Genomic DNA, 141,636 nt, shown 5'->3' with positions numbered 1-141,636 from the left:
CTTTATCTGGTTTTACAGAAACAGAAGAGAACACATAACACAAAACATATTACAAAAAGATGCTACAAAGAACAGACACAATACAGAATATCTGGTCTTTTTATTAATATGATTTAGAGCTTGACCACGACACCATAATGGCTAATATTGGCCTTTTATATATATATATTTATATATATATATACATATACATATACACATATATATATATATATATATATATATATATATATATATATACATATACATATATATATATATATATATATATATATATTTATATATATATATATATTGGTGTAGCCTATATGTCAGCCAAAATGTAACAAGAAATTTCAGTGCAGAAATAACAAACGTTTGAGGTAATTTAGAAACCAGAAAGCTCTTACACATTTATTTTTGGTGTTCCTTATGAAATGTTTGTTATGTTTGTCAAAAAAGGAGTAACAAGTAATCCTTTTTTTCTTTTCGATATTGCCCTCAAAAATCCAATAGGCCTAGGCTACTGATGGGGATCTAAGATGACAATATGACAATATTTATAATTGCTACAGATCATACAAAAAAACAGAACTTTCCATGGTGCCAGTACAATAACATCTGACTGCAAAAATATCAGAAACGAGAGACCGTGAGAGATAAAAGTGTATCCATATCTATGGGATTATCAACGTGGGGCTGTGTCCTGTCCTGGAATGTAAACTCCAGTTGGGCTACAGTAACGTTAGGAGGCGGTAATGAGCCCATTTACTGATGAATACGAGCCGTCAGTAAACATAGAGAAGAAGAACTGGACAGAAAACACGGAAGAACGCTAGCTTGTTAGCTAGCATAATGCATGAGATAGAGCGTCCTGCATTCAACAACAACAACAACAACAACTGCAGCGGAGACTGATAATGTCGCTTCAAATAAGAAATAACAGTTGTTTTACCTAACAATGTTTAGCAAGTCGTATCAGCCGCTCCCTCAGAGGGAGTCCACCTGTCCGAGGACTCCTGGCTTGTTCGTGGACACTGACAGCTTCACACAGCGCGGCTACCACAAAGGGTTTTCATTTGACAACATCTCTAATGTCTCTGAAAACAACTTCGCTGGTAGGGAGCTAACATTAACTATGGGAGCTATGGTTTTTTGGACGGAGTGGTTTGCCATTTATGATCAATACTATGCTGTCAAAGTCTTATTACTGCCTAGTCCATCGTTTCCTTTAACTTTGTTGTCTTCAAGGGAACTTTGTATTGCACCTAGGGAAAAGACAATATACACGCACAGACTTTGAACATAAAATAAAATAAAATGCATAAAGCATTTAATTAATATAGAACAAATGCAACTTGTACTTAATAAATGTTGGAGGACTTGCATGAGACAGATAAAAGCCACAATGGGTAAAATTAGAGAGTATAACCTGAAATGTAGTCCCTATGAGTCAAGCTCCAAAAACACTGGATCTACTTCCAAAAATGCAGTTTAATAGCATGTTAGGCCCTTTCTGTCTGGTAAAACCACGTCTTTCAAAACTCCACACCCCCAGCTTTCTGTTAATTTGTGTAGTCTCCAATCCCAAATCGATCTTCTCAGACTTTAGAAAGAAAGCTGGTTTACTAAAGATTGAGTTTTATATTGTTTGTTTCTTTTCTTAAAGATACCTCCCAAGGATGGCTGTCCTGGATGTGCAACCTGATTGTCATCTTCCTCGTCTACATTGGCACCTTTATAACATTTCCTATAACAGGATGGTTTGTACTGAAAGTAAGCTGAAATGATCTCTCATCAGTTACCCCCACAGCACGTTCACTCACTTGTTAGGAATTAAAACAACCCACTGTGACTCATTTTGTTCGTAGGCGGTGCCTAACTACCAGAGGATAGTAGTGTTTCGTCTGGGTCGAGTTGGTCCTCCAAAGGGTCCGGGTATTGTCCTTGTGCTGCCACTCATTGATCAGTGGCAGAGAGTAGACCTGCGCACCCGTGCTTTCAACATTCCTCCTTGCCAGGTAAACCACTTTAATGAGTTTATAATTAGTGAGCTGTTGTGATGGGCAACTTGTTCAAGTCCTTACATGCTGAAACACTGAAAAATGCAAAAAACAACTGTTTTGGAGTAGTTTCCCTCACATTCTCTGACAGGTTGTTACATTAAGTCTTTACTAACCAAACTTAAGGATAGGTTCACACATTTTCAATTCTGCTTTAAAATAATAGTCAGTCATAAGCTTCAGATAAACATTTTAATAAATTTTTGCACAGGAGGAGGACTTCCCCGTCACGTCCGTTAAAAGCACATTAGGAGTGGATCTCTTAATGGCCAGTATGAATAGGTGGAATGATTACTTTGTCCTACAGGTGACACTTTTGGTGCACTGTTGATCAGTGTTAAACTGAAGAAAGTACACTCAGTACACACTACTGTGTTGTTTTTAGTCTTGTGTCTTTGCCCCTATAAACTTCAAAATTAGATGCAAATGGATGTCTGATGGCAACATTTTGTTTTTTAAGCTTAAGAGTTTTTTTTTTGTTTTTTTTTTTAAATTAACCTTTCCTTGTGCATTTTTGGGAAAGTAGCCACAGCCCCATCACTGAAATGCTTCACTGCATTTCGATAAAGCCAATGTGTCGAGCTCATGTCACTTTGTTTCAAAACTCTCCTTCTGAGCGGTCAGCATTGGTCAACTGTATATTCAACTTTACACAGTGCATATTACTTCAGTCATTACCAGCCTTAAGAATGAAGAGAAGAGAAGCTGTCTCTATATTCTTTAAATTGTGACAAATGTCAAATGACAGGGTTGGTTAGGTGTCCAGCACTCGTATAAACTGTAATTCTGCTACTGTAGGTGACTACTCTGGATGGCGGGGTGTTGTCAGTGGGAGCAGACATTCAGTTCAGGATCTGGAGCCCCGTCATGTCAGTACTATCAGTCCAGGACCTGAACGCCTCAACCAGGATGACGGCACAGAAGGCTTTGACCTACAGCCTTGCCAAGAAGACTTTCAAGGAGATCCAAACTGAGAGAGTTAAACTTGGAGAATATCTTGGGGTGAGACTACACTGGACCTACTCTCTTCTGGCTTTTCACTGTATCACGTCAAACTTACATCCTTTATTGCTCTGTACAGATGGACATAAATGAGGTGACTCGTCCCTGGGGGCTGGAAGTGGACAGGGTAGAGCTTACCCTGGGATCTCTACTAAAAGCACCAGAGGGAGGCCCCTCTGGACCCCTCATCATGCCTCCATCTGTGCCTGGACTGGAAGGCCTCACTGGCCCCATTCAGCAGTTGGCCATGCACTTTCTGGGCCAAAGTGGCATTTCACAGCCTCAACAAGGTATGGCGTCACACGCACATACCTGCTTTTGTACAACATGTACCCAGCCTGATAATGTTGTAAAATACATCTGTGGCTTTTTCTCTTCAGATGACAGCATTACCTTTACAGATGAGCTCAGCAGTGCCCCTCAGGCAGCTGTGGCCACACTAGGTTCTGTTGAAGAACTGCTTGGTGGGGTCAAGCTTCTGCTCTCTGAAACGTTGGTCCACCAGATTGGGGCTTGCTTCCAGTTTGACATAAGCTTGGAAGACGGACAGCATCACAGTTACTACGTGGATTTGAGCCAAGGTGATGGTTCATAAATTGCTCTAAATATGCCACAATGATTATTATTTAAAATTCTCATTGAGAGAAATCCAGTAACTGAATGCAAGTTGTGCTAAATCTGTCTAATAATGCTCAAATGTTTGTGGTAAATAGAAACAAAAGTACAGTTAGATAAATATCAAATATCTCCATTGCTCTGTGTGTGTGTTCTGTAGGTAGTGGTGCAGCTGGATCAGGGTCCTTGTTCAGACAGCCAGATGTGACACTAAGCATGAGTGACAGCGACCTTCTGGCCATGTTCCAGGGCAGACTTCAACCATTTGCTGCTTACACCAGTGGCAGACTCACAATCCAGGGAGACATTAAGACTGCCATGAAGCTGGAAGAACTCATAAAGCTGCTTAAGAAATAGCGTTCATAGTAGCATTTGTGTACCTATTTATTGAATCTTTAACTTTAAATGTACAGTACATTCTTTTAATGTATACATTAATTACATTTGTCATGAACTTAGTTTCTGTTATGGCCTTGTCTTTCTTCACAAATCAAAGCAAATGCTTGTTTACACAGACAACAAACTTTCTGAAGGGCATGAGGCCTAAGGTCAGTTGGCATAGTCTCACTTACAATACAATATTTAGTAAGTAACTGTTGTATTTTCTTGAACGAGAAAAGAGAGGCTTGGTCCAATGGAGATTAACAAAAATATTTAATAAGAAAACGACATGACAAGTTTTACTCTGCAGCGGACTGAAAAGATGCTTCTCCCTTGTGGATTCACCTTTTACAGTTCCTAACGACCCTCCACTTGTTTACTATATTCTCTTGGACATGTGAGCGGTTCCTCTTCCCCACGTGGATTAAAACCATTCCCATTGGTCTTTCGATGGCATGGTGGCATGTTGGGCGCATCTCATTGGTTTTCTTCGTCGCCCAAATAAGGAGGGCGTACTTCGGAATTCTTAGGTTACGCTCGGTCATGGATAAAATGAGGATGCAACTTCTTTCCAAGCTACAGGAATTAACATTCTTTTGTTCTAATCTAGTCGGCACGACAGCAGGGGTTGGATCCAAGATGGATAGGCAAAAGGTTTCTTCCTGCCGTGTGACAAAAGCAGGGCTGCCCCCTTGACCATTTGGAACAAAGACAGTTTCTTGAGAAACTGTTTTATAACTATCTTTTATAACAATTGTTACCCATTTAATATAGAAAGTATATGAATTAACTCTAATTTCTTTAACTTCCTTAAGCCTTTGCTTTATTTTCCTTTTCCTCTATTTCTCTGTTGTTTTTTCTTTTTAAGCCAAATTCCCTTGGGCCCAGGGTTAACACTCTTTTAAACTATTCTACACATTATCCTCTGTTCTTCACTTTAATTTTCTTTTCCTTTATTTCTCTATCGCAATTCACTCACTTTTTTTTTATCACAATGCAAAGAAATTTGAAACAAAGTCCCAGCCCCCACATCAACACACACAGTACCGCAGCTGCACACACAGGCGTCTTTTCAATGCGGCCTGACACACACACACACATGCGGCACCCATGAACGACTGCCACCCCAAAAATGTGAGGAACACTCACCCTCCTTTGAAGCAGAAGTCGCACACCGAAGCCCCACAAGCGATGCGTCCGTGGCCGACAAAGCCGAATCACGTGACGCCAGATTTGTTGTATATTTAGTTGCAGCACTGCGTTGCCGATGTGTGGAAAAGGAACTTTGTTGACTGTTCTTGATTATAAAAAGGTTTATTACATCAAGGATTTCAGCATCATGACGGATCCTGCAGAACCCGGAGAGTACAAAGCCAATATGCACTCTGTCTTGCTGCAGCAAGAACATGGCTTATAAGGGGTACGTTTAGGTAACATGTTAGATAAAGTAAATGGATGTGAGTTGGCAAGTAAAGGTCTGAGTCCCTTTGAGGTCAAGAGTCTTTTTGGGGGGCTCCAACTACACATAAAATCATTGATCCCACTCAGCCCCCAATCACAGAATCACATAAAACATCCTCTTCAACACATCACTCCACTGAGAGGAAAATTATTAAACTTACTTCACTAACACAGTGCTCATTATGTCTCAGCACATTTGAGCTTTATACAAACTTTAACCTTATAGGCTCTTCAGATACTACATATGTCCCCCCTTTGAGGCTTAATAAAGTCTTGAAAAACAAAAAGAGTAAAACATACATGTTTAAAATGATAACAGAAGAACAATTTCTCTGACACATGTTCCTTATAGTATGATCTTAACAATACAACAACTTTATGGAGTGTAACCTAATTTATAGAGTGTAACAAAATTTAATTTATGGAGTGTGAGAGCGAAAAACCCATCTGGCAGCTTCTCCTTATGTCCAACTCTTTCAACCTCATCTATGTGAAATTCCTGTTTTAAACTAGACAGAGTCTGAAAAGTAACCTGACAGAGCAATATACTAGCATAAAGCAATGCAGCCACTTTGCCACATTATAAAATGATAACCATGCCGGTGTTAGTCAATACCGAATTCTCAATTGCCCAATGCAAGCATTTATTGAAATTTAGACTGATACTTAGACTAACATCTCAACACATCAGTGTAAACATCTTGATCTGTGAAAATTATCCTAAACTCTTCACATTTAACATACTTTACATTTTCATTCTGAACACAAAACAAACCAAGTCTACTTGCTAATGTAATGTGCAGAACAATCGTTCCTCTCCATTAAATTGTTTCTGTAATTAATAAGCCAACATTGTAATCTCTATCAAAATTCAATGAATTGTACAGCTTCACTCTGGAGTCTTTAGACGTTTCTACCTTCTAATCCTACAGGCTTCAGTACCACCACTGCAACTTATGCAGAATAGTGAAATTCAAATCAGATTTCTAAATGAAAAAAGATGCTGATCCATCATTGGGCTGTAATAACTGATTTCCATTCGCAAATCTATACTTAGAGAGAAGTCATGAACAGATGATTGGTACACTATAAACAACAAATTAACCAATGCAAATAACTTTTAATTTGACTAAAATATATCTGTGATTGGGAGTTGTCTCATCTTTTCTCACATTATCACTGCTACTGTTTTCATGCATTCCATATGGTTTTGTTAAAGATAAAAGGTGCATTTACAAACTACATCCAAGAATAGTTTACTAATGTTAATGTCAGGCTATTTTACTTATAGTCACACAATTGTTCTAAGCTTATTTTTAACAAAATTCAGTTTGTAATAACTTTACATCAATCCAATTCAAATTCGTACATAAAATCACTTCCCAATAAAGCATCTTCAAAAGTTACCTATGTCATTGGAGCACAAAAATAAAACAGTGAAATGTTCGTTTAACATTTCCTGACACACCAACTAAAGTAACATATTTGTCACTAGTCTTGTTAGAAGCTGTCACAGGAAAGTCATTACACATTTAACAGAAAGTTTGTTACTGACAAAATGTAAAGTTTTCATACCAGGTTGCTTAATTTAGAGACATGTCTTAACCCTTCATATAGATGTGTTCACATAGGAGTAACTCTATTTTAAAAGTAATAAGAATAATTACTTCTTTAGAGTATGTGTATTTTCAAAATGTGTGTTTGTCGGTGTATTACCTCGTTTTATGTGTTGATGCGTCGATGCGTCAGAGCAAATCCGGTCTCTCTCTCCCCCCTCCTTCTCTGGTCAGTCTGCTGATGTCAACGCTCATCTATGGAGATCTGTACCAACTTGTGACTGTCCTTGTCCTTGATCTCTTTCCGGCCCTAATGACACCCCCCTTTCAGATCTTCTGGGCACTTCTAGAATCCTGGCTCCAGGCTCCTATAAGGGTTCACCGGTCCTCCAAATGGCCTCGACTGGCCCCCGTATCTTCCTCTGTATTTTCCTCTGGAGTTCCCTCCTGGCTTATTACAACTACGGGCAAAGTGTCCATCCTGTCCACAATTATAACTTGTGATGATTGCATAAAGTATGGATCAAATCTTCCTCTTCTTCTCCAATTCTGTATCTGTCCAAAAACTGGCTGTGGATATAAAACAACTGGAATCACTAATGGTGATTGGGACAATTGAGGTTGGACCTGATTTGGCTGCAGTTGTGGTGGTGATTGTTGATTTGGTGAACACTGATTTTGCATAACCAAAGCCTCCGAAGCTCCTTCTTCTTATTCTCCACCCGTTGTATTTGATTGAGTTTTCTGGTAGTTTCTCGGTCTTGTTCTTTCTGCTCATTTCTATATAGCTTCACTTAATGGACTATATGATCTGTATAAACTGTTTTTTCTATGCTTCCAAGTCCAACCACTTCTGCTAGCTTACTCCTTACTGGTAAGGGCAGCCCCTTCTGCAGTTTGGTTCGCAAAATTGACTGCTCCAGTTGGCTCAGATCTGGATCATTTCCCGTAGTGTTTCTCCACACCTGGTGAGCTCTTGACACATAAGCTCTCGGATTTTCTTCCTGTCCCAGTGGTTCAATCAGAATGTTGTCTGGATGCACATTTGTTGGATATGCATCTCTCAGTGCTCTCCACAGCCGACCTCTACTTGCAGCCAACAACTCAGGATCACATACAGCAGTATATCGACACATATCGATTGAGTCCAGCTCTCTGAAAAATGTCTTCCATACCTGGAACCCCAAGGAGATTAGCCGAAAGTCTCTTAGTGTCTCCTATGGCAAACTGTGTCCCTATCGACATTTTTTCCAACTTTGCAATCCAAGGATGTGCTCCCTCTTGAAGAGTAGGCAATTTATCAAGAATATCTGACATATCGGTATTCTGCAAAGGCTTATACTCCAAATTCTGTCCTCGGATTATCACTGGAAGCATCTTCTTGCTTGCCTTTCCTTCTCTTGAGCGCAACGTATATCTCTTCTCCACTTTCTGGGATCCTTTTTTCAGCAATTTGTATGCAAAGAAATTTGAAACAATGTCCCAGCCCCCACATCAACACACACAGTACCGCAGCTGCACACACAGGCGTCTTTTCAATGCGGCCTGACACACACACACACACACACATGCGGCACCCATGAACGACTGCCACCCCAAAAATGTGAGGAACACTCACCCTCCTTTGAAGCAGAAGTCGCACACCGAAGCCCCACAAGCGATGCGTCCGTGGCCGACAAAGCCGAATCACGTGACGCCAGATTTGTTGTATATTTAGTTGCAGCACTGCGTTGCCGATGTGTGGAAAAGGAACTTTGTTGACTGTTCTTGATTATAAAAAGGTTTATTACATCAAGGATTTCAGCATCATGACGGATCCTGCAGAACCCGGAGAGTACAAAGCCAATATGCACTCTGTCTTGCTGCAGCAAGAACATGGCTTATAAGGGGTACGTTTAGGTAACATGTTAGATAAAGTAAATGGATGTGAGTTGGCAAGTAAAGGTCTGAGTCCCTTCGAGGTCAAGAGTCTTTTTGGGGGGCTCCAACTACACATAAAATCATTGATCCCACTCAGCCCCCAATCACAGAATCACATAAAACATCCTCTTCAACACATCACTCCACTGAGAGGAAAATTATTAAACTTACTTCACTAACACAGTGCTCATTATGTCTCAGCACATTTGAGCTTTATACAAACTTTAACCTTATAGGCTCTTCAGATACTACAAAACTTATTATTTTGCCTAACCCAGCTGCAGTGTATATTGTGAATACATTAAAACATAAAAGTACATTGACTTATACTGTACTTATCTATGTACTCTAAAGTTCAACTTAAGAGCCTTGATCACAACCGTAAGGGGGGGGGCAACTATTAAGACCAGCCTCCTTGTTTTGCACCAGATGTCCCTGGGAGAGCCAGAGCAGTGGCTGAAGGTAGAGCAAAGTGAGCATTTTTTATGCTTGCCATGATGGCCAGGTGGAGTGTGTGGCGCAGCCCAGTGACGATGCCCCTGTTCTGGATAGGAGAGCTGACAACAACAGGTGTGCGCTGCAGCAGCAATATGCCAGTGGTCAAACAGGTGTACTCAGACAGCAGCAGCATTGTTAAGCCTTTCAGTGAGATTCCTGGACTGTGGAAAAATGGGGTGGCCAACTTGTACAATTTTTGGAAACTGGATGGCTTCAGAAACCTTCACCGCATAATGTTGCAGAACTTCAACACTTTTGGACCCATTTACAGGTACTAAAGGCAAAGCAGTTTGCATGGCACTAATCGTCTACTGTCTATCTTAAGTAAACAGTAACATAAGTATACAAAACAAATTACTTTGAATGATGTTCTGATCCAAATATAAACATTTTTGTTCATGAGAAATATTTGTGACCAACAATCCGCAAGGTCATGTTTTCTGGAAACAAGCGACTGACATGACATTTACACCCTTTTTTTCCTCTGACCTGTTTGTCAGAGAAAAAGTAGGTTATTATGAAAGCGTAAATATCATCAATCCTGAAGATGCTGCTATCCTGTTCAAAGCGGAGGGCCATTATCCTAAAAGGCTCAGAGTTGAAGCCTGGACATCTTACAGAGACTACAGGAATCGCAAATATGGAGTTTTACTTAAGTATGTGTCATTGTTATCCCCTTCTACCTGTTTAAATTCTGTTTTATATTTGACACTCATGGAAGCAAGGGTTTTACTTTACTTTTTAAGACTGCCTATTAGTTTCCTAGCTAGATTAAGTTAAAATCCAATCTTCTCACAGGGATGGAGAAGACTGGAGATCAAACCGTGTGATTCTCAACAAGGAGGTGATTTCCCTGAAGATGCTGGAAAACTTTGTGCCTTTGCTGGACGAAGTGGGCCAGGATTTTGTGGCCAGAGTTCACAAAAAGATAAAGCGAAGTGGCCAGAAACAATGGACCACTGACCTCTCTCAAGAACTCTTTAAATATGCACTAGAGTGTAAGACTGACTTTTAACTCTCTTGATATCCAAGTATGATTTATTTCACTCACTGTGTAGGCCTGTGCCCTGTTTTGTGCCCTCCCACATTGCTTGTCTTTGTCTCATGTTTGCTCTGTCCTACACAGCGGTGAGCTCAGTGCTGTATGGGGAGCGTCTGGGTTTGATGCTGGACTACGTCGACCCTGAAGCTCAACATTTCATTGAATGCATCACCCTCATGTTCAAGACTACCTCACCCATGCTGTACATACCTCCTGCTCTGTTGAGGCAGATTGGAGCGAAGGTGTGGCGGGACCATGTGGAGGCTTGGGATGGGATATTCAGCCAAGGTAGGACTCAGAGAACAAACAACCAGGGTGAACATTATTAGTATTGTTTTGATTGCCACCATGATGTTCTCAGTTCTATTATTTGAAAATCTATGTTTATGTTTGCACTGTATATGTTGCAGTGTCTTATTTCATTTATATTCTTTTGGTGCATCAGCGGACCGCTGCATCCACAACATCTACAGGAAGTTACGTAAGGAAGCCGGCACTCCAAAGAAATACCCAGGAGTCCTGGCTAGTCTGCTCATGCTGGACAAGCTGTCCATTGAAGACATCAAGGCCAGCATCACTGAGCTAATGGCTGGAGGAGTAGATACGGTAAGAAAAAAAAAAGAAGCAAATCATCATAACAAAATCCTTTATTTTTCAGAATGAGACTTTTTTGTCTTTCTGCTTATTTCTGTTTGTGTGTTTCAGACTTCTATCACACTGCTGTGGACATTGTATGAACTAGCTAGGCACCCCAACCTCCAGGAGGAGCTGAGGGCAGAGGTGGCTGCAGCTCGGGCTGAAAGCCAGGGAGACATGCTGGAGATGCTGAAGCGGATTCCATTGGTCAAAGGAGCTTTAAAGGAAACACTGAGGTAAAAAAAAAAAATGGTGGTGCCAGATATGTAATTCATTAATGATACTGTAAAGATGTTAATTGTTTAGGAAATAGTTTGCCTCTTTCAGATTTATAATAATACTTAATAAGTACAATAATAAGTATTACTAACACATAGTTGTTCTGAAAATTACCTTTTGTAGTTTACCAAATTGTCATCTACTTGCATCAGTGTTCTTAATATAGATTTTTCACTCTGATCCCTCAGGTTACACCCGGTTGCAGTGAGCTTGCAAAGATACATAGCAGAAGATATCATTATTCAAAACTACCACATCCCAGCTGGAGTAAGACGCAGTTAAAAATATAAATCATCTAAACATGTTTTTGTATTTGAGCATTGTTATAGAAATCCTTTTTGTGTTTGTGTTTAGACTCTGGTCCAGTTAGGACTGTATGCAATGGGCAGAGACCCCAAAGTGTTTTTCCGTCCAGAGCAGTATCAGCCCTCCCGCTGGCTGAGGACAGAGAAGCACTACTTCAGGAGCCTGGGCTTCGGTTTCGGCCCCCGTCAATGTTTAGGACGCAGAATAGCTGAGGCAGAGATGCAAATCTTCCTGATCCATGTAAGATATACAGAGAATAAAGAGGTGTTTTCACTGTATTCTGAGGCTCATTTACACAGCATATTAACTCTGTGCATTATCTTCTGTCTTTGCAGATGCTTGAGAACTTCCGAGTGGAGAAACAGCGCCATGTGGAAGTGCAGAGTACCTTTGAGCTCATTCTCTTACCAGAGAAACCTATAATATTGACTTTGAAGCCTCTACATACTAGTCAGTAACAGCATTTGAGAGAAATATTGTGGTGCATGATAAGCCAAGCTCATTTCTATAGACCTTTATCACAGGTAATTGTAAAGGGCTTCACAAAGCTCCACAATATAAACACAAAATAAAATATATATGTATTGTATATTACATAGTGAGTACTATGAACAATGATGGAAATGTGTACTCTGGAATGTACAGATGCTTTATTCAACGTGGATATGGTTAAAGTGTTGTGGAAAATATCTACCAGGGATGAATAAAACAATACTGATTTTGATTGATTGATTTGATTGAACCGATTCAAAATAGGTCTTGTAATATATCACTTTATTACATATTTTAATATCTAAATATATTAATTGGTGAAAATATCATATGGTCTACAGTTCAGTAGTTCATTTGCAGGTCATTTTACGGGCTTCTGCTTCCTCTGTCTGCTTTGCTGATACAATAACTCTGATACAGACCTCTGTAAGAAGCAGAAATGACTCCATGTCAAATAAAAGAATTTCGCGCAGCACAGTATGTGTTATGTAAAATGAAAGCCATCTGCACTGACCGAAGGAACATTATGAAGGATTGTGGTGGACGTCCGGACAAAGCCATGCCTGTGCTCACTCAGTTTGGTCAACATTTCTTGTTTCTGTCTCCCCCATAATTTAGAGTTTTCCTCCAGCTGTAATACATAAAAACAAAAGCAAAACATCCACTTCAATGTGAAGGAAAACATGACCAGTGACTCATTAAGTCTATGAAGCAAATAGAGTATCACTTTTCTTTTCTATTTTCACCTGAGCCTCCAGTGTTTGGACTCTTGCCTGGGCCCTCTTCAGTTTATTTAGTAAACTCAGTCTCTCCTTGAGTGGCACAGTTTTTTTTGTCTGAGGGGAGCATGGCATACAACAATTTGAGATTTCAGTGACTGCAAGATATTTGGGTAGTACAATAAAATGTATGATCTAAGCTTAGTCAATCCTCTGTAATATGATGAGTTTTGCAGAATCGTCACATCACAATGGTGAATACCGGCCTGAATGTGTAGGTGTACCTGTGCTGACTGCTGTATAATGACTGAGGCAGGCTGCTGGCGAATCCGGTCCAAGTCTCCTCTGAGACGAGTGTTTTCTGCTGCCAGGGCTGACTCTGTCTCTTCCTTTCTGTGGTCAGTCTCACCTACACAGCATGAAGAGATGTTCTGGCTTCTGCAAATGTTTTTTTTTTGTGAAAACATATTGTTCCCTCACTTCACCTACAGTACCTCTTTGCTTTTTCACCCCCACCCTTTTGTCACCAATCGGCTTAATCTTCTCTATGAGTTTGCCATCTAATGCTTTCTCCATCTTCTCAATGACCTGGAAAAATGGGAAGGCACAAGTACACAGGATATTATCCTAACATACATTTCAAGCTGTTATTTATAAAAATAAGCATTACTTTGTGATACATATACAGTATGTATACATTGTAGTTGCACCTTTTCCTGCTGTTTCACTGTGGCCTCCAACGTTGCTATTTTTGCCAAGCAACTCTGGTGGCGCTGAAGATCCTCCTGTTGCTGCTGGTGAACTCTCTGAAGATTTAGTAGCTCCTTCTCACTGTCATTCTTCTGCACAACACACACAAAATTGGAAAACTATATACACTCTACATATAACAAACATTATTAAGTTTTATAAGTGCAACATGTATCTTCCGACCTTGATCAGGTCATTCTGCAGCTGTTGGATCCTGTCCCTTTGAGAGGCAGCCTTACTGATCTCACTGGCCAGCTTCAATTTCAGAGAGGCTTAAAAAAAAACAACAGGGAGACAAATTATACACAGGAGCATAAATCTTGGTATTGATACACATGTGACTGCTATTTGTTTAGACCTTTATAGGCATAGGAATGTGTGTTTTTTTTGGCTACATTCATATGTTGAAATCAGAAAAGGAAAGCTAAATTGATCTATAATGAGACTTAGCATTTGATCTGTAAAGTACGAAACTAAAGTTTCAATGACTTTTCAAATTTAGTTCTGAGGCTTAGACATTTGAAAAATAATGATCCCATCAATAAAGCTTTTGAAATGGAATGGATTTTCTGTTGGATGGGACTTAAATCTGGATGCTTTGATGCCAGCAGAGAGACCTTCAGGAACATCCTTTCACTGAGGGTCACAAACTGTCCTTCAGGAGATAAGGGATGTACTACCCACAGAGCTTATCAGGGTCCATGGCCTAAATGAGCTGCCTTATCACAAAACGGCACAGTCTGCTTGGAAATAGACACTAACAAGGATTAGCAAACACACAGTGAGCCACCTTCCACCATCACAACTTCATCTGCCAATGAAATACCCTTAAATCCATAACCACATGGACTGAAGGTTCAACAACTGCTGGCTGGAAAATAAACTTTTTGAAATGTGAACTTCTGCTGAGCATGAATCAGAATCAGAATCAGCTTTCTTGGCCAGGTTTGTGCAAACAAACAAGGAATTTGTTAATCTTTGCTCTCAGACACACACTTAACACACACTTAACATATAAGAATAAAAACAGAAAGGACAGTGAGAATATAAAAAAAAAAGTTAAAATACTGTTAAGTATAACAATACAATAGAATTTACAAATTTACAAAAAATATACAATAATTGAAGAGAGGGAAGGAATAGTGCAATATAGTCTGATATTTAAGATTTAAATATAAATATAGTGCAAGGCAGTTCAGTGCAATGGTGAAATATTAATAACAATATTGTAATAGTAAGATTGAAAATATAAGAATTATGTCAATTATTGCTGTTGCATGGTTTTGGTTCAGGGTCATTTTAACACAGGATGCTAATGAATAGATAATATTTGGTTAAGTAATTGAACCATAGTGTTCTGCCGTGGCTTACCTATACGGTCAGCAATCTCAGCCTTAGTCATGACGTCGATGTCGGTGTCATCCAGCAGGTCTCGGCCAAGGTCCTGCTGCAGAGACAGATCAGTGCGGAGCTGGCTGTTTTCTGACTCCAATGTCACCACCTGTGTCCTCAGCACTATGATGTCTTCTGCCATCTTACTCATGGCTGAACGGTAGTTTTCCACCTCCTAAAGAAGAGATGTGGACGGTCACTCGCACGCCAGTTGCTTGAAGTGGGATATTTGTTAAAGTTTGTTATAAAGAGTCTTTTTTTTTTTTATCCCTTTTAATGCTAATCCTGTGTAGAGCTCATTGACTTTCTCAGATGGTGTGATGTGCAAAGATTACTAAAAACTATCTTCCCAATCGAATACTAAGTTGTAATCAAATAGCCAGAAACTAGTGTATTTTTTCCAGGAACAAAAATGGCACCAAATATTGGTGGGACAAATTTGATGCCGAGTGGTTCTATGTACTTTACGACCACTAGATGTCTCTTCAACCCCATTTCTTTATAGAGTCCTTCAGGATGTAGTCAACAACATATTTCTGTACACTAAGATAATTCAAAAACATCCCAGCAGCAAATACATATTGCATGCACAGTTTATCATAAAGTCTCAGTGTCTCAATTGATTTCTCTTGGTTCCGGATAAGGACATGACATGAGAAATGGGACATAACCGGAAGCCAAAAGAGAACATTATGCCATAAAGTGCGATTGTTGAAGGTTTGGGTACAATGAATTCATGACTCCGGCTCCTCAAATCCAAAGGGACAATAACACCTTAGCCTGTGATGCTCTTTAGTCATGGGAGCTTTAAGCAGGATAATTTTTTTGGGATAAATCCTAGTTGTGCATTCATGGAGCATTCTCCTGTGAAAGCCTATTTGCTGAACTGTAGAGGCAAAACTCATGCCAAATTCATGAGAGTATTTCAGAAAGACAGACTAAAAAACACACACTGAATTTTAAACAAAACTCTTTAAAAATGATTTGTTGTACAGTTTCTCCTTTCTGTTCATTCTTGTTCTTCTTTCCCTTTGAAAAGATGCTAAATTCCTCCTGAAAAGATGCAAATTACTTTAGCTTGATATTTGCTGCAGACATTATCGAGACATTTCTCTGTGTAAGGCCTGTGCGTGTTGTCTAGCAGCTTCTACATGCTCATTGTTCTCTGTTCTGTCACATACTCCTCTATCACACTGAAAAGACAGAACTGAATGGAGACTGAGAGCAGGGTCCAGCTGCATGTATGAGGAGGGGGTGACGATTAGGGGATTCCAATCTCAGATGGTGTGGTTGTGACTCCCGTGGGACACAAGGGTGAAATTGAGCATCTAATTGAAAGGGCAGGGATGAGGTGACAATCATGACTGTAGATGAGATGGTGTCTCTGCTGGGGGGCCCACAGGCATGATGGGAAGGACGGCTACCCATGATGAGTCTGGTAAGTCCCATCATGTGTCAAAAATAAAAGGAGAGTCTGTCTCTGCCTGTGACATTAAAGTGGCCTTGATGTCATACATATTGTCACTTTAAGGACAAATTGTAAAACAGACAGAAGGCAGCTGGATTGAGTAGTGATGATGTGATATTTAATTAGGTTTCTCCGCACCATTATCATTAGCATTGTGTATTTACAGTAGTATTATACAGTAAATGTATGCACTGTCACAATGAAATTGTCCAATTAATACCCAGATCTCTGCTTTTCTTTCATATAATCTATCAAAATCTACATGAATTAATATATGAAGCTTCAGATACCCCTCAGATCTAAGGAGCACATTTAAATAAGAAAAATTAAATTATGAAGAAAACCTCACAGCCAAGATGTGCCACATGTCAAGATATGCATAAATAACACTGTGGGCCCCTACCACAAGTTTCAGCGTCATCCTTCTCGATCTATCTTGAGTGCAATCTATTCTACTATCTGCCATTTTGTCTCCCAACTGCTTCACCATACTGTCCCATTTCATCGGCCTTCCCATGTCACTGTTCAGTAACTATGCAAAAAGGTTTACAAAAGCACACACATTCAGACAATAAATACTAGGTGCTGGACAGAAGAACATGTAAAAGACGGAAAAATTGAGTCTGCACACTAGATAATGCTCCTAGAAACATGCGTTTAATCGAGCATCAAGCTCTTCTTCACTAACTAAACATGACAGTGAGGTGAGTGCTTCACTGATTGATTCAAGAGTTTAGGTATTGATTATGTCTAATCACCTTAGTTTGGAGGTCGGTGATCTCTGCCATGTGGGGATCATCCTCAAAGTCATGCAGAGGTGTTCTAAGGCACGAACGCATTCCAAAATAAAAATAAAACTCATTAGTGAAATGAATCAATGAAAATCTTTAAGTCTTACTAAAATATTATTCATACAATGATCATCAAAATAAAACCTTACCAGCCTTACCGTTTATGTGGATGATGTACTTGATAGGTGTGGTTTATGTTGGGTCTGTTGGCCTGTGGAGCCTCTGGCCTCTCAGCTGGCCTCTTCTGTTCTTGTTGGGCTGCTCTGTGGAGCTCAGTCTTCGCTCCCTTGAAAAGGTAGCGCCCATTTGGTAGGATCTGTGCCAGGGCATCGTGGGATGGGAGGTCATATCCATCCTTCAGAAGCTATAGAGGAAATATTGTTTTCATTGATACAATGCATCTCCAAACTGGGCTAGAAATAGTCTCAGAAATTGCTCATGACAAACATCACTCAAATGTTTAGTTTGGCTGTCTTTAACCACTTAAAAACATACTTAACATTGTTTTATCAGATTGATACTTCAAGACTTTTCCAAATTTAATGAAAGAACTGAAATTAATTTTAATTAATTAATGAAAGAAACAATATAATTTTGAACTGATGATGTGTTTCAGAAGTCTGCTACAGAAAATGATGCATTACTTCTGTTCTGTTCCCAGAGCCCCAGCTGTAAAACCTGGTTAAATACAGTGGATGTTTTAATATGCTCTCTTTCTGTGATTGCTGTTGACAGTAATTTTTACGCAGCAATATCCCTTCCAAATTAGTCTATCAGGATTTATGTTATTGGAGTTTTGTAAGAGTGTGTTCACAAGTACTCTGATAGGGGGTTCAACCTCTTCTATGGGGTCTAATTGACCCCAAGCATAAATAACACCACCTTCATCAAGTCCAGTTTGTGGTAAGGAAAGGGTTATCTCCTACGTATTTCATTTTCCTACATATTGGGTTTCAAATTAATTGATTTTTCATCTATTGTTATTATTTTTACACACACAGTAGTGGGCTCTGTGAGACTCCAAACCACAAGACCCAGTAAAGCCCATTTCAATAACACACAATGGTCAAATACACAACACAAGTTAGGAGAATTAGCTTTGCAAATGTTGGCTGTTAGTTGTCCAAGCAAAGTGCTAAACAATCTTCCATAACAATGTGGGAGTGATACTGTACATCAGCAATGACAACATTGAATCTACCAGTTGTGTTTTTACAAAAAATGAACGCTTTTATCAAAAAAAAAACATTGGAACCTCTCAGTATTCACTGTGCTTGTGTGTGGCCTGTTCTACCTCTTCATCTCTTGAATATAAAGGCTGTTACATCACTATGCACCCACTCTATAACATGAGAGCTCTTAGTCAATAACCCTACAGTCCTTCAAGTATAAGCCATGCATATACAATGTACACTGGCAATGATCGTGGTTGCCAGGTAGCATAAATTCAAAGGATTGACATGAAATAGAGTCATTATCTATTATCTTCCTACAGGCTCTCCTCCGACACATACCTCCACACTGTCAGAGCCTACCTTTACAGCTGCAGGGTTGCTAAGTGATTTTGTCTTTTTCGAGGCCTTCATCCACCACAAAATAGAGTCCTTTTTTGGGAAGCGAATGGTGGATGTGAAAGTTGGAGCTCTGTCAGTAAGTAAGAACATTCAACCTGTAACCACAACACAAGCCTTAGCGACTCTCAGGCCAATGAGAGGGAGTCCTGTTATGTAGAAACAGAGCTCAAAGCAAAACAATGGTATACTATCTATTTACATCTGGCATGTCTAAATCCCTATTTTGCAGTGGTGGACAGTAACTCACTACATTTACTCAATCACTGTACTACGGTACCATTTTGAGGTATACTATTATTAATTATTCTGAAATGGGCCAATCTGCAAAATGAATACTTTTACTTTTGGTACGTTAAGTATATTTTGATGCCAAAGCATTAACTTCTTAACTTCTGCCACCACTGCATTTTTGTATGGAGCGTTATGAAAACTAAATCAAACCTTATCTTTGTACCCGAAGGCAGTGTGTAACAATCAATGGAATCAAAGAGAGGTTCCTGCTCAGTAAATACCAGCCCCCACATGAATTTTGTCTTAGCCTGGATAAGCAGATTGATGGGACAGACTAATGATTTCTAAGTGACGTGCTGTGCAGCACCTGTGGCTCCCTCAGAGCATTTATTCGAAGCTTCACTCAACTCAGTCAGCCTCTTGTCAAATCACTAATACTGCGCAAATGAAATATTCAATTTCATTTAAACTGTAAAATGACTAAAAACATAAAAAATAGGGTGGATTTTTGGATAAACAAAAACAAAATATGTCAATAACAACACACATCTCCAAATATTGAACTTTTCAGAAAAAGTGAAAGAAGTGTCTATGTGCACATTCATTTATGTAAATGCATGTGGAACCTTCAATAGCATGGATCAATAACTATTCTGCTTGGGTAGCTCATTAGGCTGGGAGAGACAATCATTGATGGCACAATATCTGATTGAGACTAAATGATAAAAGAGGGGCCAGGAAGGATGAGTCATCAATTATACAAAAGACTGTCTGTGCCGGGCTGACTTTACAATCTCCATCTATACTTGATCTGCATATTGTGGAAGCAATGTAAACACTTTGTTCTGCTGTATATATACAGTATGAGAGGTAAACAGTGAACTTAAACCAGTAATGCAGTGCATTAAGCAATCTGCCCTGATCTTTTGCATGCTTTTAGCAGGCAATGAAATGTGTTGGACACAAATTAGCTTAGCAAAACAGCTGGGTGCAGTGGAAGATAACTCTGAGAAAAATACACAAAATAACTACATTTTAGTAGCCAAACCCAATATTGGCAGGTAATTCAATTCAGTTTAAATAAATACTAACAACCATGTGCATGCATATCTCAGTTACAGCTTTGCATATAAAAATCCCACTCTGTTCAGTTTTTAGATAAATATTTTCATAACTGACTGCTTTAATTCATGATAAATAATGCACCGGATGCTTGCAGCTATGTGCTCTGCCAGAAGACATCATATTTTCTAATTCAACAAGGGAAAACCTGTACAAGTGAAAACGCTTCCTGCCGAGTCTAATACCACATTATCATGTATGAGTTTGCCGACAAATTTATAAAATAATTCACGTTGTGCTTTGCAGTTGCTTCTCGTGTTCAGAATTCCTGTGACCCTGTTACATGTAATCAGGGGAGAGCTGGGGAGGGGAATGGGATGGGATGTGTGCTGTGTGTCCCCATGCAGGAGATGGAGGGGGGGGGGGGGTGGGAGTCTCAGTGAAACAGTGTCGATCTGTTGTCTGGGCTTTCTGTAACATCATCAGAATTCAGCACACAGCCTGCAAAATGCAGCAAATGGGCTCTTCATTGGAGTGACAGCTCAGAGTCCGCTGCCACACAGGGCTTCAATTAGCCTGCCAGAGCAAGGCGGCTCCCAGGAGCTTTCTCTACGTCCACATGTTCCACCATTCCTGTCCACCGCCTTTTATTTCTTCCTTTCGTTCCTTCATCTGACCCAGACTTCACTCTGTTTTTCCTCTTTTCCCACATTTGAACTCAGCATCCTCCCCGTCCTTCCACCCTACAAAAAGCACCATCCTCCTTAACTGTCCCATGATGCCATCCACACATGACAAGCCAAGTGGAAATACTTGTAGAGTGCTAAAATAGTAATAACAAGTTTATTTGATATAGCACCTTTTACAGACAAAGTCACTAAGTGCTTCACTGAGGTAAAATGTCTGTTGGAGAACTGAAGCAGAACGGAAAGAAAGAACTGAGAAAAGAGGATGTAGTGGTTTCCACAGCTGGTCTCTCGTCACCACAGGAATTCAGCACAGCAGTGTGGCGCTTCCTCTTTTATGTGTGCTGCTGCAGTGGAGATTTTAATCAAGAAATAATGCGATTAGAAGAGAGAAGCAACAGTGATATTTCTCACAAGTATTCTATTTTTGATCACTCATAATTATACACTCTGTGTTCACCTAGAGGTTGAAGATGTGAATACAGATGGAGACAAATGGTTTTACACACAGGATGTGCTGGAAAAATATCTAAAAGCCTGCTCATTGATATTGATATCCAGTAGAGACATTGCACGTGTTACATAAGACAATAACTGTAACTATTAATAATACTATTATATAGTTATATTATAGAGTATTATTAAGATATGCAAAGATGAAATAATTGCATAATTCTGTTAAACAAGTTACACACCAAACAATAAAAGCTGTCAATAACTGAAGCATTGAATTATATCATATAATTCCCATTCAAATTCTAATTAAGTCAAATTGGTAATAATTGATCTGCATTTAGGCTCTAAATTCAATAACATTAACTTGTGCAAAATTTAATTTCAACTAATTGTTTCAACCAGCTGTGACTAAAATGTTTCACCAAATAATTAAATTAAAATGACATTTTGTTCCGTGTGTAATCATATCTGTGCCCTGCCTGTGCCCTGTCAGCAAAATAAAATCACACGTGCAGTGAGCCGTTATGTAGGTATGAAGGTTTTTAAAATATTGCAATAGAAAAAGAGCGACACAGAGTGAGAGGAGGGATGGAGAGAGAGGTGTGTGTCAAGGGCAACATGCAGCTTTGACTCAAGGACGTGTGAGGCTGACAGCCAAGCCCACTCCTTAGGAGGTCCACAGTGAGAGTAAAGCCAAGGAATATCAGTAAATCAACGTCTGTCAATTACAGTTATGCTGTCCTGAGACCACAGTGCTCCATAAACAAACAGGACATGTGTGTAAAAGCAGGGTTGGCCCTGAGCATAATGAAAGGTGTGGGTGAATGAGTTCAAACGCAGCTCAGTAACAGTATGGTAGTGGAAATAAACAATTCCACTACCTCCAATATATAACCTCCAGATTTTTAACAAACCACACATACATTAAATCCTCAAATTGTTGACAGTAGTATTGAGTATTCCTGAAATGTTTGATCTTCTTGACGAGATCACACAAATTGGTAATATCTACTTATACACTGAGTTTGCAAGAACTCCCCCTAATTCTAACCACAAGCAAACAGGAGCTAAGGTAGTGCCTGATATAATATGTGAATTCAACTGGCGTTTGCTCCTGGCTGGTAGCAGCCTTAAGGATTTCAAAAGACTTAATATAAAGGCAATGAGTAGAGTCCGTTCCTTCCTTTGTTTAGCCCCCAATATCACGTTTACCTTGAGTTAAGTTGCTTCATTAATGATCATTCCTGTGGACTTCATGGTGAAAGAAAGAGCAAGGGTCCCTTACTTTAACTTTTCCAATCAACTGCAGCTGTCAGATAAATAGTAAAGTTAAAAAGTACAATATTTCACTCTGAAATGTATGCAATAGATAGATTATAATGGAAATACTATATAAGTAAAGTAAAAGTACTTTAAATTAAGTATAGTAATTGAGTAAATGCACTTAGTCACATTCCACCACTCCAAGAGGAGATCAGAGTAATTCATTTTGTATGCAAGGACACCGAGTCAGCCTACAATTCAAAACTGATTTTTAAATTCATCACAGGAAAACAAAAAGTCTATAGGAGGCAATTGAATTTCTAATGCTTACTATACTGTAAATCCTGTGTGTTTCCTGTGAATTCCCTGATCCTAATCAAACATGTATAAGCAGTATGACTAAGCCTCTGGGGACAATGAAGCAATCTCAACCAGCCCTAAAACCTTGCCAACAGCAGGCTGGTGTCCATGTCGCAGTCATCCACAGCACAGCGAGTATCAGTGACTGCTTTTCCCCGCTGGCTTGGAATGACCTTTCCAAAATGCTATACAACCAAAGCTAAATGACTAACACACCAGTTGACATTTACCGAAGCCAGCTTGCTGTTGAATAGTTCAGAGAAACATCAAAACGCTAATGTTGCTTGTACCCAAAAGTGACCCCCAAGAGTAAAAGATATGGAGATTTGTATGAAACCTTGCATAGAAGTAATAAACACAAACAATAACAAAAACAATTCAGTAGGTTTTGGCAAAGTAGGGAATTTATTCGAAAGTCATGTTGTAGCTATAACGATTGTCCAGTAAAAACAAACAAATCAAAATAAATTAAACATCTTGGCTTAAAATTAAAAGCATGCCACATCATGTCTGAGGCTGTGAAAAGGGCATGAAGATTGATGAGAGTGTGGAAGGCGTGCCTGTTGTGTAATACATCATTCCTGTTGTGGCAGGACTGTCAGTGGGATTGAATTTACATCAGAGGGCAGACAAGTGATGCAATGATGTCAACACCCAGCCACACACCCTTTCCCAAAAACATGGGTCTGAGGCCAGACAAGTCAACTGATGTGATTACAAAGCTCAGAGAGAAACACCACCTTCCACCCCGGATCCTGTCAGGAGATGGAGATCTTGAGAACACTTTGTGTCTGAAAGCTTATGGCTTGCATCTTGATTATCCCCAGTATGGCGAACAGGTCAGGAGAGCAACTGCCATTAAAAAAGGGTCAATGGACCAAAATGACGAGCACATAAATTGTTCCCATTCCAGTGTGTACATTACTGTGGAGAAGATGGCTATTTAGAGTGCTGTTTGGTATGCATTCATCAGTCATATAGCTTCTATGCAACCTTGGAAAAGATAATTTGTCATGTGTAGAGAGGAATTAATGGCATTTGCCAGGGGTCCATCAGAGGGTTAAAGACTTACATTAGCTTCGCATCGACCGAGGCGAGCAAAGGCACGGGGGCTGACGGGACACTGTGCATTCTAGGTACATCATTTACATTTCTAAAATCAGATAAGAACGCGCAATAGAGAAGTTAACCCTTCAACCCTTTTTTTGTGCAGCACAATGCTCTGATCTTTAATGACCAGGCGGGGCTATTCAGCAGGGTTTCATGATGGCCAGCCCTGTATAGATGGACAGATGATGGGCTATTAGCTGGAGCTGAGCTGATACAAGACAAGCTAGACAATAGCTGACACTGCTGGAACAGCTTCATTGTGAAGCAACAGCAGCATCAGCAGCACATCGGTATTCAGATCAGAGGCGATTGTGTGGTTACACATTTAGCTGAGGTGGGAATAGCAGCTTTAGGTTTAGCAGAATAGCTTTAGATCTGCTCTGAACGGTCTGCTCCAGCTGCGGAGTATAGATACAGGCCCCTGCGTGGCACGTAAAACACTGCAGCCCAGCTCAACATGCACACAAAGCCAAGGAGCTCCATGCACCCCCACTCTGCCCTTATCAGAGAACAGCAGAATGAGGTAAACAACTGAGGAATTAGCAGTAAATAACCCTGGTAAAAACTGTCTTAGTGACTCCGCTGTCTGTTAAATGTAGAATCATGGAGTACTTTATGCAGGGCTTAGTTCCCAGGAAATGCCTGTGTGATAAGTCAAAGTGGAAATTTACATAAATAGCTATTTTTTGTATTATACATGAATTATACATTAGAAACACTGATTAAAATATTGGTAATTATGAACACATACTTAGGGGCTCTTCTGTATAACAGCCATCAGAACCTTGGCTTATGATGACCCTCAGTGTTCAAGGTCTTTCAAGCTCTCAGCTCTTGTATTTAGACTCAGACTGAACCGCCCACATTTATGACCCCCCCTCCCACACGTGCCCAGTTTGCCCAATAGCCTTTCTTCCTGCTTTTGTCTGTCAAGGACAGCTTGTATCATTCAGGTTAGAGTACAGTACATTTCTAGTCCAACTTACAGACTTACTGGACAGTGCCAAATGCCTGTTGGCCTTGTTGATTACATTATTTACAGTATGCCTTCAATTTCTGGCACAACACAGAGATTGGAAAGCACAACAGCATGGCAGAAAGGCGTTTATGAGGGAACCAAAAGCCAGACAGTCAAGGACAGTCATAATCAGAAGAATATATGTTCTATGTAAGGAAAGCTTTCAGGAGTTTCAGTTAAAGCAGCTGAAATAGCCAGCTTCAACCCAAATGATGTTACTTATTGACAATGTTTTCTAGACCGGAATTTCTCACTGCACAATGTACTTGTAATGGCCAAAGTAGTCAAAATAAACCCAGATGATCACAATCCACAACACACCTCACAGTGGCAATACAGAGCCACCAGATGTCACTGTGGCCCCATTTCATCTCCCGTCAGCTGCCTCTGTTATGTGTGCGAGAAGTGCTGAGAGACTCTGCTCACCCTGCTGTGTCTAAACTGCACAGCTGCAATGTGTGGAAAGTGTCTGTAAAGCTATTACTATTCAGGACCAGTTCCACACTTTCCATACCTCTGTCTGCAATACTCTCAAACCACAACAGTGCCCGGTGGCAGGAGGCTCAGGAATTACTGTACACTGCAGCTCTGCTGGAGTAGGACTGCATACATTATGCTGCATCTGAACCTGAGGTCCTGCCTGTAGGGAGTACCACCGCCCTGCCAATAAAAAATACACATGTACGTACTGTTATTCTTGAAATAATTGCAGTGGTGATGATGCCTGGAGAGCAGTTTGACAATCAAATGCATGACAAATCTGATACAATTCTGAATGATATCATGTACAAGGTGGATTTCATATTATGCAGCAGTAGATTGGGGGGATATATTAAAGCAGATAAGTCACAAGATGGACAAAAAACACACAAAGGAGAACATTTATAAAAAATGTTCCTCATCCTGGACCTCACCTTTCTTCCTTTAAGTTCATACACCTTTCCGTCATACATCACAAAAAGGCAAAGTGGAAGTATTAATGCACAGCAGATCCACCTGACTGCTGCTATTAAGCTCCTGTTTGTTCTGACCGATGGGGTGAAAAAAAAGTAATCAGATTCTTTTCAGGGCAGCCATTGCACAAAATCAATACTATATAAGGAGGCCTGATGAATTTGAAATTTGTACTTAGAGTGAATATTGATCAGTCTCAGTCACAATTCTTTTGAAAGCCCATGTAGATTTACAATCAATATTTAGTTTAGAACACACAACTCTACAATTATAAATCTAACATGAGTAAAGAGAATAATATCTATTCATCTACTTATTTTAAAATAATTTAACCTGATCATAATTGTATTTAATAAGCAGAGGTGCTGTAACTTTCATGTTCTTTAGATAGAGTTTAGATAACACATAGTATTGATACTCTAGCAGCAGGACTGACAGAGAGCTGGGCTGGGCGTGGTGCTCTTGCCTGGGAGGAACAATATGACTGAAGGACCTCCTCCTGGTTTGCCTCAAGCATTAAAGATGGGTCAGTCATTGGTAGAATGCATGGAGCAAATTGAGTCTTAGAGATTTTGGGTGTTTAATAACATCACACAGTAAATGCATTACACCTGGTGTAAGAGCTATCAACATTTCAAATACTGATATTGATACTGATAATACTGAAATTCCTTATTAGTTGCAGTGGTTATTTTATTCTAAAGTGCTTGGAATGAAAGACCCCTGACTTAACATGCCGGTCTAGCAGACAGAGCCTGTGTGACTGAAACTATCTTCTCCCTGTAGCTCATCAAAATGAGAGCTGTGTGCTGGAAGGTATTCTCCAGACTCCTATCTAATATCATTAGGAGCGGATACACATCGCCTGGACTAATCCAGCTGTTCCTCACAATTACATTTTAGCCTCTTAGACATATCTGACCCAAGTTCATTGCAAAAGTGCTTTCCGGGCACGACTTTATGATTGAGTTATTGGCTGGAAAGGAAGTCTAGTAAAAATACTTATGAGCCTTACTCATAGCCAATTCAGTTTTACAAATGGTCTCATTTTAAATAAAGAAATACCCTAGTTTTGTTAAAGGCTTGTCCAAATTCAGGATGCTAAGAGCCCATGTCTGCCAGAATAATTCACTGTGTATTACAGTACAACGGTTGTACCGTTTCCCCTGTGTTTAGCTGGTAAAATACGTGTACCTAGAGTGACAGTAATATGACACAAAAATTCAAACAGAGAAAATCCCATTACCGTACACTGTATTAGATGCCCTTTAAAGGAAGCAAGATACAATATTACAAACTAGAGCACAAGAGACATGTTTATGTAAATAAACATCCTACACAACATTTATAGAAATCAGCTCAGCCAGCAGGATGAGGCCGCATATGTCTCAGAGACAGACTCGCTGCTCTGTATCTTGCAATATGAATGTTGGCTCACAAATGGCTCCTTCATTTACCTGGCATCTGGAGGCCATCTAATAAGCAGACTTTTCCTTGAAGCACAACTCCAATCTGTCTCTCAGAAATGAGGGTGCTGAACTGCAGTGAGCACCAAGGACATATAGTCTGCGTGTGGGCATGTTTCAGGAAGAAGAGAGGCGGTCACTGAGGAAATACAAGGCACTAAGCTATGCGTAGTCACACAGTCCTTGTCTTCTTAACATTTGTTTGTTCTACTTGTCTGGGCCACCAGCCCACTGACACAAATTATATTGTGGGTTGTTTGTCTTAAGTCAAATACAGATTAAATGGGATATTGAACCTTTAAATCTTTCTGTTTGGGCCAGCTCCTTCTATCCAAAGCTGGGCTAGTAATTTATGGTGTTGGAGAGCCTTAACAAACCAATCTTCTGCCTCAGCAAAGGAGTGTAGTGACAACAGCTGCAGAGATAGTGACTGTCAGAGTGCAGCAGTGATGATGAGCCTCTCCATATAGTAGCGGGCAACTAGTTGCAGCAATCCCCTGGCGCTGTCCGTGAGGCTGAGGAGAACAAAAGCATCAAAGCCGAAGCTCTCCTCCTCGCTCCTCTCATACGGGGAGGGGCCGAGCTGTGAAGGGGGAGGTACCATGTGTACTTGATTCAATTAGGCAGTCTGTGAGGCCTCCCCCGGGAGCAGGCTGCAAAGAAAGGGGCTGCAGGCCTGTCTAACAAAGACGTTCAACCTAACCCTTTGCCCCTTCTGAATCCACCTCATTAGTCAGTGAAGTAAGTGTTGATCATCTCAAACAGTGTCCTCACCATACAATAGTATGAGGAGGAACAGATCTCCTTCTGATGACAAAAGATTTTGTGTATACATTCCATGTGTATTTGTTTACTGTATGTGCATTCCAGTTATGCTTGCTAGTTAAAATTACTTGTCTGCAAAAGTTATATTCTGTCTGTCCATCGTATTTGAGCCACTGCAGCACAAACATTAATTGACACAGGATTTCAGAAAGAGAAAATAAACCAACATAGGAAATATCTCGGTCCAAGCTGTGTGTGAGCATCAATAGAAACCATATCTGTTGGCAAACATCTGTCATATCCACTATCTGACTTACACCACTGAAAGTCTTGCATGTTTCAAAGTTTCCTCTGTATCACAGAGAATAAGCAGAGCATTTAGCTCTTTTGAATGTCAGACAGATAAATACGGTCCAGTCACATTAGTATTCATTTCCTGTTCTGTTGAAACGCAGCAGATGTCGGTGTTCCTGCATTTGCACGTTGTCAGAGTTGTTCAGAAGCAGTGGCGGAAAAAGATTAAAAAAATGGAAACATCTGCTTGGTCTGCTTTAATCAGTGCTACGCCATAACTGTCAACACCAATCTGTTCTAAATATTTTCAAGATCATTATACAGAGATGTGAAACATGGCAAGCTGGAAAAACATGCTTTCATTGATGGTATAGGAGTAGGTAATACAAGCCAGATTTCATGGCTATTTTAGCCAAGCCACCATTCAATAAATCAAATAAGCTAAGTAAGTAGTAGTAAGTAACTAGTGTGCTATTGTTATCACGGATGAACAAAAAACAAATCTGATCTGTTCAGTCACAGCCACTCCAACTGCTCATGTGCACTCACATTCACCTACAGGCCCACCAACCTGCAGCGTGACAGTCACACCTGCTGTGCTCTGGGACCACTTGGCTGTTTTAGCAATCATTGCCATCATAGGAACCAGAGATAATTACACAGCTTCCACCCACCAGGCTGGCCTGCTTCGCTAAAACCCGTATTGCTCCAGTGCAGCAATAACACTTGTCTAAATGAATGCACAGCACTTTAGTGCACGACTGACAGCGCCCATTTATTCTGCCGTCCAACTGGAAGAAAAAACAAATTAATTTGGCACTTAAGGCCCCCACCCCTGTGAATAATGTATCACCCATCCCTCAAACCGCAACCCCCAAATCACCACCATTATACAACCTTCTTTTTTTGATTCCCAGTTTTAGGTAACAAAACTGTTAAGAGTCTTCCATCAAAGCCTTTTACATTTATTTAGAAAGAGTCACTGGTGTTTGATCTCAATCTGCTCTCATCAGCATCGCCATCAATCTTAAATAATTATTACATTTGTCTAAAACAATCATTTATTCAAAGTCTCCCCATTAAATACAGTGGAAAATGTCCAGCTGTCAAAAAAAAAAAGCTAATTGTACTGGTGCCCTGGACATAAACTAACCAATCTACACATTTTTTTTTTTTAATCTAGCTGAGTATACAAAGAGCTTCATCTTTCCATTGCATCAGTATTAGGGTCATGGTGCATTTGTTTGCTAGCCAAAGTCTCTTTGTTCACGTCACACCATCTATTTTATGGTCTGGGCATCAGAATAACAGATCTCTAACAATTATCACTCGTGCACCCAGATCCCAGTAACACCTCTCCTCCTCCCCTAGGGGAGGACAGACGTTGGGCTTTACACTCTCTTGTGCCCCATTATATCTATGCAAATTAGACTAAAATCAGGGGAAATCAGGGGGCATCCTTTCCTGTTAGTGCTAATTAGCAATGAATGCTATATTGTATACATTATGCATGAAGTCCCCCTCTATGCAGCTATACATTGTGACCTTGAACACAAGGCCAAGTTTTGGTTGTAACACCAAGAACTCTTGATTTCCTGCAGTCTAGCAGCATATTTAGGAACTCAGCCATATTCTGTGAATATCTGCAGTTATTTGCAATATAAAATTGAAGTGACATTCTAGGGAATGCCTTTTTTAGAATCATTGTCCGGGAGCATAATACTTAGGAGCATAACACACAAGAGAGCCATCTCGGCTGCAAAGAGATCTATTAATATCATATGGCTACAGCCTGCCAATGAATGAGGCCTCATAAAAAAGCCAAACAGCAGGAGAGAGACAGACCGGCCGCATTGGTGGCAAGACTCAGATTGTCGCTCAGATCCCATAAATGTGGCGCATTAAGACAATAATGTTGAAAAGCAATTATTAAAGAGCAATAAAAGTATGTTTAGTACCCTCTCCAGGCAAGTGGCGCACATATTTTTTTAGTAACTGAGTTGAGAAGTGAGGCCTGTGGCCCCACGGATATCTGGAGGGCTCCATGTGAAAAAAAGAAAAAGAAAATTGACTTATGACAAAGTAGACATGAATATGTGCTTTTTTTTAGTTTTCTTTTTTTTTAGGTTAGTGACTAAGCTTAAAGCATTGTGGTTCTAAGACAAGCCATCTACTGAAATCACAGATAAAATAAGCTCCTAAAATGTAGACTGTAAGATCAATGATGATTAAATCCCCTGTAGCTCATTGATTCACCTTTTTAATAATAGGATTTAAATCTTCATCATAGGGGTAAGAATTATGTGATATACTACAATTAGTAGGACTGAACTTGTAAAATGCAGGGAAAACTGCTAACAAAGGCTGTTTGCCACGAAGCGATTACCTCAGGATTTGCAGTGTTTAGTGACTCTAATATTCACTTATTCATATATTCCTGACAGAATAAAATATCATCAACAATGTTAAAAGATATATCACATTGTTTTGGCAGGTTGTGACTGGACTGACATCTGATTGTTGAAGTGTCTGTAAAGAAAATCAATAATCCACACTTCTATTGTATATACAGTACATCTACAACAATAAAGGGAAACAGGAAGAAGAAAAAACAAGAAACACAGAGCTGTTGTCATGACAATACATTTCAATCATGTTTCAACAACACATTCTGTACCGCCCAGATAATGAAATAAAGCTGTACAAAAGTAAGTATTACAAAGTGAAGCAGAAGCAATTAAGTCCCAAACTCACCCTTAGGGGGAGATTCTCCACCTCCATCCCCTTCTGCCCTGTTTCTGACATCAGCTTCCTGTATAGCTCCTAGTGGACGAGCCATGAATCAGTTATCCACATACATCACAAACATAACCACTGTGGGCACATTAAAAACTCTGTAAACATTCCTGATTTAGCAACAGTTTAGTTTCTAAATTTTCTCCCTGGACATGTTTGACTTTAGTCCCCATGTTACCAGTGGTTACGGAGTAGTACTCCAACATCAGAGCAGCAGCTCCAGAAAGTGAAAGCTGTGGTTCAGCACAAGCTGCATCTCGAGGGAAACAACCCGGGAGACCTGCAGCAAACACAAAGGAGTACAGCAACAAACAACAAAGGCTCAATGTGGTTTCAGGAAATTATCTGCATTCATAAAAAATTTAAACACTCTCTGGATCCATCTTTTGTCTGCTGTAAATCTATATTAGGCACTGCATGTCCCTGGGTTAATAATGAGTCTCTGGGCGGGAACAAGAGGACATGATGATCAACAGTTGGCACAGCAAGGCTGATCGCAGCAGGCAGTGCTGTTGTGGCATAGCTGGTGTTAGAGCATGCCCAGCACCTGGCTGGTGCCCCGAGGGGAGCTGGCAGATGGTATTGACGCTGGGGTGTGCATCCTCATATACTGAGCACAACTAAGCCTTACTCTTTGGGAGAGAACGCAAAGGAGGAGGGTGCCTGTAGGTGAGGACAGGAAGCAGTGCCAGACAGGGGACTCCAATGGACCGGGCTGGAGAGGTGCTACAGAGGTCACAATATGCCACAGACAGACAGATGTTTCAGCTCATTAGGGCTTTTAAAGCAAGTCTGCATACTTTACACAACTGAATTATTTATGTATGCATCTTTCTGTAACCTTACTCTAACTCGTTTGCAATATTTTCTGGGCTCATGCTAAACATACACTGCAGACTGCTTTGGTGCATCTATATGTTCTGCCAGGCTGAGCGCTGTTTAGAAAACCACAGAGATTGCCAAGAGTGTCATTTACACACCGCCTGATGAGTGCTTATCCATGGGGACCTTTGAGCTCAAAATGTCATTGGCTGATGCTGCTCTGAGCGCACATAAAGGTCACCAGTGACACTGGCTCCTTATTGATTCCCAATCTACCATCATAATGCCTGACAATTACAGACAGAACTGAAATTCTAATCATGGAAATGCATTCAGTGTGAGGATGTATCTGGAATTGTAACAAGTATAATTCAATCTAAGGTCAGTGATTCCCCTGTGTGTTGATGGATACTTGAGCATTTTCCTACTGGTCCATCAACATGTGGTGTAATTTAATGATACTATTAATACTTTTCATATTACTTTTCATACTTTCCATGTAAATAACAGTGCTATTAAAGTCAAAAGAAGCTTTAATCATTATGGCTACCATTTTGTTTTTGTTTCTGTTACAAAGATATATTTTTTATCTATGTCACCCACTGGACCACTAGGAAGCTCCTACCTGACGAAAAAAGGTTGCGTGCACACACAGTAGCTCTTATCATTTGTAGTATACATTTAAAATACTTTGATAGCACAATGTAATTAAATGCATGTTGGCATCAGACTGGCACATACTTCTTATTAACAACTATAGACATTTTCATATTTTAGAGAAGCAAAATATAAACAAACATAAACAGAGCTATGTGGCTGTAAGGAGAGAGTGAGTGTGTATGAAGTGGCCTGTTGCCTGCCTGAGCACAGATGGTGGCAGAGCAGGATGTACCGACCTGTACATTTGCCCACAGGCGCGTGCACACATTCACACTCACACACACACATACATGCAGAATGATTGCCTATGCATGGACGCATATTGTAAATACTGCCCTCATACATACACAACCACACATAGGTGCTGATCAGCCAAGTTAGGAGCTCACTGTATGGCACAGGAAGAGACTGCAGAAAGACAGATCGGTCATTTAAGAAGGTATCACACGTGTTTTACTAAGATCAGGAGTCAAAGCCCAACATACAGTTTCTTTCTTTTTTTAAAGGTAACGCAAGACATCCAGACATGTCGATGAAAGGCTGACTGCGGTTCACAGAGACATCCAAGGCCAAGCAGGATAATTAGTGCGCTGGAACAATCAATACTCCTCGTGTGGGGGTTGAATGTGGAGGAAAAAAAGCAATCTAAGGAACATTTGGAAGAGAACTGCTAGGGAAAGCAAAATCCAAACAGGCGGCATACATTACAAAGTGAGAGATTTGCATCAGTGGGATGGTTTCCACTCACTGTAAAGTAATGAGTACATACTGGGTGCAGGATGTCCTGCTTTTTAGATCTATATTAAAACCACTAATATTCATTATTTATATTCTACACAGAGATGTACACAACATATTGATTACCAACAGAAGCTATTGAGAGATCCTCAGTAAGCATACAGACAAGTGGTAGAGACGGGAGACAAACGGCAGGGTGTAAAGACAGGAAGACGGATAGATAGGTAGATGAATGAAGGCGAGGGTTTAGCCGATCGATCGGCAGAGGAAGAGTGGAGCTCCCTTGGGGGGAGTGGGGCCTTTTTAGCACTGTGTGAGAAGAGAAGGATGACATTTTTCCCCTTCGAGGTACTGAGTATGTGAGGGAGGGTTTTGCCATCATGGCCAGGATGGAAAGATGCATGTGAGGAGAGTGTGTGGCCACGGCGCTCTGTGGCGTGACAGACGGTGATAGCGAGTGACAAACAGAGCTCTCTGAGAGAGGAGAGGAAGACCTACTGGTTCTCCAGACTCCAGCTCCCCGCCATGGCTCTGGGATATCAGCCATGCCCTGCCCATCCCCGCTCAGTTACAGCCATCAAGAGAAACGCAGAGCTTTTGATTTGATCTGAAGGCTTTTTGATACATCATCTTTCTGGAAGTACTTCAGGGGGAAGCCCTATTAAAATGGGCCAAAAAGAGCATACCTGAAGTCAGCCCTGTCCAGTGAGGTGTGGAGGGTGGAAGCAGGAGAGGGGGAAACATATTGTGGTCACAGTCAATTCTGCTGCTTGTGGGGTGGAAAGCATCATGACATCCTTTAAAACCAAATGACAACAGTTCAATTACAACATCATTATTGTTAACAATAATTCATTATTAATAATTCTACTATCCAGAAATATTTAATACAACAAAACATAACAAAGAAAGTGTTCAGCTGTCACTACTACTATATGTATGAATAAATAAATATGCAATTTACATTAGGTTGAGTGATGGAAACATTGGCTTCTGTGGAAATAGAGAATTGCTCCCAGATTTCCAGAATAATAAGAATTTGTAGTGGCAACCCCTACTCACAAAAAGGCATAAATGAAAACATGATGTGGGCGTCGACCCCCATCCCTGTCGCAGATTAAGGTTCTGACACTCCGCAAGGAAATCCATTTGAGCGAACAAAATAAATAAAACATTGCGTTGCACCATTTGCACCTTGGCAACAGCTTTACTATTATTAGAAGACCGGTAGGAGCAGGAGAGACAGAGGTAGAAAAGCTCCAACTGTGTCCAGACAGGCCAGACTCACATGTTATAACCCAGTCTGAAAATGATATTGTAAAGCCAGAGGCTCTACAGAGCTCTACACACACACTTCATTCATTTATATTATTATCAGAGTTCACAAAAGTGAGATAAAACTGATGTATTAATTTGAAATAATAATAAACATCTAGTAGAGAATATTAAGGATATCATTCAAAAGAAATCTCCTTTTCCTTTTGAGAGGATCGTGTGGAAAGGACAATATGACCCGACATTTAGTGAAATATTATTAATTATTTGCTTTCTAGCCAAGAGTTAGACAGGAAGATTGATACCATTGTCATATCTGTACACTTAATATAAAGCTACAGATAGCAGCCGATTAGCTTATCTTAGCATAAGAACTGGAAACAGCTAGCCTGACTCTGTTCAAAAGTAACAAAGTCCCCCTGCAGTACCAGCACCTCTGAAGCTCGCTAATTAATATGTTATAGCTCCCTTGTTTATTCTGTGCATAAAAAAATGATAATTTGTGGTTTTACATGTTGTTATGTGCCATATTGTTTCATGGCCATGAAAAAGTTCAGCACAACAGGCTAACAGGCTTCTGGCTGCAGCTTCATATTTAGCGTACACACTCAAGAGTAGTATTAATCCTCCCATCTAACTCTCGGTAAAAAGGCGAATACTGTTTTTTCCCAAAATGTCAAACTGTGCCTTTAAAAAGATGATGGAAAATCATCCAGAACTCAAGGTGGACCTTGGTGACAAAATGTCACTTTAACAGAGGTCCAATTGGTAAAGGTGTTTCCTTTCACAACATAAACACGCCCACATTTGCTTCACACATTAAAGCCTTTTAGTCTGCTATGAACAGTTGTCCATTGTCTCTCTTAATTGATGTCAGAGCCCTGAGGTGCATTAGTGTGTTACAGGATGTGCCCATGCTTGTAGCACCTGGCCTCACCCACCAGCTGCACAATACAGCCAGAGCATATCGATTATACTGCTCATAGAGGCAGAATAAAAGATGGGGGGGGGTATTTTTTCTGGCTGACCTGTTTGAGCGATAGTAAGGGACAATATTAGCCACAGTGGGCAGAAGATCTACTATAGAGGGTTCTTCATCTGGCTTTTTCATAGCCTGCAGGAGCTCCTAAAAGCAAGACTGATTTATTCAATAAGGAGAGAAAAGGGAGGTGGAGAGCATGCACCCCACAAATCCCTCACACTGTCCAATCTGCAAACATGGCACATCTCTACTGGTCAGTTTAAGTTATGCAGTATCACATGCAGGCATTTAAACTTATGCTATCCAATCCCACCTGGAAGTCAGAAGATCAATGGAAAGATTCAGTTCATATCAAATTCTCACTGCTTGATTAAGTTAGCATCTTTTTCATCTCACTAGCAGAGTGTGAAAAAAAAGAAAATTGAGATTAGGTATCTTATCAGATATTCCAAAATCTAATTAAAGCAAAATGATTCGTCCACATTATAATTGCTCGAATCCAGAGCACATAAACCCCCCTGCACGTCTCACTGGATATTCATCACCGCCAGAGGATTTAATCCATTTAGCAGCCAAATAGAGGAAAAGGTGGGGATGATAATAAATATATAAACTAGCTCATCTTGGATGGGGAAAAAGTGTACTCACCTCAAACCCAGTGAAGGTTGTAAATGTGTGCAGTAAAAGGAAGGAAACAGACACAATGTGGCAGTTGGACACAGCAATGTTACTGCCACAGTGGGGCAGTAGTCCATTACAATTTTAAACAGTACTGTAGTATAAATTCTCCTCAGCAGCATTCACTGCATATTTCACCTGGCAAGAAATAGTGTTGATGGTTAGTAAGGCTTGCATCTGTCGTTGGGAAAAAAAAAAAAAAAAAATGAATAGAACCATAGGACTTCACAAACAGTGATTACGGCTCAGAGCTCTCAAGAGGGTCCTCCATTAACCAACTCTGCACAAATCAATGTTTATGACCATCATAAAAAAACTGCAAAACTAGAAAGCCCCCAAAGCCCGACTCATCCATAAAATCTGTTGTTTACACACCGTATTCAACCAGCTTCAAGCTGATTTAACTTGAAACCATCTCCCTGCTGTAAGTGACCCTGTAGTTTAGTCCCAATAACCACTCATGAAGAACAATGGCACTGGTATTATTGCCCACAGTTAAACTTACCTTGATTTGGAAATATATAACAAGCATCACAAAGATATTCACTACTACTGTTCAAAGCAGAATTTAGAGGAGAGTAGGCCAAAGCTGTGTGGAGTAGCAAGTGAGTTTGTAGTACATGGAATTGCCTATCATATGTAAAAATCCTATCCTAATATAAATACATGTTTTTTACTACTACAAAATGCCACATTTTAACAGTTTGGTTAATTAAAAAATATTTTTACAAATTAAAAGAACAGTAGTTGTAAAATGATTTCTGCCTACATGAAAAGGTCATAAAGATTAATCTCAGCGGAATTCAACTCATAAGATTGAGGTCCTTTACTCTGGGTGATTGTTCACCTTGACTTACTTTCCTTGTAATAGTAGCGTAGTAAGAATAATATTCATTTAATAAGACGTCCTATAGAACAATATTTGCTGTCTTGAGTCAAGAAAAAAATTAATTCAAGTTGTTGTAGTTTAAAAATGGGGGTTTAGTCAAACCATTTTTTTAATGTATTTATGTATTTTAACAGGTAAACTCAATGACATCTTGATCTGAGTAAAACTAAATAAAGGATTAACTAACATACAGTATGAGACAAATCTACACAACATATCAGCTTTGTTTCTTTCTGTAATAATCTTTAAGGTTGTTGTACACAATAATCTCCCAATTATATTTTTGTAGATAAGGCCTAGATATTATAAAACCATTAGAGTTTAAATAAATGTTTAATACAAATACAGCGGTTGGATATTTGAAGAAAAGGCAACAGAGAATGTAATGGGATACGCATAGTTACACAGGAAAGGGTAAAGAAAGCATGGATTATTCATGTCTATTCCCACAGTGCAAACAGCTCCTTTTTTGATGGATTGTGCCAGGGGCGCTCCTCTCTGCTCAATACCAACAGTCCCAGGCAGCCGAGCCTCATGCTGCTCCACGCAGCCGGGATGATGAGCTCCCCCAGAATCACAGACAAGGCCAGCGGCTCTCATCTCCCTTCTATACGCAGACATAATGAGTGTGTGGTCTGAGGTGAACCTAAATTTAAACTACTAGTATCAGGAGGAGGCTAGTAGAGCCGAGAGAAAGCAGGAGACAAGTGCTGACGGTGTTCGAGTGAGCTTGTTTTAGTTTAACTGAGGGAGAGGAAGTAACACGAATGGGGCATAAGGGTCTGTCATACCAATCAAATGACAGGTGGAGGTGCAGGGAGGCGGTGAAAGGTACGCAAAGTCATTGTCAGCTTCAGTACAGTGCAGTAACATGTACAGAACATATTTCTCTGCACCAGTTTGTTATCCAGAAAGAGACTTTGGAGTGTGTGTCTTTGTGTGGATGGGTGAGCTCACCTGGACTGGTTCCAAATGGTAGTTGTGGGAAGGCTGCAGGGGTGTTAACGTGAGAAGGTTGTGATAACCCGACTGTCAGCCAGTACCATCACTACAGACAAAAGACAGATATATTCAAAATTGTATTCATGGTTTATTCTGATTTGTGTCATATTTTGTGTTACCAGTCTTATGTTTGTTTGTAACATTGACCTGTACAGTATGCATATATTGGCAGGACACTCTTGAAAAAGAGATGTATAAGCTAATTGAGGCTTTCTTGGTTAAATAAAAGTTAATTTATAAAAACTAGAGAATAGAGAACATGGACATTTAATTTGTGATGTCATACAAGTAGAGAAAATAAAGGAAATAATTGGAAGAAATGTAAATATTCCTGGATATACAACAATTCAGAGATTAAAACTACAGAATGAAACAAAGTATCTGAGTCAAGTGAATACATGCAGATAAAACGGGTTTAAAGGAAGCTCCTCTGACTGCTGCCTTCAATGACGTGCTCAGTCTGCCGCTGAAATAGCTTTCCCTCTACATGAGCTCTGAACTGAGGGTGAACCTGAGCTTTTTTCCATTTCTATTCAAAAGGAGGCCTATCTGTAGACAGCAGGAGCCATTGCCAAATTTCTCTTGGCAGAGGATTTAAAAGACGTTCAATATAAAGAAATCCAACACGATGCGGGTCAAATCTCAATAACAAATACTGCCTGAAGCCATCAACACCCCAGACAGCAAGTGATATTGCAGACTTTCTGGGCGCTGATGAGAAAATTAGTAATCCTGAAATGTCACACTTTCAAAACATTCCATGCCATCTCCTAGCATTCAGCAGGTGAAGATGGACAGCAAATGAATTCCTCTAATGGTCAACTAACCATTCAAAAGACCTTAGCAACAGTTAGAAACCTTCACGCTGCGGACCTGATCGTCAACCCGTGACTTTGTAGTCCTCCAATGAGCTTGCTTCGTCGCAGAGGGGAGGACGCAGTCGTAGGCAAATCAAGTAGAGACTCAAACAAAGGAAGGAGGCTTCAGAAACATTGTTGGATCATCAGTATTCCTTCCACATCCACTGCTATCACTTCACAAACTCACTGAAAGCCCTATGTAGACTCATGTATAATTATTGTGTCACTTAACAGGCACACACTATGCTCCATGAATAAGCAGACCCATGCTCGACAATTATCATCAACACAAGGCTTTTCCTGGGCTGGTAAGCGCATCAAGGTAAAGCAATTTTTACACAGATATGTACATTTTGCTGCCAATATTACCTTTAAAGCAGAGGGAAAAATGTTGCATTAACATTCAGAAAGAGGTCAGTCAATTGCAATAGTTTCTCAGAAGCATAAGACCAATTTTTCACCTGCAAATTAACGTTCTTCCTCAGTTTTAGAGAGACTTCAGAGACACATGCATATCAATACGTCTTTCTTCTCACTCTGTAGCTAAAACAGAGAGCTCAACACACAGGGTGAAAAGAGGAGCTGCAGCAATGTGCAGTACAACAAATATATGGTGTTTTTTTGAAAATTAAACCATGTAAACCTGTTCTGGTACAACCTCTAAATACAATTATGAACCTGAAAATGAGCATAATATGAGCACTTTAACAAGTGTAGAATAATGTTCTTACTAGTTGCAGATAATAAGAATGTAAAAGGTTTCCATAAGAGACCAAGTGAGTTTTGATGTATGCTTATTGCACAGAGTTGTGTGCTGTCATAGAGACGGTAGTTCCCAGAATAAAGGAAACTCTGACGCACAGAAGGTTTAGCTCAAGCCATAACTATAGAGTAGTTAAAGGTCATGAGTCGCAAGCAACGTACAGACGAGGACTAGACATAATACAGTGGCCCCCACCCTGGTGTGTGTTGTGTGAAGATAACAGTCCCGGTGCAGGACAAGAAGACAATGCCCCAGAGCGAGGGGGGGTATAAGAGTTAAGGATAGAACGGGGCTCACAAGGTCTGACAGTCTAGAGATAGGTGGACCGGCTCCGGCTTTTTGTCTGTTGCTAGGGAAACTTAGTCTCTGCGTGCTTTGTGATCCCACAGATCTGTGTATTGAAACTCCGATGCTTGACTGATTAAACAAACGTATTTGACTTTATCTTATTGTCTTATTTGGCTCTTGCTTACGATCAATGTAATACCAATTTAACGAATGCGCGGGGATATATAGGTCTTTCATTGGAGTCAGACACATTGTCCCAAAAGGGGGGAAACAGAGGAGGAAATCCCCAACAGAAGCAACCCACATCTCCCAAAAACTCAAAGAATTATTTGAATACAAATTTGCATCATTGCACTTTAACACAGCTCTGTATTTCACTTGAAAATGAAAAATAACATCTAAAAAATACATCTAAAGCACCAGAGGCATTAAATCCATACCTGAGCATAATGTCCATTAGCTGGCCAAAGCTCCACCCGTGCTGGTAACTCCTTTCAGATTGCAGCATCAATAGCATGCAGGGGTGCTAACAATGGCACGCTTCAGAGCTCTGCATTTAGAACAGTTTCATGCATCTTTGAAAAGAAATACTGAAACACTCCTCCCTGTTTCTTCTCTACCACATTGAATTACAGGATTAAAAGACCAGCATCCGATAGAGTAGGATTGCCTGAAAGCATTTATGGCCTGTAGCATGTCACACACAATTAAAATTCCGAAGGGATTTGCCAAAAATCATCCTAATGAAACGAGCCGTAACAAGTTGTTAACCTTGGCCCAGACAGATCATGTTCTGAGCTCTTTGTATGGGAATGTAAAATCTGAAGCCGAGCCCACAGAACAGTACTCAATAACTCCATCCTATTTGGTGGTGTTATAGTCTTTGGCTGCTCACCCTCCCTGTAGGCCTGCAGCTCCTGGAGCTCAATGTAGAGTCTCTCCTCCCAGGAGGGGCTGTGTGTGGGCTGGTAAGTCACCTCCCAACTCCTCTGCCCACCAGACTCATCCACTCCACTCTGCCTGTGAATGCAGAGATGCAAACGCAACATGCTGAAGAGACAACACTCATAGGATTTTCTTTGTTCTGTGGAACTCTTTCTCTAAACTGTATGTTGGAAAGCTGAGATTCATGCTTCCTGCATATTTTTCTTCAGGGCTGCTGTACAATACAGTACAGTTCAGTATACATTATAACATAACTGTTTGTTACCAGCAAAGTAACCTCATTTCTCTAGACTTCTTAAACACAGGTTAAGACCTTTGGAAACAAATCAGTACACAGTATGTATTAATTCATTATTGTGTGCACATATGTGGCACAGTCTGACCAGCTTTTTTAAATTCTGGAGGAGGCAGAGACCCAAGAGTTTTCTTTCACTGAAATAACACTGTTGTCTTTCGCAACATGTTATAAAACACACATCCACAGAAATCAGTCCAGCTCAAAATGCGTCACTAATCACATGAACAGCCCTCCATACTCCAAACCTTTGAACAGGCTAATCAAATGTGCTCCCTCTCCCTTCAGAGGCCTAATCCCTCTTAGTGAGGACATAAGAAACGTGCCACCTGCTTCCAGTCGCACAGCTCAAGGCCTGACTGCCCTTGTGACACCACGCTGCCCTTAATCTCTTGAACAAATGCATAGCTTCATCTAGATGCCACTGCTGGATCTGGACTCACCACAGCATACATACATATTTCCACCATCGCTCGCCAAACTCACAATCCCTTGAACTGGGGTTGCAGGCTGGGATTAATAGACTTTGACCCAGAATATCCAATAGAAATTAATAAAAACATAAGCGTTTTTCTCACGTTGGCCGAAGTCTGTGAGGGAAAGTTACACCTCACATTTGTCTGCAATCTCATATTTACATTTAAACAGTTTTTGCTTGCTGTAATAATTCCTCATGTTCATAATGGCCCTTACAAGGTCTCTTTCTAATGCACTTCCAATGGGACACAATCTGCTATGCTATCTATGAAGCTTTTTCAAAACTCAACATCTGTTCTAGATTCCCAAACTGGCAAGATGAACCATGTATGGGCAAATGGGATTACTGCACATCAACTGGCTACTGCAGTCAAGCATCATCTGAAGTCAGGTATATGAACCTTTTAGGAGAATGCATGTGCTGAGCTTGTGTCACAGTTGAGACAATGACGTACAGTATTTGTGAAATGTATGAGAATAAATTTTGTATGAAGCATCAAACTATACTGAATTGTATTTGACATGTTTAATTCTCTACAGTACCTAAACGTTGCATACATAAAAACACGACTCAACAGTCAACAGTAAATGAGATAAATTGTGTATTTTGTGTTAAAAAGAGCACAGTGCTGTCATCTTCCACAAACTGCCTACACAATATTTTCAGGATCAAATAAGACCAGGCTGAGATCTGAGTATACTGACAAAATAGAGCAGTAGTGTTCAGATGGATCTTTCTATCAAAGTTGCCTTTAATTTGCCCTTACTGTAGCCCATTCAGGATAACATGGGTTGTTTAAACAAGGATGGAGATGTCAGGCTGCATTAGCATCCAGGCAGACTCTGCACCCAGAGGATTCAGCAGTGCCGGGAAAATCAGTCATTAAATTTGCAGGCGCTCTGCAGAGCTCCACTGTCTGCTTATGGGATGAGGGACAGCGTTTTATGGCCAGGATGCATTTACCACAGCACAGGTTCATATTTCTGATTCACCCCACAGATAAAGAGTGGCCTGTAACATATGACACAGAGGCCCAGGGTAGTTTTGGTGAAGTTAAGTTGTACAGAGATGAGCAATATATTTTTATTTCTGAATTTTGAAAGAGATAGTGTGCTGTCTTTGAACAGCAGGGTCTTGAAAGTGCACATTCAACATTTACAGAATACTAATAAGACACCAGCTACCCAAAAGGACTGTGCTAAAAATACACGTTTGCCTTATCTTCATGCTTAGAATAAGAGGCGTTCACATTATTATACTGTAGGATTTACAAACTGTTTACACAAAATAAAATAAAAGCTCAGCGCCATTATAAGGCCGTCATTTTTGACAAAATTATTCAACGACAATGAGTGTGAAAGTCAGCGGGCACTTTATTAGGTACACCTGTACAATCTAATTCAATCCAATACTGTTCTGCCAAGTCTATTTTTATGATGCCTATAATGTTCAGTTTTTTTTTATTAATTCAATTATCTGCTTTAACACTGAGGTCATAGTTAGTGGTACTCAACTTAAATGTATGTTGCTTGAAAGTTATAAGTGAGTTGATTAAATGTTATTTTGCTAATCGTTCCGGACCTCTGGCCTTGAATGCAGATGCAGACCTTTTGAGTAATACGTTTGAGAACCCTAATATTTGCTCACTAAATAATGTGCAATTTACTCCCTCGTAGAAGCTGTTCAGTGTTCACACTATAACTGTGGCTGCAAAACACATTTATGAATCAATTCAATCAATTATTATGAATCTATTCAAGTTTGTTGTTGTGGCAGCCATTATTTGCGGCATACATTATTCACAATTGTTGCTCTGCCATTATCCTTGATTGCTGGCGTGATATTTGTCACTCTGCTGGCTTCGGCAGCTAAACATTGACTTTGTTTACAGCGCTTTGTTCATCTATTGTAAACAAAGGATTTTTGTTGTTTCTCATTTCAAGTGCCCTTCCCCCGTCTACCTTTTGTCTCTGAAAGCCCTGGTTTGTTGTTAGAAGCCTTCAATTGGAGCCTGCCCCCTCTCCTGCCTCAAAGCCAGTCGCAGATGAAAAATTTATGACTGTATGCCTTGAAAACCTCCATTTGAAGTGCTGCTGTTCCTCTGATGCTACCCCCACTGATGGCAACTGCGTCTGCCGCCTTCATTCGACCCACGCTTTTCCTCACAGTGGGAGTGCAAATCAGGGAGAGAGGGTGGGACAGTGTCCATGCTTTACACTCCTTCAGTGGTATTCATTAATCAAGGACAGATTTTTGTGCCTGTGTGCAATTAGACATTTATCAGCTGCTTTTAAAAGCCACTGACCGTAAAGCCGCCCCCACACAGTTCTCTCACAGTACAGCAACGTGTTTGCATATTTTTGTAGGTTTCTGGAAAATATCATACAAGAACTTTTTTTTTTTTTTTTTAAATCACAGGAAACACCTGTAATGTTGTGCCTGATAGACTTAATTGTAAAGGTTATGATCACTTGCTGGATTCCCCTTTATGTCAGCTGGAGATAAATTATCGAGCATTACCCTCTTTTGCTCATTAGGAGTAACGTGCTAGAATATTAAAGACCTTCTTTGGGATATATTGGGATTTTACAAAAGACTATTTTACACTCAATAATACATTATTTCAAAGGCCAATCATTGCAGAATGTCTATTTTAACATAAATAACATACAGTAGATTCCCCACATTGCCATAGAAGCCTGACCATTAATAATGACATTTTTAGTTCAAGTTTTGTTTTTGTTTTTTCAAAATGATCAAGTCTCTAGTGGCATTTTAGCACACTTACCCAAAGAAAAGTTAAAAAAAGGGAATCGATCTAAACATTGTAAGACCCATTAAGAATTTTATGGGAATATTCACACTTTAGCTGAAGCCTTGAAAACTGGTGACAAACTAAACTGCACTCAGGTTCACAGAAAGAGTCCCAGATGTTGTTTGTGTTGTTTATTAATAGGGTTGTGTAATCTTTATACATGTGTATTTTGTAACGCTTTAGATATGATACTTTATCCTATTATTTAATAACAGGTGTGAACCATTGAATTATTCAGCAGTGAAGGATTTAATCACCATGGTTAGTGATGATGGCAACCCCTGTTCCAGGGCCAAACATGTGGGCTCTCCATGTTTCCCAACGCCTCTCTATCCCCAAGATCCTCAGTAATCTAAAAAGACATTTTCACACATTCCTTTGGACGGTTGTGAAATATGCAAAAAGAGGAAACAATAAAAACAATGTGCTATGGAGTGAATGAGTAACATGCACCAGCTGTTTATGGCATTATCATTCACAACATGTTCATATCAGCAGAACAAGAAAAAAATAGTTAAAAAAAATAAGGAACTCGCTCAGCAAGATGAGAAGAAGATAAAATGGTTAGGTTGCTTTAAAAAAAGTAACATAAACACTACATAGAAAATATATTAAAAAGAAAACAACAACAACATCATTTACATTTGCACATTAACACTTGGAGAATTCCTGTGTTCAAAGACCTTGGCAAAGCCTGCTCTCATGCACAAAGTCACACTGGTTCCTAAGCAACAGGTAATTTCACAACACATGACTGTTGTACATGCAGCCACAGCTTTTCACAGCAAGGTTTCAAGCTAATTTAAAGTCACATCTGATGGCAACCTTGAGCCACTCAATACTGATCAAAAACCTCTGTTCCGAGCTTGGGGGGGGGGGGGGCGATGTCACACTTGTCACTGGAATAATTAGTGGAGGACAATGAAGTACAATGAAGCAGCATTCATCTTCAGCAGCAAGGTCTTCTCCAGCGCCACGTGACTCAACATTCCCCTGCACAACCTGCGGTTTCCAGGCGCAGGTTGCCGAGTTGAAGCAATTATGATGACAACCAACAAGCATCACCATCAGCTTTTAGAGTTATCAAAATATTCAGGGGAAACCTAATGCTCAAGTTTGAATGATTCAGCAAGACTGATATGATCGTACTGCGCGTGAAGACTACTTAAGTTAAATGGATGTGAAAGAGTGATGTCATAATAAGATAAAGCCTTGGCAGTCAACTGGAGACACACTGTTAAAACTCAGTCAATGTAATCATTATATATTTATAGGGCTGTCAAAATAACGCGTTCATTTCGATTAATTAATTGGAGGGAAAAAAACGCATAAAAAAATAAATAATGTAGATTAATCCATTCCATATTAACCTTTGACCCGGAGCCGTTCTAGCCACCAGTCAACTGTAAAATTAAGGAGGGAGACGAGAATGCGCTGCCTGGATCATTGATTGGAACATTTACTTTTAAAAATCTTCTTCCTGAATAGGGTTGGGTACCGAAATCCAGTACTAATACGGCACCGGTGCCTTAATGAGCTGTATCTACCAGACCGAATAGCAACGCGGATTTCGGCGCCACTGATATGTCTGCGCTTCTCTCTGATGCTCTAAAACAGATGTTACAGGCAACAGAAACATCGCTGCACATGACGCTAGTTAACACTACACTCAACAGCAGCTAACATTAGCCTACCGCTAGCTAGTAGCTGGATTAAACACGGTTAAAATTCTGACAGCTAACGCAAAACAGTGTAAAGTTTGACTGTATTTCACTGTAGAGGATTCCAACACCGGGATGTAAAAATTATCTGCAGCTGCCGTTGTCGGAAAAACACAGACGGTGCGTTCAATGAAACTGGTAACCTATAGCCTCATGGTGCATTCAAAGTTATTGTTAAATGCCCTTTTCCCATCTGGTGGTTGTTTTTGTCGTTCAACAGCAATTTACTAGTGAAATAAGTAATTGTTATAGTTATTACATTATTATTGAATCATTTAATTTTGACCATATGGCCTTAGCAATAAACAAACCGTTCTTTAATGTCGCCGACTGTTGTTTAGTACCCTTCTTTTTTTTTACTTTATTAAAAAGTATCGGTTCAGGCACCGGCACCGTTTTAAAAGTACCGCTTTAGCACCAGTATCGGAAAAAACCCAAACGATACCCAACCCTATTCCTGCAGCAATTCTGAATTTATTTCCTCAGCATATTAGGTCAAATTGTAGATTGTTATGGCCATTATTAGTGACATTTTTTACTTTAATGTCACTAATGCTGATTATTCACTGATTCATTTGAATTGAAATATTTAAAATACTTTCACAGCAAAAATGTATGTATGCGATTAATTTAGATTAATTAATCAGAGAGTATGTAATTAATTAGATTACATTTTTTAATAAATAAAAAAAAAAATGTAATACATTTGCATAAATCAACAGGAACTAGCTGTTACATTTGGAATTATGTACAGTATTTAAGCCTGGTGATATTCTAGTTTTCTTATTGTTAACAAAGGCTAATGTAGCTTATTACGCTGTGCCACAGACCAACGTTGTCCAAAAAGGGTTAAAATACTTCCTAAAAACAGTAGTCTCCAACAAATGCACTATTTACTCCTGTCTGAGTACCATTTGCTCAAAACCACAAAGTCCAGTTGTTCTTTAACAAATTACCAACCCTACCATCTTACCTACCAAGGTAACCAAGGTAGGGAAGATATGAGAGATTGAGATGAGAAAGACTAATACATGTTGGTTTTCATCTTTTCACGGTATTTGTTGAGAATAAGAAAAATATAGAATATCGCCAGTCTTGTCTCTTAAGTGCTTTCTATACTAATCCGTGTCATGTGTTTTATTTCTCAGTATTTTATCAGCAGAACTCACTGATAATCTTTAAAAGCTGTTTCCTGTAGTGGATTGACATTGACAAAGTGCAAAATTTGACACAAAAACAAGTCAATCAATACAAACCATTTTCATGACAAACATGTTGTTGTACCTCATAGCTACAAAATCATGTGTTACTAATTACATTAATGAGGGCTCCATTCTATTCCAGAGCAGCGCCACTGTCACACCTAAATGGAATGTAGCCATCGTTAATGTTATTGTAACTGGGTCTACTGATTACACTGTTTGAGTAAAAGGGGAAGTACACATACATGAAAGTAACATATACAATATATTGTTACAAGGCTATGCTAACCTGGGCTCGTAACACAAAGGAACACAGCTACTAAAGGCTAACCTAGCCTGAACATGAACGCGTGTTGCATTTAACGTGAGACCTTAACTGGCCGGGATGAGTGTGTACTTTCCTGTTTCTAGAGGGGTTTGTGCTGTGTTAAACTGACTCACCCAGCCGCTGATTCAATTTGCGTTCTGCGTTCTGGAACCAGGCTTGCTGGTGTTGGTCAATGGGAGGGATGGCCTGCTCGTGGGCTCCGAGGAGATCCAGCGTCTTTTCCGCGAGCCCGCTCCTAGGTGGGTTACCAAAGTTGTGTTGGGGGAAAACAAGAATATTATTTCAGCGTCTTTGTCTTCAATAGGGTTTCTCTGTGTAGAAGTGTGTGGTTTGCATCCGTCAGCGTGCTTCTCCCACCGGAAACAATCTCAATCTGAGCCTCAATCACACAAACACGTGTAATGTCAGCACTGGCCCTCTCATCAGGCTAACTACACACACTGTCAGCTGACACAGACTAAAACATACCAATATATAAAGTAAAGCATTTAATTTTATGAAAAAATGTCTTACTTTATCAGCCTTCTACCACCTTAAAAATATCGTAAGGATCAGGGACTTGTTGTCAAAACATGATCTATAGAAACTTGTACATGCTTTCATCTTTAGCAGGCTGGACTACTGCAGCGCACAGATCATAGGTCTGTCTAAGAAATCATTCAGACAGCTTTAACTGATCCAGAATGCTGCAGCCAGAGTTGTAACAAGGACCAAAAAGGCTAAACCTATAACTCAGTTCTCAGATCATTACACTGGCTACCAATTTCTCACAGAATCAACTTCAAAATTCTACTGCTTGTCCATAAATCACTGAACGGTTTAGGTCCAAGATACTTATTAGATCTCCTGACCCAGTATGAACCTTGCAGACCTCTCAGGTCGGCTGGTTCTGACAAACTGGCTGTTCCCAAAGTCAAAAATAAATTCTATGCTGCTCAAATGTGGAACTAATTTTCAGAAGAGCTTAGACTTGAGACAATGCTGATTACTTTAAAATATACGCTAAAGACCAATGCTTTTAATTCATTTCTATGTTTTTATTCTGTGTGCATTTGATTGTTTCTTTTGTTTTTTGATTTACTTTTTGTAATCTGTACAGCACATTGGGTTGCCTTTGTGTATGAAATGTGCTATTGCCTTGTCTACTGTATGCAGCATGACATATATTCTAAAGCAGTCCAATTCACTAAAAATGTATTTATTTTCACACTACTTTCTACCAAGTATGTAGCTATAAGATGGCAGGGCAGTGAAAGTCTATCCTTATACTGCACTGTAACTTTCATTTTTGTATTTTTTTTAATTTCATACTTGTCTTATTTTATGTGAACTGTTTATATATTCTCTTTATTACATGTTTTTGATGGCTCTTTAATGTTTTATGTAAAGCATTTTGAATTGATGCTGAAATGTGCTACATAAATAAAGCTACCTTGCCTTGAACATCCTTACCCTTGCCTCAGACTATGAACATGATCCAACCATTTTGGTTTTGGGATTTAACAAAAAAAAGCTCTGTGCTGTTGCTGATGGACAACAAACACCACTAGCTTAGTCTCACGGGACTCAAGACGAGTTAATAATTCAGAGCAGGGCAAGAAATTCGATAAGAAGGCAGGAAGACAGTGGACAGTAAAGCAGGGAGGAAGTGCAAAGAGTAAATATGAGGGAGAATCGAGGCTTATTCATGTTTGCCTGTTTCTGACCCAGAGCAATAACATGTCAGCAGAGGCTTTCAGGGATTCTAGCTGTCAATCAACAATGCACTCAGTACAGAGGAAAAGAACCCATTTTCATCCATTTTCTGTGGCTAGTGTTATATCAGTACATGTGATATGAGGTAATATGTGGGGGAATCTGTATACTACAGATATACAGGAGATACAAGTGCAGACAATAGACGATGGAGCATTGATCAGTGTCTACAGCGCAAATGCAAGTCACTGCAGAGAATATTTGCATGAGTCGTAGTTAGCAGCTTGATAACAGTATGAGTGATGATGTTAGATATTAAACTGGCTGCAGCACACGTACAACTGACAACCAGCCTGACAAATGATAGCGATAATTATCTACAAAAACAAATTCAACACACACCGTACACAACCGATGATTTGCCTCAAGGAGGGCAAACATCTCAGGTAACTGAAATATTGTGAAGAACAAGGTAAATCCTTGTTGATTATAATTATTAGGGGAACATGTATTGAACACAGGTGAAAACAAGAAACCTGCTCTGTTGTTGTTATGTATCTAGTTTTTTTTCTGTTTAAATTCAAAGCTTACATGTAATGAGAAATACCCTGATGGGGCAAATTCCAACATTCAGTGGAAACACAAACACGGTACACGCATTTCATGACACAATAACTGCACAAAATCACAACCTGATACCACAGAACATCAATAGTAGAACAAAGGCTTTTGTACTTTAAAGCAAACAGCCAAAGGCATATAACGTCTAAATGTTGCTGCCTACTAAATAAAAGGAGGAGTCTTACAGTGCTACACAGCTCCTGTTCTCCAGAGGCAGAAATTCCCAGCAGGTATAAGGCAAATCTTTTGTCAGGATAAGGGAACACTTTGAAAAATAATGACGCTCTGTAGAGTTTCTTTATCTGTTGTGCATATCAATGAAAATGGCGAACAGGGTGAAATTCAAAGACTTTCTCTCAAATAGCACAAATACAAAGTAATTCTGGAAAATCATTTTCGATACTGTACTATAGTAAGACAATCTGACACAATTAATTTTTGTATTATTTCACACAAGTTATCCCTTTACTGCACCACAGAAAATGATTCTCATTTTTAAAGAAATGTTTTTAAAATGTATTCACTATTATAATTAGCTACAATAACAACACTTCTGAATTGACTGCACCTTTGGGGTCTGTTAAGCAAACTAGCCCTGAAGTGCCACTATCCTTCCCCCATATGCACGCCACCTCCCATCTACTCACTGGGGCATGTACATGCAAATGACAATCTGTTACCGTACTAATTAAGGTCTGGGTCATGTGAATGAGAGCTGCATGAATCCTTGAGCTCAACGAGGCGTTTTTTTATGATCCAATCACACTGTGAGCAGCCTATTGAGGCAGGTAAGGACTGTGATGTTATGAAAAGTGTGGCCTAAATCATCTTTGAAGCAGCATTTAAAAAAAATTAAAAAAAGAAGCAACATGATGTATTCTGCCCTGCCCATAGCATGCCCACAGGGGGTTTCCTTACTGGCTTATCATCAAACCTCTCCAGGAAACGTGACTCAGTTCTCCATAGCAGTCATCCGGGGAATCAATACCATGATGTCACTGTGACAGCAGGTGGATATCAAAACCAATACTGATTATTCATCAGGGAAACCATAATCACAAATGCAGTAACACAATACTTGGCAGATGTTCCCAAAAAGTGCATTAAAACATTACTGCTAAATGATTGCAATATTTATTTCTTCTATGTGGATAATTCAATAGTGAACTCTAGGCTCAGCTGCAAAAATAACATCACATATTGTCTACGGAGCCAAATTACAGAGCAGGTTTTCCTGAAGAAATAGCACACATGGTACAAACACAGTAGCAGGAAGTGACACAAATGTTGCTTTGACAATCAACTCCTCTCTTTATGAATCACCACTCTCTTTTATCATCGGATCCTGACTCTGAAACACATCAGTTCAGATTATCATTTCATTACAGATCTGTTTCAAGTCTAACACTACAATCAAGCCCGACAGAAAATACTCTGGTTTAAGCATTAACATAAATTACACATATACACTTACACTTTTTCTCGTGTCAGACCGTGTTTACCAGAACCTTATTAATGGCTGCTAGCATTCCTCCTTTAGTGTTGGATGAATACATGTGTCTTTGTTCAAGCAGTGACATGTGGAGAGCAGCCTTTTGCTAATGGAGTTTGGCGTGAGTGATCTTTGCAGGAGACCTACGCGGTGTGACTGCACTACAGTCGCTGTGGGATTTTCCGTCTTCAGAGAACACCCAGATTCCCGGGCGTCTGGGCATTTGTGGTGAACTGACTTTTACAAATCATCACACTGACCACTTCCATGTCTTCAAAGCAATCACTGCAATCCATTAACGGTGACAGGAATGATGGGACTGGTTTTAGAAACTCCAAACTAAACTCTTCAATGTACAAATCAATGTCTACACCTTTCTGTATTATATAGCTATTTACAACTTAACTAAGGTTATCAATATGAAGAAATATCTGGTGTTACATCAAACTGTCATAAAGCAGTTTACATCAACAGTGTAACATTTCCTTATCTCTTTATCTCAATAGTTCCAGTAACACACTTCAAAAAGGAACATTTTATAGCTGCGAGTCAAAATCCCTCCGCCAACAGGAGACCTGGTAGAAACTAATAAGAAACCATGTTTCATGCTACAATAATTTCCGTTATGAAAAGAAAACGGATCTGATTGCTTTTGTGCCCAATGGAAGCAATGTGATCCTTCATATTGATCCAGTTCAGCTATAACGCAGAAGTCTCCGACATAATAATTCCTGTTGTAGGAAAATAAAAAACGTCTCTCCCATGTTGAGCAGACAAGTGTAATATTATGAGTATTGTTGTACCTGTGATATTTATGTTCTTAAAGACCCATGCATATCCAGTATATATACTGTTTACAGAGTGGAAAGAGAGAAAAAATCTATGAACTCTTTATAGTGTAATCAGTCCACCAACAACACGAAATATGACGTAAAAATGGTCATAGAGTTAATTCAACAGTTTCTGACACGGTTGAACAAAAATTAAAGATCACAAGCTTCAAAAACGCAGGCTATATTGCCAACATTTTATTGCTATATATTATACATGGGTTTAATAATAATGTCAATCCCCTGCCATTTTAATCTACTTGTCATGCCAACACAAATGCATGCTATCCATGATAATTATGACATTAAAAAATATAATTTCACAATGGAGACACAAAATAATATGTAAATCTAGCTATCAGCCAGAATTCCACCTGTGTGGCCAATAAGTGGGTGGTCATACGGTCACCATTATAAAGCCTCGTGATGTAGCCTTAGAAATATCCTAACACCACAGACATCTATTCTCTCTGTCTTTTGTACATAGCAGGATATTCTCCACAGCTGTTGATATCCGAGACAAGCTCTTGATTCAGCCTCATTCCAGCAGAGACATGTGAAAGTCAAGCATCTCTAAACACACAGTGTGACGCGTCTGCGGCTTCAGACTATGAATACATTATTCATCAGAAAAATCTAACGCTTGCAGACTGGGGAGGCATCCTCGCTTATGAAAACTGGTCAAACTCAGGCCCTGTGGCACAAATGATGTTCTGCTTAAAGGCATGAAAAAAAAAAACAGACGCTGGATTTACAAACCCCAGGGAAGAGTCACTTAAGGTTTGTTTCTAGCTATGGATAATAATATAAACAGATAATAGACAAAACCTTTTTAAAATCTAATTTGCTGCTTCTTAACACAGTGGTGATCAAAGCAACCAGGATACTGAAATAAAAGGTAGGATGATTTACAATGTATTCTGCACACTGCACATGGCATTTCAGGGCTCCAGACTAACTTTTTTTATTAGGAGCTCAGTGGCCCCCAACTGAAAATTTTAGGGGCACAACCAGAAAATTTAGGGGCAGACGCCGTAAATCAACATGCTAACCAAATATTCACATTTCTACTAATTTCCACTGTATTACTAATACATACTTTGGTAACAGATGCAGAAATTACCATGTGCCGTTTCAAATTCAGTGTCACATTTTATTGTGCACTTTTGAAGATGCAACATAGAAGGTAAACCGACGGCACCATCGCTGTCACGACAGTACAAATATTAAAAAAATATACCATACATTCAGAATTTAAAAAAAGTGCTTAGTAATAAAGTGCTTAGTAACTTTTCGGTCATTTCACAGTTAAAAACAATACTTAACAAATGTATGTAAACATTAGGGGCACTGGCCAATAACATTCCACTAGAACAAGTAGGCCTAAACAACTTTTGCCTTTACTCACTCCCCCAAATGTACTGGTTGCACATGTGCGACTGGATGTAAAATTCAGTCGCACACTCTCAAATTTTGGTCGCAGTCTGGAGCCCTGCATTTGTATTTTAAGAATGTAATAAAAACACACAATTCATCTCTAAAGAACTCTCTCTCTCTCTCTCTCTCTCTCCAATTAGCTCTTTTGGGACAATTTGGCAAATCTCTCATTTTGATAGCAATTATGTCAGGCATGCTGGGGTGAAATTTCATTTCATAATTAAAAACTCTGAGATGTGAGAAATGCAAATCCCCCATCAGACTGAGACAGGGCATGTTGCTTTAACAGGGAAATCCATATTCATAGCACATTTTCTGGGATAAATAATGTGTGTGTGCATCATTTCAGTGCAAACTGATGACGGCGCCTTTCTTTTTCTTTTTCCTATATGAGACATTTGTTGTGTTTCCCTGATTTAAAAGCCAGGTTTAAAAACATATTTAATTGGCCTTTTACTTAACACCCAAGGAATGAAATATCATTCCTGAAGAGCAAAGTACAAAATAAAAACAAACAAAAGCAAATCATGCTCTGGATTTCAGGAACAAAGAACTAAAAGGTCATGAAATAGGTGTTGAATAGGTGATAAGATAAGACTGCAACATCCAAAATTCAACAACAACCCAATAATCCACAGCACACATGACCCACATTGCCAAAGTCTTTAAATTTATGCTCACACAGACCACCCAAACACACACACACACACACACACACACACACACACACACACACACACACACACACACACACAGTCTTAAAGAGCAATAAATACTTATCAGAGAGAATCCTCCCAATGTGTTTCATCCTCTTTATCTCACTATAACACATACTATAGTACTATGAACAAAGCTAACCGTCTAGACCTGTATAATCTAATGCAGTGCAATACAACGAGCCCTACAATAAACCCCATCTTTGTTAAGCTTAAATTGTTCCGTTTTGGTGAAACTGTGTTAGGGAAGTATTGATTAATTTGTAATTTCCTTGCATTAATATTAAAAGCTAATATTTAGTCCAACACTATTTACACACACAACAGGAACATTACAGGTGTACCTAATAAACTGGTCAGTGTGTAAGTGCACATTCCTAGCTATGATGACTAGAAATTATTTCTCCAGTAAATACAATAAGCATCAACAGCCATTATATAAACAGATCATGAAAATCAAATCAAATTCTTGAGTGTGTGTGGTGTGTTTGCCAACGGTTTTATAAAGAGGATTATTACACAGCGACTTAGACACGACTCTGCCTCCCCACCATAAATTCAAGCCGCTTGTCAGGCATTCGCAGCAGGAACGTGACAGACTGAATGCTGCACACCGGCGTGTCTGCGGCAAAGTGATCATTACCACTTTAATAACTATCAGGAAGATTTGTACTTGTCACAGGCTCCTTAGATATAACATCCTATTCTCAGCGCTCAGACGCTGGGAAATAAATCTTTGACTACCCGACCTACCACAAACAGCGATATATCAAAACAGAAACGACCTGTAGAACTAAAATTGATTTTTTTTTTTTCTGTCTAGTGCCGTTTAGGTTAAATCAATCTTAGATATCAAAATGAAATATGAAAGCTTGTCAACCACAGATTATTAAAATCCATTATAGGGCCAGAGAGTGCTCTGGATCACTTTTGTTAAAGTCAAATTAAATAAAAATAAATTTTTGCTAAGAAATCTATACTGTATATTTGTGTTTATTTTGACTAGTGTCCTAATTTTGCCAAAATTGTAATTACCAAAATCAAGAAATTTAAAAAGTTATATATTGTTCTGCCATGATAGCCCCACCCTTGGGTTGTTGTTTTTGACAATGTTGGCACTGATAATTTGTTCAATATCTTTGCAAGCCTAGCTTGCTGGCTTCTAACTTTCTGAATGGAATTGAAAATCTCACAGCACACAGGGACGAATGTTGACTGTTGTAAAGGGTTAGATTTTTAAAATCTCTAACAGTAGGCTACATAATTAACACTATGTGAGTTTGTTGAAAAAGGGGGTCTTGTATCAATGGACTTACATAGCTATGACGTCATGTTCCAATTTGTATGTGTACTTTTCTATATCATCACCATAACAATGAACAACAATTGCCTTTTTCTCTTGAACTAGTCAAATGACCATGGCAAAGAGTTCAATGTCCGCTCTACTCTCATTTTATTTCTATGAGCACACCACAGAAGTTGACAGCAACGCCGGCACTCAGATGTCAGTCAACTGCTGTCATGGAAACCCCCTCCCAAAGGCTTGAACTTACTGTAGACAATTTTAGAACAAATATGTTAGAAAACGGTTTTATCCTCTTTAGAAAAATATTAAAATTAAGCACAATAGATTAAGCATCATTGTAGTTTCTCACACAAAAAGTGAGAAGAGATTTCCAGTCAACTTTAAAACAACAACTCGATTGGGATTTTTCTGTGTAGATTTACCATTAACTGTAAATGTGATACTATTCCACCTCAACCAGACTGCATACAACAATGTGAAAACAGTACATGTAGCTATTTAGTTCAGGCCATGTGCCCAAGTGTAAATTATTAATTAAACATTATAATGTAAATCCAAGCTGTTTTTAACCAAGCCAAATGCGAGGCAGAGTGGGAGGGAATGTGCTGGAATATGCTTACACTGACTGAATTTTTCTGAAATTTACAATTGGCTGACCCAATCCAACTTCATTACAGCTGTCAACAGAGATAAGCAGTTCTTTCATGTCCGCTCAAATGTACATGTTTTTCCACCGCGAACACACGTAAATCCAATTATGTTCTAATTGAGTGTTGCAAGGCTCATTGATTATGACAGAGGCAGTGCAGCAGACTGAGCCGGGGAAAAATATCCCCAGTAATTAGCCCCCCTGCACCCAGGAGGAATGATTTAATACTGAGGCAATATTTCTCAATATTAGTCAATTAGAATTGACTTCACCAACAATGAAATGTTGGAATTTTAAAGCAGATACAATTTAATTTGTTTTATTCATCTGAGGCATCTTAAATCAAAACTAGACTAGGTTGAAAAACTGTTAACATCTCCAAAGTATAATTCAAATAATGTCTATTATAAAATCTTCATTTTCTGTATAAGGACATCTGTGATGGCAGACTGTTCTCAACTGCATGTTTTTCAAAAGAAAAACCAGAGTCAGCTAGTTAATAATTATGATGTGTCCTTCTCCTCGTGGTATGATTACTTTGCTTCCTCAAAAGTTATTTTGAGTCTGTAGACTGAATTACTGGGAAACAGTGTTGAGGGGAAGATGTACTTACTTGTTTTTATGGGAAGGTCATAAGAAGGTCATCTTTGTCTGGTTTGTAGAGGAACAAGTCAAGACTCTTTAGGATGTATAAAAAGCTTGCACTTGAGATTTCCACTTCAGTGTCGTTGGCAGGAAGCTACACAGGAGAAGAATAACAAACAGGTCTTAAATTCAAACTAATGGACACACATTTACCAGCTGTGTGAGCCCTGAAGGTAAATTCCTAAAATACAAATGATGTTGTTCATATGAACATGAACGGAATCTAATTTCTGAGGTCAATAAAGACAATCTCTGTTCCTGCAATACTATCACTAATGAGTCAGTAAAAGGAGAGTCTTGTGGCTAAATACATTTGTGAAGGGCATCTTTGTGCACAAAATCCTGATACAATGATGCCAAAACCAAATGAAGCTTATTTTAGTGGTGACATTTTGTATCATAACCACCTCTAGGTATACGTATGTGGGGCTGAATTTGAGAGGATGAGATGTGATGCTTGTTTTGTGAAACTCCAGAAAAATGAGATATGAATGTCTCTGGTGTTGTTGTTAGCTCAGAACTGTTCTAGGTACTTCTATTGAGGATAGAGCCTAACCCATCTCTCTTAGGAGTCACTGAGCACTCTCCTCCACACAAAATGAGTTAATGATGTTATTCACAAAGGGTCTGACTTCATGAAAGAACAGAGTGAATACCAGCTGCCCTCAGTGCATCAACAGAAAGTTGCAGTGACGCCACAATGTGACTGTTGATAGAAATTATGAAAGTAGGCCTATGGCAAAGAATCTCTCACCAGCTTCGACATAAACCTCTTGATCTGAACGTCTCACAAGCAGAGCCCCTGTGTTCAGGTGAACATCATGGTTCTTGTTCTCACAGAAACAAGAGAAACACAACAAAACATGATTCAATTAATCTTGAAATAAACACGCAAACCTTATCCATGCTGGTCTGCACAATGGTATTCAGTACATCAAGAGCTGGTTGCACAGTGCGTACCAGATATGAATGTCCTTGCTAAATGAACTTCACAGTCACCACCTCGGCCTCCTTCCCCTCCACTGAGATGGGACTCCTCTGCATTGTGACAAAACTTCTGTAAAATTGGAAATGTGTGTCAGGATATACAGCAACTGTTTGTAATGTTGATGCAACTATGGCAAAAACAATCCCCTCTTTGGCCTGAAATGTCAACAGAGCAGAAAAAGCCAGCAGGTTGTCACAAAGGTCACTGAGTGAACATACCATTACAGTAAGACACAGCTAAAACACAAATACTTTTAGTTCAAAAGCCTAAAATATTCATTTCATCCAAAAAAGTAATTTCATTAATCAATATATTGCAAAATGCCAGCATTCTTAGTCTTGACTTGACGTTGACCACATCAGTCACCTCTGCATGTTTCACAACAACTTTTCCTCAGTTTGCATGCAGCAGCAAGTTTATGATGTTCTCACCACAACAAGGTAGAGACCCGGGTCAAAGTCCCAACCACACAATGCATGTGAGGTGTCCAGAGAAAAGAAAAGTTGTTCTTGAGATAGTTGTTTTGTTTTTGTAAGCATTAAACTCCTCTGAGGTAGGTGTATGGTGGAAAGCAGTCTCGTATTGCCAGACCTATCTTCACAGCAGTGTGGAGTAAGTGGAAAGTGATGAAAACTCAAATAATTTGAAGTTCTCCAAACCAAGAGAGGTTACCCGAGGTAAGATTTCAATTTCAAACTGTAGTGCATGTTGAAAGCTAGGCTGCAGTGTGGACATTTTTTAGGGGAAATTAAAGTCCTAAATATGGTCAGGTAGTGTACAAAATGCAGCCTATTTAAAGTGTACACTGTTTTTTGGCGGTTGATAAAACCAGCTTTTGGTGCCAGCAGTCCTGCTTTGACATTAATCCACCTTCCACGCCCACCTGGCGCTGAATGCACCTGCAGGCGCTCGGTGAGTAGCCTAGCATCTCAACCGATTAGCCTGTGTAGCTGATAGTAAATAAACTCAAAATAAAACAGCCAGTCAATGTGTTTCCCTTTGAGAAGCGCACAGATTTGCGTTTAAGTCCTCGTGTATGTCGCATATAGTGCAGTAGGCCTACACGTGAAACAGAGGCACAGGTGGCTAAAGTTACCTGCCGTGGCTCTCAGACGGAAAGTCTCTTTGTTGTCAAGCTCAACTTCAAAGGCTTGAAATGTGTCCGTGATGTCTGTGTGAAACAAAATCCAGAGGACCCGGCTGCAGCTGCCCACCCCACAGAAAACAGAGAGGCGCATGCTCAGCTGTGGGAAGCAGGACAACAATCATTTGTCTACTTCATTGCTGTAATGTTGTTTAGCAAAATAAAATCGGGGTGGGCTAAGAACTTTTAAAGGTAGAGTCAGCATTTTTTAAATCCATTCATTTATTTTTGTATTGTATTAACGTCTTTTTTTAAAGCCCTGGAGGTGTTTGTTAACTAAGTCTTTTTCGCATTAAATTATTTTGTCGATGCTTGACTTGTCACCATTGATGATGTTGCTGTTAAGATTGTTAAAAAATTGATTACTAAATCAGTATTTCTATTATGTTTGGTTTTACAAGGCTCATGCTTAATATATTTCCAACCAAATGGCTTTTGAGCCGACTTGCTAAACCGGATACAAAGTGAACTGTCTGGCTCAATCAAAGTGTGCCTCTCTGTGATGTAATTATAACTGTTCAAAGCATTCTTTGTTCAGTGACCCCTTTATTTGCTGGGCTGCTGTTTCTTCAGGAGCACATTTAATTTGGTGGCTTTACAATGCTTGAGAAACCCTGTTTTCTCAGGAGTGTCTGAGGGAAGTTTTGTTGCTTTTTAAAGTTGTGTGACTGTAATCCCGGCATAATGAGTGTATGTTGACATGGACGCAGTGTTGCAAAACTGACTTAGTCTCAGCCGGCTGCAGCTGAATGCAGGGATAAATCTCTGCAGATATATTGCACAAGATATGTACAACCTTAAACCGTAAACGTAGAAATGTGAGTGCATTTACTAATGCTATATTCAACTTGTTGAAAGAAAATAATATGGGCTAGGGGGTTGCCATGACCCTTGACCTCAATCTGTCTTTATAGTGCTCACATGCTTGTGCTTTACTTACATTGGAGGCTCTTTGTGATCATTTTGCCTCTCTTTATACTGTTGCTACTGTCATTCATTCTCTTGAATTCATAGGAAACACCTGCTGCCGAAATCGGCAGAAATGTAACAGAAAATAACCCAGGAAATAGAAAAGTATTTTGTTTGTGAACCCCCTGTGCAGCTAGGATTTAATATGTAACAGAGATTTGTCATGAGTCAGGAGTCAGGCCACTACTGAGGAGGCCAAAATCCAACCTGGTGGCATGAGATGAGCCAGGTCACACTGTCATATGAAATATAAGATATGTAAACAAACTTATATAGTGTTCTTTAGTTTTGCAACCAGATTTTATTGATCAATCAATCAATCTGTACATTTCTTTAAATTACTCAATCAATCGGTCTATGAAATGGCAGAAAATAGTTTAAAAAAAATGCCTATTGCCATTTCTCAAAACCCAAAGTGGTGCAAAACATGAAAAAGCTGCAAATCCTCACATTTGAGAAGCTGGATCATAGAACATTTGGCCATGTTTCTTTGTTAATGACTTAATGATGAACAAATGATAAAAATGTCAGTGATGCATTTTCTGTTGCTTACCCAATCACACCTAATCACTGGCACAAATGTTGGTTGATGGGAAAGTAGGAGAAACACAAATTTGCTGTAACATCCAGTAGTGCAATACATTTAGCTATCTTTGTTTTAAATGAGAAAGTGATGATTTGAAAAAATTTACCGTGGTAAATTGGTTGATATTCTGAAGTATACTTTACTTTATAAGTCCAGACGAGGAGAGCTGTCCACGTTTATTGTTGGATATTTTTTGTGCCAAAAGACACTTTTGGTCTGGAAAAAAAAAAAGCCTCTATGAAATTCTTTCCTCAGGGCATCGTGACTGTACCTATTGTTAAATCCATTTCATTCACATATCAGCTACCCATATCATGTTGAAAACATTGATTTACCTATCTATTATTGTGATCTTTAGCAGTCGTTTACAGGATGACTTTTGTACTATTTGGAAATCACCTGTTGTCACATTTCCAATAAACCACGTTAATCTTTTAAACAACATATTAAAATAACTTGATACCAGTAGAGAAAATTAAAGATGTCTCTATCTGGTTTCCACATGAATATGCCTTTGTTAGACATCTTTATCATAATTTATCTGCTGAAGACACAGTACTGGGTTGAATGAACCCTTCCTTGATCCTTATCAAGATGAAGGTGCAGAGTTATGAAGTGAGGGGAGGTGTCGTCTGACTGGCTGTCCTGAAAACATGCAATCTTTCCATCCGGCTTTATTTGGTTCCATTTGGTAACCTTTCTCAAATGTAACTGATCTGTGACTGAGGGAAACAACATGAGAATTCCCCTGTTATCAATGTGGAAATCGCCTCTGATAGGAAAGGCTCATCCCTCCCAGCTACCCACACAGTCCTATCTGGAGTTTTATAACTCTGCACATCTGACCCCTTCAACCATCAGCCACAGGTCCTATAACATAACCCCAAAAGTAGATGTAATCCCAGTAAGCCGCAGGTGGCCTTCCAGATTGGCTGCCCAGATCTCCACATTTTCTTTCCTTTCACACCCCTCTCACTCTCTCCCCAGGATCCCGGTGTGGTGGTAGCCCTCAGCTGAAATAGGGCCTTTGCAGGGTGGAGGCAGCACGCTGCAGCAAGGACTTGTCACATTACTCTCAGCTCCACTGTGGGACACGGGCACCTGAATACAGGCTGTGAGGGAGAGTAACACGAGTGAGAGTAAAACTAGACCAAACACAGGACAAGGACGCCTCTGCAGCAGCAACATAATCCAATTTTGGGAACTTGGGAAATACTTTTATCTCTTGAGTCAAGGGGATCCCAGCTGTGTGTTGCCAAAGATTGTCGTTAAAAGTACTCCAGTCTCTTTTGTAAGACTTTGGACCTAAAAAAGAGCCCTCACGATGGATAAGGATGCTCTACTGGACTATGAGTACCCAGACCTGGATCCTTTGCCATCCAAAATTGAAGCAGAGTAAGTACATTTTTAATGTCTTTCTAAAGATTAAGATTAATACTCTTAGGCCTAAAAGTCCACTTATTTTGGTTTTGTATGTTTTTATTGTTATTGTAACAAATTCAGTCTGTCCATTATTTAACATTTATTAGTAGTTCTTCAAACTTAACAATTTTGCAGTGAGATACAGCTCATTGATATATTAGGTGACACTTGGCACACTACAGTGCCAGTGTGTGGGCTTGTTTCTGTTCAGTACACTTGTCATATTACAGTGGAGGCCGTCTCATTTTTATGCATTGAGAATGCAGGTTGTGTAGGTTTTTTTCCAAAGAAAAGTATGACAGTATGAACAAAATGTAAGTGCATTCTACCCAAAATAACTAATTATTTTAAGCCACAAAAGTAAAGCTGTAATACATGGTACCATGCAAAGTTGGACGTAAGACCCAAAGCTGATAATGATGATCTTTGCTCCTGGCCGATCTCACATTTTGAGAAGTTTCTTACACTTAAATTGCATTTCCATATATACAGTGGCACAGAGTGATTAATAGAAAGAATATTGATATTTAATATTGGCTTCAGATGAACGCTATGACAGAAATACAATTGAACAAGTGTAATTTATCACCAGCACCGTGTTGAGCTAATAAACCATCTGGCTGTCATGTAAATATGTTGAGTTGTGGTCTGAAAAGCTTTTGTGTTGCCACAACTGTAGCTCATTATATTATAGCTAGCTGATTTGTAAACACTAAAATGTCCTTCTGCACCTCCTCTGCTCTGACTCTGGAAATGTGACTTTTAACATTGCCTTAAATTTAGAAATGGTCTGCTCTCTGATTGCCAAGTTACAAATCCACACATTGTTTGGACAGGTAAGAGACTGTTGTGAAAAATGTCAAAACATCAATTCTGGAAGCTGCCATCTCTATGCTCACAGACCACACAGTATGTGTAGTTGTATAGTATGTTTTCCAAAATAAGTCTCCCAACCTAGAATAGCCTTCTCTGAATATCAGAGTTGTAATAACTACCCCATGACCAGGCATTCCTGCTATTCCAGTGTACAGGAACATGAGCATTGGCATTTGTTTTTTTTTCCTGTCACGCTGATACCAATCCGTTTAAATGCAAATCTCTGGTGCAGGATTTCAGCTACAAAGTTTCCAACTACAAATGGTCCTGACAGTGACGTCTGAAAGGTTTAGTGAGGTGTGAGTCTGCTCAGTGACTCAAATCCTTGTGTCTTATGTTTGATTGTTTTGCTTATGTGTGAATGTTTTGTTCCCTTTTTTAGAACAATCCCTCCATGTGACCCTACTGCTGATGACAGGCTCTACCACATATGCATCACTGCGATATCTGTAAGTCTGCTTTCCTGTTGGATTAATGTGACGCAACATTACGCTGTCCTGTCATTCATTCACTGGGTTTATGATATCACACCTCAGACATAAAGCATGCTTTATGTTGTGCCGCAGAGATATGATGGTTGACTTTCCTTTGATAAAGTTATGCAAGGTTTGGCTGTCAGAGTCAGTTTGACTGGCTGTTAGTTAGCAGGATATCTCAAAAGGTTGTCAACATTCTATTTATGAAACATGGTGAACAAAGGGCCCTAGTTCAAGGACCAAATGAAATTTGATCTAGATCCAGGTGTGGGTCAGAGGCACACTGAATAATTCAAATTACGAAATATGTCTCTTTGCCGATCGTGATCCTGACCCAAAAATAATGACTTAATATATCTAATATAAAATGTATTTGCTCTCAAGTGATTTCCAGTTACATCACACAAATCAAGTACCGGTAAAACAAATGAAAAATGAATGATACTATTTGAGTGCAGAAGATTTACCAATTTAGCCCTAAGGCCATATTGGTAAATACTGTCACTCAACAAATATGAGATCGAGTAATGTTCACTACCATTACCATTTTGCTAATTAAAGCTATAGTGCATAGTTTCTGTCGTCCCCATGAGGAATTCTAAGTAATGACAACAAAACTGTTGGCACGTCCACATGATACAAGCCTTCTGTGATCGTGCACAGCCCCCACCCCTCCTCCACGCAGTTACTAGTAGCCAAGGAGCACACAGAGGATTAAAAAAACATGGACTTTTCAGAAGAGGTAATTCTCTTCACTCGAGTTTCTGCACGCAAACAAGCTGATAGTCTTAATTAGCTTTGTAGCAACTCATTTGGCAATGGCTTGAATGTAACGGACATTCATTAATATCAAAAAGTTCCGCACTAAAGCTTTAACGCACATACTATTGCCATGTTTTCCTTATGATGTTCCTTGGTATTCACTTTCTCTTCTTCTGGTGTCTGATGATGGTGAATAATGATGGTAGTTGGTCCAGACTGTCCCAATTTAGAGCAAGGCAGTCTTCCCATCCTTGTGTTTCCTAAACGTGTCACAGGTCATGACAGGTCATTGAACTCTCACTGGTCAATGATCCTGACTGATGACAATTCATTCACACCACATCCATGGGGAGCACTATTGAGACACCGGGGTTTGGCCTTTTGTGGCATCAACTCATTTTTTGTGTTGAAGCAGGGTGAGTTCTGAACCCTGGGGGAACCCACAGCTGTGTGCTGCTCTGCAGATAAGGCTAACTGATGTATCTTCTCCCCGTAGCTCGTTGTCATGCTGATCCTCGCAATCTTAGCCAGACGCACAAAGGTGGGCGACAGACAGACAGGACTCCCAGGTTTACTCAGGTGAGGCTGTATCTTATCTTTTATCTCTCCCTTCTTGAATGCCAGTAAACACCATGCTTAAATGTGAAATCAGTTAGCTACTTGCTTTTATAGGACCATACTAGTAGCTTTGCATTGGGGTTACTCAGGGTTTCTCAAACTTTTATCAATAATGTACCCCCTTTGAAATATTTTTTTCAGCCAAGTACCCCCTGATCAGTGCAAAAACAGTTTTGGTAAAAAAGAAATGCCTATATAAAGAGGCACAATACAGCACTGTGCCATCAGTGTCAACAACATTATAACAGAAAAATACTTAAATGCTACATTTCAAATGTTTAGAATCCATAACTGAAGTAATTTATTGTTATAGTATAATTATTTTAGGAATTATGCATGACTGATATTTTTTAAATTAACTTTTTTTTTTAAATGTCACGTTCCCCCTGCAGTACCCAAATTTGCATACAATTCACATCACTATTGTCCAAAACATACGGCAGATTCATAGATTGATTTCCTATTTACCTGGCAGTTATTGGCTTCCATTCATTTCAGTGTGTTATGATTCATATGCAAACACTTACAGTCGGCTGAGTGAACATTCAGCATAAGAGATAACTACACAGGGAGCTATTGCATTTACATGTTGTCAGAACATAAACAATATGGAAACATAGTTGTTGAGAACTGTTAGTTCGTCATTTTATAATGTATAAGTTTGTCATTTCTTAAGTAAAGGATGACTGTTGTTTTCCAAAAGCACTGGAACACACCAGCAAGGAAAAGTTTTTAAATCAGTGTCTACTTGCAACTAAATTATAATGGCACAAATGTTGTCGGCACTAATTTAATCTTTCGACTGGCTGATGTACCCTCGAGCAATTATCCCCCAAATCTGCTCCAGTGGAGCTGCTCAGTGGCCAACAGATAAAACAGTTGTCATACAGGGTAACTTCTAGGTGTGAATGTGTGTAATTGTGGGTTTTTGGAGGTGGGCGCTGATTAGAGCTTTCATGCTCAGTGAACTTTTCCTGGATTAATTGAGGTGGAAAACTGTGATGGATTTTCCTATCTCAAGCGAGTTTCAAGCCTCGTAGTGACATGAATGGAAGCCAAGGGCAGCCTGGAAAGTAGAAAACCACACAGAAATATCTTTAAGTCAGTTAGTTAGTTTGTAGTTTGTGGGCTAAAACTTTTTTTTTAAAGTGTGTCATTTCTGCCTAATACAGTAACTGTTTCATCCAAATGTGAGGCTGGTAACATGTGAGCTCTAAATACCTGCTGCTTGATTTCACAGTCCGGTCAACTTCCTGGACCATACGCAGCACAAGGGCCTTGCAGTGGCTGTGTTTGGAGTGCTCTTGTGCAAACTGTGGGGCCTGATCATATCGCCAAACCCCCTCCCCTTCATAACAGACACAGAGAATAAACGTGAGGAGGTCATTTTGGTTCTTCCTGCACTAGCATTAACCTATCTGCATTTACTTTTTACACTGGGAAAAAAAAAAAATCTTCTATAGCCACTTTTCACTGCCCCTCTTTTGAACAAGTGGATAAAGGAAAGGTTCGGTTAAAAGAGTAGACATCATCAAATTTATAGACATAAACATTTTCTTGGTAAATATCTGTGTGTGTGTGTGTGTGTGTGTGTGTGTGTGTGTGTGTGTGTGTGTGTGTGTGTGTGTGTGTGTGTGTGTGTGTGTGTGTGTGTTATGTAATTGGATTATTTTGTTTTCATGTGTCTCTGTTTTCGACTAAGCTTTACAAGAAGCTTTTTTTTCTAAAATGAAATTACAAAAAACTGACTGTGAGAAGTCAGTTCCCTGCTACTTTACACAATCTCCAAACAGTAAAAGGTTCAGCAGAGTAGCGAATACAGTGGCAATGCAGCAGAGTTAGATCTTAAACCATGCATAGGAATATTTTTTTTTGTGGTAAAAGCGAAGCAGAATTAGTTGTCAAAGTTTTAAACTTGTGTCACTTGTTTCAGTAAATCACAAATTAGGATATATTGCTTTTGATGCTCCAGGTCTTCACACACTTTTGTTGTATTTGCAGAGAACTGGGTGATTCTGGGAGTCTTCTACTACCCCGCGCTATACTACCCTCTCCTGGCATGTGGTACTTTACATAATAAAGTTGGTTATGTACTTGGTAGCCTCTTGTCATGGACGCACTTTGTTGTTCTGGTCTGGCAGAAAATTGACTGTCCCAAAACACCTCTGGTGAGCAAAAATGGCATCTTACTTTCATGAGACATCAATATATTCATGAGGAATAAAGTGATTTATATTGTCTAAATTGTCACCGAATTAACCTTTACTTTCTTTGTAATGTTTCATCTGTCTGAGTTTTAAGGATTATTTCAAAGACAACTGATTTGTTCTGGTCTGGAAACCCAATAATTACCAAACAAAGCTGGTCTGTGGTATATCTGTATGCAACAGATGTGATTTGAGAAGATGAATATCAGGCTTTTCAGATGGATTCATGGACATGTGGTTGAAGCTTTCCACCTCACTCAATCCCCAGATTTTGTGCCACATCAATGCCATGAATGTCTGACTCAAAACAATTAGTTTCACTGTCTGTTGGTCTTAATCAAGAGGCTTTGTCACAGTTAATCAGTTTAGTGTGGCTTTGAATCCAGGCTTTGAATGGTTTGTCTCTTCTTTTTTTTTTAAATAGTAGCGATGACTGTCTTTTTATCCCACCATGAGCTGGCGCACACCAAACGCTGCAAGGAGCATTTGAGCTGATCTGCATGACTAAGCTTAACATAAAGACAATATAATACATTTTACTAAATATTATATTTAGTATAATATGTCTTTCTAAGTCTCCTCTCTAGATTCTCCCACCACAACACATAAAGCCATTTATGTGTTTTAACATGTTTTCCTAGTGTGTCACTCCAAAACTCCCAAAGCAAGTTGCTAGGTGATTAAAAGTCTTCTTTTATTCCTTTTGCAGATACACAAACACTACTCCCTTTTCTCCAGCCTGCCCCAGATAGCTTGCTTGGCATTCCTTAGTTTCCAGTATCCCCTTTTTCTATTCAAGGGCTTAAAGGGCACTGAAAAGAACAATGTTACAGAGGTAAGTTTTTATCTAAGTGTAGTTCCTTTACCATGTCTGCTTCAGGTTTGTTATACAGGCTTCACTGTACTAATTGTTTGGCCTGCTTACATAACAGACGTGATACAAGTGTATGTGTTGATTCGTAGTCTACGTACACATAAGCCTGAACTATTATTAAATCACACTATGGCGCACATTTCTTCTGAATCTGTGCACGTAAGAGACCTTTATAAGCCACCTCCTAATCAAGGGGCTTATCGTGCTCATACAGTCTAGGCTGAAGGGAAAATGTGAAGTCCAACGCAGCATGCCAGTCTAATCATTTTAAGTAGATTTGACGTAACTGGTTTACATTATGTTCTTGATCATATTATGAAAAGGTAGCCTTGTTTTTTCACTGAGGAGGCACAATGCTGTGTTTATGTGATGCTAATTTCAGTATGGGTGTGACTAAGCTGGGGTGAGGCAATTGCCTCAAGTTTGACCCCCCCCCCATCTCTCCTACACACCACAGCAACGTACCTGACACCGTAAATCTGCACAGATACAGAAACTTATCTTAAAGTGGCTTAGTTTGCAATGCTTTTTCCACGTTAATAGTTACAAAATAAAATTCAAGTTTAAACTAATCTAATATAATGCCTCATACTTCTAAAAGAGTTTAGGAATATGAAGGCCCAACTGAAGCATTTGTGACCCCAATTAATTCAGCTTTGCCAGAATATCTTATTTACTATCAACTATTATGATTTAGTTCCTTACATGATTGCTGTCGATTTTTCTATTAGGATCTCAGCAGCAGCTACTATAAAGACTACGTGAAGAAAATGCTCAAGAAGAAGAAGCCCACCAAAATCAGGTGAGAATTGTAACCTGCTATCCCTAAGACACCTGATTTGCTGCATTGTTACATGTTAGATAGTGTGGAAGAGAGACTATTTAGAGGAAATAGTTTGCTGACCTGTTGCTGCCATTTCTGAAAAGAACTTAATTAATCATATCTGCTGGTCGAACAATTGTAAATATTTCCTCATATAGTCAATGCAAATGGCGTGTCAACGTGTCATGCAGAAGTTGTTTGTGAATGAGCACCAGGAAATAATGAATTTTCTCTTCCATTTGTAGAGAATGTTTGACTCTACCTACATAGAAACACATCTTTTTAAATTTGATGTATTCAAGGATGAGGGCAAAAAGGGCTCATTTATTCACAGATGTTTCCTAATCTCATGGATTCGTTTAATGCATAGTAAATTTGTGCCTCTGTTTACCTTTTACCTCAGCACAGAGACGCCAAAGCTCCCTCAAAGAATAATTGATGCTATGAAGTCATACATTTATACACCAGAGGAAGGTAAACAAGTTGTCTGTGTGATGTCTGGTAATGCCTTCAAGTGTTATGTCTTGTTACACTTTTATAACTACTTTTTTTTTCCGCAGCCTTCCGGTTTCCACTGAAGTTGGCTATATCTGGTGTGGTGTCATTTATTACCCTGTATCAGGTAAGTACCGTAGTATTAGACTTTATAATCTAAAACGAAGGAAGTCAGTAGACTCTAAGTGCTACACACTGTATTGAAGTTATTACCAGCAGTGGATGATCCAAATACAGTGCAGGCCAGTTTAATGTCTACATCTGTAAAAGCTATTGAGTTACCATTCTGGGGTAAGAGTTTTTCCATTATTGAATAAATGTCCTATTTTTTTAGGTGGGTCTTCTACTGATCTCGTCAGTTCTGCCACCTCTCCAGATCGCCCGTTCGGGAGTCGATGAAGACGTTGCCAACCTATTAGCTAGCTTTAAGATTATGCTGTCTCCGGATAAACATGAAGTGGTCAGAATAGTGGTTTATTACATGTGGTGTGTAGAAGGTGAGTTAAACCAGAAAGCAGCCATTAGTGATATGAGAGAGATGCAGAATATACATGTATTTATTTAGTTACATCACATTAGAGTCCTAACATTAACATGGACCTCCGCTTATGCTTGTTGCACATTTACTGTATTTGCCATGCTAACTGTCAATGAATGCCCACAGTGAACAATCTGAATGTTGTGTGCTGTTTCTCCTGCAGTGTGCTATATCTCAGCGATGACCCTGTCTGGCTTGGTCAACCTGGCTATGCTCATGCGCTCCATGGTTCTGCATCGGTAGGCCTGAGGAAAAAACAGTGTTATAGCTGTAGATTCCTTATTTTTCTATTCTCTTCCCAAGGTTTCCAAGAATCATGAGCATGCTTCTCATTCTGGCGCATTCATTATAATGTAATGGTTCACAGAGGAGTTATTATAACATAATAGAGTACTAATCATCCAGACAGACAGAATAGCATTCACTCTGCGTTAACTGCCACTAGAATTGAAAATGGCTATTAAGATAAGAAATGAAATACTGTGCCATTACCATAAATTACGTCGTATTAAAATAAATGATTTTCCGTGTCGAGTATTGACTTGCATTTCGGCTGTATCCCATGCTAAATTACCTCCTCAATTAACTATGTAATTTGTAAATTTATTGATGAATCACTTTATCTTTGGCATAGTGCTGTCTTGATTGTGTTTTTGCATCTGTAGGTCAAACCTGAAGGGGCTGTACAGAGGAGATATCTATAATGTTTACAACTGCCAGAGAAGTATCAGGGCTTCGCGGCCAGCACTGGTCTGCTGGATGGGATACACCAGCTTCACTGCAGCTCACATCTGCATTGGTACAGTTATATATTCAATACTAACGGAAACGACTATAGATTGTCCTGTTTTCTTTTTTTAAACCATATTTCCAGTTTAAATGTTTTGGATCTCTTTTGTTTTATCACTTCAGAAATGCTGCTAAACCTTAGATTTTGTGTATCATATGGTTACTGTAACATACATACTGTACCCCTAAATGTAACAGGTTATGTTTGCACGTCAGATAGTGGTAAAACAGTAATGGCAGATAAAAGAAATATCCTCACGTAGGCCAAATAGCCTCAACCAGGCATTCCATGTAAACATTTAATTGCCATTTTAATAACACTGTCTGTTCACAACTCATTTTTCGTTTGTTTGTTTGTTTGTTTGTATGTATGTGTAACAGCAACATTAACTCAGCTAGAATGAAGATTTGTCAGGTTTTTATATGTGGTTCATGAAAGGATACCTCTCAAATTCTGTTTTTGAGGCTTCCAAGATTAAAAGGTTATTGCTCACTCCTCCCTACACTGTGATATGAGAGTGAAGGGGTTTGCAGTATAGATTTGTTGGATGCTGGACAGGGTGTATGAATGTGGCCCTGAAGCTCTGATCTCTCCCTGGCATGCAGGCATGATCATCCAGACCATGGTGTTCTTCCTCTGCCTTCTGATCGCCGTCTTCCTCATCATCATACCTGTACTGCACGGACAGAATCTGATTCTCTTTCAGATCCTGGGGAGCATGTGGTGAGTGTCGTTACATCTCTCATTCATCAAAATATCTATATATATATATCTTACTTCCTGAAAACTTGACACCTGGAACGGTTTTCAATCAGCAGCAACAACATGCTCCATGTATGTTGCACAGTAATGGATTTAGATCATATCTTGTTCTGTTGGTTACAAAATGTTTTCTGTGTCTTCTGTCTTTCTTGTATCACAGCTGTTTGATTGTTGTTTTCTCCCTTCAGGCCCTTCTGGCTGATGATTCTCTTGGCTGTGTTGATTCAAAATGTCACGGGCAGGTTTTGCTTTATCAGAAAAACAGCAGGCACACGAGACCTAGACAACAGGTGAGTCACTACATTTGTTGCTATGTATCATCTCATTTTAGTGTTTTACTGTTAGATAATTATTGCCTATCTTACAGGGGTAATCTGTTCCTGCTGACATACCTAATGTTCCCAGTCAACGTTCTGATCGGGGTGCTTCTGGCAGTGTGGCGCATGATCATCACAGCCCTGTTTAACATTGTCCACATGGGACGCATGGATATCAGTCTCCTTAACCGCAATGTAGAAGCATTTGACCCAGGTGAGATGGATATTCTGCACTTCGTACGTATGGTGATCAACACAGCCTTAATGTCACTGACTGGTATGCTGACTAGGCCAAAGCATCAGGTCAAGTTCAATGTCTTCTGCATTGAAAAAAACAAATCATAATATAAAGGATACCTTGGACCCTCTGGGTGCATTTTATGTGTTCAAATATAAAACAACAAGGCATTGCTAGGGAATTCCTTCATTTCCTCCATTTCCTTCATTGCTCAAATATATTTTGCATTTTCATACATTTATTTTCTTCTTAGTCTCAGACACACAATGTTAACGTATTCATTGGTATTAACATCATGCTTTTCCCTTTGTAGATGCCACTGTGTTTTTTTTCTTTCTCACTGTCGAGGCTTAAAGAGAAGCAATTTCCTATGAGCAAATGCACTTTTACTGATCCCACTTAGAGGCCAGAAATGCGTATCCTATCCACTTTACCCTGCTAGCAGCTCAGTGCAGGTTGTATGATATCAGTATTCTGTGCAGAGCAAGGGACTGTAATTGCATGCCGATCTCTGAAATGGCTGCAGATTCAAGACATCTGTTGTCAGGAAAAGCAGGTGGTTAAAAAGAAAAAAGAAAAAAAAGAAGTGTGATTGTATGGCCCATTATGTGTGATTGCCTCAAAGCCAACATGGGGTGCAGTCCTATGTGTTTATTGCTTTTGCCCAGTCAGAGTGATCCCCCCCCTCCCTGTGTCTGTCTGCAGCCTACCGCTGCTATGCTCATTATCTGAAGATTGAGGTGAGCCAGTCGCACCCTGTGATGAAGGCCTTCTGCGGGATGCTGCTGCAGTCCATGGACCAAGAGGAGAGCAATGCTGCACAGAGATCACGGGACGTTGAAGAGGGTCTGTAGCACAAAACTCACATCATAGTCTACACACATGAAAAGACCAAAAACCAACAATATGTTAGTCATTTCCTTAAACCTGTCTGTGGCATTTAATCCCAAACACTTTTAATAGTGCATTTGTTGGGAACTATTTCAATCGCATTTTACGATAGAAAATAGTCCCCAACAGTGTGTATTAATAAACATGTTGTGCTTCACTGAGTATTTACAGCAGTGGGATGGTGTATGTGTGCATGAATGAACTTGTCTGAATGATCAACTCATTGTTGGTTTTGGTCTTTTCATGACAACAAGACAAATATAGAATATCGCCAGCCTTATCCTTTAAAAATAAAAGGAAGATTCTTATCTACATTAAACGTCAGTGGCATCTTTAATTTCTCCAGAGAGGTTTAGAATTCAGTAGCAGGTCACTGTTTCACATAATCAGATCATAACACTGTCTTGCGCGCGCAGAAGAAATGAAAGCTTAGCAGTTCTGATTTAATATGTCAGGAGCAAATTGAGTCTCACTGTGGAATAATTTACAGTCCTGCTGCTGGTCTCAATCAAATCTGTCATAAACTAATCAGCTGTCATCTATGGCGTGCCCACACTCACCTGAACCCTCCGCCTCTGTCACCAAGAGACAATGTATGTCCTATAGATCGTTATACATATTATTCAACCACTGTATCATTTATGTAATTTACACAAAATATGAACAGCTAGGCTAGCTGTAGCAAACTGGTTGCTGATCTGCAATGAGGGTATTGACTCAAACAGGAGGTGATAGTCGCCTTCACGTGTGGTGACAAGAGGACATACATTATAGTATCAAATTATCAGTAGAAATGCATCAGCTGTCATTGGTTGTTATGGAATTCAACTCGGCCTGGTATCTTGTCACAGCTGAGTCCAATTACGCACGTGCAGTGGAGATGTTGCTTGTTTGCATCTAGAGAACAATGCATTATCAGAAATAATCTATTGTTTTACAAAGATCAGTTCTGGAGAAGCTGATTACACAGATGAGCTATGCTAATTGCCTGCTTCATATTCATGTAGCCCAAGGGGCTTACACTTTCAGTGTGTTAATGGCATGGCCAATATGCTACCACCATGCTTAGAGGATTAGAATATGATTGCTTTCTATTATTACTTTTTCTGTAGTATATAGTTGGTCCTGGGAGGCCTTCAAGTATTTTCTCATTCCAGTTAAGATTTAAAAAAATTGTAACAATAGGACTTATATATGACATACCGTCAGTGCTATCATGATGTCTGAATGTCCTCAGGGATCCAGCTGGTCGATCAAGAGAAGAAACAGCGCAAAGTGTCCAGTGCAAAGAGGGCCCAGAGACACTGGCAGCTCCTCTACACCCTGGTCAACAACCCCTCCTTGGTGGGCACCAGGAAGCACTTCCAGTGTCAGACCACAGAGAGCTTTCTGAATGGAAGCCTCAACCGCAGCGCCAAAGAGGGGAGCAAAAAGGAAGCCACAACCAAGGAGGCTGCTGCCGGAAACTGAATATGAAAGTGACCCTGATTAGGGACTGGTACAAAGTCTCTTCTGGTTTGGGGCGAATTCTACAGTCATATTGTTTATCCACACCTACTGAAATAAGTGCACTTAAATAGTTCAGCGCCACATGTCGAGATATTCACTGAGCCTTTCCTGTCTGGAGATTGTGCATCCACTTTGTGCTGTTAATGTTCCCCTTGGTTGTTTATACAGCATGTGAGGGCCACAGTCTCCGGCTGATGGGAAAGCTTGCGTGGCACTGATCTCCCATCTGAACACACTCATGTGTCATTTTCAACACGTTTATGTGCTTATTTTGGGATAGCACTCGTTTGCTTTATGTTTCAACCTGTAGGTTAATCACATTTGTTTTCTAATATGTTGTTATTATCATAGTGCACATAATGCAGATTTGTAAAACACGTGCATTCCACTGAAGGATCCCTTTTTAAAGAGTGTATCAATATGTAGAATATTTCACTATTTATGAATTTACAGAATGAGCTCAGACAGGGTAATACATTTATTTTTTTCAATTGTACACATTTTGTGTAATTAACAATAACCTGTGGAATAGGACAAACTACCAGACAAATGAAACTGTGTTTTTTGTTTTATTTGTAGATCTTTAAGTCACAAACCACTTGCTGCTACCAGCGTTTTCTTATTCTCTTTTCTGGTTTCTGATATTCACCAACATGACATCTTGTGTGTCTGCATTGACATTTAAAATGCCCACTGTTAAGTGAAAACATGAACACCTTCGAATTTTTCTTCTGATTACTGTGAAAATAAAACGGAAAATAAAGTTGTCTTTCTGTTCTCCAATTATTTGGGCTATATTATGGGATATTTCTAGAGTAGGTTAATTTAAAAACATGGTTTCATGCTGTTATGTTGAGCAAAGCCTGTGCAAAATGAACTGCAGGCTACAGGGCCAAAATAAAGACAAAGGGAGGCTTTGTGTTGATCATCGCTTTCAAACGCAGCAGTTTTTTTCTTTCCCTTCTGCATGAACAAACTCCAAAAACCCAGAGCCAGTCTATTTTTTTTAAATATTTTGTTGCTGTTATAAAGACAGCGAACCAAACTCCCATAATAAAAATGCATCAAATAAAGAAAACGCATAAAAAATCGGGCAGAAATCTGAATCGATTCTTAACGTAAAATGGTTGTATAAAATTGTACTTATGTTTGTATTATTCTTTCGGATAAATTTAGAAAAGAATGTTCTATTTTTCCCCCTGAAACATCTCAATCCGCAAGGTCAAAGACAAATCCAGAAAATAGTCTGTATAGTTTCATGTTTTATTAATTCCACTTACATAAAATGATATCAAAAAATCTTTAAAGGTCACGGGTTTTGTTTTTTCGTTTCGTTTTACAACAGTTCACAAAAAGTCACTATATGCATCCAATTACAAGACAGTGAAGCCGCCAGACACAGTGCGCCCTTTAGTAGAGGCTTCATAGAAACTTTCCGTTGTAAAAAAAGAATTAAAAAAAAAAGTCAATTCACATGGCTTTACATCACAGGTTGACAGTAACATCTAAAGTCCTCTAGACTAGCCTACACTAATAAAAACCACACATGGAAATACGCGTGACATGCCATGGACACGTTCATTGTAAAAAGCGAGAGTAGGCTAATAGCAAGCACCCGTAGATTAAAAGGTTAAAGTCGCACATTTTTAAAGCCTTACAATACGTCAAACAACATTTTGTTGGTAAATAACCTGGGATTTCTCGTTAAGCACAACACAGTTGAAAGTGAAATTTCCCTTTTTGAACTCGCAGGACAGCGGGCAGGTCAGCACCGAAAGCACATATCTGCATCTAATATCATTTAATCAAATATCATCATCCAAATCTGAGACTGGACGAGTCAAGTTGAGCCGGAGTGCCGACACCTGAAGAGATGGTAATTGGCCAATGTGAGATTTTTTCTCATCCTTACACAGACTACACAGTTAAGAGCAATTGGTCCCTGATGTAAGTTTGTTTTAAATGACTTTAAAACATATGGCACTTTTTGTTTGCTTTTTTGTTCTCTCCAAAACGGTGATTTCTTTTTCATATAGTTAGTTTTTTGCCTTCAATTACGCAAAACTCCGGCGAGCTCCGCGCATCGCCGTTTGCTCAATTTGTGCCCATATCTGTGTCTGTCCTGCAGAAAGGGAACATTTTGCTGCTTTCCTGACAGTTTTGAGCTCTTATAAAACTGTAGAAAACTGTGCTTGCATTGTATACTTATGTTGCTTATTTTAACCTTACAGTAGACTACAAATGTCACATGAATCAATTCACAATCTCAAGTGATTGACGGAGTACTTTCTGAGGTAAAGAAAATTAAAAGATCCACCTTTGTTTTTATGAGAAGCCAACCTTGTTCACGTGAAGTAATGGTGATTGAGTTACCTGCTTGAATGTAGGCTACTTAAAAGTAAGTACAGTAGCCTACTCGCAGACGTCAGAGGAGCTCAGCGGCTTGGCTGCTTGTAGTTGCCGTTGATCTCCTCCGAGATGTTGACTGCCTCTGCTCCCAGCGGTAATCTGTCACTGTACTCCGAGCCCATTTCAAACTCCTCCTGGTTGGTTTTGGATGAGGATCCGGGGATGGACTCTGTCACCACGCTCCCCTCAGCCTCTCCGTCTCCTTCCTCTCCCTCGGCATCTCCCTCCCCCTCGCCTAATTCGCTGGGGTCGAAGGTTTTCTCTGATTCCACAAAAGACGCCCTGCGATCAAAGTCTCCAGTCATTTGTTTCTCCATCTGATCCGGATTCTGAGCCTTCATGATCAGCTTGTAGGTCTTCCCATGGTACTTGTATAACAAATGGCAGCAGGTGGCCCCCAGTAAGGGAACAGTGGCCAGACCCAATAGGAAAATGCTGACAATCACGATGATAAGCAGGGAGGGGATTTTCTTCCTAGTTGTGAAGACTACTTGGACTTGGCAGTCCTGCCCTCCATAGGTGAGACAAAGTGTGTAATTGGTGCCAGGCTGTAAACCATGGAAGCGGTAAGCATTAACACCCTCCTCTATATTGGACCACTGAACCATGGAGTGTCCATTACCTGTATTTACACAGAGGTAGAGCATGTCCAGGGTGGCCTTACTGGATGAGGACTGGAACAGACCAATGGCCTCTTTATTCACTGTTTCGTGGTTTTCAGTGTGACTGAGATGAAGGTTAGATTTGCTGCTGGGAAGCTGCAGCGGATTCAGCTGCACTTTGGCCTCCGTCTCTGATACTTCTAATGCAATAACACCAAAATCAAAAGTGTACTGCTTCAGGTCATCCAAGCTCAGGTTGAAGGCGTGGTTGGAGATGTGTTCAGTGCTTTCTCTCACGCCACACTTGCTCGCAAAGGTGGGGTTCTTTGTAACGCCGCCGTCCTGCCCCGTGCCGACACTTTTGTCCAATGAATCTTCAGGACTGCCCTTTGTCTTTTCGTCAGGCTTGGTCCAGTTGATCACATTGTTTTTGGAAATCTTGGGCTCTGCAGGCTTTTTAACGGATGGACGGATCTTGTCCACCGTAAAATCGGGCTTTGAGTTGCTGCCATGTTTTTGGGTGGCTGCCATTTCCACTTTAACATTGCTCTCTGCCTTACCTAAATCATTCACCGCAGAGCAGCTGTAATTTCCATCTTCCTTTTTACTCAATTGAGGGATGATGAGAGTGCCGTTTCTAAAGACGAGGAATCGATTGTTGGTTGTTTTATCATTAATTGGCACATCATTTATCTCTCCAGTGGAGGGCAAGGGGAACAGATAATTCTGATTTCCTGCAGTCACCTCCCAAATGACCTGTGGTGTGGGGCTCCCTTTTGTCTCACAATTTAAAATGACCGTCAAACCCTCATAGAGCTCTGTGTTTTCAATGTTGGGCTGATAGGTAATTGTGACAGTAGGGGCCTTACAGTCCAGTTTGGGAATCGCTGTAACCATTGTGCCGTTCAGGTGTTCAGGGGCATCACATAAAATGGAATTTGGCTCGGGGACAGAAATCTTGGTTGTCGTGATCCAATCTCTCAGCCACTCCAGGCTGCAGGAGCATATGAAGGGGTTGTTAAAAATCTGAAGGTGGGACATGGAGGAGAGAGCACTGAAGGTACCCTGCACAATGGTGGTAAACTTGTTGTTGTTGATGCGCAGCGACCTCAGGTCTTTCAGAGTGGCAAAGGCGTCCTTTGGAAGGTTCACCATCTCATTGTTGTTCATTTTCAGGAGCTGCAGGGCTGTGAGGTTGTGCAGATCCTCCCATGGAAAGTTCACAATTTTGTTGTAGCTGATGTCCAGGTTGCGGAGATGGATCAGGGGGGCCAAGGTGTCTGCTTCTATAGTAACTATCTCATTGTGGGCCAGCCAGAGAGAGGTGACCTGTGTGATATTGATGAAGCTTTTACTTTTCAGAAATTTGATCTTATTGGCAGAAAGGCTCACGGTGGTAACATTGGAGGGGAGACCCACAGGTACTACCAGCAGGTCTTTGTAAGCACAATCAGCAAACTGGTGGGCAAATTTATCCTGGCAGCTGCAGAGCTCTGGACAGCACTGCACAATGCCAACCACAGTAGTCCACAGGACAAGGAGCTGCAGGAGCTGTCTCGCCATTTTCTGCACCTGCAAGCATCAATTACCAGACATCAGCCCAAGGTCCAATTTTTATCAGACATTCACATAACATTATGTCCATTATACCAGTGGAAATGCACTGTGGAAGCTGTTACATCTTACATCCGTTTAGACATGTTTTACTGAGTAGGCTACGCTTTTCAAGGGGAATCAAAGTTCTTTAATGCAGCTTAAAATTGCATGACAAACTCATTAAAAAACAAAAACATCCCAGATGAGTACTGCTGCTGTGCTGTCATGCAATCTGGTTTAAAGAATCAGCACATTTTCCTTTTGTTTCGTATGGCACTTCAACCATATGCACTACACAAAAACGACATCGATTTTTTTGAAGGAGTTTTAGACAGCCGTACACATAAACAAAAGCAAATATACACATAGCCTATGCTGTGTGTCATATTTTAAGCAATTTCAGAGTCAGGTGGTCTCGTGCTTTTAGCGCGTTTCCACAATCCGGTGCGGAATAACTGGCGCATTAAGGTGATCAGACCTTTGATTTTTGCAGCTAATTAAAAACACTATACTTTTAGCAAGAGATGAATTGCAATATTGCCATTATCAGTTTACATAGAGACTATAGTTTTTTGCACTCATGAACAGATGCCCTTGTGATTCATCGGAGTTGCCCACAGGGCGATGTTTTTTCACCTTATCTTAGATCTGGATGCTTCTTTTTTCATCTTTTACGTCTATAGTAACTGCCCCATTAACTACTGAATCGTCTTACCTGTCCAATGTTAACTTCAATTCCTGTGTCTTATTAATCTCTTCCTGAAGTTTCCAATCCTCTGAAACAAGTTTAATGGTCGAACAAAAATCGAGTCCTCTTAGGTTGCGGATCCTTTCACATGACTTTTGCAGACATCGACAGCGTTGATAAAGGGCCGTGGAGGGAACATTTTTCCCGGTGAGTCGCTGTTGCGGTCCGAAGGCGCTTTTTTCCTCCAGCGAGTGTGGGATCCACTGCGCGTTCCCGACGCCGGGAAGCGAGAAAAGGAACCGTGAACGCGCAGCCTCTCCCATCTCTCTCCTCACTATTAAAGATACAGACGCTCCGGGTCCTCCACCCTCAAAGAAAATTCATAATTTAGGACCTGATGTTTAATTTACTACCCCGACCCAAGCCTAATCTTTGACCTCATTCGGTTTGGCTGCAGTATTCTTTAATTAAAGGACTTAGACAAGAGTTTCCAAACGCACTTAGATTTTAAATGAAGTTGTCCTGCGACAGCCTACAGACACAATTTCCAGCACTGCTGCATTAAGAAATTGTCTTTAATATAAAAAAACCCAAAACAACAACAACAACAAAACCAAAACAAAAAGACCAAAGGCTGAATTCAGAGGAGTCCAACAAGAGAAAATACCCAAAATCTTGAACCACATGTGCAGATAATTTGATGGCATTTCATTGTTATGTGACGCTTAAATTGATTTGGAAGATTTAGTGAATGTGTTACAACCGGAAGTGGAATAAGAAGCTAATAGAAGCCGCTTAATGGTAAATCACAAATGTGTTATTCTTAATCTTTTGAAACGGAAATATATATCAAACGCGCACATGTAATCCGCTGGTTTGTTTTAAATGTAGCCTACAGTATGTGGTCGATTTTTACTTTAAGCCTATTTTTTGAATAAACATCATTAGTCATAATTGTTCCTTAATGTTTCAGTCATTTGAATTAGTGTTAGTATCTGAAGAGACTTGTTTGCTGCTCAAATACTGCCATCGTCTGGTGTTCTGCAGTATGAACTCCGTCAGTTCAAACAGACCACTTGGCCATGCATAGGCCTAAATGTACACTATTTAATTACTAAGAGAATATTTCATGGATCTAAAGACTCACACCCTGCCTTTAGACATGGTTGCGGTCCTTAATTTTCATAGTCTATAGTTCATGTTTAGCTTTCTTAATTCATAGCTGGGCGGCCCAATTTTCAATTAGATCATTATATCTGATGTTGTATTATAAACCCCGTGGACAAAGTTTAGGACTTCAGTGTAACTAATGACTGTTCATTGTGTGTTACATTGTGATTCATTGTTGTGATATTTCTGTTACTCCCTGATATAGAACACACACACACAAGTGTAAACTTGTGTGGCATTCGACAAGAAACCTCTGAAGTGTCTTCTGGTGTATTCTTATCACCATCACAATCATTTTTGGAAGAAACTCACTGGTTTGACGGCTGAAGCCTCATATAAGAATATAAATCCTTTATTGTCATTATATAGAATACAATGAGATGTGCTCAGTGCAATAAAAAGACACAGGAAAAACACAACAAAACAACTTCAGCAAACAAACATCCACAGCCAACAACATGCTCTAAAATAATGCAAAATCATTTATATTATTTTATGAATAAATAAGTAAATATAATGTAACTTTGCACTACAATAAGATTATGTATTACTCTAGAATAAATGTAATTATTGCACAAGATCCAGTAGGTTTGTCCACGAAAGACCATCAACATATTACAGCATATTAATCAACTTTGGAATTAAAGGGAGGAATGATTACAACAAGTTAACACAGTTTAAATGTATAAATGGGCATGTGAGTATGGTTTTAAGACAGATCTGAAAAAATGTGACCCTATCTTTTAAAACTTGGCAGTTACACACCAACCAGACGGCTGACCCTCGGCAGAAAAGGCAGTTGAACTGATCAGTCTCCCCGAGTTGGTCAAAAAAGTGCCTGGGAACACACCAAAGCGACGGGACATAATACGTCTCCATAACAGCAGGTGGCGCTAATCTGTATTGTCGCCCAAAAAATGAAAACCGGCAGCTGATTGGACAAACGCGTTACATGGATCTGGCTGCTGCTTCCGGATTTTGGATTTTTCTAGTCTAACGGCCAACTTCTCCAAATACTGCTCTTTGTGAGCACCTACCAGATGGCCTACCTCGACCGATAACTGCCAGACAACTTGTTGTTCAATAGAAGAAACTATATAAAGCCATAAATATAGTTTACTTAGTGTTATGTATTTCAAACTGATTGAAACTATGAAACTTTCCGCTCGTCTACTACTGTTTAGCCTGTGCTTCCACCGTCCGTCATGGCGCTGTCACATGGTCGTGTGACGTGTTTGCAAAGGGTCAATAGTTCACCGAAACGTGTTTCTGAAAACATTTTAAGCGAGAAATAAGCCATGCAGTTGCTGAATCTAAATCTTCATTTCAGATCGACAAAGGTCAGTTTAAAAGATTTTCGTCAGATTTTGAGAGGCTTAGTCGTGCTCAGATTTAAACGGTTTACGGCATAACGTGTCATACTGAAATTTGTGAAATCCATAAAATAATAAAGTTTTCTCTACATACAATAACAGAAGATGGAAATCATTTCAAAAACGTTTTAGCTATCTATGATTGTTTGATTGCTAACGTTAGTGTCAGGGTTTTGGTATTTTGTTCCGTCTTATTGTGGTAGTCTTGTTTTTCTGTTATGTTCTGTTTCCTGTTTTATTTTGTAGTCTGTCTTGTCTCCCTTGCCTTTCCCGCCTTTTTTGATTGTTCTGCCCCACCCTGATTTGTTCCACCTGTTGGATCACCTGTCCCTTGTTAGTGTTCATTACCTGGTGTATTTAGTTCCTGTTCTGTCTTTGTGTCTTGTCGGATCATTGTTCATTCTGTTTGCTGTTGTGTGCTGTTTAGGGTTTTGTGGGTGGGTTGCTTTTTCCTGTTGCTGCATTCCTTGTCGCTGTAATCCCTGGGTTTTTTGATTATTTTAGTTTTCTCTGAGATTTTTTGGAACTCGTTTTTGCTGTGCCAGTTTCTGGACACCTTTTGTTGTAGTCCTTTTGTTAATAAATTCTCTACTTGGAACTGAACTGCATTTGGGTCCAAGCCTTGCTACTTACCTACTAACAGATCGTGACAGTTAGCTCAAAATGCCATTCAAGTAACAGCCTTTGTTTTTTTTAAAGATTATTTTTTGGGGGGTTTTCTGCCTTTAATGGACAGGACAGGTGAGAGAGGGGGGGGGAAGACATGCAGGAAATCGTCACAGGTTGGAGTTCAACCCTGGACCTCTGCGTCTAAATATATGTGTGCCTGCTCTACCCACTGACCCAACCCGGCCACACAAGTAACAGCCTTCGTGGTGTTTGATTGCTAACTTGTAGCTAGCATTGAACGAACTTCGTTGTAGGTCCATTTTTACTGTGTTGCCATTACAGAAGTCTCTCTTTAGTATCTTATAGGCTACTCATCATCATCACCAACTCACATCTGCTCTCGTCGCAAAGTGATGCATGCGCAACTCACATCTGCCAGTCCTTCCAGAAAAATGCAGAGTTCTTTTTTGTGACTGTTGCGGGCAAAAATCCTTGATTATGTGGCACGTTTTTCTTAAAAAAATGCGATGGAATATACAGGATATTTATGCAATTTTATGCGATGAAATTGCGGGAACTTGCAAAAACTGCGGTTTCATCATGGCTTCATCGCGGGGTTTGCAGCTTTTTGATGTTCCCATGGCAACAGGGGAAAATGGCTGCTCTTGTGTGAAGTAAACGCAACCTTTTTCAACTTTCTGCTAAGATATATTTGACTTTTTGCAACGAAAATGCAGGGATTACGAAATCATGCAAGCCCCGCATATTTTGCACGGAAACCGGCAATTTACGTGGCAAAAGTGCGGCGTATTTGAAAAAATGCGGCCCCCGCATAAATATGCAGACTTTGGCTGATTTATGCATTGAATTATGAGATTGCATAATCGTGTTTTCTGGAGGGACTGATCTGCGCTCGACTCACAAGGCCACGCATGTGTGTTGGGGTTTGATAGTCAGTTCTGTTAAACAGTGACCTCCTCCGTGTCAGACTGTTATTACAGACACATTCTGTATAATGCTTGTACTTGTAGTAAATTATACCGTATTAAAACTCATGTTGTAGATGTTAATTTTCTGTATTATGTTGTACACTGGAACATGGAGTACAGTTTTTTTAATCCTCGGTGGGGTTCCAGCCATGAACCTTTTCTGTTTTACTGTTTTCTTGCTTAGAGAAAAAAGTTTGTTTTTTTTGTTCCATGATTTCCTTTTACTTTGGTCTTTTGCCAGACATTCTTTTTCCTGAGACAACAGGAAAATGTGGAACTGTAAACCATGGTCCAAATCCTCTGGGGATCAAGGCCTACTTGGGCTCATATCAGAGCACAGCAGAGACCAGAGGGTCACCATATCTCAGTTTAGACTGCAGTTTGGCTCCATCCAGACTCAGAGCTGCAGTTACGACAGTTAAGAGATGTTGGCACTTTTAAAATTGGCTTGAGCAGAGATGGTCTGGACAGGGTGGCTCAAACAATGGCTCCTGTAGACACCATAGACATATCATGAAAAAATGTTTGACATGTCCACATGAACTGTGAGTAACCCTTCTCAGCAGCCAACAACAGTCACGTAACCACAGGAAGGTCTGAGCTGTTAGGGCAGGTGCGGTCAGCTCCGGCTTAAGTGACCTGACATCAAGACACATTACAGTCTAGTTGGTGAATCATCTCTAGTCATGCTCCCCTCAGTTTTATCAATAGGACTTTACAAGGGATGAGTACTATATGCAGTATGGGCCCTTCAACTCTGTGAGATATCCAAATAGGAAGTGCTAAACAACAGCCTTGTGGTGTAGTCTCATAATCAGCCTATGACTACACCGCTAGGAAAACAAAACAGTTCACACAGAGCTGCCTCTTTCTTGATTGTCTGTTGTAACCTAAGATGGCAAACAAGTGACATAATTGGTGGTATTGGTGGAGCCTTGTACAACACATTTTATATTGCTTCATATGTGAAGTCACTGTTGTGTGGAAAGAAACCCAAGGATGACAACCCAACATAGTAACATCAGGGTTTGGTCACAAACAAGAGAGCTAGTACGCCTAGATGACTGTGCTTCCAGATTTTTCTTCTCAACTCACTAACATAAAAAATTAGGGCCCTCAATCGATTAAAAAATGTAATCTAATTAATTACATACTCTGTGATTAATTAATCAAAATTAATCGCATACATAATTAACAGTGCCTGAACCGATACTTTTTAAGTAAAAAAGAAAAGAAAAAAAGGGTACTAAACAACAGTTGGTGACATTAAAGAATGGCTTGTTTATTGCTAAGGCCATATGGTCAAAATGAAATTAATTAATAATAATAATGTATAACAATAACTAACTTATTTCACTAGTAAATTGCTGTTGAATGACAAACAACCACCAGATGGGAAAAGGACATTTACAATAACTTCAAATGCACCATGAGACTGTAGTTTACCAGTTTCATTGAATGCACCGTCTGTGTTGTTTCTCCGACGGCAGCTGCAGATTGTTACATCCCGGTGTTGAATCCTCTAAAGTAAAACACAGTCACACTTTACACCGTTTAGCGTTAGCTATCAGCATTTTAACCGTGTTTAATCTAGCTACTAGCTAGCGGTAGGCTAACGTTAGATGCTGTCGAGTATAGTGTTAACTAGCGTCATGTGCAGCGGTGTTTGTGTTTCAGAGCATCAGAGAGAAGCGCAGACATATCAATGGCACCAGATTTCGGTAGCCAGGGTTGGCAGGAAGAAGATTTTTACAAGTAAATGTTCCAATTAATAATCCAGGCAGAACATTCTCGTCTCCCTCCTTCATTTTACAGTCCAATGGTGGCTAGAACGGCTCCGGGTCAAACGTCAATATGGAATGGATTAATCTGCATTATTCTTTTTTAACGCGTTATTTTGACAGCCCTAAAAAAAAATCCCAGATTATTTTTGTGTCAGGTGGCAAATTTAGAAGTATTCAAAATCTGAAAATCAGATTTGACTGTGATGTAGATGTGTAAGGTTCATTTTAGATGACAGCAATATAAACAGGATAATTCTAACGAAGCTTTTAAACTACTTAATCTGAAAGAAAATCTGGACATGAATGCAGGATTTCCACATGGGTGGTTGTGGAGTGATGGCTGTAGGGATATGGGTAATTGTGTTTTATTTTCTTTCCTTGTATAAGCAAGATGTACTCCTTTGTTGTCATTAGCAGGGTTGAGACTTTAGATCCAGGAATAAAACAGATTAAGATAAAGATCTTTAGTTGTTGCCTGTACTCTGACCAGTCTGAACATGGTTTACTGAGTGCCATGTCTGATGAAGGCATGACCTACTAAGGATGAATAAACTACATTCTTGAAACCACTTATGAGTGGCTCAAAGAGACGTGACAACGACTCCTCCTTTTTCCACTTTTTTATTTTTTATTTGAATGAGCAGGAAATCAATTTTATGCACTTACTGTACACTTTTAGGGAGAATTTTCAAATAATCATTATACAAAATATTACTTTTTTTGAAATTATAAGGACATAGTTGCTTGCATGTATAACAATCTCCAGTATGAAACAAAATATTTTGTCAAAATGCTATTAACTTAATAAATTTAGCTTAGTCGTTTTTTAAACATTTTAAAGAATAATTTCTTGTTTAAATTGAGACTATGTAAGTTGAATCCGTAAGCAATAAAACACAACACTGCTTAATTCGATACATGCAGGATTTGCTGCTACGCCCTTACTTGGGCTTGATGGTGTTTTTTGCCTCCAACGTCGACTTCGGCAACAGTGGCTACTGTTTGCCAAAAGTTACATAATCTCACTTTAATATAAATAACTGACTGGAAAAGTAGCTTATATAAAACTTCAATGTCAGAAGTGAGCACACAGTGTAGATGCAAAACTATCACCTTCAACAACCAACTCAAATCTGTTCTGCTTCAAGTGGAATGTGGGACTAATCTCCATCGCTTACACTGCAGCTAATATTGATGTGTTTCTCTTTGTCATTGCAAAAATATGTTGTGTTATTCAATCAAATGTACTTTTTTTGTTAACATTGAAGTGGAAATTAAACAAAGTGGCTATTTTTCAACCGGGAAATTCAGGGAGGGTGCCTGGCTGCCTCCACCCTTCCCATGACAATCTAAAACAAATAATCTGTCAGCAGTGCACTTGAGGGAATTTACACAGTAACTTTACCTTTTTCTGACCTAATAGACCACAGATCAAAAAGCTGGCCTCAACATGTTCATGCACTACTCCATCACACCTACTTACTGTGTACTGTACTCTCTGACCTGAAGCTTTTGCAATCATGATCATAACATTGTAAAGGTATGGTTTGGACTGAGCTCTTGTTAAAAGGAATTCCTTCTTTATCCCTCCATCAGACCAACTGCTTTTTGCCAAACAGCTGTGTGACCGCTTGCACAAATAAGCTGTTAGGTTCTCAGCAGGCTTGTCCTGCTGGTGTTAAAGTGGATTTCCTTTCATGCTGCCTGCATCCTGGCCTAAGAGCAATGGCAATGGCAAGGACAAAGGGCTGGGGATTTTGATGTTACATTTTCAAACATGAGATCTGGAACAGCAGAAAAGCTTTTCAAAGAGAAAGGAGTGTAACTTAGGAAATAAAAGTAAATTAGGGCTGTCAATCGATTTAAAAAAAATGTAATCTAATTAATTACATACTCTGTGATTAATTAATCAAAATTAATCGCATACATAATTAACGGTGCCTGAACCGATACTTTTTAAGAAAGGAAGAAAAGGAAAAAAAAGGGTACTAAACAACAGTTGGTGACATTTAAAGAACGGCTTGTTTATTGCTAAGGCCATATGGTCAAAATTAAATGATTTAATAATAATGTATAACAACTTATTTCACTAGTAAATTGCTGTTGAACGACAAAAACAACCACCAGATGGGAAAAGGACATTTACAATAACTTCAAATGCACCACGAGACTGTAGTTTACCAGTTTCATTGAACGCACCGTCTGTGTTGTTTCTCCAATGGCAGCTGCAGATTGTTACATACCGGTGTTGAATCCTCTACAGTAAAACACAGTCACACTTTACACCGTTTAGCGTTAGCTGTCAGCATTTTAACCGTGTTTAATCCATGGATGTATTAAGAGAACTGGATACAGTGTTCGGCGGGAAGCCCCGTACATTCCAATGAGTGCTCAAAACATAGACAGTATATAAGAATGGACCAGATTGATGAACAGATCCTATTGCTCTGGATGGAGACCAGTGAAGGCCATTAGAAGCACTTTTCCGGTGATGGCTGAGCGTTACTGCGCAGCCTCCAACTGAGAGAGACAACGTAAATGTGCTGTGAGCAATGTGTCTGAAAGTTGTAAGTCTTCTGGTAGCTGTGCCAAGAGAAATCTCAATCATTCCGAATATTGCAGAGACGGAGAGCGTAGGTATATGTAAGGAGATAACATAGGCACAGGCTAATTATTGCTAACTAAAATGCTAGTTAACATTAGTAATTACACTTAAACAGCTAATGTGAGACGAAACTGCCTGCGCGCTTCTCCTGTACTATACGGTAATAACTCTACTATGCGACAGTATGTTGCGTGGTTATGACACAATCGTTAGCCTATTTTTACAAAAACGTCTGCTACGGAGCCATAACGTGAGGTACAAGGTAATGGAGCCTTTTATACATTGTCGTGTTTCTTTAGAAATAAACAATGGACAAATAGAGTCTTTAAACGCTTCAGATGTGAAGTTATTCGCTGTCAAAGTGGCGCCAAAATGAATGGTAATCAATGGAATGCTAACGGGAGGTGATGGCTTATTAGCATCAAAATGGCGCCATAGGAGTTTTGCGGTCCGAGGAGAAGCTTACCCCCTTGGCTCAAAAGCTCATAAAGCAAACATGGAGCTCGGCTCTTCCACATTGTTGGCCCATAACGCTGGTTGGCTCACGATGGACATGTGCACTAGCAACAATTTGTGTTGTCGTAGCAACCGGTAGCAACATGCGTGTTCATGATGAGCTTCTCTCTCGTGTCTCTTACATCCACGGTAAACGTAGCTAGCGAACTCATGAACTCGCCGTTTCGTTGTCTAAAATATTCACTAACATTAAACATTGTGTTTTCACTGTTCCTGATCGTTTACATGCTTAGCTAAATAAACAATAGATGTATTTAGACAACCAAGGAGATGTAATTATTATGTCGTCTACTAGCTAGCTAGCTAGCTAGCTAGGTTAGCCTGCAGTTTGGTGAACAGAGCTTCTCTTAATACATCCATGACTTTATCTCTCATCCATGCTACAGGCTTTACAGCATACAGCCTTCAGATGTATCGTAAGATAAGTGTTAAACCCTAAACCCACATCAGCTCTTAGGGACATATAAGATATTACATTAACATTAGCTACCTAACTAGCTCCATTATTTAGCTTGACCTGCATTCTGCTTTTTTAGCTTTTGCAATAAACCACTAAACCAGGTCGAGTGATAGTGACACTGTATTTAACTTACAAACATGTTCCTTATTTTAAAACTAATTATCTTAATTTAAGATTAATACTGAAACTTTCACTCATTGTTTTGTTAAATTGCTTCACAGACAAATTTTTTTCACGGACAACTCCAACCTTGGGAGTGCAGTTATCATCTATCACCTATCTTCCAGCTGCATGACATCTATGAAAATATTTTATCTGGGATTCTTGTGTGCAATATACAATAACCTATACCTCAATGAGTTCAAAAATCCATGCATGTATTAAAACCTTCTGTTGAAATTGTATGCATAATGTGTAATAACAATGTCAACTGATGCTCATTGCAAGTTACATGTACTCCAACATTTTTGTTATTAAAAAGTTGACTTTTGTCTCAAACTTTTCATGGAAAAATCAGAACGCACAAAAATAGTGCTCAACAACACTGATGTATATTTACATTTTAACACAATTCAATTATTATTAACCCTCATGTTGTCCTCTGGTCAAATATGACCCGTTTTCGAAGTTTTTTTATATTAGAAAATATGGGATGTCGAAATAAGCGGCGAAAATGTAAAAAAAAATATATATATATATATAAATAATATTAAAAAAAATATATATATATATATATATATATATAATATAAAATTTAAAACACTTACATAAATAGGTGGAGACATATCCTTACACAAAGAGGGCTGCCCTGGATATTTACAAGTTTTTATCGTAAAATGCAATCCCGTTGAGGCTACAATCTAGTATGGATTGTAGCCTCAAGGGACTGTACGATGCTATTTAAAAAAAAGAAAAAATAAATAATAAATTATTTATATATATATATATATTTTTTTTTATATATATATATATATTTTTATATATATATATATATATATATATATAAAAAATAAAAATTCAAATACATATTGTATATAGCCAGTCAGACATCAACAGTCAACGACAATGTTCATTATAATACTTCACTTTGCCATGTATTAATTAGTAATGCTTATCAAAATAAACAATGGATGTTTTGAGAAAACCAAGGCGATGTAATCACTATGTCTGTAATGTTATCTATGTACAGTGTTACCATTCTCCCACGCTAGCTACCGCTGATGTTAGCTACTAGCCGATAGCCCTGGCAGTTTTGGGAAATGCTAATGACGTTACATCCATGTAACAGGCTTTACAGCATACATCCTCGGATATATCATAAGATAATACCATGGATGTATTAATAGAACACATGGTGAATTACAGCCATTAGCTGCTGGAGCTACATCCATTAGATTATTACAGCTACAGGACTCAAAACAGTCATGAGCATGCGCAGTGCAGGCGACGCGGGTGGGGGCAGTCCCTCGGCTCTGCTCGCGCCCATTATGCGCGTTCATAATGCCTAATTTAATAATTCTGGATTCACTTGAATTTTAACACAGTGAATGTTAAAAATGTTAAAAACGTGACGTTTTAAACAAGGATCCTTTACTTGTTTGGGCTGGTAAGTTGATATACCCCGAAACAAATTATCCGCTGAAATATAGACGTTTCTTTCGCCATGCAAAGTCTATGTGAAAAGTCTTTCTGGGCCATGGGGTGCAGTACCACCATTATCTGCTAAGGCCATGGTGGCTTTTAGACATGGCGCTCTTCCTGGGGGCTTGGTTTAATCCAGCTACTAGCTAGCGGTAGGCTAACGTTAGCTGCTGTCGAGTATAGTGTTAACTAGCGTCACGTGCAGTGGTGTTTGTGTTGCCGGTATTGTCTGTTTCAGAGCATCAGAGAGAAGCGCAGACATATCAGTGGCACCAGATTTCGGTAGCCAGGGTTGGCAGGAAGAAGATTTTTACAAGTAAATGTTCCAATTAATGATCCAGGCAGCACATTTTCTTCTCCCTCCTTCATTTTACAGTCAAATGGTGGCTAGAACGGCTCCGGGTCAAATGTCAATATGGAATGGATTAATCTGTTGGTTTTTTTTAACGCGTTATTTTTTCTTAGATGAATTAGTACTAGTATTACTAGTTTAACTAGTCATTTTTGTGGATGCACCTATCTGAAAATCCCCAACACTGTTACAGCCAGTCCAAGGGTGATCCATGCTTTCTGCTGCACCACAGCTGATGCATCAGCTGTTCTGCCAAAGGAATTGCTTCTGTCAGTTTTTTCATTTGTATCTGGGATCATCTGCTCTATAAGCTGATACGATTTCAGCACTTTAGTGTAGTCTTTCTCTTTGGAAATACACTTGTAGCCGCCATAATTCTCTTGTGCCATGTTGGGGATGAGGTGCAGGCAGTTAGACTGCATTTGCAGACAAGGGCTGCTCTGGCCTCCATGCTCCCAGGTGTAAACAGCGTGATAAGAGTCTATAGGACAGGACAGATAGAAAGAGACACCCAGTGGGACAGAGTGAGCTGTCTTCAAATCCACTGGTGATGGTGGAGCCGTCTCCCGTTTGGTCCGGTTTACTTGTTTTTGTTCTACAAGAATAAAAAGAAGATACAATGGGATGGAATGAAAAGCTTTTGAGGCCTTAGCAAGTGTGTATGAATAAGTGTCATTATTAGTTACCTTCTACTGATGTAGGACACACAGTTCTGTTCCCATCAATGATATTTTGAATGCCCCCACTGAAAACAAAAACAAAACAGATCTTTCAACAAGTGCATTTCTTTGAGAGAAATTAGTTACTTTGATGTTGCCCCGGTGATCCATTTTGTTTTTTTAAATAAGGCTGACTTTCTTAAATAAATTCTCATCTTTTTTTTAGATTATTTTTTGGGCTTTTCTGCCTTTAATATTTGACAGGACAGCTAGGTGAGAAAGGGGAGAGAGAGGGGGAAGACATGCAGGAAATTGTCACAGGTCAGATTCAAACCCTGGACCTCTGCGTCGAGGTATAAACCTCTCAGTATATGTGCACCTGCTCTACCACTAAGCCAACCCAGCCACATCAACATTTATTCTTATCTTTTGCAGAAATGTGATCTTCAGAAGAACATGCAGAGAGCAGCTATTTCAATATTGTTGGCTGTAATATGATAATTCTTTGCACAGTATAAAAAAGTCTGCTAAAATAACTTGGTGCAGTCCACATTCCACTTACGGGACAGTTGGGGTACATCCAAACGTCGTCCAGGCACAGTACGGGTCCCGGGCCAGAACACAATCTGCACAGGACTTGTTCTCCTGACACTTCTGGAGATCCATGATAGAAATCTTCTCCGAAAAACCCACCACTAACCTTTTCTGAGCAAAGGAAGACAGAAACATACCCTTGGGTGCAGTGCAAAAAGCTGTAAACACAACACTGACATATTATGACCATATAAAGTTGCTATGGGGAACATGTTAGAAAATAATCGGCAATATACACACCCAGCAGACACGATGCACGCAAGCACTTGGAGTTATGTTTCTGATGCACCGGTATGTAAGTTCTTTTACCTTTTAGCTCTGTTTTGGTCTCCACCAACTAATTAGGGAAATTCTTGTCTCTCTCTGCTGCTAAATGCTTCACTAATCGCTAATTTTGTCTGTCTGCTGTTTGGTGCTGGGCAGGAGCATACAGTTGGTTTTTTTAGAACTTTTATGCTGAAAATAGCTGCCTGTTGCGGCTGGAAATGAGGTTGATGAGAGCTGTAAGACTGAACTAAAACAGTGAAGCTGCAGGACGTCATGATAAGATACTAAAACTCTCTATAAAGCTGAGGGAATCTGCAAAGTCAGTCATTTAATCCAGTTAATATAAAAAAAAAAATGATTAGTGCAGCTTTAAAATATAAAATGTAATTTTCATGTTAAAAATTATTTTTGACCTAAGGGCAGTGGCTGACAAAAACACAACTGCGCTGCACAATGCATAGCATTTTAACTGTCATTTTAAATACCTTTTTGGAGTCCAGCTTCATTGATTGTATGGCTGAACGGCTGGAAAGTTGCGTTTCAGAGATGATGAAAGGTTCTGACCCAGCCTCTAAGACTTTATGGATCTTTCCAGAATCTGTTGAAACAGCACAGCAGCATTTTGAAGGGTTGCTATTTTGGGAGTGATATTGTATTTTTAGCCCATTGAACTCACAGCGATTACAGACAATGCATGATTACAAGCCGGATCAACAAGGAAACACACAAGGCATAAATAGCTATAAGTACGGAAGACCAGGAACAGTGTATTTTTTCCCAACCAGAACATACCAGTAGCCAGAAACAGAATGTTATACATGCGCTGGTCTGCTGCCTGGACTCGGTCCACAGCTATCTTAGTGTAGTTGTTGCTGCTTCTATAAAATGGAGCTCTATAATGCACAGAGTGAACCCAGTCAGTCATCTCTGGGTAATCCTTCACCATATTGACAGTGGCCAGTGGCAGGGTCCTGCTGTTTTTTACACACTGAAAAATACATAGGCATTAAGTTTTTTTTTAAATTTATTTTTGTTTTTATCTAAAAAATAGTTTGTATACTGGAGGAAATGGAAACATAAACTGAATGTTTGTTTACACAGGTTAAGCAATTCTAACATCTTCAAGTACACAAAACTGAAGGCATTTAAAGTTGTATAAAAACAAACCAGATACACATTTCCTAAAAGCTATAAACTGCATAGATGGAAGGCACAGGACTTGTTGCTATGTGTTTACAAGACATAGCAACAAGACAACAAGAGGAAATTCTGCAAATCTATGTTTGTGGGGCCTAGATTCTCAACTACAAGGCTGATGGGGATAAAGACACATTTTCCACATTTTCACCCATTTATGTAACATGCCTGTGTTTTTTTTTAACTTACAACCTTACTCATGGAATGTGATAATGTGTCCCACAATAATGTGAGTGATGCAATGAGATGGTTGGACATAAAAATAAAACCCTTCAAGGAACTATTCAGTCTCAACACAGCAACATAGCAACAAAACAAATGTTACCGTTCCTGGCCTTGGTTTGGGAATGACTTCGTTGTAGCCCTTGAAAGTTGAGTTCTCAAATATTTCTTCAATCATTCCAATTGAATAGATGCACACTGCTGTGGAGTTCCTAGAAGAGATATAAGACAACTCATTCAAGATTCAAAATTCTAAATCCTTTATTAATCCCACAATGGGGAAATGCACACTGTTGCAGCAGCAAGGGATAAGTAGAAGACTCAGAAACAATAATAAATATAATTAAAGAGAATAAATATTAAAATAGTAAAATGTATTTACATTGCTAACTGAAGTTAGCATACCAAATACTAAATTACAGTGCAGTACTCACAAAATGGAACATTGATGTACATTTTGTGTATCTGACAGAATAAATGACAAACCCTCTATTACACTTAGAGATATATATTCAATTTCCAGATCAGGCATACAGGGATATAGAAGGGCATCTCCCTTGGCCATTCAGCATGATCCACTTAAGGACTAAAAGTCAGGATAGCTATTTTTGAGCATCCTATGTTAAAATATGTATCTTTCATAAGTCCCCCAACCTTATAGAAGTGCAAGACTACATTTCTGGAACACCTTCTTAAGTACACAAAGTATAATAATGAAAATGTGTGCATCTCCTAATGTGAGACTAAAAGGAATGAAATGAGCATTCAAGTTATGTGTGGCTCTAATCTTAATGAATGGAACCTTGAACAAGAGGGTAGAAATAGTAAATGATGTCTCATTAAACAAGATCTGCATGTGGCCAATATATATATAGCTTTCAATTTCTCTGTTACCCGGTCAGCGTGTTGCTCATGTTGCTGCGTAGCTGCTGCTGATAATAAAGGAAGGGAAAGTGCCTAACCAGCTGCTTGTGAAAAGGGCATAGACTCTTGTGTCATGCCAGTCCTCAGCGTGCATCACATAAATGTCTTGGAGTCGGTTGAAATACAGCGACTCCTCTGGAAACCCACAGACAAGCCGTGCTTTGAGGAAAGATGTCCACATGTTTTGGAAGAATCTTTTTGATCCGCCTTCATCTACCTGCAAAATGATACCAATAAATCACACTGGGAAGTTTTCTTGCAAACTGAAATTCATGAACCAAGGGTTATTTGATAGGACTGTCGTTACATGGGCCATGATACCTGGAACAAAACACCTAACAGCTTTTGTTTGGTTTTGCACAGATGTCAAATAACAAGGGTGTTGAAAAGATTGTATTTCACCACAGCAGCATGCCAGGTTAGTTAATAGAGGATGAGGAAGCCTGACAGCTTTTTATACTACTTTATAAACCGAATGAAAAAATACAGACTTTATTCTGTTTGGTTGATCTGTTTACATTCACGTGTACAGTCATAGTTTCAAAGTTCATCCTAGACCTTAGAACCAACAGTTGACAAAATAATCTCACCTCAAGGTCCATTTAGTGGGTCCTTTGGAGCTTTTGATCGTATTACACAACCTTCATCAATATTTCACATTCTTAGGCTCCAAGGGCCAGGCTGGTCCTTTCATCCAACCAAACAATAGGATCACATTGCCATCTCCTATCTTGTTTTGAATATCGATACTAGCATAAATATGACTGAATTGGTTTTGGGTAATTTGCTGAGGCAGTCTAGTAAGATGAGAGCTTTCCAGAGAAAGTTCACTTCAATGTCCAGCATACCTTACAAACTCTGGCAACCCTCGATATCCAGGGGTCAGCCTCCCGGTTGTGATCAGAGTTCTTTTCACGGAAAAATATGTAGATTTTCTCGTTGTCAGGGTCTTCCCTACGCTTCACCCAGGACGCAGAGATGAACATGGGCTCTGTGAGAGGAGGACATGTTTACCAAACTGCTTCACTGTACAGTGCTCTGTCAGCAACAATATGTGGCATATTGGCCTGTAACAAAAAGCTTGGTATGTGAGACCAAAACAAAAGATAATGAAAGTGACCTGGGGAGTGGACAGAACAATGAGTTAAGGAGTTGAGCACGCTCAGAACAAACTGATACTAATCAGGTGCATCATTTTCATACAAGATAAAGTAATATTTATTCTTGCTGATTTGCTCTGTTGTATTAATCCTACATTATAAATGGACTTCAGTCATTTACTCACCTAAGACCCAGTTGTCATACATCCAGACATTAGTTCTGCTGCCAGCTTTTCTTCTGAATTGTAATGAACTTCCATCAGAATTCAAAGGTGCTGCTGAATATAGATCCCCCTCTAAAAATAGCAGAGAGACATAAGTAAGAAAGTAAAGTTATTTGTATTTGTAAATTTGTATAGCACCTTTCACAGATAAAAATCACAAAGTGCTTCACAATAAAATGTAATACAATACAACAAATTAAAATACAAGAAAATATAAATACAAATAGAAAACATAACAAACAACCATAAAAAACCCTCGACTAAGTAAAAGCCTGCTTGAATATCAGTCTTCAATTGCTTTTTAAAAGATTCAACAGAATTCACACAACGCAGAAAGGGAGGCAAGACATTCCACAGCCTAGGAGCCACTGCTTGGAATGATCAATCCCCTCAAGTTTTAAACTGAGTGTGGGGAACCACTAATAGCCTCTGACCTAACGACCTCAGACTACGGGTGGGAGTATGAAGCTGTATCAAATCAGAGATGTAGGGAGGAACTTGGCCGTGCAGGGCTCTAAAAGTAAGGACTAGGATTTTAAATTGAATTCTATACTGGACTGGTAACCAGTGAAGTGATGCTAAAACAGGTGTGATGTATGCTCTTTTGTTAATGTGAGTTAAAAGCCTTGCAGCAGAGTTCTGAACAGCCTGGAGACGGTAAAGCTCCTTCTTACTCAAACAGGTAAAAAGACTGTTACAGTAATCTAAACGAGAGGAATTGAAAGCATGAATGATCATCTCCAACTCACCCTTTGACACTAGTGTTCTTAATTTGGAAATATTCCTCAGTTGGAAGAAACAGTTTCTAACTAATTGTTTAGAGTGGTGCTCCAAGGACATAGCTGAATCAAAAACAACACCTAAGCGCCTGAGCCTAAGTCACCAATATGCTGCTTTATATGAGGGATTCTATGAAAACGAGCAAAGATGTTATTGTTTTAATTGAGTGTGGAAGTGCAGTGGTTTGCCAACTCTATTGGCTCTATTACACATGACTTGATGTGGTTACATAAGTCTGCAACCCTGAGTCATGTTTAAAACCTTCAAAAACATGGGCTACTGTATGGTTGTACAAGCTATATTTAACATACCTACTGTGAGGCATATGGAGTTATGTGTGTACACAAACGGAGAGATGCCAGTCCCCTCATAGCTCTCCACTATTTCATGAGACTGGTTGTTCACTGAAGAAAACTGTAGAACGAAAGTCAACAGAATATTGTGATAAGTTAGTTGTGATGGTAAAGTATCAAAACACCAGCCATCCAACACCCTACTGAAATTACAGACAGGGTGCTAATTTAAGTTTAATCAGAGCCACAGCTGTGACACCAAAAAGCTCCATGCTTTATTCAGCTTTGCCCTGATGTTGCCAGTAAAATAAACTAGCCACAATAAATGCAATATGTCTGACTGAGTGACATCAACACATATTAACACTCACAAGCTTCCAACACTGTGGTTTGTGTCCATTTGTTCCACAGACAAACAGGCTGTCCTGAAACTTCTCGATCACAGTGATGACATTTGCACATTGGCCCTACAAATACAGAGACTGTTATTGCCAAGTCATCACAAAGAACTGATCATGTTTTTCATTTTAAAAAACAATTATTTAGCAAGTCAATTCTGATCACAAAATCATAATTCTCTAGTTACTAACCTCTTGGCAGTGGGTTTTCAGAAGAAATGTCTGCAGGGGGACATCAATTGGTGGATAAATTAACATAGTTTTCACTTGAGGATAGTTTCAAATTAGACATTATAGGAGAAAAATGAACATTGCAAACATTACCTAATCACTTATTGACCTAAAAAGAATATTGAACTTAAAGCTCTGCTTAAAAGACGGGCGTTTTTGCCGATAAGGCATGTTTGAAATAGCTGGATGATAGATATAAACAAAAAATCTGAAACCCACTTTAGGTTCTTACTCACGTATCCTTTCTCAGCCAAAAACATTTACACTCAAGGTAAGTCGAAGAAGATAATGTCTTCTTAAGTAGCTCCAGCTGTTCCTGCCACAGACTGGTATCCATTAGTGAAATGAAGATCTAGGCTATGTCTGTCTTATGGTCAGAACCAAACCACTTTTCCTCTTCTTTCTTAGAAAACTACCATTATCTAATTATTCATTAATTATTGCAGTCTCTGACTTTTCTGGATTATTATAATATAGAAACTTTTGTATGTCACCCAGGTCTGTTTGTGACACGCAGTTCACCAGCAGCAGTTAGTAAGCAGCTTCTCCTGACTTGAAATGCATGTTAGCTGGCTTTGAAAAGCCTTAGCTATCTGTCAGCAGGCACTGCCAGACAGACTCCTGTATGCAAACAATAGCTCTGTGGCAGCCATCTGCTACAGTAACATCTAATTAGGACCCCAGCTGCATCACAAACTCCACTGCCACCGTCATGAACCACACAGATATCAAGCTGGGAGCCCGTCAATAAACCACTAGATAAAGATAGGCTACACAGACAAGTACATGTATAGCAGGTGATAAATTAACACTAAACAAAATGAAAAGATCAATTCAAAATCTATAAGCACCCACCTCTATAATATGATAGTTATCCACATCAAGTTGCAACACAAAATCAGTGCCTCCAACATACATCTCCTCATAGTCATCATGATAGAAGAACACACTGTGGTTCTGATAGACCGGGTATTCAAATACATCATTGGTTATACCTGAGAAAAGGAGAAGCATCACATTATCATATTTTATATATAGCCTAGGCTATATATGACTCGGCATTAGAAGGTCAGTCTACTGTATCGTGCAGTGACATCAAAAGTTGTACCGCAGTTATCTAAACTGAACTATTTTAGCGGGTTCAAACAGGATTTGAAGACAGGATTAACTCTGTAACTGTCTTTTCTAAACATACACCAAGACATTGATTTTACATGAACACATTTAAAAAAATTGCTGTCGTAGCGGTGAATAAATGACAGGTGGACGTTACCTTTGCTCAGAAGTCTGGGATTATTTTTAAATCCAAGAGTCGGGGAATTAAGGACAAATTGAAAATCCACAGCAAACCAAACAATGAAAACAAATCGCTTCATTTTGCGCCTTAAAGGGGTAAATATGTCCATCTCCGTGTTCGCAGAATGACGACCTGGTAAAAGAGCAGACATGTGCTTATCTAGCCTCTGCAGGATCTATTCTACTTTAATTTACTCCGGCCGGCTCCGCTTTCCGACGCGCACATCCCAAATGGACCGATCAGTGGGCGGGGTGTTTTTTATTTGTCAATGAAAGTTAAGACTAGATGACATAAACAACAATACCTGTAAATATGCATTAAATAGAACAAATATGTAGGCCAATAAACGAAAAAATCACAAACTTTACATCATTTAAAACTGTTAAAATAGTAAATAGTCTAAGTAATACCGCGACCCGACCCCGGATAAGCGGATGAAGATGGATGGATGGATGGAGTTCCACATTGACTGATATTTCCTTTCCCATTGCGCACAATATTCCTTCCCCATTTGTGAATATTGTAATAGTCAAGAGACCATAGAGCATGTGATTAAGTATTGTCCTATACCATAAAGCCAGACAAAGATTGATTTCACAACTTGGTGAAAACCAGATGACATTAAATGTACAGGATATAGGCTACTGCTAAGAGGATCTGGTGAAATTTGTTTTCGTTTTTTGTTTTCTTTTTTGAAGATAACTGGGTCAGTAAAAAGAATTTAAGAAAGTGTAGGTTGGCCTCTCGATCCACACTCCAGTCCAGATGGTGGCGGTAATGCTCCAAAAAGATGGTTGCCACCCGCCATACAAAAAAGTAGAAGCAGAAGAAGAAGTACTTCCTGTTCAGTTTTTCCGTGTGTAGCTGGTCAGCTGACTGACAGCCATGGTAAACACGTTTAATAATCGTATTATTTCACAGTAGTTTGCTTGTTTAACTTTTAGAAGCCAGTTTGTTTAAAGGACATTTTAGTTGCATGATTTATATGTGTTTTAGGTTATTATTTACCTTAACACTATTGGGTTTAGTCCGGCTTTTAGATAGCTAGCAGACTAAGCTAGTTGGTAGCGTTTGTAATACATCCATGGTTTAATGATGGATAACGTTAGCTAATGTATATGCTAGCGTTACAGTTTGTTGAAGGGTTGACGTTGTAACAGTGCAGTAAACAGTATGTGATGTCTTGTCTATTGTAGCGATTCCGTTTCTGTGGAGATTTGGACTGCCCAGACTGGGTACTTGCCGAAATCAGCACATTAGCGAAGCTCGTGAGTAATTATATAGGTAAATAAAGAGTTTTCAGGGTCAGTTTATAGTGTTTTTATACGAATACTTATGTTTTTCTGCCCCACTAATGTAACAGTCAAGTGTCAAAATGAAACTCCTCTGTGCTCAAGTGCTGAAGGATTTGCTCGGGGATGGCATTGATGTAAGAGTTCTAACACTTTCCACATAATCACTTAATTGTATATTCACAATTCACTCACACTAATCAGAGCTTTCTTCTCTTTTATCTTAGTATGACAAGGTTACAAAGCTAACTGCAGATGCAAAGTTTGGTAAGTCTCCCACATACTGCAGATAGTTACAAACTTTAGTTTAACTTTTAACAAAAGTTAAAGTAACAACACCACAGAAATATATTACAAATAAAGGGCCTGCAATAGAAAACGTGTCTTAATTAAAATTACAGAAGTATTAGTAGAATATGTGTAAACTGACCTTAAACAATGCTTGGGTAGTTAAATCTATAAAAGTGCATCATCATATGTTGTGTGTGTAAAATCTTCATCTAACTAGTAACTAAAGCTGTCAAATGTAGTGGAGTAGAAAGTAATGCAGAGTATTTGCCTCTGAAATGTAGTGACATAGTAGTATAAGGCAGCATTAAAAAGTAAAGTACCAGTACTGCAAAAAATATCACAAGAAGAGTACTTGAGTAAATGTAGGCTACTTAATTATATTTTGCTACTCCTGGTACTGCACTTAAATCTCACTTATACACTTTAAACACACGCCTATAACAGTCCTACTTGCATTGCATTCAATGTTAAGACATGCATTCATGACATCAATCCATCTTGCAGAGAGCGGAGACATCAAAGCTAGTGTGGCAGTGCTCAGCTTCATTTTCTCCAGTGCAGCGAAGCATGATGTTGACAGCGAATCTCTGTCCAGTGAGCTGCAGCAGCTCGGTCTGCCTAAAGGTTTGTCCACTGGGCTTCCCCATGTTTGGTATAAAAATGATAATGATGTTGTATACTCTGTAGTCACACATGCACAGACATCTTTCCATGTTTTAATTTCTGCCAAGAGTAAGGACAGACTGGTTGTTTAAGCAGAGCAAAGGTGGAGAAACATCTGACAAATGTCTTAGTTATTAACTGCCAGGGACACATACCCAGGGCTCCTTGACAATCAAGGGCCTCTGAATACAGACTTATACTTATATATTAGTAAGATTTGCACACTTAAATATTAAACTGTGCTCAGAATATGAGTCCAAGTATGGAAAAATCTAAATTTAAAAATTCATAGTGCACAAACAATTGTCCTCCTAGAAACATACAGGTCCCAAATTCTCTATCTAGTCTATTGTGTTGTTATTGGAGCTCACTGCATTGCATAACTGTCTATTGTGTAACTAAATTATGAAAAAAACAAAAAAAACAATCAGAAGGCACTTGAAGGTGACACCGTCCATGCACAATGAACAATGCTTAGTGGGGTGGGTGGGGTAATGCATTGTGACTTTGGTGCATTGACAGTATAAAACCATTGCAGTCGACTCTCTGCCAGTTTAAGAGTCCGTTTTTTTTAAACCAACTTTATTTGATAGAGGTTGACTATTTTTCAAGTACTTTCTGGCTATTACTTCTTTTCTCTTTTTGATCTGTTACTTCTGTATTAATTTGCCGTCACAGTATTTCTGCTAATAGAGGGTTTTCACGACGCGTCATCAGACCCGAAGTCGCCATATTGGAGGTACTCCGCATCACAACAAAGCGCTGAAGTAGATCCTGAACGGCGTCAAGGAAAATGGTTCATTATTGTCGTGTTTTAGTTTGTACCAATAGGTCAGACCGAGAAAAACATTTGGAATATTATCGACTTCCAAAGGTTATTAAAAACCAGGGAGACGAATGCCAGAAGTTATCAGAGGAAAGAAGGGGCTTGTGGTTGGCAAAGCTCAACCAGGATCTATGAGGGAAAAATCTGTCTTGTTTGGTCTTTGAAATGAAAAAAAAAAAACTATTGAGAGTCACTTGACTACACCTTGAGTATCACAATGATATCATACAGTTAAGGTTAGGCTGATTAAAGACGTTATTGCGTTATTTACTTTGGCCTTCACAACACGGTCGTTAATGACTTGGTACTGTGTCTCCTTCACCCATCCACACACCATCTGGTTATAAGCCTCCAAACCTTTGTAGGATTTAAGGTCTTCCGCTGTGTATGGGCTCGGCGAGAAAACCAGGTAGTTGACTATATCGGGATATGCAACTGAAGGAAGAATCACCGGGTCATCATGGATCCAAGAAGAGGGAGCCAACTTGTAGGGATCTGCACCGCCAGTAAACTGTAATTTCTCAAAATATCGTGCCTTTTTTTGTGGTCCAAGTCCTTCCCTATATGCCTTTGCATCTTGGATGAGTTTTGATGAGCTTTTCTGTTGTTTAGACATAAAGTATTAAAGTATCCAAAGTGCACAATACTCCATTACTCCATTCAGTTGTTTACACCGAATGCCTCCAATATGGCCGCGCATCCAGGTTACCGCCCAGAACGTGACGTCGTTGAAAACCCTCTATAGTGTGTTAAAACACTTTTATATGAGTATGCACTTAAAATAAATCTTGACTTTACTATTAATTACACACAAACACATCCATTGCTTTAGAACACACAACGGGGCTCTGCAAATCATATGAAGACAAGCACTCGGCGCTGCAAGGCAAACTAAGAGAGACAAGCCTGAGATGTAAGTATTTCTGTCTATCTTGTCCTTTTCAAAGAGGAAGACAAAAATAACTGATGATGAGAGCTGTCCTGAGGTTGCTGACTGAGCAGTTCCATCAATTCTGCCCTGTAATAAATTGCAGTGGGCAGACTGGAGGCTGCGTCATGGCGCATTGACTACACTCTGAGCTCCAGTGAGCTGAGGGAAGTGAATGAACCGATAATTCAGCTTAAACTGCAGACACAAGGAGCAGAGTCAGGTTCCGCAGAGACGACTATTGTTTCTGTTTCCGCTGACAAGTTCAGAGTCTTGCTTGCAGGTCAGTTCTAGATCCTGTCAAATTGCCGTTCTTTTCTCAAAGTTCTTCCATTTCAAGCAGCTTTATTAGCCATGATTATGTTGTGATGATTATTTCCTCTGTGTGTTTTTGCAGAGCTCAAACAAGCCCAGACTAGGATGAATGCACTACAATGAGGATGATCACGAGCCAAAAAGAAATGATGCTGATAAGGCTACCAAAAGAGCCAGACTTACATCTTGTACAGAACAATTTTTTAATATTTAGTCATCTCAAAGGTCATGTGAATGACTTAGTCCTTTTTTGTAGTGACTGATATTTAGTGGTATTTTTCTACCACATTAGTAATAATTGGTAGAAATATTTCCAGACTGAACAAGAATACTGAATGGACCATTTTTGTAAAATATTGTATATTGATTCACATTTTTATTTGAATTATGTTCATAATTTGTGTTTAACTTTATAAAGTTCATACAAAATGACAATAAAATGTGAAACACGGATATATTTGTATCCTTGCTAGTTTCCACCACGCCTACATATCCCAACATGCATTGGGGCTGGGCTTATGCTCCTGTTGTGCTTGTACGTTGCGTTTCCTAGAAAAGCTCAGTTAAATTGTTCACTGTTTACAGTGACTAGTTAGAAAACATGACAGAAGCATCCATTTAGATGAGAAACATGAGAAATATCTGATTATAAATAACGGGCGTGAAAAGCATCGAGGTCTCGCGACGTTTTCGGATTAAAGAATGGCCCACCGTGACGATATACAAAGTGTTTGGTAACAAGCATGTTGTTGTGAAAGCCTTTTGGTGAGAGTATCCCGACAAACTCCGCAGGTTGTGTGACTGCAGTTCGAGTCTGTTAAAGTGACAAGTTGAATCAACGGCGTGGTCTATTTCCTGGTTTTGGTAAGTTGATATAAGCCCCTTAAAACACCTACTTTTACCTTTTCAGAGCGTCCATGGCAGTTGAACAAAATACAAGTTCAAGGTCAGTCAAGGCATTGATGTCACAAGTCTCCCCCCAACGCACATCCCACCACTCTGGTTAACAAAAACCAATGTTTGTAGTTTTTTTTGTTGTTGAATTTTTTAGATTTCATATTCCATTCATTCAGTAAACTATGCAATTGCACTTTCGATACATTTTATTTTCCTTACAAGGCCTTTATGCTGTTTCAAAAGGGTCTCCACACTCAATTCTGAGGGAGAAAAGTTGGAGCCAGCATTTATATTATTTAATTGGTCTAAAAGTAGTCGAATGTAAACGTGTTAAAATACTGGAATAAGCTTCTCAAAAGTGTTGAATTGTAGAATGTAGACTTTTCCTAGGTTGCCACACACACACACACACACACACACGCACGATGTGTGCACTCCTGATGTTAATTTTGTGATGTAATCTTTGCTTAGCCACTTTTGTTCTCAGTAGAACAGCTTTTGTTCCAACAAAATGCCAGAGGGACCAGAGCTCCACCTGGCCAGTCTTTACGTGAACAAAATGTGCACAAGAGTGGTGTTTACTGGACCGGTCAGAAAATCTGAAGTCAGCAAGAATCCTGATGTGCCCTTCACCTGTGAGGCCTATCGCATCACTGCCACTTCTAGAGGGAAGGAAGTGAAGCTCACGCTGACGCCCATGAAGAGTGATGATCCAAAAGAGAGAGTGAAGGCAGGACAAGCAGACCAGCCCATGGACATAGTCTTTCGCTTTGGGATGTCGGGCTATTTCCGCTTCACCACAGAGGATGAGCTGCCCAAACATGCCCATCTGTGTTTTTATTCCAAAGAGACGCCCTGCAGAGTGCTGAGCTTTGTGGATGCACGTAGGTTTGGCAGCTGGCAGCCCAATGGGACGTGGCAGTCTGACAGAGGGCCCTGCATAATGTTTGAGTACAAAAGCTTCAGGTTTGTAATGCTGAGAGTGTCACTTGAGTCACCTGCTCAACCAAATGATCACTGTCACACTGACCAGTTAATAACTTTGCAGGGAGAAGGTTGTGTCGCACCTGTCTGACCGTGCCTTTGACAAGCCCATCTGTGAAGTTCTGCTCAATCAGAAGTACTTCAACGGTATCGGGAACTACCTGAGGGCTGAAATCCTATTCAGGTGATGAATGAACAACATGAACCATTCAGATGACACACTGTACAGTTATGTGTAGGGATGCACTGATACTGAACTTGAGTGGATCAGATTTTAGACATGACAATCCACTTTAAATATAGGCCTGTGACTAACAAATGTTTCAATTCTGGAATATGAAGGATATTTTTTGAATGAATTGTTTGTCTATAAAAAGTCAGCGAGGAAACTTTAATTCCCCATGGCTGAAAATGTCATCCTCAAATTACTTGTTTTGTCCGACAAACAACCCCCAAAATATTCAGTTTATAATAAAATATGACAAAGCAGCAAATCTTAACATTTGAAAAACTGGAAGCAGTGAATGTCTTTTGTTTAGAAAAAAGACTATTATAAATTATCAAAGTATCAATTATCAAAAAGGTTGCATATTAATGTTCAGCCAAACAACTACTCATTTCAGCTCTAAATAAATACATCAGTCGTCATAAAATTCAGTGTTTCCTCTAGCTGCTACATCAATGTTATTGACATATAACCTGAGTTGAGGTATCAGATGTGGAGAGAAAAAGTTGGATCAGTGCATCCCTAATTATTATAGCATTTACCTATTTACAGGTAGACAACCAATATTTCTGTAAATGTTCTCATATGGCTAGTTTGTAGTACAAGTCTGTAGTACCTTGCTAGATGTAACTAGTGGCTACAAAGAACAAAAAGTAAGAGAAAGCAGGCACATGCATGGGGCAGAAAGCCTGGTACTGATAGACCTTGACTAACACTAGGCCTATACAGTTTTAAAATAAACAAAATGATTGCCAAGAAGGCAACAGATAGTAGCTTTGCTTTAGTGCTTGTTCAATACAAATCAAGGTCAGACTATAAACTTCTCTGTTAAGTGTTTCCTGTGAGAATCTGGTACAAAAGTCTCAAGGTCTGTTTCCCTCCAGATATGAAAAGAAGGGCTTTATTTCACTTCTTGGTTTCTTGCGTCCAGCGGGGTGGGAAAGTGATAGACACATTGAAAACAAAGGACCCTTTCTGTGTTTTTTTTTTGTTTTGTTTTTTTTTACAAAAGAATGGGTCCAAAGTAGTTTTCTTTTTTTTAGGTTGAACATCCCACCCTTTGTACCCGCCAGGACCGTACTGGAAGGCCTTGAGTCAGAAGATTTATGTGAAAACGAGAAGCCTGTAAAAAATGAGACCACAGACACAAAGGTGAAAGAAACCAGAGAGACGTACATTTTTCAGATCATCAGACGCTCAACAATGACCGTTATATGTTTTCTAACAGTCAGTGCCTTTCTCTTTTTCTGTGCACAAGACCTCAGACGTTGCTAAACAGAAACAGGTGAAAGGGGAGACGGGTGACCTGCTCAGACTGTGTCATACAGTTCCTCTAGAGGTGGTGAACTTAGGTTGGTTATCACGGGTTTGCTGAAAGCCTTAAATATACAATTAGATTTTCCTGTGAAATGCCTACTGTTTCTGACACGTTTTGTGTCTTAGGTGGAAAGGGCTACGACCCCCAGAAAACAGACTACTCTGACTTTAAGGCATGGCTGCAGTGTTACTACGTGGATGGAATGAAATCTATCGGGGACCACAATGGCAGAACTATATGGTTTAAAGTGAGTTAATAGGAAAATCCTATATTTTAATCTCTGGCACAGAATATTATATATCATTGAGTCTTATGCCTACCGTTCCAATTTCAGGGAGATCCCGGCCCCATGGCTCCTAAAGGTACTTTGAATACATGAAACTGAGAACTTAAGCCGAAATGTAACTGAGAATAGTCGATGCATAAACTGAGCCGTCTTTTTTCACTCAATAGATTCAAAGTCACCCAAGGCAAAAAAGAGAGCAAAGAAAGAAGATGGCCATGATTATTACACAGACAAGAAAAAGGTCACAAATCAGTCCCTTTTATTTTTTGGTTGATAAGTGATGAATTCTACAGATATAACTCTTAACACAAGTTTGATTTCATTAGGTGGCCAGGAAACACTCAGAAAGTACATCAAAGAAGAAGGTGGTCAAACAGGAAACTGTGACTAAAACCCCAAAGAAAGAAAAGAAAGCACGTCCAAAGGAAGCCGGAACCAAGAGAAGAAAGGCTGAAAAGTCCAGAGAAGTAACTGAACCTCAACATGAAATGAGATCAACTGCACGTGAGAGGACGAGCAGCAGTGCAGAGCCAACTGCAGGTTTGCTCATGCTATTCTCTCAAAATGAAAAACGTTTTTTTTTTTCTACTGGGGGAGTATTGGAAAGAAAATGAAACCGAATTTTAATCTCATAATCGTCCTTGTTGCAGGTCCACAGAGGCGGAGTGGGAGAGTGACCAGACAGAACAGTAAATAAAAAGAAAAGGGAGGCAGACGGTTTGACTGTTTAATATGTTTTAATAAAACATATGTTTCTACAAAGTTGATGCACAGTAATGCATGTTATTTTTGACTAGCTCAAAAAAATGAGCTAATTAAGTAGCAAAGTCTACTTTGAAGTCTCCTAATAAACTGCAGTACCAGATGATACATTTGATAGAGTTTCTACCCTTAGGACCAAAGTGTTGTTTAGTGACCCTGATGTTTGGTAAATTGCTGCATATATTACAAGATGAGGAGAAGTGACACAATTTGAAAGGGGCTGAAGTTCAATGTAATTCCTTCTGATGTAATGTGGGCTGGCCGGGCAGGGTCATGTTTTTCCAGGAGATCACAACTGAAAGGGGGGGGAAAAAAAAGAGTTTGGTTTGTTTATTAGACAGACAATTGGCAGGAAATGCTACAAAAATAGAAATACTCACTGCCAGGCTTCCCTGATCGGAAGGGTGGTGCAGAGAGTTGCAGTCACGCTGCTCCCATGGGCCTCATAGAGTCGGACTACAAGTGCCCTCTTCCTTTCCTCAGCCTGTTAATGGTAAATAGAGTAAACGGCCATTAGTAGGCTGAGTGGATTAAGTCAAGCTAGGTCAAGTTTAGCATTTGATGGGATACCTGTTTAATGGTCTCAAGGATAACTGCTGCGGTGCTGATGGAGAAGGCACTCCAGGGCTCAGTGTCGGGAGTGCACTGGAATGACCTCAAAGGGAAGTTGAGGTTGTATGCACACTGGATGACGGAGGCATCTTGGAAGGATCCTATATTACAAAACAGAAAACATGTTACAAGTTCCACAGTCAGAATTTTAAGGTTTGATGAGAACGATTCAATCCTACCTGTGTGTGGCATGATTGCATAGGTGAAATGATGAGTCCCCATGTCAGCGTTGACATCTGGTGCCTTAGGTGCTCTCAGTCTAAGACAAAGACATCTAATGTTAGATGCAAGTATTGTTGAAATCCGGTGAAGCTGAATTGTACCGTTTATAGAATTGTTGTATGTGAACTGTGGGAAACCTCACAGGGACAGCGTCATAGTGTTCTTGTGGACTGAATAGCCGTATTTGCAGTCATTCAGCAGTGCAACCCCAAAGTTGTGCTCCGACAAATCGGCCCATTTGTGACCCCAAACCTGAGAAAGAAGCCATGATGAAAAACGGTAAAGACAATACAAAGCATTTCAACAGCATTATTTTTATGACAGCATCACTGACACCCATAAAGCGAGTTTACCAAATAAGCCAGGCTTAATTTGATTAGTCTGACTCATAAGTGGATTCGGTTCCATAAAGCAAATTAAACATAGTTCAAGCTCAGTTATTATGGCAACTTATGCTGGAAGACTAACCGTTGTCCTACAGTTTAGGCGTGCGGGGCCAAAACAGGACACTAGGCGTCGCTGTCAAAATAGTGTATGTTAAGCTGAATATTAGTCTACTTGTACAGCGTTGTACCTCAAATCTGGCCCAGTCCCATGAAGTGTTTCTGTGTGTGGGTCTCTGCAGATGGCCAAACTGGATCTCATATGTAGCATTGGGGCTGTGTACTCGCACAGGGAATTCCACCTTAAGAAACTTGTGTGACTCTGCCCACTTCACCTGAAATTGGAGGATGAAACATTTGGCATTTCTTAAGTTTTGAAGAATTTGTCTATTACATCAGTGGTTCTCAAGATCCCTCCAGATATCATATTGTATTATTAATTATTATTGTTATTATATATAGTTGTAAAGTACCTCTGTGTTGAATTTGATGTAAGGAGACATGGCGTCCATGACAATCTCCTGTGTGATAGTGCTCTTGTCACTGATCCTGAGGGTGAAGCTGACACTGCCTCGGAGCCCACCTGAGGACACAACACGAAGAGGCTGCACCACCTCCAGAACCGGCTTCCTATAATGGGCAATCCTACAGTTAGGTTCTTGTTATTCATATCTACAATACCTGCAAATACTGTCATCTGTAGCTAGGTGGCAAAAGATACATGAAACGGTAATGACTGGCACCTTGTCTGCAGATGGTAGTCCATTACATCCCAAGCATCCCAGTACAGAGGAACATCATCGAACATAAGGAACTGGTTCCCATGACAGCTGTCCGAAATGGCTTCTCTGATACCAACCAAGTGGTGAGACAGATGTTTCAGTAAAGAAAATGAATTCAGTATATATTCAGTAGAAGAAAATATGGCCACATGTGGTCCTACGGTACCTGTTGGCATTGATCAAACACAGCGACGCCAAAGTGCCATCTTTGTTTATGACAGTCTGTAACATCCCGTTGTCCATGAGGACAGTGCCGTCGGCCTGTAATTACACGTCTCGGTTACCCAAATTAAATTACAACCTAGAATTAAATGCTATATATATATATATATATATATTTTACATACTTGTAGAGTGACAGAGACTGGAACCACAGGCTGTGTGTCTCTGACAGGGGAAAAACCGATGCTGGGAACTCTTACCAAAGCTGCAGTTCAACAAATACTACAGAGCATCAGATATGCAGTTGTAGTTTGGAAGGCAACAACATAAGTATTGTAAATATCCAACATACCCAGATCAGGTTTACCAGCGCCATCTTGAATCTGGATGACTTCATGGCGCTCCCATGGCAGAGAGTTCAACACGCCAGTGGAGTTGCCTTTTGACCCCAGGGCACCACAGGCATCATGCAGCAGTGCAGCACCATCACTGCGGATATCTAAAACAGTGCAATATTCTTTTTATTTGGAAAACAACATATCGATATGGCTGTGGTTTTAATGGACAGCTACTGAGAACCGTACCTTCATAATACCTAAGTGCATCCTCCACAACCATCTCTATACAGCTGCCAGGAATCACGTCATGGAATTGGTTCAGAAGAAGCAGCCTGAAAAGGAAGCCATTTTCATACTGTAACAACAGAGATCACATCATTATTCATCATCAAACTTTTAAAAGATGTATCCGGACCTCCAGAGCTCCTGCAGTTTTTTCAAAGGATATTGAAAAGTCCTGTCCTGACACAGCGCCAAGCTGCTGGCTATCTCAATGTCATGAAGCAGAGTTTCACACTGCCGGTTCCCTCGTTTAATCTGGAAACAATAAAGCAAACCTGATAATAACTGCACTTTATCATACAGTACAAACATTGTCTTATTGTTTTACACCTTTCCTCTTATTTGTGCTTTTTTTGTGGTGTTGTGTGGGTCTGTATTTTGTTGTAAGGTGTTAGAGGTAAGTATGCCGCCCCTCTGCATATATGCATGTGTATCGGCCTTTTCTTATATATTTATTCATTCATATTTATATTTTGCAATCAAGACTATTAGTACGATTAGTAAGATGTAACAATCCAAGTAAATCCTGCATGTAAATAATCTTTACTATTTCCCCTACAGTCTACCTGTTAAAGCTGCACCACATTTGTTTATATATCCTAAAGTTTTATAATGCTACTGTTCTTTTGTTTTTTTTCTGGACTAGTTGTGTGCTTGGATTTTTTTTAAGTGAAATTACTTTTTTTATTGAAAAAGTTTAATTTCCTCTTATAGTGAGGACTTTTTTAGGTGAGGTTTTTATTCTACCTGAGCCTGTGTGGTGTAGGTGCCGTTGTGCAGCTCAAGGAAGAGCTCTCCGGTCCAAGTACAGAGCAGATCTGAGTCAGCCTGAAGCTGAGAGAAAAGCTTGTCAGGACTGGATGTCTGGACCCTGAGAAATACACAAGAATTGGATGTGGGAATGACCAATGCAACTCTGGTTATACCTTTGTTATTCATTCTGACTAAAACATAATTGTATTGACTAGTATTGTAGAACCACATCATAATGACAGTCAGACAATCAGTAGACATCACTCATATCCTTCTGCATTTAACAAGCTTGGAGGAGTCTACTGCCTACATGCAGGCCCACCCTGTTATAACAATACACTACTGCAGGAAGGGTAAATATATAACTCATGACTAATTTACTCGTGGGATGTGTTGAAGAGCTTAATATTTTTGTAACTGACGAGTGCTGAGTTTAAGTGTGGGACAGGAACTGACTTGGGTAGTCCATCTGTGTCCTGGACCCGGTTCAGTCTGTCTAGCATCAGCTGTGTGGGTCCACCGCCACCATCACCAAAACCAAACAACACTGCACTGTGGTTAGCTCTGCCTTTATCTTTGTTATTCTTCACTGACTTCACAAGCTGTGGGCAGAGAAAAACCAGGATGTAAGCTTTGTGAGGATTGTAAAAATGGTCTGCACAGACTCAACATGTTATGTGTACCATAAACCAAACTCACGTCTTCAACCTTGCCCTTCATTTCATAGGAATTTCCTGGTGGGAAGTGGGTTAAAACCTTGGAGCCATCCAGGCCTTCCCAGAAAAATGTGTTGTGCTTAAGAAAGACGATAAATCAAAACTGAAAATCAAAACTTAACAATCCAAAAGTTTAGTTTTTTGTGGTTTTTAAATCTGTGCCCAGTACCTACTTACAGGAAAAGTGTTGACCAAGTTCCAACTGAGCTTCTGTGTCAAGAAATTGGAAATGCCAGAGCCCTGCATTATTTGAGGAAGTTGGGCAGAGTAGCCAAACGTATCTGGAAGCCAGAACTAGAAAGAGATCCTTATATTATTCATATGTGATGAAAAAGAGGCCACAAATGTAGCAGACATTTCATACGGAGGTCAACTCAGTTTATGTAAACATTTTTAATGAATCCCTACCTCTTTGCAATGGATTCCAAATTCACGGTTAAAGAAGCGCTGGCCTTCCAGGAACTGCCGGACCATGGACTCACCTGAAGGCAGATTACCATCCTGACAGGCAAACGTAATTGTAATGTAATTAGTTCATCTTAACTTAGGATATCATGTTCATAAAAAAAGTGCTGAGAGGCAGCAGCTTCAATAATACATTTAAATTCACAAGATACATTAAATATGATTGATTTGCAAGATCAGGTTTACCATTTCCACCCATGTTCCTCCAACTGGAATGAACTGGCCTTTGTTAACGTAATGCTGAATCTGGGAGAAGAGTCCTGGGTACCAGCTCTTTACCCACTGGAACTGCTGGGCCTGGACAAGAAGCAAAACAAGCTCAAAATTGAGGCCGCTCATATTTGTAGAACCTTTAAGGCTTATACAAAACTGTTAGTGGGGAATCACCTGAGAGCAAGTAAAAACAAACTGTGGGTTCTTCTCCATTAAACGGATCACTGTCACCCAGCTTCGGCCACATTTGCGAATGGTCTCTTCGTATGGCCACAGCCAAGCTGCAGATACATAAATTCAGATATATTAACTCATTTGACAAAAATATTGGAAGATGTCATGCACATTTGTTATTAGTTTCTACTTCAAAAATAGGGCAGAGTATCATTTTTTAGTATGTTTTTTAATATTGTTTTGCCACTACAGATACAGAATTTTCCACAAAACCCCTTGTCACTTCTAACAAAAGAAGCTAAACGCAAGCAGTCAGAGAAGAATTGTGCCTACATAAAATAGTCAAACATTGTTAAAATTATGATTTAAATCAGTAAATATCTGATCACTAATTAGAGAACAAAACTACAAATCTGACCAGACATTCAACACCAGCTTTTCTACTCAGTTTTCCATACTCAGAGGGACACATTTTAGACATCAAACTGAGACCTGAGTCTATGTGGCAGTGACCCATCGCATGAGCAGTGTGCTGGCTGTCTCCGTTCCGCTGGCTGAAGAAAGTGTGAGCCAGACTGTGAGCTTTGGAGAAAGAGCTGGGATCAGAGGGGTCGCAGAGGTTCACCATCTCATTGACAGTGAAGAGTGCCTGGTAGCCTCGTTGCTCTCCCTCTCCGAGTTCCTGTGAAGGAAGAGAAAGGTTCACTGTCATTAAACTTTAACTAAAGTAAAGTAATGAACAAACATGTACTGACTTGTGTGACTTCACCTTTACGATGTCAATCAGCATCTCAAAATCAGTCAGCAGCTCCCGAACATCGTGGTTAAATACCACTACCTCAGCCTTCTGTACAGAAAACTTCCTGTTTGTATCTGGGGATGCAATCATGGACCCTTGACCAGCTCCAAAAAGCCCATTACAGGCCACCTCTACATAAAGGGTGACACTAAAGAACAAGAGAAAATATGAACATTTCAGTGAGCCAGGTTGGTTACAGAAGCAGCAATAAACTATGTACTGTTTGGTTAACTGACCTGTGTGGCTCCTCATCTTTCAGACAGTCAGACAGGATGTAACTCGTCTTTTCACCCTCTTTAGTCAGGCCCTATAAATCCACATGTCACTATGAAATCTAGTCTCCTGTTTTGGCACTTTAATGTAGCCTGACTTAAATCAAACTCCTGCTACATTACCTGAACTGGCTGTTCATCTCTCCAAACCATCGATTCTCCATCGCTTTCCCACAGAAAATGAACCTCTTTCCCTCTCCAGGAGTCAGGGATTTTCAGGTTCACTTTAAACCAGCAAGTCCACCACCTTCAACAAGCACAAAGCTTGGGTTATTGCCAAGTTTAGAGGGAATAAAAAGATCTGACTGAAGGTGACAACGATTTTTCAATATTACTTACGTGGGTCCAAAGGTATCAGCCACTTTATAAGGTGCAAAGGTCTGCTTGGAAGCTTCTGTAAAAGTGATCCGTTTAGAGGACAAGAAGGAGGCCAGGTACTCCAGTGGGCAAGAATCTCCATAGAGTCTGCAGAGAAAAATCATTAAAAGTCAAACTTATTTATATAGCCCAAAATCACAAAGTGCATTACGTATGATGAGCTCAGTACTATTTAAGACAACTTAACTACTCCCTGTAAATATTACAGTGATGAACAGTTGTATTCTCATAGCCTGCTGCAGACTGTTGAAGCTGATCTACAAAGAAACAATGTGAGCAGCATAATGTGCATTTACAAATAGGATGAGTGATATTAAACAATCCTCTGTAGAAATCACAAAAACATGTTTGGTCTGCTGTACTTGAGTTCATTTTAGTCAAAGTCAGTTCAGCTGTATGAAAGAAGCCTACCGTCCTCTCAGGTTGCAGTCTGTAAAATAAATATCAGAGATGAATTTCTCTGCTCTCTCGAGGAGAGTGCGCCTGTTCTTCAGCACAGGCTGGTGATACATCACGAAAACAACATGAAAAACACCTGCAGATTTGCAGACAATAGCGAGCACTCAAATCGCACGGAAGACAGAAATCTGCCAGAAGACCCGGAAGTAAAACGTATTGTTATTGTACCTAATGCAAACAGCCACTAGATGGCGGTCATGTTCAACAACTGGCAACCATAGACTGCAATAATATGCTGGCAACAAGGTGACATTTTTTGACTCTCAGGAGTCAGGAAGCGCACGTGAACTGTGCAAAGTGTCACCTGTGGGCATATTTTTACTTTTAACATGTAAGATTGGTCAAATCGTGTAAACCAGACCTATTTATTTTGGGGTTTTGTGAACAGCTATTCAACGTCGAAAAACATCAATTGGTTAAATATGACTGTAGCTCACAGGTGGCGCTGCTTCAAGTAAACCTGCTGGATTTGAGACTTGCTATTGAGAATTATAAAATGCAACGAAAATTACTTTTTACTTAATAAATATTTTTATTTTTTATTCTGAGACATTAGTTATTTACTTATGATACACAAAGTAACAACTAAAGAACATTATGGCACAAATAAAATGTACTTAACAATTACAGTTTAACACATGGTGTAGCACAGTGTTTTTGAGATATGGCAACAGGATATCGACAGTGTAATGAGGCCACAAGCAGCATTGAACGGGCAAAATAAACTTCTGCTGGAGGAGTGATAAATGTCATTAGGATGGTGTGCACTGCCGTAACACTTTATTGTCAAGAAACAATCACCCTGTGCTTCTCTTTACCATTTCCTCATTTTTACCACATAGCTTGTTTAATCAGTCCAAAGTATCTAAGGTCTGGTCTTACAATAAATGAGTCACCTTCTACGTCATCATACACATGCAAATACTATACACTGAACATAAACTCTAGAATCAAGAATGATCCCTAAGAAATGCATTAAAGGAGTGATAGAATGATTATATAGGGTATTTCACACTGTTCCTTAAGGTCTCCTAATAGGGTATGTAACATTGGTTGGGCTGAAAATTGCCAGAATGCTATTTTATTAGCCCCTTAACTACCCTGTGAATATGGCTCTATTTGGAACAAGAGCTTTTCTTCCAAATATGTTATGCTCATGAATATTTAGATGAGCTGCGCGCTGATTGGTTTGAGCGAACCACATAGAAACACTAAGGAGACGAGACAGCAGGTCTCATATTTCAGACACTGCAAAGTTATACATTGTTTGTTGGGCTATTTCGTTATTAAATTCACTTCTGAGACTTTTTTATGCGAGAAATCAACTATATAAAGCTCAAATATGGGCCGTTTTACGAAAATTGATGGCTAACTGCAAATTTGGTAAGACGTGTCGGACTTTAGGAGCTCCACACAGTCTTACGAGAAAACGTATCCAACCTCCATACCCAGTGAAAGTCACCGTTTCTCGGTTACTGGACTACCGGGGCTCGGGGCTCTGCGGAGCTGGCTGCCAGCTGCCGGCATAACTACAGTATATTTACAGTTTGAATTTCGTCACGCCACTTATATAACATCTACCCCAAGGTCTTATAAAGCTAACAATGGTGTCCGATTTCAATTTAATGCATTTTTGTGAACATTAGGGATTTCGTTAGCTGCTACTGTCCCTTCAATCCTATGGGTAAAGATCGCGGCCCCGGTAGTCCGGTAACCGAGAAACGGTGACTTTCACTGGGTATGGAGGTTGCCGTTTTCTCGTAAGACTGTGTGGAGCTCCTAAAGTCCGACACGTCTTACCAAATTTGCAATTAGTCATAAATCTTCGTAAAACGGCCCATATTTGACCTCTACATAGTTGATTTCTCACATAAAAAAGTCTCAGAAGTGAATTTAGTAATTAAATAGCAGACCTCTGGAGATCTGCATGACCTAGCTAGATTCAGAAGACTAAGCTGACCTCAGGTCAGTGGTGTAGCCTATGCAAATGTTGGGGCCTGACAAAGACTAGGAGTTGGGATGCTTACGTCAACTTTTAGTTTTGTTCAGATTCGCCCCTTTTCAGCGGCAGTTTCAAAATGTGAGATTTGCATAGTAAAGGGGTATCAATGGGATTTTGAGCCTCTATGTATGTATTATTTACCCACCGAACTGTCGTTATTCAACTATGACAAGGTGAAATCGGTTTTGCATTCTATCACCCCTTTAATATAATAAACTCACAAGAGATGATACAATTGCCAAGGGAACCCTGTGAGAATGACATGATGATGCAATAACTCCCTAGCCATCCCGTGATTAACTGTACAGGCTGCAGTCTAACTGAAAGGCTCTCAGGAGTCTTGTGATCAGACAGGCGTGCAGGGGTTAGGGGTCAGCCCACGTGCAGCCTGAAAACAAAAAAGCCTTTCTTTTTTTCTCAGCATTATTCTCAGGGAAGGAGCTGTGTGTTTGTGTGTTTGTGTGTTTGTACGGAGCTAAGCGCCCTTTTATCATAAAATCCATAGAGCAGCTCTAAGTACAGGGTTGGTGGAAGAACTTTGGTATAGCCCATCCCACTTAGGCCACCCTACCATCAGGGATGTCTGTTGACTCCTATCCCCCTATTGTTTGGACTGTGGTTGAGCTTTCCACCACGCCGGGACAGCCCAAGGGAACGGGTGCACGGTCAGACTTGACCTGAGATTCTCAGCAGTTCAACTCTGGCCTTACTGTATTTGCCTGGAAGCGTGTGCGTGGAGCTCTCCCTAAGAAACTCACCACATCATGTCAGATAAATAATAGGGGGATTAGAGAGGACAGTGGTTTCTCTTGCTCTAAGGAAATAGTCATACAGCATAAAACAGCAACGGAGGCCTACCTACCATGTTCTGGCTGCCACAACACAGCAAAGGAAGTCCAGACTGTGGCTTGAGGAAAAAGCAGTGCTTCCAAAACCCCAGAGCTGCATGCAAACTTTATCATGTGATCTACTTAAAGCTTTCATGCTTCCACAACTGACCCATGGGAAATGAATACAGAATGAGTGATGCAAAGGGACAATGGTCTCATGGTCCTGTTGAAGCGAGGTCCACAACGATGGGCTATACTGTTGAGCCGTACTCGTCTCTCTCTCCAAAGTTGTATCCAGCACCTTTGCGTTTGTCCTGTTCAGCACTAGCTCTAAGGAATAAAAGAACCAAAATGCATTCAAAATTTGATTATATCTCGAAATACATGCTATTTGACTTCTTATATAAAGTATTCTCCTTTAAGCTGTAAATTTCTTTTATCTGAGTTTTTTTTTCTGTCAAGATGTTTGTTATTTAGTTCCTTGATATATGTGAGCAAGAGGTAAGCCATGTATAAACAGAATTGCTGCTGATGCTTTTGTTGGTGTGAAGAAACCTATGCAGTAAATCATTTGGAAGCTGGAAGAAAGAGACGGATCATTTAAAGGAACATTTGACACTGTTTAATGGAGAAAGCCTTCCACCGAGCCATCAGTGATGAGACTCACTAAGCCTCCAAAAGCAGATGTTGCATCATTAGCATAAATAAATGAAAGAGGAGAAGTGATATCCACTGATGAGGAGACAGCTTCAAAGCACATTTTACCTCTGGAGTGCCTCTAATTTACATATTTTATCTCAAAGACATTTTTCTTTTCCCCAGATGTATTTGTGAAAGCAGGAGTTGTTGAAATGCATGATATCTTCATATTGTCTAAAGATGTATTGAACATAATTTGTAAGATATTTGGCCATTTCAGCATTAAAATCCCAACAATTATGAATTCTGTCTGATGATGATGATGAAAAAGAAAGGCCTCAGTTTGATTTTCAATTAGCACAATCTCTTTAAAACACTATATCATTATGTTTTTTCTCAATGTAGAGAGTTTTTTTCTCTCTACGTTGAGAAAAAAACACAATATGTCATGTCCTTCTTTAATCTTACATTTTTGTAAAGTTTCTTTAATTCTATTTTCAAATCAGCAGTTAAGCCACTAAAGTTTTACATGACATTTATTTACATATTTATATTTTCATCCTCTTCACATTTGTTTCCTCCTGAATGTAGAAGTTATTAAGGGTCATTATAGCACTAACACCGACGGTTCCTCCTGTGGATTCAGGTCCCTGCATACTAAAACCTGAAAAGATTAGCTGGTTTATTACCTTGTTTGTCCAGTTACTGTAACTATTACGCTTTCTTATAAAGTTCTCTCCAATTTAAAAGTTAATTCTCAAATGCATTCATCAAATTTAAACCGCACAAAATCTCTGCAAGTCACACAGTAATGCAAACCCAAGAAAATATTCTCCAGGGCATGGTCTTTTATAGCAAACCACAATGCAAAATGGGCTCATGATTTATGCAACGTCACACTCGAGGATGACTAAGAGCACCACAATTGACTGTACATTCCCCAAAATCTTAACTTATGAGGACACCACCACTACAGTATAAAGTCTTTGATGCTTTTAAAAAAAAAAAAAAACTTGATTTACAGGTCAATTAAGGTTAACTATCCTTTGCAATTGTCCAATTTATAACTATATATAAATATGGAGGCCTCACCACCTAAAATAAATCATGGAAAGCTCTAAATTTGTTTACTTGGCATATAAATATCTTCAAACATTGGGATGTCCACAAGGTTTGATCCCTCTGACAAACAAATCACAAGCGTTTATCTCAAGTCTTGATGATGCTAATAATGATGATGCAGTTGACAAGCTGTCTAGTTCAACAAACAGCACTTTAATGCAGTATTAAAGGACAATTCCGGCGCAAAACGAACCTAGGGATTAACAACAGATGTATACCCACTCGATCGTTCTCTGGGACATGTTTTCATGCTAATCGAATGTGTTTGTAGCTTGAAACAAGCTAGTGCAGACCGCTGATTAGCTTACAACGCTAGTATTTGGGGCACAGGGAAAGTAAAAACGTATCACCACACTTCAATGGTAGCATAATGAGGGTCCCTAAATGTTGACCGAAGCATTCAGAACTTTGTAAGTGTACAGACAGTTTATTAAAAAGATAGATTCTAAAGACAGTCACGTTCTCGTATACAGGCAGCCACTGTCTTGGGAGCTAATGTCTTTCTAAACTATTTTTTTAATAAAAAAACGTCTGTACACTTACAATGTTCTCAATGCTTCGATTAACATGTTGGGACCCTCATTATGCTACCGTTGAAGTGTGGTGATATTTTGAGCCTTTTTAGTGGTATAAAATAGCGATTTGTTTTTACTTTCCCTGTGCCCTGAATACTAGCGTTGTAAGCTAATCAGCGGTCCGTGCTAGCTTGTTTCAATCTACAAACACATTTGATTAGCATGAAAACATGTCCCAGAGAATGATGGAGTGGGTACACATCCTGTTATTAACCCCTAGGTTAATAACAGGATGTGTACCCACGGAATTGTCCTTTAAGTGCAGAGCGCGATTTCAACCAGCATAATTGTGGTTTTGTTTTATTGTTTTTGCCTTTTGCTTACCTTTTTTGCCTTAATAGACAGCACATTAAAGAGACAATGAGAACAAGTCCCAGTGTAGAGCCCACCAGAATGGGAACCAGTAAACCTGCATAGCATGGAGCAACAGAAGCAGAAAAGATTATGTTATAATTAGGGTCTCACACTCTTATTCTATTTCTTTTAATTTGGTATGTGCACATACAGTATGTGTGTGTAGTACCAATTGTAGTAAAAAATTATTTTAATTTTTTTTTTTTAAATCGACAAAACTTTAACCCAAACAATTAAAAGCTTCACTCGTTAAAGCAAGCGTTTTAGTGGTATAAAAAATATTTATGTTGTTATATTCCACATATCATAGGCTACTCTATGCAACAGTATATACATTTATTCCATTAATGGTTTAGTTTGGTTATCTATTAGTTTAAAATTGATGCCATGATTTCTGATATCCTTTTCTTTTATTAGTTAGTTGACAAATTCAGACAGTGAGAAGGTAACTTCAACTCTTATGTTGTCTTATTTTTTGTTGGCCTACAAAAGGGAGGATCCCTCGATGCTGTGTATGAAATTAAAGACGACATACAAGAAGGAAAGAAGCACAAAATATACAAAAGCATCATACCAGTGTTTATCCAAGAAAGGTCAGCTAAGTAACGGAGAAAAAAAGAGAAAAGAAGATGAAAATGATATTCACAGAAGACTAGACACCTCAGATATAGTACCACCTGAGGAAAAAAAAGTTAAAAGTGTTAAAGATAACACAAAGAAATTCACATTCAGACATGATGCACTTGGTGTTGCAGAAAGGTTTTAACCTCACTTCTGTTCTTGGGATTCTATTTGTCTGCTTCAACATGATGTCCGTAAAATCATCTCAGCTATGTAGCCAGTCCTAAGACATTCCTGAATTGGTAATATTGTCTAGTACACACTCACACACTCCCAATCCTAGCTGGTCTTAGGCCTAAACACTAACATCCTTGACCTGTGGTGTCCCCCAGGGGTTGATTTTGGGGCATTTATTTTTCAACCTTTATATGCACCCGCTTGGACAAACCATTAATGATGATGAATAAGGACTCCTGGATGGCTCAGTTGGTGGAGCGGGCACCCATGTGTAGGGGTTTGCTCCTTGGCGCAGCGGGCCTGGGTTCAACTCCGACCTGCGGCCCTTTGCTGCATGTCATTCCGCCCTCTCTCTTCCCTTTCATTTCTTCAACTGTCCTGTCAATAAAGGCCTAAAAATGCCCAAAAAATAATCTTAAAAAACCCATAAGTATGCTGATGATACCCTAATTTACTTATCCCTCTCACCTAATGACTTTGGTCCCCCAGTCAATGCATCTACATATAAAGTGAGAAATCTCTGTCTGTAATGTCTATCCGGCTGTCTGTCCCTGACATATCTCGAGAACCGTTCATCCAATCTACTTCACACTTAGGGGGTGTATTGCTGGTGACCCAGGGGAGTGCAGTGTTGAATGTGATGAAGTCTGGCCAGAAGGTGGCGCTATGACAATGAACTCCACTTCTAGTAGCTCAGTCTGTAGGGAGTTGGGTTGGGTTGGGAACCAAAGGGTCGCTGATTCAAGTCCCCGTACGGACCAAAATACGGAGGTGGACTGGTAGCTGGAGAGGTGCCAGTTCATTTCCTGGGCACTGCCAAGGTGCCTTGAGCAAGGCACTGAACCCCCACCCCAAACCGCTCAGGGTGCCAGTTCAGCAGTCGCAGCCCACTCACTCTGACATCTCTCCATTAGTGCATGTAAAAGGACCTCAGCATGTGTGTGTGTGTATTTTAGGCCTGTGTGCAGTGTGTAATAACAACAGAGTGTAAATTGTAATTTCCCCATTGGGGATCAATAAAGAGTATAAATTAAAATTATTATTATTTACTTTAACCTTAGAACTATTAGTCTCAGAAACGCCCATTTTACAACAACATTTTGAAATGTTTTTTTTTGCTTCTCCACCTACAGATTTTAAGCAATCATCACCAAATTTAGAACTCTAGACCAAGCTGTGTATTTCTTTCCGATTTTTGATATTCCTTACAATTTTGCTATAGCTGGCCCTCAAAGTTTGCTCAAATGCTGTGGACAGGGCTTATGTTACAAAACATGTCATATCTCCCTCCACATTTGGTGGACATGTGAAGATAAGATGTCTAAGTGGCAAAACCTGGTGCCATTTGGCAATAAGTGGCACTGTAGCAGCATCAACTAACTATAAAGGAAGGAATGTCTGTCTATGTATGTATGCATATATGACTGTCCTTTGCATAAAAGAACCTTTCATCCATCAACTTCATGCTTGGCAGGTGTATTACTGAGGACCCAAGGGAGTGCAGTGTTGAGTGCAGTGTTGAGTGTGAAGTCGATTGGATGAGCGGGTTCTCAAGAATGCTGCAAGTAGTACTTCCAGGGGGCAAGCAATTGGACCACTCCGAATGGCAAACATTCCCAACGGCCATTCACTGACAACGCTGTAGGCAGCAATACCGGTTGATGAACTGTATGTCACAAAAATATCTTTGGCTGAAAAATGACAAAACCGAAAGAATCGTATTAGGGAAAAAGGAGGGTAGAGTTAAGACATCTTGAGACAAAAGGACCTAAACAGAAGGACACTGGTAAAAAACGTGGTGTTTTAATTGATTGCCAAAACAACACAAACTTAGAGGCCTTATGATTGAGAAAACATGATTGACAAAAACTCATTAATGCTTTTAATTCCAGCAGGGTTGACCACTGCAATGGTCTTACAGGCTTTCATAAAAAAGACCATTAAACAGCTTCAGCAAACTGCAGCTGCTAGAGTTCTTACAAAAACCAAAACAACTGACCACATTAATCCAATACTTATTTACTCTTCTGGTAAGCCACACAATTTATTTTAAAGCACTGCTGCATATTTATTAATCACTAAATGTGGCCAGACAAAAGTATCTCTCAGATTTATTATACTGTAATAATAATTATATATTATTAATAATAATAATAATTGGAGAGAAATATGTTGGTTACTGACAGAACTAAACACGGTGAAGCAGCTTTTAGCTTTAACTTTAAACCCGACTGTTCTCAGATGCTTTTTGTTAACTGATCAAATGCATTTATTCTTTTATTTTCATGTTCTTTTAACTTTTCTTTTATGTTTTTCTATTGATCGCTGCATTGCAATACCCATACTATTTAGTATGCCAGAAAATATTTGGTATGTCCCAATTCATAGTCTGCTTTTCATTATGCTAACATGTCTCCTCGCTTTCCTCGCGTTTTAACTCCTCCCAGCGAGGATGTAAAAGAGATGCGAGTAAGAGATACAAGGACGGAGAAGCTGAGGCTGCAAAATGAGAAATCCTTGGTTCCCTAGCATCAGTCTTAAACAATGTCAGTTAATTATGACATGCTGCACAGCTGTATATGTCATGTAGAGGTACAACATGCTATATTTAGATTATGCCGTATTGTCTTCCCAACATTTTGATTCACACATGCTTGCTTTACTCCTCAAATTGCTAGAGCTTTCTTGTTAGAGTTTTCTTCTAATCTCCACCAGGGTCCTGGACATGGACAGCTTCAAGAAACAATAGAGTGTGTTTTTCCCCATTTCCTCCAGGACATAATGTTAACTGTGTACATCCGTTGTTTAAAACTTTTAAACTATTGTCTTGACCTACATATATGACTTAACATGTATAAAGACTATACTATGATAATGTTTAAATGAGACAGTAAGTCTATTTCAGGCAGTTTGGCACAATTCAGACTTGCTACTGAAAAAGATTAGTTCAGTGAAAGTTGGACATGCAGCAGGGAAGAAATTTGCCATTCATCACTTCGTGTAAAATGCTTTTATTGAAAACAGTTCCCTTTGTACAGTTTGTACTGTTTCTTATCTTGTTGTAAATGGCATTTTTGAACAGAAGAACAAACTGTAAAAGACGACAGGATGTGATGCTCTTAAGCTCTTGCAAATTCTTTTGGTTTAGCTGCATCTCTATATTGTACAAGACAGTAATTACTAGTATAGCTCGAAAACTACCATACTATAGAACAGAACTTGGCACAGAACTTGGCATACAGAGAATACTATTGATATTTTTGCCAGACATTTTTTGTAATATATGTAGAATGTAAAATTATACAAGTAGGCATCAAGCCCATTGCTGATTTTCAATCCAAAAATCTACATATTGATGTTGGCTTAACGTTTCAGAATCTGCTTAAAGCACTGATCACAGTCATTGCTAATGACTGGTTATGCATTAGCGTATGTTTGCAAAAAAACAATAACTACAGTAAATTAACTCATACTACTTTTTTGTTAGAAATTGTATCATAATTATGAGCACATACTAGGAAAAACATAATTTAAAATGTTAAATACATTTGTGAGAAATAAATGCAGGACGTGGCTTGAAAACTAGTCTTTCATTGTGGGACACACAACTGATGTCGGCTACAGAAAGTGACATAATGTGGGCCGCAACTATTTCAGGGATCTCTCTAGTCTTCCCACTCCATTGGCAAAAGCCAAGGATGTGGATAACCCGGGCTGTGTGGTTTCCTGGGTACAGTAGCAGGGGAGTAACTGCCATACTTTGTCACTGGCACACTTTGCTTGATTGATGTGGAAGTCTTTCTCGTATTCATCAAGGCTTTTGTCAGAGAGCGTTCTAACTCTAAAGCCTCATCAGTTGGCCGTCCACGGAGAATGCGTCTGATAGTGGCGAGTGCTAAGTCTGACTTACAGTCCAGGTAGCTCTTGAGGTTGAGCTCAGGGAAAACTGCATCTCTGAAAGCCTCAACCAGCTCGTTCTGAGCATGAGACGGTTTGAGCTGATGGAGAACTTTCTGCTCCAGTGAGACGTAGCACAGTGCGTCTTCAGCCAGCCCAAACTTTCCCACAGAGGGGTATGTCTGGCTCTTCTTCCATAGGGATGGATTCAGCGTTTGTTGTTTGGCCAAAGTCTTACTCTGTTGGTTCTTGAGGTCTTTCTTCTTGCCAGCATTAAGTTTCTCTGCACCACTTGGTAGGAGCTGATAGAGCCCTTCATCAGCCAGGTCTGCTAGATCACCAACCAGTAGCTGCTGAACGATTTTCTTCCTAGTGAGTGGAGATGTGACTGTAAGAGTACCTTGCAGTCCTCTGCCTGCATCAGACACACAGCCAATCACAGCTTGTTAAACATCCCAGCCGGTGGGATATTTCTTGGAACGACTTTGGACCTTCACGGCCAGCATGCAACAGCACTGCCTGTAGCGATAAACTAAAAGCACAAGCCATCGCCTGCTAAATGCAGCTCGTCAAAGATAAAAGCAGAGGATTCCACACGACGTGTCAAAACACGTGCCATTAGAAAAGCAAAGCTCTGAGAAGGAAGCTTTGAAAATGAGGAAAACATGCACATTCATACTTAATAATATGGAGCTAAATACCATACAGAGTGGTAAACCAGTCAACCACATCAAAGTAAGCCTTTAAACGAGGACTAAATACAGACTTTCTCAATATGTCAAAGGGTACAGTTAATTTGCTGTTTAAAAGATGGCCTACTTCCCAAAAGCTCATCAAAGTCAATCAACTTTAAAGATGACTAAGGAAGACAACGTGAAAGCAAACAAAGTGTGACCTAAAAAAATGTCCATACATCATTCAAACGTGTTCTTTTGCCATGTTAAAGCAGCGCAGTGGCTATGTCATTTATGCAACCTTTGCAATCATTCTCAAACATTAAAGCAAGCCCACTTTGAAGACCATACTTACCCTCCTTAAAAGATACCAGCACAACTCGGCTGTCTGCGAGCTGCGGTTTCCTGTAGTTGCCATTCAGAGACACAGGGGCTGACTCCTGGGCATGGGTGGAGTAGATGGATGTTGCCAGGGTCATAAACTAAGAAGACACAACAAAACAAAAGCATGTTATGCACAGATTTGCATTTTTCCTCACCAACACACAAATTAAGGTTAAATTTAAAGGGGCCGACCATATTAAAATGACTACAAAATCAATTTAGAAGCACCTGTTTGCGAGATACTGTGACATGATTCCTGAATACTGTCCACAGGACACTGGGATAGCATGGAGGAGTCGTCAGTGACCCGTCGTAGCGGTAATACTCATCCAAACGTGCAGGCAGCAGTGCTCTGATGTTGAAACCGGGCACCTGCACTTTCTGATCTGCCAGAACAGAAGTAATTTGTAACCATTTAACAACTATTTAGGTCAAAGTAAAATCCAGAATGGCCACACTGATATTGTGGCGAAACTACAAAATAAAATCATCACTTTAGACTTACCTCTGTATTTGATACCATTGATGAACTTCAGAAACTGCTCAAAGGCCGGATTGAACTCTCCAACCTGTATGACAAACATAGTTAGATGGTTCTGCTCCACACAAATTCGCCCCCATCCCACTCAATGTCTCACCTCAATCAGGACACCCAGCACAGCCAGGCCATCAGATTTGTCTACAGCTGAGGACATATTGGGATACTTGTCTGAATTGAAGTGCACTACATGCATCTGTGAAAGAAAAGAGAAATAAGAAAAGACCCTGTGGAAGAAACAAAAAATACTAAAATAGCATGTAGTTGCAAAAGTCAAAACCTTGAGATGATTGGTTGAAAAATCTGATTTGTTTCTTTATTACATCCAAGGGGAAAAGTAAGTGGTAAGACGTCAGATATGTTGGAAAGAGTCTGGATTATTTGATGTAGATCACTCTCACACTATTTTTTGGAAACACTTGGGAAAATGCTTTGTAAAGTGCTATAACAGACACTATGATTCAAGGTTATAGCACCTGTTCCATGCACCGTAGATGTTAACTGGATTGTAAATAGTGTGTGGTGTTCAGTGGATATAATATTGGCAGCAAGTCTATGACAAAAGCACATGAGAAACACTGGAGATGTGACAAAATTGTATTTTCAGCCTTTGTTCAGTCTTGGGAATTAAGGTAGACATTTGAACTATTTCTGGGGAAATGTTCCATTTCCCATCATTCCATCCCTCCAAAACAACATGTCATCAAGGAACTGTGGTTCTGGAGTCTGGAGAGACTTGAAAAGATGCATGTTCTCGACGTGTCCACTCAGAACTTCAGGTCAAACCACAGCAACTTACATGTGGCTGTGCTGCAACTTGAGCATGGTCACATAAAAGCACACAGGTTGTAAACATTTCAGCTTCTACCCACTGTAACTCAACACCAAATTATATTAAAAAAGTATCCTATTTTGGGTTATATCATATAAGAGACTCTTACTTTTAAACTTTACTGTCTGCTTTACTTTAAGTACCAAAGTAAATAGAGCAAACTAGTGTGTGAAAACTGCTTAGACGGCTTGACACATTTAATAGCACAGACAGCCACTCTTTTCCTGAGGTGGGTGAAAACCCACGCATATAATAGTCTGGTACTCTAATCCCTTTAAACCCTGCAGAAATAAGACACACTGTCATCCTGTACATCCTGAGGCTGACTAGAATTATGTCTTATGTCATTATGTCATTATGTTTGTGCAACTAAGTGATACAATATGCTTATTTGATATGTATGATTTAAGTCAATTTAATTACAATGTGTTATATACAACCAGTCAATTGTACTTTACAGTCAATCACACAATAGTGGAAGAAGAAGAGGCATAACAAGCATTGTCTGAAACTGTCTGCCACAGTGTCAAGGAACTGGAACAGAGATATGCAGATGCAGAGCATTTGAGCTTAAGCAGCGTCAGTAAGCCTTGAAGAGAATCAGTGTCTCCAATTCCTCTGCCAGTCAAATGTCAAATGTTTAAGCCATAAAGTATTACATCATTTGTCTGGTGTCAGAGAGGCTGTCACCTGACGCTGCAGATAAGTGAAAGACCTGCTTAATTGCTGATAACTAACGAGATCTTATCATTTAATAATCATTTAATCATTTCACTTAAATACATTAAGTCAAGTACTATTTGCAAAATGTACTTAAAGTACTCACGCAAAATGGCACCATTCAGAGTGTTATATTAAGTGATATATTATATTTTTTATTATGGAGTGGTGTATTCTATAACAATGAATCGTAGTGTATAAACTGTAACTTTTACATGCAAAATCTTAATCTGCAAAATAACTATTAACTACAACTGTTTGGTAAATGTATTGGAGTAAAAAGTACACTCCACTAGTAATTTAGAGTGTGGCAAAAATGGAAATACTCAAGTAAGTTCAAGTAGCTTGAAACTGTACTCAAGTAAATGTACTTAGTTACTTTCCACCAGTGTCTTTTTCATTAATAGTGGGTAGCAAGAAGAGCTGTTTGCGTTGTTTACCTCTGCTGCACACTGCCTACTGTTCACCATGTGTTCAGAGCCTGCAGGTCTGCTGGAGGAGCCCCAGTGGAAATGAAGTTGAGCTGCAGTGTAACGATGAGGCAGGCTGGAGATGTGCATCTTAGAGGGCAGTGATATTTGCACTGCGTTTCAAAAGACATGACACGCCACCACACATAACACAGCAGGGTAGGGGGTTACTTCAGTTAACATCAGGGTATCAAGAAACATCAACTTTATATAAACCGAGAAAGCCAGCATAGTCCACTCTTCTGCTGTCCTTTTACAAAAGCTGTGTAGCTACGTGTAGTTTATGCTGAAGTGACGCAGGGCGCTTTCCGTGTGTTCATCAGTGTGTGACCAATGATTACAAGTGAAAAAACATCTGTCAGCTTATTTCAGACACACGTCATGCTGATAATGCTGCTCAGCTTGCCTTGAGATACAACATCGGGCATGCACACATAAGCATTTCGCTGGTGGTCTTTGCACATTTAATTTAAATAACAGTTTAATAACACGAGGCAGACATTACATGCATTGTTCGGAATTGCCACTGGAATTTCACATATACAGCAATTTGTACATCATGCTTAATGTAACATGTAAGAAACAAATGATGCCAGGTCTGTGGTTTAGTGCCACAGTTCAAACAACCTCACTTTTCTCTGACTGAAACTTCCTCAAACTCTTCAAACAAAACCAAATCATTCAACAAACTATAATTTGGTGGAATAATCATATTCATAAGTCATGCAAACATTTTTTTCTGTGGCACATGGGCATGGTTGTTTATGTTCTGATTGCTATATTTGGCAAATACATTTAAGACTGTGTTATGTAGGCTATAGACATTAAACCTAAGCTGGTTTCTTTTGTTAAGGTGCATCAGACCCAGCAGAGGCAGAACAGATGACTAATCTCTGTTCATAGTTCCCCAGACAAAACATGGAGCTCTTTCTTTGGCTGGAAGGGCATCTAAGATAATAAGAGAGTGATTTTTTTAAATTGCTGTGGCAGAAGATCCTCCTATCATTTATTTTAGGTTGACCCAGAAATTAGGTCTTTACAGCAAGAACAGACTCCACCACATTTATGTGGGACCATATCCAATGAATACATTGACCAGTGCATCACTTTGATTTGAAAAATAGTTGCTTAGTTAATAAATAGATAGTTTTGTTACCTGTGATGACATGTATTTAAAATAAACATTTATTTTGACGTACTTTAATGTATTTTGATAACACTGATGATTTATACTCACCAGAATGTCCATTATTTCCAAGTGTAAGTTGCTCATTGAGTGACAGGTTATAGTTTTGAATCTCAATTGGACGTAAAGTTGGGTCAAACCTTAGCAGCTCTGACTTGATGTCTATTGGAGACTGAAAAGCTGCACCACAATATGGATAATGGTTGGGCCAGTGGTGCTCTCCGTCTGGCCCTGCAACAGCATCAATGTAAATGATTACCATTGAAACACTGATAAAAATGTTTAATTTTCACTATTTTAATATGCTATAGATGGTGTTACTAAATATATTCTAATCGTTCATTCAAAGTGTATTTCACCTCAGCGCACTGGCAGGGATACAATGCATGACTTTTCAAATGTTAAATGGTTCCATTTTAAAGGGCAAATGAGCAAAGCGTGCCTCAGTGTAAGGTTGACTAGAGAATGGATCCAAAGAGGGCCAGGGCTTGTCCTTGGCCTATAGAGCATTTTATCTGTAATCTAAGTGTAGTATTATTATCTATGCACAAGGCGGCATGGGAGAGGCCCGTGGCTCCGCTCTTGGCCCTTTCTAAAGCAGAACCAGGCTGTTGTTTGCGGGGAGAGTCAGTGAGAACGCTGTCTCTCTCCAAATGAGAGGTTTCTATAAAGCACAGGACACCAAAAACTGCCACATTTGCAGTTAAAGTCATGCAGTTTACAAAGTGACCTCAGCTGCATGAGGGGGGTTTTTCAATGGTATGTCTGCAGATGCAATGTCCTTGGAGATAATACAATAGAGAAAAAGAAATATTAATGAGAAATGATGCAGAAGAAAATTAATTTGGGAAGCTCTTGATTTCTGATATTTTTATTCAGTACATTGACTGAACTGTGAGGATTCATGCAGAGCTTTTCAAACATGGTGCTCAGTATAAAGTGAGGCTCATAGTTTGCGATGAATGAACCCTATCAAATCTCAAATACCATCATTGTAGCTAAATAGAAAATGGCACAAAAGGCTCTGAACGTACCAGAGCTCTCATCACTTCTGCATATTTGCCACTGATTTATTATCTACCCAGAATTCAAACAAAAATCCACCATTCACCATATGCCAGCTGACTGTGGTTTAATATGAATGATGCAGCGTGAGGCCTGCCCCAACCCTGACTGACCACATTTTTTTTCCCAGACAAATGTGGATTGATTGTACAAAAGGCATGAAGTGAAGCCGTGAAATCACTGAATACTTGTTTGTAGTAAAGTTCAATCTAGGCAAACCCTCACTATAATAAGGAAGAAAGTTACTCGTATGGCTGTATTTATTCAGTGTCCACTTCATTTGCTGTTTTAATTAAACCCACTCTGCCCGTTAATAATGGCCTTCAGTGGCCCCTTGGCAGTCCTTGGTAGAACATATAGGACTTCAGGGGTAATTCTTTTAAATATGGGACCTTTCTTATGTAAAAAATAATGTTAAATAAGAACATTTGTATAGCCTAAGTAAACGGTACAACATAACATCGATTGTTATGTTAAAAAACAAGAGTAGAGCAGGGTGAGAAAACTACAGTAATCATCATCATCATATCAACAATCATTATTGTACTCCCATGTTAAGGTTTACTGTTTTGTCCTCTGCCAGAGAGTGGAATGTTGAGGTGGAGGTAAATCGTATGACTCAGCCGTGCCCCGTCAACAGAAAGTGCTACCAGCCCTCAAGACTACTGACTACTATGACAAGGCATCTTGAGGGTTTGACTGTAACTGAGGATGAAATCCACCACGCTGCACTTCGAAGGAGGCCAGAGGGTGTAAATATATATATATTACATTTCTTTCCTCAGTAGTCATCACAAACCTTACCAATTTTACTCTGAGTTAATTTGTTAGAATTAAGAATAGCACAGGTTTCTGATTGTTTGATTATTGTATTTTATTAAGTATCATGCACTGTATGCATTTTTGGAAGGATCCAAGAGTTTACATTTACACAACTTTGGCAAAGTACAGCAAAGGGTGAATCATTTATTTTGCCACATCATTAAGGTATTCCCCTATACTGACACATACATTATACATTTTCCTAATCTAATTTTCCATTGTTTGATAAGATGTTGGTTCAATTTTCCAAATTTCCACAGAGAGGGGATTAACAGGTGTGTAAGAAGAATCCACAAAGGACCATTTTCCCATTAATGCCCAGCCAATGGTGTAATTAAATACAGAGTGGCTCAGCCTCTCTTAGAGGTCTGGATTGAACAAGTGTAATTTCCTCCAACTATAATTATTTGACCATAAATTACTGTGTAGGGAAGTAGCTCTTTTTTTATTTATCCCTGATGTGTCTGTGAAAGGATGTGTACACCATAAATGTATCTTGAAAAGAGGACAGTAGGTTTGACCAATGATTCTAGTAGTCAAAAGTGTGTTTTAATATTTGTCTAAAGAAATAGTTAAGACAATTGCACTGACTTGCTTCACCTGCCTACTTGTTGGTTTTAACATTTAGTCCCTGAATGTGACAGACTTTCGAGAAGCAGTGACACAATGCTCTGAGCACAGAGATAGTCATGGTTGCCCATAGACCGTAAGGCATGAGACAAAGGCAGTCAGCCACTTATAAAATGTAATTACAGAGTCTGTAATGAACTCTACAGTCACATGAGGGGACAGGAGGGGATGTCAGTGCTGGTTGTCTATGGAAGTCAAAGAAGGTCACAGAGGGCTTTTTCCTCTTAATCAGAAAGCATTCAACACTGTCATCACTTTTGTCTTATGTGGCATTGTCAGCTCTAAGCACTGCCATGGGAAAAAAAACAACATTAGCATCTTCTCTGACTCAGAGTTATTGCCAATCAGAGAGTTGCATCAAACTGAATTCTAACACTCACTTGGTTAATGCTGGTTCAAGGGTAGAATACTACTGTGAGTGATGACGACCTAATAAGTGCACATAGACTGGGATTGCACCAAATGTGAAAAATGGATCTAAGTACAAAAAAAGAGCTATAGCTATATCCATTTTATGATCTACTATTGACAAATTATGTGGACAATATTATATGACTTACCACTGTATGTCCATTTGTGACCTGAAAAAGACAGGAAAAAAATATTTGGTCCCACTGTAGGCTACATTCAAATATATTAGAACAACTACACTTCCACACGTTACAGGATGCAGCATAATAGTAATTTTATAAAAAATAAAATAAAAATAAAAACATTTATTTGGAACAGACATTTCATCTCAAAAACAAGTGTCTCCCTCATTCCTCCAAAGAGTAAGTGCAGCAGGTGGATGGAGACACCTGCCAGGATGAAGCATCTTTTCTACTCAAGAGCTTGCAAAGTGTTAAATGGCCCTAACATTTTCTTCTTTCTACTTAACACACATCTAAAAGTGCATCCAAAGTATCTGCATCCTAGGCTATATTTTACACTTACCATGCAGTACAGAAAGGAAAGTCAGCTGTAGTAAGACGATGGGTGTGAAGCTCAGAAAGTGCATTTTGATCCCCTCAACCCTCCCTCATGCAGTAGCCTAGTCTGATGTTAACCCGGTGCAAAGCAGAAGCTTGGAGCACCAGAACGCCAGCCTTCAAACCGGCTTTTATACTCACGTTGTCAGCTCCATTGTAGCTCGCGCTGACGTCAGAGCAACAACATAACCAGCCTCCAGAGACGTTGGGTCACCGGAGAGTGACAGCTCAACGGCGGCGACCGCATCCAAGCGAAGTCACTCATTTAGGGCTCGAGCTGCCGGCGGACGAAAGCTGTGGGGAAACTGTGAGGCAAGCACGTGCGACGGTGTTACACAGAAATATGCGAGCCTTCGTATTCTGTGACAGACAGATGGGTTGACCAAATGTTGACAGGTGAGGTGGTCTCTATAAGACCTGAACACTACTAAGTAGCAACCTGTTTGTGCTAAACTATCAAAATATGTCACCCTTTAGCAAAATGGCTTGACTGTCAAAATATGACATTCATAAAGTTCCCCCACTCAAACACTGTAAAATGCACATTATTTTTCTCAGAGTTAAAAATGTTGGATTGTTTAATTGCTCTGGTGCCAGAGTTAAAGTTAAATGATATACACTGATACATTTAGTTCTATGTAGAATTTATTTTAGCCACCCTCCACTCAAAAATGTGTTTTTGATAGCCTACTTCACTTTGAGCTTCACTGTGCCGAAGCATGTGGCGAATTTGTTTTCACATTCATCAGCTATGGGGGGAGTGGAGTTTCTGTGCTTATCTTCCTGAGCTAACTCTATGGCAGGAGGATTTTAAAGCGCCCATATTATGTTCATTTTCAGGTTCATAATTGTATTTTGAGGTTGCACCAGAATAGGTTTACATGGTTTAATTTTCAAAAAACACCATATTTTTGTTGTACTGCACAGCTCTCTCTCACTGCTGCAGATCCTCTTTTCACGTGGTCTCTGTTTTAGCTACAGAGTGAGACCTCTTTTTTTCTTCTTCTTCTGTACTATCTTTGATTGCACTCGCACATGCTCAGTAGCTCAGATGTAGATCATGTCAGCTAGCTAGCTCCATAGACAGTAAAAGAAAGACTGTTTCTCCAACTTCGGTCAGTTACAAGGCAGGATTAGCTGGGAGACTTCTAAATGAGGGCGCACATGTAAGTAGTTCTTTTGTAGATTATGGTGAACTTGTGTGTGTTGTAGCAGTGCTTTGCTATTGAGAACGAGGTAGCATGCTAGCGTTAGCATGCTAACGCTAATGCATGCTAACGCTATGAGCTAACGGTTGCGGTTAGCCAGCTCGTTTCGTGCCGCTTTTGAACAGCTCACCCGGAGACTGAAGGCAGGACACATTCAGAAACCGTATCTTACTCAGAACAGCATGGATGGATTTTTTTCAAAGTTTGTATGTGTGTGGAAGCACCAGAGACACAAAATAACTCCCCAAATCCCAGAAAAGGTGTTTTTTTCATAATATGGGCACTTTAAGTTTCGAAAAATTGCTTAAGGTAATCTCAGTTTTGATGCATAAGTTCTCGACATGCTCCATAAAATAACCTATAAGCTATCTACAATGTAACTGTTGTTTAATATGCCAATCTATGCTAATTTGTGCATGTTGCTGCTGTGCAAGTATCATGTTTAACTGCAGTCTGAATGTTTCCTGAATGAGGCGTGAGGTGTTTCGAACAAAACACTGAACAATATCAATATTATCACACGCTATTGCATATTGATCTGTAGCCTATATGTAACTAGTTATACTTGGTTACGCCCTACTATAGCATATAAGAAACACTTACCTTATACAGTAATAAAAAAGAGGAAGTTGACTATCCCTGCCATTAACTTTTGTTTCAATTGCATCTGTCACCATTAGGGAAGTGTCGGTCCAAAGGTCAATGATCACAACCCACTCCCACTGTAGTTTACAACCCTCACTCATTCCAGCAAAGGCAGCACAAAGACAAGCAGCAAGATGAAGCACCTGTTGTTTTTGGGGATTGCATTTGCTGCATTCTGCGTCAGCCATACAAATCCTCCAGGTACATCAAACTGTTTTCTTCTTAATTTAAAACCGTAACCAATGGTTTATAGGACAGAGGTTTACTATTGAATACACAGGCTCTTCTTTAGTGAAAAATTAGTGAAAAAAAGTGTTAGCTATTTGTATTGCTGTTTTTTTGTTTACATTACTGAAAAAAATATTTGGTTTTACGTATCTTGTATATGATTGTCAATGTTTACACTTAAATGTAATTATTTAGTTTTAACTGAAACTGAATCAAGGAGGTTTCACCATCAGTCCTTTCACAGCATCATGGCGGTTACATTGGCAGAAGACTAAAAAACTAGGCTGAATCATATACAATTAAAGGGATGTCTGCAAAAATAAAAATCAATAGACTTGATGAACAAAAAAGTGTTGTCAAAATGTTTCAGTACATTACATAAGTCTAGCATGCATCTCTCAGCAGAATATAATTGTATTTTACCTTTTATTTGCCAACAATGATTGTCCTTAGCTTTGACCAAAGAAGAAGAACAGCTGGTATTACCGGACATTTACTCTCCGTGAAATGTTATTTACACACTGCTAATGATTGTGTTAAGCTGACTGGATAATTCCTTTCTCTATAATTCTACACTTTTAAACACTGTGATCATTTCTGTCTGAGTCTGAGCATGATGAGTGGAACTATGTCAACCTGCAGCTTCATCTCATGTCACAGCTGTGAGTTTGGAGAAGCACACATTTTGAGCATCCAGGAATAGCCAGTTAGTTAGTCTGATCTTAAAAGAACCGTTTGAAACCACATCCCTTCTGTGAAATCTACGAAGGACGGGACTGAAAATGTACCATAAATGAATGACACTTTTTATTGCCGTCATAAAAAGAGGGAGTGGGTATCTGGTGATGAGGTTAGTTAAACATTAGTTATGTGCTGATGATTTCAACTGAAACACCTATGGCAAGAGTCACCTTACCAGCTTTCTCTGTAGCCAATAGTATTTCCGACCCCAATACTGTGCTGAAAACCAGACCATCAAGTTTTGCAAATAAAAGTTATCTAACCAACAGTATATCTGTTTTTTATCATCCAACAGATTTCTGTCATTTGCCATATGATGAAGGTGAAGGCACAAGCTTTACCTTTTCTTTGTATTATGACCACAACAAGGATGAGTGCAATCCTTTCATATACAAAGGCAAAGGAGGAAATGCCAACCGTTTTCTATATGAAAGAGATTGCATAAGAAACTGTTCCGCCAACGCAGAGAATATCTACCCCATGGATGGTAAGATGGTTTTAAACATTAGTAATGTAACAATTTGTCTGCATTCACCACTAACTCTGTTTTAAATATGCAAAATGTCTACTGTAACTTCAAAGACCGCCTAAAAGATGAACCCAGTCAAAAAGAAAATCTGTCCTTCCTGGCAGTTGTCTAAGGACTTTGGAACATAAACTGGCCAATGAGGTAAAGTTTTATGGCGTAAAGGACCATAAAAGGAAACACTACATCCTCATCAAGCCTCACGTTTACAACTGAAAGAGAGAGGGAGGGGTGGCTTCTTGAGATCTGCCTTAACCAGATTATTATTATGTCTGAAAAAGGGCAGGTTTATTATATGACGCAAATACATGATATCAATACCAATGCTATTTTGCGTGTCAATTTAATAGACCCAGATACTGTTGAGTTTTACTTTGTCCACCTGTTTGATGACTTGATTTGTTCAGAGGCTGCAGGAAAGACACGTGTCAGCATGAGTGTTAGCAATACGCCACCAAGTGGTGAAAGAGCAGGACTACTCATGACAGATGAAAATGTGAATGAAGACACCTGAGACTTTAATGAACTGCCTGATAATACCCTGCTGTATCAATGGTTCTAATGAGGATGATGTTTTCTCTTCACAGCATCCAAAATTTGCCACTTAAAAAAGACTGTAGGTAAATGTAGTGCTCAGGTTTTGAGATACTACTACGATTCTATTCATGACAAATGCAAAAAATTCCTTTGGACTGGATGCATCGGAAACGGAAACAGATTTTTTGACCAGGGCAGCTGCAACTCCACCTGTGCTGGCATCCATGGTGAGCACTAATGTGTTGTCTTATGTACACAGTTGTAGATAACTGTACATGTTAATACATCAATATGTCAATGCATGTTTTGAAACAAATGAGTCAGTATTAAAATATGATACAATAATATGTTTTTTAACATGCTGATGTAAATTGTTTTGGTTCTAAGTTGATGGCGAGGAAGTAGAGGAGGAGGAGCCAGACACTCCTATTGGTCAGTAGACACACAATGAACTCGAGCGCAATATATATTGTTATAGTTGGGTTTGTTTTAGTCCAAGCTGGTTTTCACACATTATACACCAGGCTCTAACTGGTTGCAACTATCTGCATACAAATTTTGTTATGTACTTTGTTTGAATGTTAGTATATACTAACATAAATCCTACTAATGTGTCCTCTTAACAGCAATCATCTGTGGAGTTCTGCTTGCTGTCATTATTGCCGCCGTCTTAATAACTGTGATTGTCTTGACCGTTCAGTCAAAGTAAGTAAGACTATTTTTCTTTGTCTTTTGTTTTACATAAATAGTTAAACTAAAAAGCAATAACATTACTTACAGTTAATGACTCTCCTGTAATTTATCTTAATATACTTCTTTAGGAAAAAGAGCCCCAAGAAGAAGGCAGCAGGGAAAAGTAAAGACCCCCAGTCTGGCACACCTCTTCAGGAGAAGGGGATTGAAATGGCATAGAATGTTATGTCACCTCAATAGCAACATGTGGAGTTTTCATCAGTTTGGTTTTGTATTATTATTAACTCTACTAGTTTTGATACCAAACATATCAACTGATTATAACATTTATGTTCATTCAGATTTTTTTACTGACATGTAATAACTACAATTTTGTTCAATTTTTTTTTTTGTTTCACTTAAAACATGTGCAAAGTAATGCTTTTTGTATTTTTTCCTTGGAGCTTTACCGTGTATTTTCATTCCTCAACCCCAAATAAGTCTGATGAGTCAAAGTGTAATCAAAAGAAACCAGAACTGAAACGATTATAGTCAATTCATTGATTAGTTGATTCATAAGCAACCATTTTGATAATTAATTAATTGTTGAAGTCATTTCCTTTGTTCCAGCTTTTTCAGTTGTGAGGATTTTCTGCTTTTATTTGCCTAATGTGATAGTAAACTGAATATATATTGGGTTTTGGACTATTGGTCGGACAAAACCTTTTGGGACCCAGGAAATTGTGATAGACATTCTCACAAATTTCATATGATGAATTCAGTCGGCAGATCAATTATTAATGAAATTCATTGTTAAGTGCTGCCTTAAAAAAAAAAAAAAAATCAAAACTTTAGGGAAATATTTACATTACATATTTACATTAGAAGCAAGTCCATGTTTTTTTCCTGACAAACACTCAACCAGGAGCAGAACTGCATCATCACAAGTTCAGGTACTCATCTGCTTGTGCACAATTACCTGAAATGCTTTTAACGACGAGGCCTCGTTCGTAACTATTGCAACGTTTCACCTGGCTCAAAGATTTGGTGAAAACTGTCTGAAGTCTTCTGAAGGCACGTGCCAATTCAAAACATATATTTAGAGCTGGTTGTGAAGTGATGCCTACTGCACACTGTTATTCTCCTGCTCAGCATTTGTGAATATTTTGTTTTAGGCTGTAAACATCTCAACAAAAAAGTGTCAAAAACAACCTTTCACATTTTCTCACATTTATCCTAAAATGTGTTGTTGTATTATCAAATGCTCGTGCTTTGTATTTGGGAAATAAAAGCAGTTTTGAATAATCACTGGAATGTCTTATTTTATAGGAAATGTGGCAGAGTTTCATTTTTCGCTGTATGTGTTGTACATATTCATAAAATATTTGATTGATTAATTGATTTGATGATTAAAAGAATGTCCAGGCACTCTGTACAATGTTCATGGCATCTGTTTATGTCCACTTAATAATTGTAAAAGCAATGATATGTGAGTTAAATAAAGGTTTTTCGTAATCAAAATGGATAAAATTGCTTTTTAAATAAGTTATATTGCTCTCAGACTCGCTTTAAAATGCTCATTGTTGAAATCCGTACATGCAAAATATTCAAGCCAACCATCATAACTCGTACATGAATAATTAATGTCAGTTGTCTGCTGCTGTCATGATGCCAAAAGAATTGATAACATGTGAATCTTGAGATTTAAAAAGTAACTTTCTTATTTGTGCAACCAATCACTTGTCCAGTTACAACATTAAAAGTGAATCATGGCGTTGCACGTGACATGGTGTTACCGTCTCAGGTGGTGAGGGGTCCAGTGTTCCAGAAAGTGTTAAGCACTTAACATTGATATAGGCTAATTATAATATGTAGCCTACTTACAGTTAAACAATTTCACTGTTATATCACTGAACTCACTTTAAACTCAATTCACCGCCTGTACCCATACGTGTGGGCCTACCATAGCCTATGTATTATAAGACCTAGGGCCTACCTGTTGCAATAGGCCTATTGACCCGCCCTACTCTGCTTCTGATTGGCTTACCCGGGGGCACGTTCAATCTCAAAATGTGTGCACCGTTTTTCTACGGTTATCGGACTGAACAACATTGTTTCCTCGAAACGGTGCTTATAATAGGCTACATTATTTTACATAATAGGCCGTTTTCCGTAATACGGCCATGATGTTTTCTCTTGTTTGGTGGGTGTGTCTTTCGTTACGTGCCCGTGTCACAGGTGATACCCAATCAGCAGAGACAGGTATGGAAACTTGTGGTAAAAAAAAAGGTAGAGGCTTGCACACACAACAGGGTGTTCAACGCACCCCCGTTTCAGTTTAAATAAACGTTTTGCTACATTTTGTCGGGGCTAAACGTATCTTCCATAAACTTCTACATAAACCTGTTCTCTTAATACATCCATGGGCTAAACGTGTCTTCCATATAACCCTAACAAATTCTACTCCTTATTCCTAAATCTAACCAATCCAACTAACTAGCCAATCAGAGGCAGAGTAGGATGGGTCATGCCTTCGCCACCCTCGGAAACCATCAAGGGGGTACGCGAGCATCCGGAAAGCGTACCTCCTATGGGGAGATTCTGAGGCTAACAAGCCATCACCTTCCACCAGCATTCAATTGACTCCCATTCATTTTGGTGTCACTTTGACAGCGAATAACTTTTTTTTTTCTTAAGATTATTTTTTGGGGGCTTTTCCCTTTATTATAGAGTAACAGTGGATAGACAGGAAAGGGGGAGAGAGATGCGGGATGACACGCAGCAAAGGGCAGCAGGTAACCCGCGCCGCTGCAGGACTCAGCCAACATTCTTATGTTCTTACTGGGTGAGCTAGAGGCCGCCCCGACAGCGAATAACTTAACATCTGAAGTGTTTAAAGACTCTATTTGTCCATTGCTTATTTCTAAAGAAACACGACAATGTATAAAAGGCTCCATTACCTTGTATCTCACGTTATGGCCCCGTAGCAG

At 39.5% G+C, this 141,636-nt stretch overlaps 11 protein-coding genes across 16 annotated transcripts; 6 read left to right on the top strand and 5 right to left on the bottom strand.

Moving 5' to 3' along the window:
- Positions 1–782: 782 nt before the first annotated feature.
- On the top strand, positions 783–4,115 carry stoml1 (stomatin (EPB72)-like 1). The gene is made up of 7 exons (XM_078257048.1): positions 783–1,097; positions 1,649–1,755; positions 1,851–2,000; positions 2,841–3,044; positions 3,124–3,334; positions 3,425–3,625; positions 3,820–4,115. The coding sequence occupies exons 1-7, from the start codon at positions 941–943 to the stop codon at positions 4,014–4,016; spliced, it is 1,227 nt and encodes a 408-aa protein (XP_078113174.1). The 5' UTR covers positions 783–940; the 3' UTR covers positions 4,017–4,115.
- Positions 4,116–9,471: 5,356 nt separating this feature from the next.
- On the top strand, positions 9,472–12,295 carry LOC144521529 (cholesterol side-chain cleavage enzyme, mitochondrial-like). The gene is made up of 9 exons (XM_078256080.1): positions 9,472–9,746; positions 9,976–10,131; positions 10,274–10,473; positions 10,602–10,805; positions 10,963–11,123; positions 11,223–11,389; positions 11,621–11,699; positions 11,787–11,978; positions 12,074–12,295. The coding sequence occupies exons 1-9, from the start codon at positions 9,472–9,474 to the stop codon at positions 12,194–12,196; spliced, it is 1,557 nt and encodes a 518-aa protein (XP_078112206.1). The 3' UTR covers positions 12,197–12,295.
- Positions 12,296–12,591: 296 nt separating this feature from the next.
- Positions 12,592–26,063, bottom strand: ccdc33 (coiled-coil domain containing 33). The gene is made up of 11 exons (XM_078256225.1): positions 26,025–26,063; positions 17,509–17,714; positions 17,318–17,381; positions 15,071–15,266; positions 13,883–13,971; positions 13,660–13,791; positions 13,444–13,537; positions 13,234–13,358; positions 12,977–13,042; positions 12,745–12,861; positions 12,592–12,654 (listed from the first exon to the last, which is right to left on the bottom strand). The coding sequence occupies exons 1-11, from the start codon at positions 26,061–26,063 to the stop codon at positions 12,592–12,594; spliced, it is 1,191 nt and encodes a 396-aa protein (XP_078112351.1).
- Positions 26,064–62,053: 35,990 nt separating this feature from the next.
- stra6 (signaling receptor and transporter of retinol STRA6) lies at positions 62,054–75,578 on the top strand. Its single transcript, XM_078257046.1, has 17 exons — positions 62,054–62,599; positions 63,885–63,951; positions 65,237–65,319; positions 66,599–66,732; positions 67,360–67,526; positions 68,275–68,400; positions 69,171–69,241; positions 69,666–69,736; positions 69,823–69,884; positions 70,092–70,254; positions 70,459–70,534; positions 70,961–71,094; positions 71,691–71,808; positions 72,036–72,137; positions 72,215–72,378; positions 73,108–73,248; positions 74,531–75,578. Exons 1-17 carry the CDS (start codon positions 62,529–62,531, stop codon positions 74,761–74,763), a joined length of 1,983 nt encoding a protein of 660 aa, XP_078113172.1. The 5' UTR covers positions 62,054–62,528; the 3' UTR covers positions 74,764–75,578.
- Positions 75,579–77,202: 1,624 nt separating this feature from the next.
- islr2 (immunoglobulin superfamily containing leucine-rich repeat 2) lies at positions 77,203–80,373 on the bottom strand. The gene is made up of 2 exons (XM_078257045.1): positions 80,125–80,373; positions 77,203–79,385 (listed from the first exon to the last, which is right to left on the bottom strand). Exon 2 carries the CDS (start codon positions 79,374–79,376, stop codon positions 77,238–77,240), a length of 2,139 nt encoding a protein of 712 aa, XP_078113171.1. The 5' UTR covers positions 79,377–79,385; positions 80,125–80,373; the 3' UTR covers positions 77,203–77,237.
- A 10,234-nt stretch (positions 80,374–90,607) lies between these two features.
- Positions 90,608–100,181, bottom strand: sema7a (semaphorin 7A (JohnMiltonHagen blood group)). The gene is made up of 14 exons (XM_078257044.1): positions 99,759–100,181; positions 99,341–99,480; positions 98,447–98,476; positions 98,228–98,323; positions 97,875–97,977; positions 96,745–96,855; positions 96,308–96,450; positions 95,498–95,676; positions 94,639–94,747; positions 93,909–94,104; positions 93,602–93,714; positions 92,818–92,960; positions 92,283–92,341; positions 90,608–92,191 (listed from the first exon to the last, which is right to left on the bottom strand). Exons 1-14 carry the CDS (start codon positions 99,931–99,933, stop codon positions 91,761–91,763), a joined length of 2,028 nt encoding a protein of 675 aa, XP_078113170.1. The 5' UTR covers positions 99,934–100,181; the 3' UTR covers positions 90,608–91,760.
- A 407-nt stretch (positions 100,182–100,588) lies between these two features.
- Positions 100,589–104,550, top strand: commd4 (COMM domain containing 4). The gene is made up of 8 exons (XM_078257043.1): positions 100,589–100,670; positions 100,979–101,050; positions 101,146–101,211; positions 101,302–101,341; positions 101,870–101,989; positions 103,687–103,767; positions 103,889–104,065; positions 104,180–104,550. The coding sequence occupies exons 1-8, from the start codon at positions 100,668–100,670 to the stop codon at positions 104,218–104,220; spliced, it is 600 nt and encodes a 199-aa protein (XP_078113169.1). The 5' UTR covers positions 100,589–100,667; the 3' UTR covers positions 104,221–104,550.
- An 85-nt stretch (positions 104,551–104,635) lies between these two features.
- neil1 (nei-like DNA glycosylase 1) lies at positions 104,636–108,513 on the top strand. 3 transcript variants are annotated; one of them, XM_078257042.1, is made up of 10 exons: positions 104,636–104,961; positions 105,485–105,960; positions 106,043–106,162; positions 107,248–107,356; positions 107,463–107,556; positions 107,648–107,769; positions 107,857–107,884; positions 107,976–108,049; positions 108,135–108,348; positions 108,459–108,513. In XM_078257042.1, exons 2-10 carry the CDS (start codon positions 105,506–105,508, stop codon positions 108,503–108,505), a joined length of 1,263 nt encoding a protein of 420 aa, XP_078113168.1. In that variant the 5' UTR covers positions 104,636–104,961; positions 105,485–105,505; the 3' UTR covers positions 108,506–108,513. The 3 variants fall into 3 exon arrangements, with proteins under 3 accessions (XP_078113168.1, XP_078113167.1, XP_078113166.1); XM_078257041.1 differs by having other exon boundaries at positions 105,482–105,960; XM_078257040.1 differs by having other exon boundaries at positions 104,637–104,961; positions 105,466–105,960.
- Positions 108,514–108,530: 17 nt separating this feature from the next.
- Positions 108,531–115,721, bottom strand: man2c1 (mannosidase, alpha, class 2C, member 1). Its single transcript, XM_078257039.1, has 26 exons — positions 115,533–115,721; positions 115,083–115,208; positions 114,867–114,990; positions 114,708–114,778; positions 114,442–114,619; positions 114,165–114,354; positions 113,673–113,779; positions 113,472–113,582; positions 113,229–113,321; positions 112,998–113,114; positions 112,804–112,899; positions 112,561–112,706; positions 112,099–112,222; positions 111,485–111,606; positions 111,316–111,401; positions 111,084–111,230; positions 110,917–110,996; positions 110,736–110,830; positions 110,531–110,635; positions 110,261–110,417; positions 109,979–110,122; positions 109,547–109,656; positions 109,362–109,441; positions 109,141–109,283; positions 108,951–109,054; positions 108,531–108,865 (listed from the first exon to the last, which is right to left on the bottom strand). Exons 1-26 carry the CDS (start codon positions 115,631–115,633, stop codon positions 108,754–108,756), a joined length of 3,069 nt encoding a protein of 1,022 aa, XP_078113165.1. The 5' UTR covers positions 115,634–115,721; the 3' UTR covers positions 108,531–108,753.
- Positions 115,722–124,901: 9,180 nt separating this feature from the next.
- On the bottom strand, positions 124,902–134,351 carry ca12 (carbonic anhydrase XII). Of its 3 annotated transcripts, XM_078257033.1 has the most exons (9): positions 134,055–134,183; positions 133,679–133,699; positions 130,653–130,832; positions 129,386–129,528; positions 127,494–127,589; positions 127,361–127,424; positions 127,084–127,241; positions 126,827–126,953; positions 124,902–126,212 (listed from the first exon to the last, which is right to left on the bottom strand). In XM_078257033.1, exons 1-9 carry the CDS (start codon positions 134,116–134,118, stop codon positions 125,566–125,568), a joined length of 1,500 nt encoding a protein of 499 aa, XP_078113159.1. In that variant the 5' UTR covers positions 134,119–134,183; the 3' UTR covers positions 124,902–125,565. The 3 variants fall into 3 exon arrangements, with proteins under 3 accessions (XP_078113159.1, XP_078113161.1, XP_078113160.1); XM_078257035.1 differs by lacking the exons at positions 130,653–130,832; positions 134,055–134,183 and adding an exon at positions 134,231–134,351; XM_078257034.1 differs by lacking the exon at positions 130,653–130,832.
- A 38-nt stretch (positions 134,352–134,389) lies between these two features.
- On the top strand, positions 134,390–140,167 carry LOC144522165 (kunitz-type serine protease inhibitor bitisilin-3). Of its 2 annotated transcripts, none has more exons than XM_078257037.1 (7): positions 134,390–134,485; positions 135,978–136,143; positions 137,207–137,398; positions 138,025–138,201; positions 138,362–138,406; positions 138,601–138,679; positions 138,796–140,167. In XM_078257037.1, the coding sequence occupies exons 2-7, from the start codon at positions 136,077–136,079 to the stop codon at positions 138,884–138,886; spliced, it is 651 nt and encodes a 216-aa protein (XP_078113163.1). In that variant the 5' UTR covers positions 134,390–134,485; positions 135,978–136,076; the 3' UTR covers positions 138,887–140,167. The 2 variants fall into 2 exon arrangements, with proteins under 2 accessions (XP_078113163.1, XP_078113162.1); XM_078257036.1 differs by lacking the exon at positions 134,390–134,485 and adding an exon at positions 135,111–135,255.
- Positions 140,168–141,636: the final 1,469 nt, after the last annotated feature.

The sequence above is a fragment of the Sander vitreus genome, chromosome 8, assembly GCF_031162955.1.
Source record: "Sander vitreus isolate 19-12246 chromosome 8, sanVit1, whole genome shotgun sequence".
NCBI lineage: Eukaryota > Metazoa > Chordata > Actinopteri > Perciformes > Percidae > Sander > Sander vitreus.
The sequence above is the reverse complement of the archived record's forward strand: the minus strand, read 5'-3'. Positions and strand labels throughout refer to the sequence as shown.

Excerpts from the sequence above, each read along its gene's own strand:
- islr2 (XM_078257045.1), bottom strand. The coding sequence starts at position 79,376 with ATGGCGAGACAGCTCCTGCAGCTCCTTGTCCTGTGGACTACTGTGGTT.
- LOC144522165 (XM_078257037.1), top strand. The coding sequence starts at position 136,077 with ATGAAGCACCTGTTGTTTTTGGGGATTGCATTTGCTGCATTCTGCGTC. Across the intron at positions 136,144-137,206 it reads CAGCCATACAAATCCTCCAG|ATTTCTGTCATTTGCCATAT; the intron begins GTACATCAAACT and ends ATCATCCAACAG. Across the intron at positions 138,680-138,795 it reads GTCTTGACCGTTCAGTCAAA|GAAAAAGAGCCCCAAGAAGA; the intron begins GTAAGTAAGACT and ends ATACTTCTTTAG.
- stra6 (XM_078257046.1), top strand. The coding sequence starts at position 62,529 with ATGGATAAGGATGCTCTACTGGACTATGAGTACCCAGACCTGGATCCT. Across the intron at positions 67,527-68,274 it reads ACTGTCCCAAAACACCTCTG|ATACACAAACACTACTCCCT; the intron begins GTGAGCAAAAAT and ends TTCCTTTTGCAG. Across the intron at positions 71,095-71,690 it reads TGCAGCTCACATCTGCATTG|GCATGATCATCCAGACCATG; the intron begins GTACAGTTATAT and ends CCTGGCATGCAG.
- ccdc33 (XM_078256225.1), bottom strand. The coding sequence starts at position 26,063 with ATGTATGACGGAAAGGTGTATGAACTTAAAGGAAGAAAG. Across the intron at positions 13,359-13,443 it reads GGGGGTGAAAAAGCAAAGAG|GTGAGACTGACCACAGAAAG; the intron begins GTACTGTAGGTG and ends CATGCTGTGTAG. Across the intron at positions 12,862-12,976 it reads TCCAAACACTGGAGGCTCAG|CTGGAGGAAAACTCTAAATT; the intron begins GTGAAAATAGAA and ends TATGTATTACAG.
- stoml1 (XM_078257048.1), top strand. The coding sequence starts at position 941 with ATGTTTAGCAAGTCGTATCAGCCGCTCCCTCAGAGGGAGTCCACCTGT. Across the intron at positions 1,098-1,648 it reads CTCTGAAAACAACTTCGCTG|ATACCTCCCAAGGATGGCTG; the intron begins GTAGGGAGCTAA and ends CTTTTCTTAAAG. Across the intron at positions 2,001-2,840 it reads TCAACATTCCTCCTTGCCAG|GTGACTACTCTGGATGGCGG; the intron begins GTAAACCACTTT and ends CTGCTACTGTAG.
- sema7a (XM_078257044.1), bottom strand. The coding sequence starts at position 99,933 with ATGTCTGCTCTTTTACCAGGTCGTCATTCTGCGAACACGGAGATGGAC. Across the intron at positions 96,856-97,874 it reads CTCCATATGCCTCACAGTAG|AGGGGGATCTATATTCAGCA; the intron begins GTATGTTAAATA and ends TGCTATTTTTAG. Across the intron at positions 94,748-95,497 it reads GCCCTTTTCACAAGCAGCTG|GAACTCCACAGCAGTGTGCA; the intron begins GTTAGGCACTTT and ends TATCTCTTCTAG.
- man2c1 (XM_078257039.1), bottom strand. The coding sequence starts at position 115,633 with ATGTATCACCAGCCTGTGCTGAAGAACAGGCGCACTCTCCTCGAGAGA. Across the intron at positions 114,355-114,441 it reads TGCTGATTGACATCGTAAAG|GAACTCGGAGAGGGAGAGCA; the intron begins GTGAAGTCACAC and ends CTTCCTTCACAG. Across the intron at positions 109,055-109,140 it reads TCCTTGAGACCATTAAACAG|GCTGAGGAAAGGAAGAGGGC; the intron begins GTATCCCATCAA and ends TACCATTAACAG.
- ca12 (XM_078257033.1), bottom strand. The coding sequence starts at position 134,118 with ATGCACTTTCTGAGCTTCACACCCATCGTCTTACTACAGCTGACTTTC. Across the intron at positions 130,833-133,678 it reads TCACAAATGGACATACAGTG|GGCCAGACGGAGAGCACCAC; the intron begins GTAAGTCATATA and ends ATGCTGTTGCAG. Across the intron at positions 127,425-127,493 it reads TGCTGGGTGTCCTGATTGAG|GTTGGAGAGTTCAATCCGGC; the intron begins GTGAGACATTGA and ends TTTGTCATACAG.
- commd4 (XM_078257043.1), top strand. Across the intron at positions 101,051-101,145 it reads TCAGCACATTAGCGAAGCTC|TCAAGTGTCAAAATGAAACT; the intron begins GTGAGTAATTAT and ends CTAATGTAACAG. Across the intron at positions 101,342-101,869 it reads AACTGCAGATGCAAAGTTTG|AGAGCGGAGACATCAAAGCT; the intron begins GTAAGTCTCCCA and ends TCCATCTTGCAG.
- LOC144521529 (XM_078256080.1), top strand. The coding sequence starts at position 9,472 with ATGATGGCCAGGTGGAGTGTGTGGCGCAGCCCAGTGACGATGCCCCTG. Across the intron at positions 10,132-10,273 it reads AAATATGGAGTTTTACTTAA|GGATGGAGAAGACTGGAGAT; the intron begins GTATGTGTCATT and ends ATCTTCTCACAG. Across the intron at positions 11,979-12,073 it reads TGCAAATCTTCCTGATCCAT|ATGCTTGAGAACTTCCGAGT; the intron begins GTAAGATATACA and ends CTGTCTTTGCAG.
- neil1 (XM_078257042.1), top strand. The coding sequence starts at position 105,506 with ATGCCAGAGGGACCAGAGCTCCACCTGGCCAGTCTTTACGTGAACAAA. Across the intron at positions 105,961-106,042 it reads TTTGAGTACAAAAGCTTCAG|GGAGAAGGTTGTGTCGCACC; the intron begins GTTTGTAATGCT and ends ATAACTTTGCAG. Across the intron at positions 108,050-108,134 it reads ATTACACAGACAAGAAAAAG|GTGGCCAGGAAACACTCAGA; the intron begins GTCACAAATCAG and ends TGATTTCATTAG.